The sequence below is a fragment of the Schistocerca nitens genome, chromosome 4, assembly GCF_023898315.1.
Source record: "Schistocerca nitens isolate TAMUIC-IGC-003100 chromosome 4, iqSchNite1.1, whole genome shotgun sequence".
In the NCBI taxonomy this organism is placed as follows: Eukaryota; Metazoa; Arthropoda; class Insecta; order Orthoptera; family Acrididae; genus Schistocerca; species Schistocerca nitens.
The window spans coordinates 958,099,727-958,243,905 of NC_064617.1; the positions used below are offsets into that span (position 1 = coordinate 958,099,727).

Genomic DNA, 144,179 nt, shown 5'->3' on the forward strand with positions numbered 1-144,179 from the left:
TGTGCAAGCTTCTTCATCTCCCAGTACCTACTGCAACCTACATCCTTCTGAATCTGCTTAGTGTATTGATCTCTTGGTCTCCCTCTACGATTTTTACCCTCCACGCTGCCCTCCAATGCTAAATTTGTGATCCCTTGATGCCTCAAAACATGTCCTACCAACCGATCCCTTCTTCTAGTCAAGTTGTGCCACAAACTTCTCCCCAATCCTATTCAATACCTCCTCATTAGTTACGTGATCTACCCACCTTATCTTCAGCATTCTTCTGTAGCACCACATTTCGAAAGCTTCTATTCTCTTCTTGTCCAAACTGGTTATCGTCCATGTTTCACTTCCATACATGGCTACACTCCATACAAATACTTTCAGAAACGACTTCCTGACACTTAAATCTATACTCGATGTTAATAAATTTCTCTTCTTCAGAAACGATTTCCTTGCCATTGCCAGTCTACATTTTATATCCTCTCTACTTCGACCATCATCAGTTATTGTGCTCCCTAAATAGCGAAACTCCTTTACTACTTTAAGTGTCTCATTTCCTAATCTAATCACTCGATAGTTTTCGTGAAAAGCAGTGACAAATTTTCATGGATACATGATATTTACTAGAATGCCACTGTTAGAAATTTTTAAACATATGAATGTCTTCTGCCGCAGATTCTTAGGCTGAAGAATAATAAGAAGATTACTTGTTTCATGTGTGCTTTAGATAATGTAAAACTACTATTAAATTAGTTTACAGATAAGTTATTTAAAGCAGTCTCTCAACCCTTCTCATTTCACGAACACGGCCTTACTGCTGTCATTCCTCCTGGAGCCTCAGCGTCTTGTCTACTTCTGCAACGCTGCGACCCGAAATCTTCCCCCACCAGCAGTCCCCGGGTGTCAGCTGTGTAAGGTGGGCTAGCAGCCCATCATTCACACCAGTCTGTTCGTAGCATTCATGTGTGACGTCAGTATCAGCAACGGTATCATCACGAAGAGGTCAGCCAGTCTCAGCAGAAGTGGATGTGGCAGCAGTATGCGTCCTCTCTTTGATGAACATGATGTTAGCATGCCACTACACCTCTTTGTTGAGGACACCTTTGCTTTTTTAAGGGAATGTGTTAAAAATGATAATCTTGCACGTAAACAGCAGTTACTTTCTACGTGTATCTTTGGACTTTATTCGCATTTTACTTACCCAGTGTCGTCTTGATAAGAACGATGAATTTTTATGGCCGTATACCGAGTCAGTTCTTGGCTTCGTCGTCATCGGAGGATTGCCGCCTTAACAATAATAGGTGTACAGATATGTCAGATACGCCATCTCAGAACCCTAATGATGATGACAGTAACTACAAGTAATATACAGGGTGTATCATTATTAAAGGCATAAACGCATACAGTTGAAAGTACTCGATACTAGAAGCAAGAAACTCTTAGTAAACATGGGGTCGGAAATGCATACCTTAAGAGCTGCGAGCAATTTTTCATCTTCGATACTGTGAAACAAATCTCTTCTTCTGAAAGTTCTTTGCTTTCCATATTTTGGGAAGTGGTAGCATGGACCAAAACAAGAAAAAAATGTCCAGTAAACATATGCTCTAAAACGCATACCTTAAAAGTTACGAGCACTTGTTCATCTTTGCTAGTTTGAAACACAACTCTTGTAATGACGAAGTGCTCGTAACTTTTAAGGTATGCGTTCTAGAGCACATGTTTGCTGGACATTTTTATCTTATTTCGGTCCATACTACCACTTCCAAAATATGGAAAGCAAAGAACTTGCAGTAGAAGAAATTTGTTTCACAGTATCAATGATAAAAAATTGCTCGTAGCTCTTAAGGTATGCATTTTCGACCCTATGTTTACTGAGTCTTTTTTGCTTCTAGTATAGTGTACTTTCAGCTGTATGCGTTTACGGCATTAATTATGATACACACTGTATACAGGCTGTTTGTTTTAACTTCAGACAACAAAATATGTCGAAACGGATTTCCAGGTGAGAAGTTAATACTGGTAAAGGGAACATCTGTCTGTGCTACGCTGGCCACCTCCTAACCACCCCTAATGCGTGGGTGGGATCAAATTTCTATTTTCAAATGGGAACCCCCCCCCTCCCATTTTTATTGCATATTCGGATTCTACGCCATTATTTTCCATTCGTTGTAGATGGTGCTGTAAACGATAAATATCAGGTGTGCCTGTTTTTGCAATCAAGAAATGACGCATTTGATTCTACATTCCATACACGATGTAAATGTAGACCTTTGTGCTCTAACTGTTGATATTGATGTTCAAAGGTTGCTTGAGTGTTGCAAATGTGATTGTACAGTACAAATAATATGGCCAGACAGTCGCATATCTAGCAAATGAGCTACTTGTATGGTGACGTGGGTTTCTGTTTCTTATGGGGTTGAATGTCAGTCTGCACACCATTGGAATGCTTGATTTCAGAGGCTGTCATCGAACGCCGCTATCAGGGTGGCTGATACGGGTATTTCCATCCAGGAACAGTAGCTCTCACGCTGGCCGCTATACGTCTGCTGGCAGAATAAAAATCAGAACCACTGATATAAGGTACGATATCCATGAAATGATAGTCACAGGCGGACATGCCATGGATACTCACTGCAATCAAGCAACCCAATGGTCAGAGGCAAGGGGACTCGCCGAAATCAACCACCCCGAGGGGAACAGAAAACTGTTACACCCACATCGTTGTTCCTGAATCATGCTAAAGGAAGTTTCTAACCAGACATTGAAACGTCTAGCCGTACTGTACTGTACAATGAACTCTGCCACACTAAAGGAAATTCCGAACACAAATAATCAACCGTTAACATTGTAAGTACGCTGTTCAGGTTTTTATGTTGGTAACGCCACGTAGCGCTCTGTATGAAAATCACTGACTGTGCTGTGTGCAGTCTGTGGTTGGTTTGCATTGTTGGAATATTCGCTATTGTAGTGTTGGGAAGTTGGCTGTGAACAGCGCGTAGCGATGCGCAGTTGGAGGTGAGCCGCCAGCAGTGCTGGATGTGGGGAGAGAGATGGCAGAGTTTTGAGAGCGGACGATCTGGACATGTGTCCGTCAGAAAACCGAAATTTGTAAGACTGGATGTCATGAACTTATACGTATATACAGGGTGAGTCACCTGGATGTGGGGAGAGAGATGGCAGAGTTTTGAGAGCGGACGATCTGGACATGTGTCCGTCAGAAAACCGAAATTTGTAAGACTGGATGTCATGAACTTATACGTATATACAGGGTGAGTCACCTGGATGTGGGGAGAGAGATGGCAGAGTTTTGAGAGCGGACGATCTGGACATGTGTCCGTCAGAAAACCGAAATTTGTAAGACTGGATGTCATGAACTTATACGTATATACAGGGTGAGTCACCTGGATGTGGGGAGAGAGATGGCAGAGTTTTGAGAGCGGACGATCTGGACATGTGTCCGTCAGAAAACCGAAATTTGTAAGACTGGATGTCATGAACTTATACGTATATACAGGGTGAGTCACCTAATGTTACCGCTGGATATATTTCGTAAACCACATCAAATACTGACGAACCGATTCCACAGACCGAACGTGAGGAGAGGGGCTAGTGTAATTGTTTAATACAAACCATACAAAAATGCACAGAAGTATGTTTTTTAACACAAACCTACGTTTTTTTTTAAATGGAACCCCGTTAGTTTTGTTAGCACATCTGAACATATAAACAAATACGTAATCAGTGCCGTTTGTTGCATTGTAAAATGTTAATTACATCCGGAGATATTGAAACCTAAAGTTGACGTTTGAGTACCACTCCTCTGCTGTTCGATCGTGTGTATCGGAGAGCACCGAATTACGTAGGGATCCAAAGGGAACGGTGATGGACCTTAGGTACAGAAGAGACTGGAACAGCACATTACGTCCACATGCTAACACCTTTTTATTGGTCTTTTTCACTGACGCACATGTACATTACCATGAGGGCTGAGGTGCACGTACACACGTGGTTTCCGTTTTCAATTACGGAGTGGAATTGAGTGTGTCCCAACATGTCAGGCCAATAGATGTTCAATGTGGTGGCCATCATTTGCTGCACACAATTGCAGTCTCTGGCGTAATGAATGTCGTACACGCCGCAGTACATCTGGTGTAATGTCGCCTCAGGCTGCCACAATACGTTGTTTCATATCCTCTGGGGTTGTAGGCACATCACGGTACACATTCTCCTTTAACGTACCCCACAGAAAGGAGTCCAGAGGTGTAAGATCAGGAGAACGGGCTGGCCAATTTATGCGTCCTCCACGTCCTATGAAACGCCCATCGAACATCCTGTCAAGGGTCAGCCTAGTGTTAATTGCGGAATGTGCAGGTGCACCATCATGCTGATACCACATACGTCGACGCGTTTCCAGTGGGACATTTTCGAGCAACGTTGGCAGATCATTCTGTAGAAACGCGACGTATGTTGCAGCTGTTTGGGCCCCTGCAATGAAGTGAGGACCAATGAGGTGGTCGCCAATGATTCCGCACCATACATTTACAGTCCACGTTCGCTGTCGCTCTACCTGTCTGAGCCAGCGAGGATTGTCCACGGACCAGTAATGCATGTTCCGTAGATTCACTGCCCCGTGGTTTGTGAAACCCGCTTCATCGGTAAACAGGTAGAACTGCAACGCATTCTCCGTTAATGCCCATTGACAGAATTGCACTCGATGATTAAAGTCATCACCATGTAATTGCTGATGTAGCAACACATGAAACGGGTGAAAGCGGTGACGATGCAGTATGCGCATGACGCTACTTTGACTCAGTCAACCGGCTCTCACAATGTCCCGTGTACTCATGTGTGGGTTCATGGCAACAGCAGCTAACACACCAAATGCACCCGCTTCTCCTGTGACGGGCCTGTTACGGACCCGTTTGCGTGCTACGACCATACCTGTTGCATACAGTTGGCGGTAGATGTTTTGCAATGTGCGGCACGTTGGATGCTCTCTGTCCGGGTACCGTTCTGCATACACCCTGCATGCTTGAGCTGCATTTCGTCGACACTCACCATAGCTGAGTATCATCTCCGCCTTTTCAATCGTCAACTTTAGGTTACAATATCTCCGGATGTAATTAACATTTTACAATGCAACAAACGGCACTGATTACGTATTTGTTTATATGTTCAGATGTGCTAATAAAACTAACGGGGTTCCATTTAAAAAAACGTAGGTTTGTGTTAAAAAACATACTTCCGTGAATTTTTTTATGGTTTGTATTAAACAATTACACTAGCCCCTCTCCTCACGTTCGGTCTGTGGAATCGGTTCGTCAGTATTTGATGTGGTTTATGAAATATATCCAGCGGTAACGTTAGGTGACTCACCCTGTATATAATGAGTTTTGAATACTATTAAGGTAAATACATTGTTTGTTCTCTATCAAAATATCTTTCATTTGCTAACTATGCCTATCAGTAGTTAGTGCCTTCAGTAGTTAGAATATTTTATTTAGCTGGCAGTATTGGCACTCGCTTTACTGCAGTAGTTCGAGTAACGAAGATTTTTTTGAGGTAAGTGATTCATGAAAGGTATAGGTTATTGTTAGTCAGGGCCATTCTTTTGTAGGGATTATTGAAAGTCAGATTGCGTTGCGCTAAAAATATTGTGTCAGTTTAGTGTTGATCAGAATAAATAAAGAGAGAAATGTCTTGAGTACGTTAAGTTCTGCTCAGCTGTTTGAAAATCAAATAACGTAGAGGTTTTCCAGCACTGTCAGTTATAAAATTTTTCTAAAGGGATGTTTCAACACAAAGTTTACATGTACACCGTAAATGAAATGTAGGATGAAATGCTTCGGTTCTTAATTGGAGAAACAGGTACACTTGATATTTGTTGATTATAACGCCATCTACCAAGAAAGGGAAATAATGGTTTGAGTAAACCGTACATATTTTTTTGGTGTAGAATTAGAATACGCAGTAAAAAATGTAGGCTTATCCCGCACACGTTGGAGAGGTGTTTAGGAGGTTGTAGCACAGACAGATGTCACCTTTACTAATACTAACTTTTCACCTAGAACTTTTTTTTTCGTACGTTGCGTCGTTTTCGAGATATTTAGCTGTCTGAAGTTAAAACAAACTATTGTTCTGATGTATACTTAATAAGGGTAGTTGTTTTGTTTGTTTTAGTAATCCAGATGCAAGGTATAGTGTGTGTAATCGGCTGCTAGATCCCGGTAAGCCTTCTCGCGGATGATGATGACAATGTTGATGATGATGCGAATAATTTGACTGTCCATAATGAGTTAAGAAATATCTAATTCCGTGTTTGTAGGATGTGAGTAAGCCGGCCTGTGTGGCCGTGCGGTTCTAGGCGCTTCAGTCTGGAACCGCGTGACCGCTACGGTCGCAGGTTCGAATCCTGCCTCGGGCATGGATGTGTCAGAGCCAATGTGAGTAATGGCTTCTAATAGAAGTGTTGGAATCACTACAGAAGAGATGTATGTGGAGAAGTATTTGACTGGTAAGAGAAAGGCAACAATATTTTGTGCTACTTGTTAGTAGTGGAGAAGGCTATTTTGATTTTGCATACTTGGCAAAATAACCACTTAAAAGTAAGTTGCCGGTACAATAAATACAAACGATAGCAATGATATCTGAAACCTCACTTTCTTATATAGCTGAATGTGGTTTTCTTACTTACTTTTACATATTATGTTCAAATTTACCACAATAAAAGTAATTGTAAACAGAAATGCCATGTTCTGTTAAACATTTCTCAAATGAAAATAGTCACAGACTTTCTCACAATCAGTACATTTACAGAATGCTTAGACCATATTTTAGTCCAAAATATCCAACACAATGTGATGGGAATGCACTGCATTTCATCAATAGTGAGTCTCTTTCTTCACATGGCTTCACATTCGGACGAACAACTACGAGTGAATTCTGATTTAGCGTTCTTCATCCTCTTGGCCTAAAAGAGAATACTTCTTCACTATAGGCCCTGAGTGTTAACGTTAGTTTTCTCGCCTTGCTCTCGGCCAACGACACATTAATAGAAATTAATACTGATCAATGCCCTTACAAACAGTTTTCACAAAATAAAGGTGAATGACATTCGCCGTCATTTCTTCTAACAGCGTCAGACCCCTTTTAAGAATTGTGCTCGGTGTCAAACATTAACTTTTGCTCCTTCCGATTCTGTCGTGGACGATTTCATCGCGCACCAGAGGCGAAGCTGTTCCAAAATAAAATATTTTTCAGTCTCGAATCTCTTCAGCAACATGCTCGGACGGGCCTATCGCTTTCAAGCATAACCTGTATCTCTTCCAAAGTCTTCCCCTTCGTTTCAGGCAGCAAAAAGTACACGTAGAGGGAGGCTAGTAAGGAGCAAGCTGCGAACAGAAAGAAGGGCCCGTAATTGCCAACGGCGATGGAAATGTCCTCGAAGAGCCTCGTCACCAAGAAGGACATGGTCCACGAAACGAAGACAGCTGCTGGTAGAGCCACAGACTTGACGTTCTGCGCGAAGATTTCCCCTGTAACGGTGAACGGTAGACCGCCGTAGCCTGGAACAAGAGAATGGTGCCGTAGATAAGGAACAAGCATTTCTGAATACACATGAATACAATCATCATTTATGGTGCTTTTCGTATAAATTTCGTAACTGACTTTCTAAAACCGCGCATCGACTTTACGATTGCTATACAATTATTTTACCAAAGTAATGGGGAGGCACTAGATACGATAACAGTCATCGGCTGCTGAAACCTAATAGATTCCATAGAGTAATGTAGAATTGGGTTCCTGACGCCCTACAGTCATACACATTTAAAGTCAGCGGCGATCTGTTTCTCAGAAGATGGTCTATCGCCCTATATGGATCTGCGGAAATGTTACGTCCTTCGCCAAACACTTGTGATAGTCCTGGGTGGCACTTTATGCATGTCCCTACGATACTGAGGATATACATCACAGTTAGACACATCTGACATTGCAAACCGAATTGTTATGTAATCTCCGATATACACTACTGGCCATTAAAATTGCTACACCACGAAGGTGACGTGCTGCAGGCGCGAAATTTAACCGAAAGGAAGAAGATGCTGTGATATGCAATGATTACCATTTCAGAGCATTGACACAAGGTTTGCGCCGGTGGCGACACCTACAACGTGCTAACATGAGAAAAGTTCCCACCCGCTTTCTCATATATAAACAGCAGTTGACCGGCGTTACCTGGTGAAACGTTGTTGTGATGCCTCGTGTAAGGAGGAGAAATGCGTACCATCACGTTTCCGACTTTGATAAAGGTCGGATTGTAGCCTATCGCGATTGTGGTTTATCGTATCGCGACATTGCTGTTCGCGTTGGTCGAGATTCAATGACTGTTAGCAGAATATGGAATCGGTGGGTTCAGGAGGGTAATACGGAAAGCCGTGCTGGATCCCAACTGCTTCGTATCACTAACAGTCGAGATGACAGGCATCTTAACCGCATGGCTGTAACGGATCGTGCAGCCACGTCTCGATCCCTGAGTCAACAGACGGGGACTTTCGCAAGGCAACAACCATCTGCACGAACAGTTCGACGACATTTGCAGCACCATGGACTATCAGCTTGGAGACCATGGCTGCGGTTACCCTTGACGCTGCATCACAGACAGGAGCGCCTGCGATGGTGTACTCAACGACGAAGCTGGGTGCAAGAATGGCAAAACGTCGTTTTTTCGGATGAATCAAGGTTCTGATTACAGCATCATGATGGTCGCTTCCGTGTTTGGCGACATCGCAGTGAACGCACATTGGAAGCGTGTATTCGTCATCGCCATACTGCGTATCACCCGGCATAATGGTATGGGGTGCCATTGGTTACACGACTCGGTCACCTCTTGTTCGCATTGACGGCACTTTGAATAGTGGACGTTACATTTCAGATTTGTTACGACCCGTGGCTCTACCCTTCATTTGATCCCTTTCAGCAGGATAATGCACGACCGCATGTTGCAGGTCCTGTAGGGGCCTTTCTGGATACAGAAAATGTTCGACTGCTACCCAGGCCAGCACATTCTCCAGATCTCTCACCAATTGAAAACGTCTGGTCAATGGTGGCCGAGCAACTGGCTCGTCAGAATACACCAGCCACTACTATTGATGAACTGTTGTATCGTGTTGAAGCAGTATGGGCAGCTGTACCTGTACACGCCATCCAAGTTCTGTTTGACTCAATGTCCTGGCGTATCAAGGCCGATAATACGCCCAGAGATGGTTGTTCTGGGTACTGATTTCTGAGGATGTATGCACCAAAACTGCGTGAAAATGTAATCACATGTCAGTTCTAGTATATTATATTTGTCCAATGAATACCCGTTTATCATCTGCATTTCTTCTTGGTGTAGCAATTTTAATGGCCAGTAGTGTAGTTTCAAAAATATTATTTATTTTTTAAAAGCAGAATTTTGTAATTGCTCTCATTTTACGTTATTTCTAGTCTGTGCAGAAGGAATCGTCACAAGGAAGTGTTTCGGTGTCTTGTGGACGTTATTCATTTAGGAACGTTATCTTTAAGGACAAATTTTCCGGGTTCTCATTATGGAGGAGTCGACAAATTCGCGCCGTCAGACTGCGTAATCAGGACATACATGTATCTCTGAGGCAAAGTGTAATCTGATTAAACAATAGAGCTTCGATAATGTATTTTAGGCGGAAATAGAGGGTGTGGTCAGGACACAGGAAACTGCACTGCAGTGACCTCACTGGAGGACATCACAGCAATCGAAAATGGCAGCAAAACGAGCCTCTGAAACATTTTTCTTTTGAAAAATCTTTCTGCAAAATTTGAAGTAAATCTTCCGCCACACAGATACAGTATTTTGAAATAAATTTGTGTGTTGCAAATCATATGCTGTTTAACATCCCAAACCGTTACTCAAAACCAACATAGCCATTCTTTACTTTTTCTTACGAACAGCTGAGTGTTAATCGTTCTTCGGAAGCCTGCGGTAAATAAAATTCTGTAAAATTCAGGTATTAATTTCACGGCATTGGAACAAAAACAGTTGCGTTGCTTAATCAACTCACCAAGATGAGTTACTTTTCCGTTTTGGACTATCAAGTATTTGCCATTTATACATATCGACTACACAAATCGAATTCTACACGCAAATACACTCCTGGAAATTGAAATAAGAACACCGTGAATTCATTGTCCCAGGAAGGGGAAACTTTATTGACACATTCCTGGGGTCAGATACATCACATGATCACACTGACAGAACCACAGGCACATAGACACAGGCAACAGAGCATGCACCATGTCGGCACTAGTACAGTGTATATCCACCTTTCGCAGCAATGCAGGCTGCTATTCTCCCATGGAGACGATCGTAGAGATGCTGGATGTAGTCCTGTGGAACGGCTTGCCATACCATTTCCACCTGGCGCCTCAGTTGGACCAGCGTTCGTGCTGGACGTGCAGACCGCGTGAGACGACGCTTCATCCAGTCCCAAACATGCTCAATGGGGGACAGATCCGGAGATCTTGCTGGCCAGGGTAGTTGACTTACACCTTCTAGAGCACGTTGGGTGGCACGGGATACATGCGGACGTGCATTGTCCTGTTGGAACAGCAAGTTCCCTTGCCGGTCTAGGAATGGTAGAACGATGGGTTCGATGACGGTTTGGATGTACCGTGCACTATTCAGTGTCCCCTCGACGATCACCAGTGGTGTACGGCCAGTGTAGGAGATCGCTCCCCACACCATGATGCCGGGTGTTGGCCCTGTGTGCCTCGGTCGTATGCAGTCCTCATTGTGGCGCTCACCTGCACGGCGCCAAACACGCATACGACCATCATTGGCACCAAGGCAGAAGCGACTCTCATCGCTGAAGACGACACGTCTCCATTCGTCCCTCCATTCACGCCTGTCGCGACACCACTGGAGGCGGGCTGCACGATGTTGGGGCGTGAGCGGAAGACGGCCTAACGGTGTGCGGGACCGTAGCCCAGCTTCATGGAGACGGTTGCGAATGGTCCTCGCCGATACCCCAGGAGCAACAGTGTCCCTAATTTGCTGGGAAGTGGCGGTGCGGTCCCCTACGGCACTGCGTAGGATCCTACGGTCTTGGCGTGCATCCGTGCGTCGCTGCGGTCCGGTCCCAGGTCGACGGGCACGTGCACCTTCCGCCGACCACTGGCGACAACATCGATGTACTGTGGAGACCTCCCGCCCCACGTGTTGAGCAATTCGGCGGTACGTCCACCCGGCCTCCCGCATGCCCACTATACGCCCTCGCTCAAAGTCCGTCAACTGCACATACGGTTCACGTCCACGCTGTCGCGGCATGCTACCAGTGTTAAAGACTGCGATGGAGCTCCGTATGCCACGGCAAACTGGCTGACACTGACGGCGGCGGTGCACAAATGCTGCGCAGCTAGCGCCATTCGACGGCCAACACCGCGGTTCCTGGTGTGTCCGCTGTGCCGTGCGTGTGATCATTGCTTGTACAGCCCTCTCGCAGTGTCCGGAGCAAGTATGGTGGGTCTGACACACCGGTGTCAATGTGTTCTTTTTTCCATTTCCAGGAGTGTATTTCGTTTCTACGTCCATGCTGTTTCACAGGCAAAACAGAAGTAAATCGTGTGTTGTTTCTCCATTCTTTTTTTGTTGGTCGAGAATGTTTTATGATCTGTGATAGTTGTTGATACAGATAAAAAGTTGCCTAATCGATGGGAACAAAAAACAACATATAAATAAAGGTGCTATGAAAAGTGGTTCTGTTGCCTGTATGTACGGCAATAAATGCTAGCCATATTAGCCACACTAGGTTTCATCATGCTTCATCATGCCTTCAGTAAGAGGAAATATGAAGCAAAGATACCCTGACAGTATCGATATTCGTGAAGTTGGAAATTCTTGAATACAGGAAACGCGTGCGACCTTGTTGAGTTGGTCAGAGAATCTTACGAAAGCTTTCTTTTACGTGGGAACGTAGGTGTAGCCCTTTGTGCCAGTGGACAATTTTTCGGGTAAACGCTGAACTGACAGGAGCTTTCCCGGACAGACTGCGTTGCAAGTAGTTGATAAGAAAACCTCCATTATTTCTATGTGTGTGTCACGAAAGGCCTTCGATCGTTTTTATTTGTTCTTAAACAGCCAAAATGGAAACTACATTCTGAGAATATTAAGATTGCACAAATTTTTTTAGTTGATTTTCACGTATTTTAACGGGTCCAACGACCAACCAGTAATTCCACACGTGTTCTGACACACGCGCACATTCTTGTTTCCACCATTTATTCTTTGTATTCTGTTATGCCCTTTCTCAATGTGTTTTAAAATGATTTTTTATAATTATTGTAAGAGTTTGCGAAGGCTGCACTTTCGGCAAGACGAGGTTAGGCGTGGCGTGCCTTTAGTCTTCGACGATGAGTCGTCTTACACTGAATTTGGAAGCAAAATTTTTATTTTGCTGTTTTCGTCTCAGTGTAGATTTATTCGAAATTGTTGTTCCTGATTTCGCACACATTCAGTGTAATCCCCTGTAATTCTGGGCTTATCTCTCCCGTGGTCTCTATTTCCCCTTTTAGAAAGAGACTGAACTCTGCTCAGTGCACACACAACTACGTGGACGTCTTTTTCTTTCAGCATATGAGATAATTTTGTCACTGTCAGACAAATTGCTTTTGACTCTTGATTCACTTTAGGACTACGATTTCAGGGCTGTAACATTGACTGTTAATGCCTTATGCAGTAGCAAAGATAGCGTCTATTATCAATGAAATGGAATGCTGTCATTCAGGAAATAAACACTAAGTTTCCTTTAATTAATGGTAGATAACTAGGCATAAAAGTACGAAAGTTTCAATTACTGACCCGAAGCTAGACTGATTGACAATTCGTGATCATCTGTAAACAGACAGAAATTGCTGCGTCCACCAGAAGATAGAAGAGACAGTCGTATAGAGAAAGGATATACGCAACACGGACTATTTATTCTTCTCTCATATGTCAATGGTACGCAAGTGGGAATCCATCCGCCAAAGGCGTATTATAAACGGACACACAGTTCTGCTTAATCTACAAGGGCCCGCATCTCGTGGTCGTGCGGTAGCGTTCTCGCTTCCCACGCCCGGGTTCCCGGGTTCGATTCCCGGCGGGGTCAGGGATTTTCTCTGCCTCGTGATGGCTGGGTGTTGTGTGCTGTCCTTAGGTTAGTTAGGTTTAAGTAGTTCTAAGTTCTAGGGGACTTATGACCACAGCAGTTGAGTCCCATAGTGCTCAGAGCCATTTGAACCATTAATCTACAAGGGACAGCTTTGACCTTCAACCCGCGGAATGGTACGAAACTATGCTTACGAGGTGCGCCTAGAAAAAAACCGGACTGATGCTGGAAAAACATTTATTTACAATTATTTACAATTTCATGTTATTTCCTTCAATGTACTCTCCTCCTCGGTCTCTACACCGCTCCATACGAATTTTCCACTGTTCATAGCAATGCTGCAGATCATTTTCGGTAAGTCCATACATTACTTCCGTCGCTTTTTCTTTTACTGCTTCAACAGTCTCAAATCTAGTTCCTTTCAAAGCTGACTTGACTTTAGGGAAAAGAAAAAAGTCACAGGGAGCCAAATCAGGTGAGTAGGGTGGATGATCTAAGATGGGAATGTTGTGTTTTGCCAAAAACGTCTTCACTGACAACGCACTGTGAGCTGGGGCATTGTCTTGGTGAAGGATCCATGACTTTTTTCTCCACAAATCGTTCCGTTTTCTCCGTACTCGCTCACGTAGGGTAGCCAGGACGCTAATGTAGTAATGCTGATTCACTGTTTGTCCCTCTGGTACCCAATCAATGTGCACAATCCCTTTGATGTCAAAAAAAAAACAATCATTATTGCCTTGAATTTCGATTTTGACATTCGTGGTTTTTTTGTCGTAGAGAACCAGGAGTTTTCCAACGCATCGATTGGCGTTTAGTTTCGGGATCGTAAGTAAAAAACCACGATTCATCGCAGGTAATAACATTTTGTAAGAAGGTGGGATCACTTTCAATGTTTTCCAGGATGTCAGAACAAATCATTCTTCGGCGTTCCTTCTGTTCAATTGTGAGACACTTTGGAACCATTTTTGAACACACTTTGTTCATGTTGAAACTTTCATGAAGAATCTGCCTAACACTTTCCTTGTCAACTCCTGTTAACTCAGACACTGCTCTGATTGTTAAGCGGCGATCTTGTCGAACAAGTTTACCGATTTTCTCAATGTTTGCATCAGTTTTTGCTGACAATGGTCTGCCAGTGCGAGTGTCATCACTGGTGTCTTCGCGGCCATCTTTAAATCGTTTAAACCACTCAAACACTTGTGTTCGCGATAAACAATCATCGCCGTACACTTGTTGTAACATTACTAACGTTTCACTTGCAGGTTTTCCTAGTTTGAAACAAAATTTGATGTTAACACGCTGTTCTTTCTGTACACTCAACATTTTCCGACGCACAGATAAAACGTCAACTACTTAAAACAGACGCCACGGGCAGACTGAGTGCAGGAGGCAGATGAAACTCGAGCAGTAGGCGGAGCGAGAGGCACGTGACAGGCCACGCGACTTTCAGCTTTATTGCATTCGTTTTATTGTTTCACCAGTACTAGTCCGGTTTTTTTCTAGCCACACCTCGTAGAATAACATTTGATCGTAAAAAAAAAAAAAAAAAAAAAAAACAGTGATGTGTGTCATTTCAATGCGAAATGTTGCGTGCTACCGCAAGTCACTTTTTAATGGAGAGAAACAAAGTAACTAGATATCAGTACCACAGGAGGAAAATTAAATGTAATTCAGTGACGTCATAGTATCATTACGTTTTCAATAAACAGCGCCAAAAACTCTCTGCTTAAAGTAATTATAATAGCGCAAAACACACATATCCTCCACACTTGATAGTGCTTCTATTAGTTCTCACGTTTCTACATTCAAAATCAGTTTCGTATTCAAGCAGTCCGATATCAAAAGTCACACTAATTACGTTTTAAAATGATGATATGAGTATATCACTGTCATAAACTGCCTATCGCCAACACTAGCGTATACTTTCGTATAGAAAATTGGTTGTAAATCACAGAATGAAGTCTGATATGAGACAACGATCATGTATCTGCACTTGTGGTTTGGCACTCTGCAGTCTTACAAAATCAGCAATCCTTCTGATAAAGAGTTTACGTTGCCCAAATAAGTGCCGGCCGTTGTGGCTGAGCGGTTCTAGGCGCTTCAGTCTGGAACCGCGCGACCGCTTCGGTCGCAGGTTCGAATCCTGCCTCGGGCATGGATGTGTGTGATGTCCTTAGGTTAGTCAGGTTTAAGTAGTTCTAAGTTCTAGGGGACTGATGACCTCAGATGTTAAGTCCCATAGTGCTCAGAGCCATTTGAACCATTTTGAACCCAAATAAGTAAACGTCGAGGGGTTGTCAATATTTTGTTGTCTTCGGTGGCAACATCTGCAGCATTACGTCTTTGTTTCGAAACCTTGCATTTAGAAGCGTGCTATCTTTATGATCTGACCAGGAATCACAAAGCAATAGGCTATTTTCACTTGTTACTTGTCCGCCAAGGACTTTTGTTTGTTTCGACGTGAATGTTTCGTGGGCAGGATCTTTTAGTTTCTTTGAAATATTTGGTCCGAAGACGCTTGTGCCTCTTGAAAGCAGATGCACAACTTGTTTGGTAGTCTGCCTATCATTGATAAAGCCACATCACTTGTGTGGCTGTGCGTAGAGCTATGTACAGACTGCACCACACTAGCTGTAGTTTTCTTTCATTTGTGAGACAGTGTTGAAGATGAAGACATTTCATACTGTAATTGGCTCTGTTCCAGTCATTTCCTTTCTCCACACCCTGCTCTGTCACAAACACGTTCACTTCCTCCACAGACTGTTGGTCAATCTGACAAATGCTGTTATCGTCCTCTCCGTCCTTAAGTGTGAGAAATGTAGTAATATTCAGATTTATGATTTTCGATCAAAGAAATTGAAGCTTTGAAATTGTTGTTGTTATTGTTGTTGTGGTCTTCAGTCCTGAGACTGGTTTGATGCAGCTCTCCATGCAACTCTATCCTGTACAAGCTTCTTCATCTCCCAGCACCTACTGCAACCTATATCCTTCTGAATCTATTTAGTGCATTCATCTCTTGGTCTCCCTCTACGATTTTTACCCTCCAAGCTTCCCTCCAGTACTAAATTGGTGATCCCTTGATGCCTCAGAACATGTCCTACCAATCGATCCCTTCTTCTAGTCAAGTTGTGCCACAAACTTCTCGTCTCCCCAATCCTATTCAGTGCCTCCTCATTACTTATATGATCTACCCATCTAATCTTCAGGATTCTTCTGTAGCACCACATTTCGAAACCTTCTATTCTCTTCTTGTCCAAACTAGTTATCGTCCATGTTTCACTTCCGTACATGGCTACGCTCCATACAAATACTTTCAGAAGCGACTACCTGACACTTAAATCTATACTCGATGTTAACAAATTTCTTTTCTTCAGAAACGCTTTCCTTTCCATTGCCAGTCTACATTTTATATCCTCTCTTCTTCGACCATCCTCAGTTATTTTGCTCCCCAAATAGCAAAACTCCTTTACTACTTTAAGTGTCTCATTTCCTAATCTAATTCCCTCAGCATCACCCGACTTAATTCGACTACATTCCATTATCCTCGTTTTGCTTTTGTTGATGGCCATCTTATATCCTTCTTTCAAGACATTATGCATTCCGTTCAACTGCTCTTCCAAGTCCTTTGCTGTCTCTGATAGAATTACAATGCAATCGGCGAAACTCAAAGTTTTTATTTCTTCTCCATGGATTGTAATACCTACTCCAAAGTTTTCTTTTGTTTCCTGCTTTGAAATTGCCCAAACCAATTATTTTAGAAGCTTCTAGTGCCCCCATTTGCATATGCCAATCGTGAACTGTAGATCCATACCACCTTTCTGTATCTAATTGCGATATGAATTGCTCTTTTATACTTTTTAATTGCAATATTCAGTTTCCTAAGAAACGAGTTTCTGCTCGCTTTTTGCTAGACACGTAATTCAGAATTAATCGGCTATTTTTAGCGCCTCTTAAGATTGCTATAGATACTAAAGCCACGATTGTGACAGTCTTCGTAGGCGTTCTGTAGTACGCTGTCATCAATATCTTTTTATACACTGGTCCTCGAGTGTTTAGGCGGAGACAGTTCTTAGTCTCTCGGACTGGACTATTCCTGTTGCTCTGGAGTTGAACGTCTTGTACTGCTTGAACGGCCACCTTCAGGTTGAGGTTCTTCTTGTCCTCCAAAACCAGTATAACTATCCAGCGTAACGTCGTACATTTCTGTGTCACCTCTATTATATTTCTGTTCTATTAACTCCACCCCAACAGGTCACGAGGCCCAAGGGCACTGACTGGTCGTCGTGTCATCCTCTAGTTCATAGGCACCATTATTGGATGCAGATATGGAGGGGCATGTGGTCAGCATACCGCTCTCTCCGCCGTATGTCAGTTTCCGAGACCGGAGCCGCTGCTTCTCAGTCAAGTAGCTCCTCAGTTTGCCTCACAAGAGCTGAGTGCACCCCGCTTGCCAACAGCGCTCAGCAGACCGGATGGTCACCCATCCAAGTGCTAGCCCAGCCCGACAGCGCTTAACTTCGGTGATCTGACGGGAACCGGTATTACCAGTGCGGCAAGGCCGTTGGCTCTGTACTATTATGTGATATAATATATCCGCAAAGTCTCGACACCGATTTCATTTCCATATCCAGCACGTCGTAATTTTGTCCCTAATATTTGGTCCACATTCGTAGGATTAATTCTCTTTATGATATCACTGTACACCGTACACACAGTAAGAGACATGCGAACACTGCTGCCACACCTTTCACGAAACTCGAGCACTTGTTAGTGCAGCTTTCAACGCGCCAGTGTCTGATGGAGTTAGCAGGCAAGTGCAGAGTTTTGCACGGAAATGACGCAAACCATTACTGTTTTTATGATCGCGTATTAGTCAAACCATGGTTTCATGCGGTTCTGAGCGTTCGAGGACGAAGGTATCCCTTGTTACTATCAGAATCAGTACGCGGAGTGTCAACAGCACCTCAAGACTGTATCAGGACCGCGTCTACTATCGCGGTCAAGAAGAGTCATTCTAACACGATTGAAATTATCGTTCACTGGATTAATGTCTAGACCACTGTGCAAAGATTGATCAGCGCAGGTGAACATTGACTACTCTGTATTACATCATATTAACACTCAAGTTACTTAATGCATAGGTTATTTTCGTAATTTATTGTTGCTAATCTGTAGTTTCATGTATTTTGGTTTACCTGTTGCCTAATCTTATTTGGCTGATGCGTCTTGCAAACAAGCCAGCTGATGGCAGCTGTCCGCATCTCGTGGTCGTGCGGTAGCGCTCTCGCTTCCGACGCCCGGGTTCCCGGGTTCGATTCCCGGCGGGGTCAGGGATTTTCTCTGCCTCGTGATGACTGGGTGTTGTGTGCTGTCCTTAGGTTATTTAGGTTTAAGTAGTTCTAAGTTCTAGGGGACTGATGACCATAGATGTTAAGTCCCACAGTGCTCAAAGCCATTTGAACCATTTTTTTTTATGGCAGCAGCTGATTTTTCTGGTAAATGTTGCTCTTTCAGCGACATTCGTATGTTTGACACCAAGAGCAACTGATGATTACAACAGTAATTAGTGTGTGCGAGTATGGAGGAGCGATATTAATATATAGGCAAAATAACAATGGCTTTAGAGACACCTGAACAGCAATGCTTTTATTTGCCTGAATATTGTGCTCTAATCACGAAATCATGAAGGAAGCTCAAGGTATCTAAGAAACCAGATGGGTGTTGATCATAGATTCTGGATAAATTAAAACAGAACACGAAAATGTATTACAAGCAAGAAACTGATACTTTTTATGGTCCCATATATAAATGAAATAGATCAGAGAACATACTGGAGTGGAAGGCTTAATGTGACCGCAACGAAAATGAAATGGAGACATATGAGACATGTATCATCCAGACGAACGGATAATATACGAACCCAGGACGCTGCTGCATACGAAACGATAAGGACAAACCGATTGCTGGATACGAAACGATAAGAAAAATCCGAAAAGACCTCATGGGAGTGGATGTACAAAATTAGGCAACATGCAAGAGCAACATTGATGTGTGTAGTAGAACGCCGTAATCCATCGAAAAGTCTAGAGCAGGCAGTGGATGTACAGTTACCGATAATGATCATAGTTAGACATTTGTCTAATATTTATTAGTTTATCCGTGTCTGGAGAGAGCGGCTGTTGCGCAACTATTTTCTGAAGTATCCAATAGCCGCTATAGAAGCTAAAATTTTCTGTTTTAGCCCAGAAACGTTTTCAGCTTTTTTAATGAAGCCATGTCTAGTGGATCTGAAAATGGGTTGAACAGAAAAACCGAAACCGTACTTCAACTAAAATGAGGTACATTTTCGCAGTTAGGGGTGATACTCATTAATTAATGTCTAATAATGTGGCATTCATCGAGGACAGTAATATTTGATTCCATTTACTTTTATTTATGTTGTCTTTAACACTGGACGCTGACTTGTACTACTGGAGCGATGGTCGACCTAGAAGTAGCCCTCTTGAATCTGAGTGGTATATCTTAATTTAAGATTGAACAAAATGTTACTGAGAGTTTAGGATCTCTAGACCCAGTGCCAAGGTTAATCGATTAATCTCAAATCTCTCCATAACGTCTCTGGGATTTAGGACATTTGATGGGAAACTGTCTGGCCTCAAGTTACATGCAAATAGACCGCACCACATGCCGCCATTTATGATGTACAAGAGAAATTGTTGTTTCATGAAATCAAGCACAAATCAGACAAATGATAATATGAACACTGATAAAAACACATATTGTAAAACGAGTCATTTTGATGACTCTGTGTGAGTTGAGGTAATTGGGAAGCAGGCAAATCAGTAATTGCGGTCCTTTCGGCTTTAGGAAAAGTCATAATTTTTACTTTTGTGCATATTTCGGCACAATAACACGTCAAACACATTAATAGTTTGCATTGAAGTATTTCGGTTGGACGCCACGTTGGCGACTTGCGTGCCCCTAATCTAACTCCGTTATCCAACTGAGGAAAGGGGACCTGCATTTTTACATGGTATCCGAGCCGCATGTTTTTTTTCCAAGCGACTCCTTACATTGTTAAGTGGAGACAGCTAGATTAAAGCTGGACAAAATTTCCGTCGTCTGGCAGGTTCAAATGGCTCTGAGCACTATGGGACTTAACATCTGTGGTCATCGGTCCCCTAGAACTTAGAACTACTGAAACCTAACCAACCTAAGGACATCACACACATCCATGCCCGAGGCAGGATTCGAACCTGCGACAGTAGCAGTCGCGCGGTTCCGGACTGAGCGCCTAGAACCGCTAGACCACCGCGGCCGGCCCCGTCTGGCAGGATTCGACCCTGCAACCTCATGGTTTCCTTTTTCCTGGCGGCAGAGGGAGGGGGGGAGGGGGGAGCGGGATCCATCCCTCCGTCCGCATCTACAGCCCGTTCTCGCACTCTCCAGATAATACCTTCATCGGACAGTTTTCTGTAACTATACTCCTATTTTCCCTTGAAAATTAAATTCTTAAAATTAAAGAAAAGGTTTCAGGTTTTTAAAACCAAAACTCCTTTTCTTACGAGAGTGTTATTAATTGATTAAAAAGCCCCCCTAAAGCGTCTCCTTAGAAATTGTTTTATTCATCCTATCAAGTAATTAATTGTAATTTCACAAATTAAAAATACTCTTTAATAGTAAATGGATAATAAATGAATTAATGACGAGTCCCCTCGCCATCCATTCCTTAGAAAACATAATTTGAGTGCTTATAGCTTATATGTGCATACCCATGCATAATACAAATTATACTTCTTACTGTTTTAATAAAGAAATAAATCAGAAACAAAAATTAATAGAGTTCTGATGACTTTACGATGCAAAGTCGAGCAATTAATTCTTATGGAAAAGGTTTCTTCTTGAGCGAAATAATACTAAAAGCAACAACTAAAAATCTCCGAAATCATTCACGTTATTTGGTGACCCTGCAAGGTGTAAGCTGCACAGGCTGCAACGGGTATAAGAACAGACACTTCTATCGGTGACTGAGGACGGTGTGCTCAACATCATTACATCAGTATTTACGTCATTTGCAGACTAATAATTATAGCTATTACAAGTCGTATGTTTTTAGGTTGGTTAGTACCTTGAAGTGCATGTGGCAAGAGCACGCCATTACCGTTTATTTTCCTCTGGTCTGCAGATCACATTTTAATGTGGACGTGAGGGCGCAAAACGGTTAGTATGTACTGACAGGCGTAGTCCATGTAGCACAGCTACGACTGTGCAGAAAACATCGTGTAGTAATTTATGCGATGTGTTTTCGGGAAGATTGTTAGACCCAGAGAAAAATAACCAAAAAACTATGTGTAGATATTAAGGTACTGCATATAAAAACATCTGCGGTTATATCCCTTACGCCCTATATCTTCTAATAGTATTGGCTCTTTCTTTATCATCATATAATATAGAGACTACAAAATTGTTGAGGCTTTCGTGGCCACTTGTTGACAAACTGCCTATTGGCTTCTGTCTCGGGTTCTTCGGCCGACGTTCATCTAATGATTTTCCTGACGTTTCGCCAGCACGAGTGGCTGACATTGTCAAAGCTTCACCCTCCATTGCCGGTGGTTCACCACCGGCAATGGAGGGTGAAGCTTTGACAATGCCAGCCACTCGTGCTGGCGAAACGTCAGGAAAATCATTAGATGAACGTCGGCCGAAGAACCCGAGACAGAAGCCAATAGGCAGTTTGTCAATATAGAGACTGACTGACGATCCATGTGTAGCTGATATTCTTTGTAGAAGGGTATAATTTTCAGTCGGATTTATACCACTAGACTCGAACGCCTTATTCTGATAAAAATGCGCGTTCCTGCTGACATTTTTATACGTGGGGAAGATTTCCATTTTCATGTTCCGAGCACAGTAAGCCTTCTTCTACATCAGGGCTTAACAACTGACCGGTTTTGAGCACGAGTACTCGCGTCTGCTCAGGCACCTGCTCGCGAGCAGCTGCAAGGTCGCGGAGTGGGGAGGGAGGGGAGGGAGGGGAAATGCGCGCGCACGTTTGAATAGGGCCGCAGCGTGCCTATTGAATTCGCGCCGACTGTGTAACATTTAAAGTACTACGATCAGCTCGTAACAGTCACTTCGCTGGTTAAGAATCATGTGAAGTCGCCGTTGTGTAACCCCAACCATGCTTTCGCAGTTCAACCCCCATTGGGAGGAATTGTATCTGTTTACTGAAAAAGTTGGTGTTGCAAAATGATTAGTATGTCACAAAACGCTGAATTCTTTTACGATATTTAATTTGCAGCGACATTATATGTCGTAACACGCGAAAGACTACGGACTTGGAAAATGTGATTGACCAGATCGTGCACAGGAAGTTATTAAACTTAAAAGGAAGCTATCCGAAGAAGATCTGGACGACGAAGAAAAATCAACTGAGGCAGCTCTCAAAGTGGGTTACAAAACTGCTTTGCTTTTAGCAAAATCCCTGCGCCCCTTAACTGATGGCGATTTAATAAAAGAATGTTTGGTAGCTGCTGCGGAACATTTGTGTCCATCTCAAGTTGAACAGTTTCTGATTGTGCCATTATCTAACATGACCATTATGCGTCGCATACAGGACATGGCAGACGACGTCCAGAGTCAGTTTGCAAATATCTGTAAAGATTTTATGGCGTATTCTCTAGCTCTGGACGAAAGAGTTGATATCACTGGAACAGCGCAGCTTGCCATATTTATTAGAGGTGTTAATAGAGATCTTCAGGTGAGGAGGAGGAGGAGATTAGTGTTTAACGTCCCGTCGACAACGAGGTCATTAGAGACGGAGCGCAAGCTCGGGTGAGGGAAGGATGGAGAAGGAAATCGGCCGTGCCCTTTCAAAGGAACCTTCCCGGCATTTGCCTGAAGCGATTTAATCAGGTGAGGGAGGAGCTCCTCGATGTAGTAGCCATGAAGAACACTACAACCGGAGGTGATATTTTAAGTAGTGTTGAAGAAAGTGTTGAAAATATAGGATTGTCGTGGAATTCTTTAGTTTCAGTGTCTACAGATGGTAGAGGCATACACTAAGCTAATAAAATTATGAGGCACGTGTACATTCTCCTTTATTTGTTTCATTTGTCGCAGTAATAATTCGTTAGTGATATCGCTACAGGTGGCCGCGGATTTACATTGACTGGCGGCAGCTGTTGTGTACCCCACGTGACTCTCCCCACTCTCCGCTCTGGTCCCGTAGTGGGGGTAGCGTGCTCGCGCTGCTCCGTGCTCGCGCCTTGCTGCTCACAGCTTGCTCCGCGAGCACGTATGTTGTGAAGCCCTGTTCTACATGGTAGGCTAACTGCTAAAACTTTAACCATCGAACACAACATCTGTTTATTTGAGTAACTGCTAGACAGACGCCGTGAGAGCGTACTGTAATCAGGCACTTCCGTTTGGGCTAAAGAGCGGAACGAAAAACAGATATTTAATTGATTACTAGGCCAGAGGAGAACATGAATTTAGCATTATTAACTGATTCCTGATACACCAGGTATTAAATACATTAAGAGTAAATTTTCATTAATAGAATACTGTATACTGAAATTTCTGTTTCCTACGTTTCAGTTGATAGAATAGAACTGCAGTATTTTTTAACACTCGGAAAATATGCGTCAGTAGTGATCAGAGTTACAAGAACAAACCTGCGGTGTAGGTGACGATGTAGAAGACGAGAGCAGTGAGCGGAAGCCAGCCGATGTCTTCGACGTTTTTCCCTGTGTCACTCAGGTAGAAATACACAGCTAAAACCGTCTGAAACGCATGAAACGCAGAGACATGGTAAACACATTAGCAAAACATAAGAAACTTTAGACACGACACTTAAACAATGAATGCTCTTTTAACGGTATGTAAAATTCGAGATTTGCAACAACTTTCTAGTGACGTGTCAGTCCTGCAAAAAAGGATTCAAAAATGTAGTTGCATCAGTCTGCCGCCTCTTCAACGGAACCACAGATATAGGCAATCGGACATATAGGAAATTGTGACATAAGGCATCATATATTCGCAGGTTCGTGAAGAATCGCAGAAGCGACAGAGAGCTGAAAAGGTTGCACACTTTGTCTTGGAAATGAAATACTGGGTTTTAGAGGAACGTTACAGTGAGAAACAGAACTTGCTTCCTGCATTACTGATACATATAAACGAAAGGAAAAGTAACGTCAAAAATCAATTTCGTGGCCTTTATCCCTCATCTTCACGAGGTGGGCATGTTAATTATTGATTTTCGTAACGTTAGTGGTAGAGGGTTGCCGGATGCTCTTCCTGTCACCACCCCTCTCCCCTCCCTGGAACGGAATATGCATACCCCAGTTGTCTGCGTCATGTGTTACCCCAGGTGAAAGTGTGCGAACGTTTTAGATACGTAAACGAATCGTGTAACTGAGGCGAGACATGGGTAACAGCCCAGCATTCACCTAGTCCGATGTCGGAAACCGCCTAAAACAACGTCCAGGCTAGCCAGCATACCGACATGCGTCGTTAATCCGCTTGGTGCATTAGATCTGGGCCCGGCGCTCGTTACAGAATCCCAGAAGCGGCATACTATCTCGGCAGACCAAAACTCAAGTCCTCAATACAAACTGATTTATTAATCAACATTATTCTTCAAACAAATACGAGGTGTGGCTAGAAAAAAACCGGACTAGTACTGGTGAAACAATAAAACGAATGCAATAAGGCTGAAAGTCGCGTGGCCTGTCACGTGACTCTCGCTCCGCCTACTGCTCGAGTTTCATCTGCCTCTTGCACACAGTCTGCTCGTGGCGTCTGTTTTAAGTAGTTGACGTTTTGTCTGTGCGTCGGAAAATGTTGAGTGTACAGAAAGAACAGCGTGTTAACATCAAATTTTGTTTCAAACTAGGAAAATCTGCAAGTGAAACGTTTGTAATGTTACAACAAGTGTACGGCGATGATTGTTTATCGCGAACACAAGTGTTTGAGTGGTTTAAACGATTTAAAGATGGCCGCGAAGACACCAGTGATGACACTCGCACTGGCAGACCATTGTCAGCAAAAACTGATGCAAACATTGAAAAAATCGGTAAACTTGTTCGACACTTTCCTTGTCAACTCCTGTTAACTCAGACACTGCTCTAATTGTTAAACGGCGATCTTGTCGAACAAGTTTACCGATTTTTTCAATGTTTGCATCAGTTTTTGCTGACAATGGTCTGCCAGTGCGAGTGTCATCACTGGTGTCTTCGCGGCCATCTTTAAATCGTTTAAACCACTCAAACACTTGTGTTCGCGATAAACAATCATCGCCGTACACTTCTAACATTACAAACGTTTCACTTGCAGATTTTCCTAGTCTGAAACAAAATTTGATGTTAACACGCTGTTCTTTCTGTACACTCAACATTTTCCGACGCACAGACAAAACGTCAACTACTTAAAACAGACGCCACGGGCAGACTGAGTGCAGGAGGCAGATGAAACTCGAGCAGTAGGCGGAGCGAGAGTTACGTGACAGGCCACGCGACTTTCAGCCTTATTGCATTCGTTTTATTGTTTCACCAGTACTAGTCCGGTTTTTTTCTAGCCACACCTCGTATTCTCAAGGAATGGACTGATTAAATTATAACTAAGTGGAGTAGTTTTTCGCCAAAAACGTAGTTACGATTGTAGCCGGCCAGGGTGGCCGGGCGGTTCTAGGCGCTACAGTCTGAGCCGCACGTCCACTATGGTCGCAGGTTCGAATCCTGCTTCGGGCATTGATGTGTGTGATGTCCTTAGGTTAGTTAGTTTTAAGTAGTTCTAAGTTCTAGGGGACTGATGACCTCAGAAGTTAAGTCCCATAGTGCTCGGAGCCATTTGAACCATTTTTTGTTACGATTGTAAGTAAAACTTGGTGACTTTCCTCCTGTTCTCGTAAGTGCAAACCAAAGGAGATCGTGAAACTCCACCAGTGTATACCAACACCAAGCACTTGGTCTGATTAGCCCCATAACTTCTTCTATGCCAGCCTCTTCATTTCATTTCTTTTCCTGAACTCTGGAAATCATCAGGTGAGACAGGGAAGAAACTAGATCGTTAAAATTTTCGTGGGTTTCTTGTTGCACCAAAAATCTGGAAAAAAATTATTGCCCTGATACATTGTGAAACCTTCTTTTCCACATCAACTACAGTATGATCAATGATAAAATCTTCTGAGTCGTTAGGCCACGTCATATTCCCACCCAAAGTGGAAGAAAGTGATTTTAATAATTCGAGTAACGGTGCAGCCTATGATACTACAAACAGTATATCATCATTTGATGAAAACAGTAGCATTTTGGGTGACAGGGAAACTGGAAGTACGCAACAAAGCATGGTGAATCAAGAAACGTATGCTGATGTGACAATAAAGCATGCAGACTTATGAGAAGATATGTCAAATGCTATAAGAAGACATACACTCCTGGAAATGGAAAAAAGAACACATTGACACCGGTGTGTCAGACCCACCATACTTGCTCCGGACACTGCGAGAGGGCTGTACAAGCAATGATCACACGCACGGCACAGCGGACACACCAGGAACCGCGGTGTTGACCGTCGAATGGCACTAGCTGCGCAGCATTTGTGCACCGCCGCCGTCAGTGTCAGCCAGTTTGCCGTGGCATACGGAGCTCCATCGCAGTCTTTAACACTGGTAGCATGCCGCGACAGCGTGGACGTGAACCGTATGTGCAGTTGTCGGACTTTGAGCGAGGGCGTATAGTGGGCATGCGGGAGGCCGGGTGGACGTACCGCCGAATTGCTCAACACGTGGGGCGTGAGGTCTCCACAGTACATCGATGTTGTCGCCAGTGGTCGGCGGAAGGTGCACGTGCCCGTCGACCTGGGACCGGACCGCAGCTACGCACGGATGCACGCCAAGACCGTAGGATCCTACGCAGTGCCGTAGGGGACCGACCCGCCACTTCCCAGCAAATTAGGGACACTGTTGCTCCTGGGGTATCGGCGAGGACCATTCGCAACCGTCTCCATGAAGCTGGGCTACGGTCCCGCACACCGTTAGGCCGTCTTCCGCTCACGCCCCAACATCGTGCAGCCCGCCTCCAGTGGTGTCGCGACAGGCGTGAATGGAGGGACGAATGGAGACGTGTCGTCTTCAGCGATGAGAGTCACTTCTGCCTTGGTGCCAATGATGGTCGTATGCGTGTTTGGCGCCGTGCAGGTGAGCGCCACAATCAGGACTGCATACGACCGAGGCACACAGGGCCAACACCCGGCATCATGGTGTGGGGAGCGATCTCCTACACTGGCCGTACACCACTGGTGATCGTCGAGGGGACACTGAATAGTGCACGGTACATCCAAACCGTCATCGAACTCATCGTTCTACCATTCCTAGACCGGCAAGGGAACTTGCTGTTCCAACAGGACAATGCACGTCCGCATGTATCCCGTGCCACCCAACGTGCTCTAGAAGCTGTAAGTCAACTACACTGGCCAGCAAGATCTCCGGATCTGTCCCCCATTGAGCATGTTTGGGACTGGATGAAGCGTCGTCTCACGCGGTCTGCACGTCCGGCACGAACGCTGGTCCAACTGAGGCGCCAGGTGGAAATGGCATGGCAAGCCGTTCCACAGGACTACATCCAGCATCTCTACGATCGTCTCCATGGGAGAATAGCAGCCTGCATTGCTGCGAAAGGTGGATATACACTGTACTAGTGCCGACATTGTGCATGCTCTGTTGCCTGTGTCTATGTGCCTGTGGTTCTGTCAGTGTGATCATGTGATGTATCTGACCCCAGGAATGTGTCAATAAAGTTTCCCCTTCCTGGGACAATGAATTCACGGTGTTCTTATTTCAATTTCCAGGAGTGTATTTATATCTTCTTGACATAGAAACGGTAAATGCCAGCGTAAATCACCACACGCTGAATCCAGCACGTTATGTTTCAGCTTACTGTGATAGAGCAGCTCTTGAAGAACGTAACTCTTCCAGTGTACACTTGTAAGAAATAACCAAGCAAGGCAGAAAGTCCACTAAGGCCTTAAGCCAGAAGCTAGGGATATTTTCTAGCAAAAATGAAGCAACTATAATTTATCAGATAGTTATCTGTTGCTGCTGTTCTAGTGGTCCAAGATATACGATAGACAGATCGAATAATTGAGGTAGACCAACTGTTTGATGCAGCTGTTTTGGTGGTGCAGACAATAGAATCTAGAACATACAGGGTGACAATTAGAGACTACATGAAAAAACCGTAAATTAGTTGCAAACTACGGCGTTCACACACTTTATTCAACATGTAAACTTCACTACAGATATTCGGATTTAGATTACGACATGTTCGATATGCTTGCCATCATTGGCGATGATGTGGCACAAATGAATAGCGAAACTCTGCTTAAGTCGCTGAAGTGTCGAAATATAGACACTGCCGATGACCTCGTGAATGGCTGTTTTCAGCTCAGCAATGGTTTTGGGGTTATTAGTGTACATCTTCTCTGTAACATAGCCCCACAAATAGGAGTGACATGTGTTCAGGTCCGGAGAATATGGCCGCCAATCGAAGCCCATGCCAGTGGCCTTCGGATACCCCAGAGCCAGAATGCGGTTCCCAAAGTGCTTGTACAAGACATCAAACACTCTCCTGGTTCAATGGGGTCGAGCTTCATCTTGCGTAAACCACAACCTGTCGAAATCAGGGTCACTTTGGATATGGGGGTGAAATCATCTCTCAAAACCTTCACGAACCGTTTCATAGACACCGTTCTATCGATTAATATCACACCGATTATTCCGTGATTGGACACTGCACACCACACAGTCACCCGTTGAGGATGAAGAGACTTCTCGATCACGTATGGGAAGAGGTGTAGATCTTCAACAGCAATTTGGCGCAGTGTCTCCCGGTTCATTTCCACTTGTTGTTCAGCTCGTCTGATCGATTTCCTAAGGCTGGTTTGAAACACAGCACTTGTCTTCTCGATGTTATCCGGCGTTTTCACCCTTTTTGGCCGACCGACATCGCCAATACTGTCATCACGAACACTAGCCGTTGTCTCAAGCTTGTGAATCAAAAATTCTTGATTGTTAGAAGACTTAGACCTGATGTCTTCAGTTTGAACCCGGTCGCAAATTTCTTTTGAGCCGCAGCTGGGCTGTTATTGCTGGCTTAGTAGGTCTTCACGAGCGCTATACGCTCAGACACGCTCTACCGAGACATCTTCACGTGCAAATGGCCGATAACGACAACGCGCTTGCGCATGCACATACTAGTTCCCATCATGCCCCGCCGCCAACCGCCCAGTTTGAACGTCCTAACGCAAAACCGTTCAGAATTTATGACAATTTTATTTCATATACAGTATTTCAATAACTGTCTCCTTGCATGTGTGTCCTGGTCCAACACTTCACCTAGTGCCGCATCAGGTCTACATTGCGCTGTTGGGAAAAAGGAAAAGATCTTAAGTGAAAACATATACAGGGCTATTACAAATGATTGAAGCGATTTCATAAATTCACTGTAGCTCCATTCATTGACATATGGTCACGACACACTACAGATACGTAGAAACACTCATAAAGTTTTGTTCGGCTGAAGCCGCACTTCAGGTTTCTGCCGCCAGAGCGCTCGAGAGCGCAGTGAGACAAAATGGCGACAGGAGACGAGAAAGCGTATGTCGTGCTTGAAATGCACTCACATCAGTCAGTCATAACAGTGCAACGACACTTCAGGACGAAGTTCAACAAAGATCCACCAACTGCTAACTCCATTCGGCGATGGTATGCGCAGTTTAAAGCTTCTGGATGCCTCTGTAAGGGGAAATCAACGGGTCGGCCTGCAGTGAGCGAAGAAGCGGTTGAACGCATGCGGGCAAGTTTCACGCGTAGCCGCGGAAGTCGACGAATAAAGCAAGCAGGGAGCTAAACGTACCACAGCCGACGGTTTGCAAAATCTTACGGAAAAGGCTAAAGCAGAAGCATTTCTTAAACAGGAGATTGGAAAACCGATGGATCGGTCGTGGTGGAGATCATGATCAACAATTCATGTCATGGCCTCCACGCTCTCCCGACTTAACCCCATGCGATTTCTTTCTGTGGGGTTATGTGAAAGATTCAGTGTTTAAACCTCCTCTACCAAGAAACGTGCCAGAACTGCGAACTCGCATCAACGATGCTTTCGAACTCATTGATGGGGACATGCTGCGCCGAGTGTGGGAGGAACTTGATTATCGGCTTGATGTCTGCCGAATCACTAAAGGGGCACATATCGAACATTTGTGAATGCCTAAAAAAACTTTTTGAGTTTTTGTATGTGTGTGCAAAGCATTGTGAAAATACCTCAAATAATAAAGTTATTGTAGAGCTGTGAAATCGCTTCAATCATTTGTAATAACCCTGTAGAATACTAATAAATGAATAGACGTTTGTGGAAAAAGAAAAATGGTATTTTCAAAAAACAGAAAGATTATTAACAAATGATTAATAATAAGAGATATGGATGGCCTAACACCTGTTTTCTAATTTGACAATCTTCTTATTCTTTTCATTCTGTCCGAATACGATGGCTAATCTCTGTGGCGCGTTCATAATAATGATCCTCTCTCTAGTATGTTGTACAGACCTCGACTGACGAAACTCACACAATTGGAAGAGTAATAAAACGGGGAGAGGAGGAGTGAGGACTAGATTTAAGGCAACCTATTGGTCTAGAGAGATGGTAGGCGAAGGTAAAGGGCGTTGGTGCCCTTAATTTTGAATCCAGAACTGGGACAGTGTTTCGGTGACCTTGATTTTTCCACCATTTTCATGTCACACAGTTACCCAAAAGGCGTGGGTTGGGGTATTGGGTTACACCGTGACCTTGATGTAAGATAGTTATCTTGTCTGGAAATGGTACTAATATACTACTCACATTCACTTGTAAAAGGCTACGCATCTAACAACGGCCATTTCAGGGAAGAGCTACACAAATTCCACGATTTTCTGCGCGACGTTCATCCGAAAATCAGATAAAGACTGACGTCTGCCTACCGTGTTTAGACGTTGAAAACACCCCCGTTATGTCCTTTACTGGGTTTTATGTGATCTACCGAAGCCGCCAAAGAGTTAATTATTGTATGACCGTGTGCTTAATGGATGAGAGGCTATCGGTTTTTATGCTTCAGTTTCGAGGGTATTTCAACCGAGTGCGGCTGTTCTGAGACGGAATAGTTAATGATTGAAAGTTTGTCTATTATTAAAAACCCATAAAGGTTGCGATGTACAAACTGGTATGTATTTTCTACGAAAACATCAATTCTGAGGCAGTTGCTACCTTCGCCTTACACGTTTAATTACGGTTATATCTTTTGTTGGTTGCTGATTTTAAGTACTTCGTCACACGCAATGATAATGGTCAACATTCACAACAATCCTCACTACAATCCATGGTTGTTGCTGGCCGATGAGGTTGACGCGAAACACGTAATTCGGCACTTGTCACTTTTGGTTTCATATCACCCGCGAATCGGTATTGATGAGGGTCAACCCCACGACGATCAGGGGGACGCGCTCATCTGTCATACTCCGGTGAATTTACCGTTTACTACTCACTCGACCACCATTCTTGCCCGTCTCTCTAATACTACTTCTCACTCAACACTAATCTCACTGCCTCCTGCAGCGCTCGACAATCGACTCCTGTCTGCTATCGACATAGGTGTCGGATACTAATATCGATGTTCGTGGGATCACGGATCCCTTACAATGTGTTGGGGTACAGAAGACATGTCAATACTCTACGTCACAGAATTTATAGAAAATTACCAATAGGAACAGGTATTTAGATGTTTCTTCGCACCACCACCCAACCCAGCAGCAGATCGCTCTAAGCACACTGTCTTCGCGTGCATTCTGCATCAGTCGCAGTAAGAGCTTGCGATCAGAGTTATATTTCCTTAAGGAAACGTTGATGGCCAACGACAATGATGACGTGTTCATAAGCAGGGCCTTCAAACGAAGCGATAATAATAATCGCGCAAACTGGAGGAACGACTAATTTTCTGCACATTCTGAAAGGTTACCTTTGTGATTAGAGTAACCGACAGCAAAGGCGGTGTCCTTCGGAAGACTGGTACAAGGATTACATTTCTCAGTCAGTAAAAGATAAAAGACTTGTTTCGACCAACAGCGATACGTGCCTGACCGCCTCCACAATGCTCGAGTCTATGCAGAAATGTCGGCGGAACTGGGACAACAAAATAATGCTACACAAGGAAATGTAAATCAGCGTTAGAACAGCACTAACAAGGGAACCTCCCCATCGCACCCCCCTCAGATTTAGTTATAAGTCGGCACAGTGCACAGTGCATCGAGAAAATAGGAAGAAGTTGTATGGAACTATGAAAAAAAAGCAAAATATACAAACTGAGTAGTCCATGTGCAAGATAGGCAACAGCAAGGACAATAAGAAGTGAGGAGCTCCGTGGTCCCGTGGTTAGCGTCAGCAGCTGCGGTACGAGAAGACCATGGTTCAAATCATCCCTCGAGGGAAAAAAATTTTATTTTCAGACAATTATCAAAGTTCAGGCACTCACACATAATCAACTTCGCTCTCCAAAATTCCAGGACATGTTCAGATTTGCTTGGACATATGCATGATTTGACGGTCTAAACACGGAAAAATTTGAAAACTTTAAAAACGTATGTTTTGACAGAGCACAGGGAAAACTGTGCGTCTGTGAAACTGTTGCATTCATTTGTTGCAGTTTATGTGACAAACTCTTATGTTTTAATCACTTTTTTGGGAGTAATTATCACATCCACAAGAAAACCTAAATCGGGCAAGATAGAAGAATCTTTTTACCCATTCGCCAAGTGTACAAGTTAGGTGGGTCGACAACATATTCCTGTCATGTGACGTACATGCCGTCACCAGTATCGTATAGAATATATCAGACGTGATTTCCTGTGGAGGAATCGGTTGACCTATGACCTTCCGATCAAATGTTTTCGGTTCCCATTGGAGAGGCACGTCCTTTCGTCTACTAATCGCAAGGTTTTGCGGTGCGGTCGCAAAACACAGACACTAAACTTATTACAATGAACAGAGATGTCAATGAACGAACGGACAGATCATAACTTTGCGAAAATAAAAAAGTAAACTTTTCACACAAGGGAACACTTGAACCATGGACTTCTTGCTCCGCAGCTGCTCACGCTAACCACGATACCACGAAGCTCCTGACCTTAGAACATCCTTTATGTTGCCTATCTTGCGCATGGACTACTCAGTTCGTATATTTTGCTTATTTTTTTCATAGTTCCACACAACTTCTTCCTTTTTTCTCGATTGATCTGTGTTCAGTTTTTCAAGACCTATCCACTGTGCCAACTTATAACTAAATCTGAGGGGGGTGCGATGGGGAGGTTCCCTTGTAAGAAGAATGTGACAAGGTTATGGATTGTAAGAACATACGCGTGGTAGGAAGAAAGAGTAATATGAAGATAGTATGTGCTCCCGAAAGAACAGATAACATTGATGACTGGACAGCTTCTCTAGAATGAAATGATAATTAAAATTAAAACCCTCAGCTGCTGACAGGTGTTCTTTATACACATCAACGGGAACAGCTGAAAATGTGTGCCCCGACCAGGACTCTAACCCAGGATCTCCTGCTTACATGGCAGACGCTCTATCCATCTGGGCCACCGAGGGCACAGATGAATAGCGCGACTGCAGGGACTTATCCCTTGCACGCTTCCCGTGAGACCCACATTCCCAACTGTCCACAGCCTACATCCGTAGTGCTCCTAATAGATATTTGCCCATTCACTTATTACTCGCGCCAGACTAAGCTGATGAGTCAAAAATGGTTAAAATGGCTCTGAGCACTTTGGGACTTAACATCTGAGGTCATCAGTCCCCTAGAACTTAGAACTACGTAAACCTAACTAACCTAAGGACATCACACACATCCATGCCCGAGGAAGGATTCGAACCTGCGACCGTAGCAGTCGCGCGGTTCCAGACTGAAGCGCGTAGAACCGCTCGGCCACAACGGCCGGCAGCTGATGAGTCCCGTAAGAGTTGGGGCAAAGCGTGCGCATTCGCACTGAAGAAGGTCAATGGCCAGGTAGCCTTTAACTACATGAAGATGGTATGTGCTCCCGAAAGAATGGGCAAAATACCTATTAGGAACACCACGAATGTAGGTTGTGGACAGTGGGGAATGTGAGTCTCACGGGAAGCGTGCAAGGGGTAAGACCCTGCAGTCACACTACCTCTGTGCCCTCGGTGCCTCAGATGGATACGGCGTCTGCCATGTAAGCATGACATCCCGGCACACATTTCCAGCTGTCCCCATTGATGTATAACAACACCACTTGTCGGCAGCTAAGGGTTTCAATTTAATGATCATTTAAGAAAGAGTAATACAGGGTGACTCAAAAAGAATACCACAACTTTAGGAATTTAAAACTCTGCAACGACAAAAGGCAGAGCTAAGCACTATCTGTCGGCGAATTAAGGGAGCTATAAAGTTTCATTTAGTTGTACATTTGTTCGCTTGAGGCGCTGTTGACTAGGCGTCAGCGTCAGTTGATGCTAAGATGGCGACCGCTCAACAGAAAGCTTTTTGTGTTATTGAGTACGGCAGAAGTGAATCGACGACAGTTGTTCAGCGTGCATTTCGAACGAAGTATGGTGTTTAACCACCTGATAGGTGGTGTATTAAACGTTGGTATAAACAGTTTACAGAGAATGGGTGTTTGTGTAAAGGGAAAAGTTTTTGGTCCCTTTTTCTTCGAAGGTGCTACTGTAGCTGGACTACAGTATCTGGAGATGTTAAAGAATTGGCTGTTACCTCAGCTCGAACAAGAAGCACAACAATTCATATTTCAGCAGGATGGAGCGCCACCACATTGGCACTTATCTGTCCGTAACTACCTGAACGTCAACTACCCGAGGCGATGGATCAGCCGCCAGGCAGCCCGTGACAGAGCACTTCATCACTGGCCTCCAAGAAGCCCTGATCTTACCCCCTGCGATTTTTTCTTATGGGGGTATGTTAAGGATATGGTGTTTTGGCCACCTCTCCCAGCCACCATTGATGATTTGAAACGAGAAATAACAGCAGCTATCCAAACTGTTACGCCTGATATGCTACAGAGAGTGTGGAACGAGTTGGAGTATCGGGTTGATATTGCTCGTGAGTCTGGAGGGGGCCATATTGAACATCTCTGAACTTGTTTTTGAGTGAAAAAAAACCTTTTTAAATACTCTTTGTAATGATGTATAACAGAAGGTTATATTATGTTTCTTTCATTAAATACACATTTTTAAAGTTGTGGTATTCTTTTTGAATCACCCTGTATTTATGGAAGTCCGCGAAGAGTCGAAACTGCGAACAATGAGTACCATTTTAATGCGCCACTCGGGGTAGCCCTGCAGTCTGCAGCACCTGTGTCGACTGACCCTGTCGCAGGTTCGAGTCCTCCCTTAGGCGAGGGTGTGTGTGTGTTGTCCTTAGCGTAAGTTAATTTAAATTACATGAAGTAGTGTGTAAGTCAAGTGGACCGATAAGCTCAGCAGTTTGATCCCACACGAACTTACCACAACAATTTTAATGCAGATGACTAACAGCTTCTGTGTTCGTTGCTGCCAGCCATCACGGAAGTAAACACTCAGCCATGGTGAACACAAACAACTATTCAGGTTCAAAATGGTTCAAATGGCATTCAGCACTATGGGGCTTAACATCTGACGACATCAGTCCCCTAGACTTAGAACTACTTAAACCTAACTAACCTTGAAACTTCCTGGCAGATTAAAACTGTGTGCCCGACCGAGACTCGAACTCGGGACCTTTGCCTTTCGCGGGCAAGTGCTCTACCAACTGAGCTACCGAAGCACGACTCACGCCCGGTACTCACAGCTTTACTTCTGCCAGTACCTCGTCTCCTACCTTCCAAACTTTACAGAAGCTCTCCTGCGAAGTGGACAAGATCCAATAGGACATCGTAAACGTCGATATAAAGGTGGAACGTTTTACGAAAAAAGCCACTCGAACAGCAACAAAAATTTCGGAAGAACAAGCAATTCAAAGCAAGGTCGCAAAGGTTGCACTGAAAAATATGATCAGTGGATCAATAAAATAGAACTTAAAAACAAAGATCAGTTTGAAAAGCTTGGAACAGAGTTGATACAAACTATCGAAGAAAAGATCGAGACCGATTACACCTGTAGCGAAACAACTGATACGTCAAGCATTAATTCAGTACACGAACACGCGCCGTCTAAGAAAGTTCAAGTAGAACCAAGGTTAGACGTAACAATCGCGCAGAAATCGAAACAGAAAACCCCAATTAAAATAATACGTGACATGCCATAGGACGAGTCACAATATATATAAAAACGCAACATATACATTCAGCCGATATCAATCGAAAGACAGGCAACTGAACCAGTAAATCCAATGACACAACATAATAACAGCACAGGTACTATACCGCGAACTACGAGCGTAGAAACACACGAACAACACTTTTGTTCACCAATGATACGATATGACGCGGATATGAGTCAGGAAATTTAGAATGGGCACACAGGCAGTAGATTACCAGAGAATAAACACGACGACACAAGCAGTGGCAGATTATTTGAGTCCATGAATCAGCCACAAACCGGATTTATGAGTAGATATGATACAGACCACTTCCTTACAGTTTGAAAATTTCAATATTTCAAGGAAGAAGGCGGTAGCTTGCATGCACGCACATTCATAGATCAGTTTCAAGTAGGCTTACCAAACCACTGGAGCGTAGCTCACAAACTTGACTTCATTTGTGCACACATGTCTGGGACAGTAGCAGAGGTGACGCAAAGGATCGCGGCTACCTGTACGTCTTACCTACAGTTCAGAACAGCATTTCTCGAAAGATATTGGTCTAAGGAGGCCCAAAATAAAATTAAATACGAGTAACTTCAGATGACACCATATGAAAATTCAGGAGAGAAAAGCGTGGTAAAATTCTTTGATACAATGGACAAAAAGAATCAATGGGTAGACAAACCATACAGTAACGGAGAGCTGATACGCCTGTGTAGTATGAAAGTACCGGTAAAGTATCAACAGGCGACAGTAGAAAAAATGAAAATACCAAAGAATTCAAAGAGGTTTTAAGGGAACTTGAATTTATGTTTAAAGAAGAACAGGTGAAAGAAAAAAGAAAGGAAATGGAACAGCAAAAGGAGAGGACTAGGAACGAATATTCCAATAATAATACTCGTAATCCTAACACCAATAATTTCAGGCAATTTAACAGACAAGGACAGTGGCACAATTGAGACAATTGGCATAGAAACGATAACCAGAATAATTGGTACCGAAATAGGAACGGTAATGGACACTCATACAGTGGTGGATATGGGTTTAGGAATCAAGGGTACTTCGAAAGAGTTCACTATGTTAGCAACTGGCGAGACCAGAGCGCGAATAATTACCGAGGAAATTATGGTCCACAGAGACAAGAACAACATAGGAAACAAAAACCAGATGTAGAAGTAAGGCCACCGAAAACTGCAAAACGTAAAGATTGAATTGAAAAATGCGGAAGAGGTTAGGCAAACTAACGTCCACCCTATCCTTTACTAATCACTAAATCAAAAAATAAATTAAGAATCACCAAAATAACACATTAATTAAAAGAAAGAGACACAATACACACTAACAATCTCTTGTAGTATCAAGTACACTACAACATGCACACAAACAATAAATGGTGCACAATAATTAAAAGAACGAAGAAGTGGTAGGACATAATTAGAATAAAGAAAAGAAATCATATATATCCAATAATTTTTGCCACTATCCCTCTGACAATAAGCAGAAGACAGCAAGATACCTTTCTCTCCTATCCTACAAAGCAAATTGCTACAAACGTATTTCCATGAACTTTGAGGCATGGCAACTGCCACAACCACCTCTCCAAAAATAAACCTTGAATCGTCAAACAAATACAAGCGAACGGAAAACGGAATATTAAGTAGTACCAACCAACATTATCTAGAAATAAATTCAGCAAAATGAACAGTATTCTCCCTACCACATCATCAAATTGCCGTACCGAACCAGGTGTGAAGTACCAAGGCGTCACAGCACAATATTGGGTGACCATCATCGGTAGTCAACTACAATCATCGAACTGCCATACCGTCCCAGGTGTGACAGCAAAGGAGTATCAAGACATCACTGTTTATGCAGTAAACCACAGTCATCATCACCGGTTAAAAGTACCACTCCATGATGACAATGTCTACAAGTAAGACTCGGCATCGCATGCTAGAGTGCTTCTCTCGTGATTTGTGACACCCATACAAATGAGTCGACGCCTTCCAGTATTTCAGTGGGGATCATCGAGCACAGAAACTGACGTAGCACAAAACGAAAAAAAAAAAACTGATAAAACACGAATATAGAGTTAAGAAGATGATATATTTTTAAAAATATTTTTTCCTTTTTTGTAAAAGTAATTATATTATCATATATGTAAAGCCCATAATGTGATAGAGACCTTAAAATATAATGTAAACAAAATTAATTAGTATAAGTAGATAATCTCAAAAATCCCTGTAAAGTTTTTTATATAAATAAGGTTTTGGGTTTTGATTAATAATAGGTTGAAAGAGGATAGAATAAAGAAAAAAAACTTCTTCACTCTTAAAACAGTGACACAAATAATGCCTAAATACATAAAACAAAGTCACACAACAGAGCTTTTGCGAACATTCACGCGAAGCTTAACTAAAGAAAAGATTAAGCCACACTAAAACATGATACACTGCACACTGAGTTTAGAAAAATTAATATTGTAAAAAACAATTTTTGGAAATGAAAAAGAAAAACAGAGACACATACTGGCAACGACAAAGAATAACAACCTTTGTAAAGTCTATATTTGCCTAACAACAAAACATAAATTGTAGAACTAAAAAATAGAAACAATAGCTATAAAGAAATCATCAGAAAAACATTGTTAAGAATGGATGAGAAAAGTTTTTTGGAAAATCTAAAAGAACAATTTTTGCCTGACTTTGTCTCCTGACCTTCTTTGCTTACATTTTCTGCACTCACAATCATATTCACATCAATACGCTTCATTCGAACCCAAACTCGATAAGATAAAGTCAATGTTGTATGAATTCATGTAAACAATATGCAAATAACTAATAAATCGCAAATGCGCAACGAGATTGAAATATTCAAGGCTGGCGTACACACACACATTCAAGACACGATGTTCGCAGGGGCTTTTAGTTCGGGAGACACAACTGCATGCTAGGGGGCCAGTCCCTTCAGAGGACAAATCAGCCTATCTATGTCGGCTGGTGACCGCCCATAGAGCAGACAGCATTTGCCCGAGGGAAAGGAAGAGTGACCCCGTGTTTGGCTTAAAATCAAATTCCGCTACACTGTGTGAGAGTGCCCAGCCTACGCATCCGTTACAAATATAGCACACAGTTTCAGAGATTTTCACAGGGAGACAGCAAACGCCAAACGCCGATGCTACAGATTTCTGGATTGGTCAGTTTAAACGAAACGTCATTCTCTCATTTTAGAAGAGGAATGCTGATTGGCAGACGATACTCCTGACACCTTGAGCTGAAGGAGTAATGGAAGAGACCAAAATATATACCCCTTCATGTCTGGCGTGGAGAGGGGCCGTTCCGTTGTCGCTCTTGGAGCAAGAACACATAACGAGAGCGTGCGCGCTCGTACGTGTACTCAAAGAACGAGGAACAAGTATCTCCTCAGTACTTTACTGGGAGAGCACCTCTGTCGAGAGCAAATTGGAGGGCGACTCTATATTGAGTCCTTGCGATTAAGCACTGTTCACTGTGTTGGCTCTCACACTTACTGTGTGGTGTGAACGGACAGAGCTATAGTTAAACGCCTGCGAGCGAATTTTTGAGTGGCATCGCGGTGCTTTAGAACGTTATGAGCTTCTGTCTGACTTCTGTAGTAGTGTGGGGTGGAGATTGCATCTTGCAGGAGCCACAGGGTAAAGGGTACATCGCAGATTAATCCGTTGCACAGAATGACAGAATAGCACCCACACGCTCACAACCTAAGGACATCACACACATCCATGCCCGAGGCAGCATTGGAACCTGCGACCGTAGCAGCAGCGCGCTTCTGGAGTGAAGCGCCTAGAACCGCTCGTCCACATCGGCCGCCAACTATTCAGGGAGCAACTGAGGTGGCACAGCAACAACAATGTTTTGGATTTCTATCTCTTTCAGTATCTGCTGCCGGTATTTATCAAATAATGGCGACTCACCAATAGGAGCCTCAAGATTTTTACCCAGAAACGCATTTCTCCACAAAAATCGTGGGAGAATATCCTTTTACAAGTGAACACGACACCGTCTTTCTACTGTGGTCATCCATCAGAGACGATAATGGAATCCTCAAGGAGAATCCAACAGAAGGATCGAAATGTCGAGAACTGAAGTATTTTTAGAATGAAATTTTCACTCTACAGCGGAGTGTGCGCTCATATGAATCCTCCTGGCAGATTAAAACTGTGTGCCGGACCGAGACTCGAACTCGGGACCTTTTCCTTTCGCAGGCAAGTGCTCTACCAACTGAGCTACCCAAGCACGACTCACGCTCCGTCCTCACAGATTTTGAAAGGTAGGAGACGAGGTACTGGAGGAATTAAAGCTGTGAGGACGTGGGGTGAGTCGTGCTTGGGTATCTCAGTTGGTAGAGCACTTGCCCACCAAGGGTAAGGGGACCCGAGTTCGAGTCTCGGTCAGGCACACAGTTTTAATCTGCCAGGAAGCATTTTGGTGGGAAATTTGACGCGCCCTAACGAGACTCAGATTATATAATCAATGACAACGATCACATATACAGATTATGTTTAGCCTTAGGATATAAACTCTGTGCACCACTCCATACTTCTCTGGGAGATGTACAAACCAAACACCTGTTATAAGAATCGGCTGTTTGATCACAGCAGTGAAACATTAATGAGCGACAAGTGCTCACCAGGGCGACGGACATGCCGGTGGAGGAGAAGACGAGCAGCGGCCTGCGGCCCAGGCGGTCCACCAGGAAGGGCGTGACGCACGACTCGAGCAGCATGGCGCCGTTGACGATGATGGGCGCCACCCGGCTGTCCACGTCGCCGCCAGCGGCGTCGAAGATGCTCTGCGTGTAGAAGAGCACCGCGTTGATGCCGGCCAGCTGCTCGGCGCACACCACGCCCAGAGAGATGGCCAGCGCGCGGCGGCACCTGCGGGACCGAAACAGGTCCAGCACCGACGCTTCGTTCACCTTGGAGTCCTCCACAGCTTTCTGTAAGGCGAAATCACCACATCGTCCCAGTCAGAAGTCCCTCAAGACCCACTGATGTGCTTCAAGTGTGGAAGTTCCACGCAAGAACTCTTCCGTCCGAACAAACCTCAGTTGGCCAAACGATACCGACTGCAGTGTCATACACGATAGGCATCACTGGATGCGGATATGGAGGGGCATGTAATCAGCACACCGCTCTCCAGGCCGTTGTCAGGTTACTGCAGGTTGTCACAGACATGATACGTGAATTGGAGTGACAATCATTAAAACAAAGGCCTTTTTCGTAGCGACGGGATCTTCTCATGAAATTTCAATCACCAGTTTTCTCCTCCGATTGCGAAAACGTTCTGTTGGCACCCACCTACATAAGGAGAAATCATCATCACGATAAAATAAGAGAAACCAGGGCTCACACAGAAAAATTTAAGTGCTCGTTTTTCCCGCGTGCCGTTCGAGAGTGGAACGGTAGAGAGACAGCTTGAAGGTGGTTCATTGAACCCTCTGCCAGGCACTTCATTGTGAATAGCAGAGTAATCACGTAGATGTAGATGTAGAACTACTTTCCGGAAAATTTGGGACATTATAGTGAATAGAAGGGAGAACCACCAAGATGTTAAGATTGAGAGGAGATAACATGAGAACTGGACTGCAGCTGTGATCATCGTCTAGTGTTGGATGTCGAAGAGGGATAGTCATCATATGCAAGGAAGTCAAAGAAGAGAAAGTTTAAAAATTAATGAAACATTGTTGATTTCTTGTTTTTATACATGGCACTCACGAAATAAATTAGGGTAGTTCTACAGAGTATTTTTAAATGAGAAACTGGGTGAATATGGTAAAGATTTGCATATTTTATTTGTTAATTTTAAGAAGGCCTATGATTGCATACATCGCAAGAGCCTGCTCAACTGTTTAAGGGAGTTTGGCATAGCAGAGAAACTCATCAATCTTATAAAAATCTGTCTGAACCAAACACGTGCAAAGGTGAAGATGGGAAATCGTGTAACTGAGGAGTTTGAAATTGTGAGAGGACTCGGGCAAGGAGATGGGTTGTCCCCTATACTGTTCAACTTTGCCCTCGAGAAGATTGTACGCGAGACCTTCCAAGAGAACGAAGGGATTGAAATCGAAGGAAAGAGACTGGCATATTTAGCCTATGCAGACGACATCCGTTTACTCTCTAGGTCGGAAGAGGAGTTGGAGCAAATGACCAAAGCACTAAAGGAGTGCTGCCAGCAAATTTGGGCTAAACGTAAACGAAGCTAAGACAGAGTATCTCGTTATGACGCGTGGTCATTGTCAGACTGCTGATCATCTACAATCACTGCAGGTTGGGGACCATTCCTACAAGAGAGTGCAAGAGTTCAAATACCTAGGGGCACTTTTCACTGAAAACTCGTCATGTGAAGCAGAGATCAATGCCAGAATACAAGCAGGAAACCGATCTTACCACAGCCTAGCACAACTGCTTCGGTCCAAATCTCTCTCCAGACAGTTCAAGATTCGACTGTACAAAACCCTGATCCAGCCTGTTGTTCTATATGGCTGTGAGACATGGAGTATCCGGAAACAGGACTTCCATAAGCTCCTTGTCTTTGAGAGAAAAGTGCTTCGGAAGATCTTCGGTCCAGTTCTGGATGCAGATACAGGGGAATGGAGGATCAGATACAACCAAAAGCTTGAGGAACTATACCAGCAGCCCAACATAGCAGGGACTGTCAAAGCCAAACGAATGCAGTGGGCCGGTCATGTGGCTCGGATGGAGGATCACAGATGGCCTCGGAAGATCCCGGATTTCACACCTACAGGAAAGAGACCGCCAGGGAGACCCAAGAAGCGTTGGAGGGATGGACTCCATGAAGATTTAAAACAAATGTCAATAGATGTGGACGAATGTCGGATAGCAGCAATGGGCAGAATACAGTGCAGGAGGAAACTTGTAGATGCGTGCGGTCCACTGGGCCTGATCACGTAGTAGTAGTAGTAGTAGTAGTAGTAGTAGTTTTATTTTTTTAAATGTGTTTTGATTAAATACTCTTAGTGTGTGAAATGGTGTTTGAATATATCTGTAGGCTCAAAAGCTAAAATCGTCAAAATATTACTTCTTATGTTGCTGAAAACCTAAAGTGAAAGATAAAAATAAAAGTTATTTCAGGAATCAGCATAAAAAATTGATTCAAGAACACCTAGTTTCAATAAATCATGTGACAAAAAGTTTTGAAATGCAGACTAGTGTTATTTATTGTCCATTGTGCACGGCCGCGCGGGATTAGGCGAGCGGTTTCAGGCGCTGCAGTCATGGACTGTGCGGCTGGTCCCGGCGGAGGTTCGAATCCTCCCTCGAGCATGGGTATAGATGGGGGCCCCTCCACGCCCGCACCAGCGTGGTGACCAAACCAAAAGTTCTACTGTCACCTCCGTAAACATGTTAGTTGTCTAGTAAGTGGATCACAGGATGCTGGGCTGTGATGTTGTCCGTGCGTCTGGGTAAGGCTACGCATTAACACGGTCCATCAGGTGATAGATAGTGGACGAAACGCGAGTGAGGGTAGCGATTTGAAGAGCAGAGGGAAAAAAGTGCCATGGCTCGTGCATGGGTGTGTGTGTTTGTCCTTAGGACAATTTAGGTTAAGTAGTGTGTAAGCTTAGGGACTGATGACTTTAGCAGTTAAGTCCCATAAGATTTCACACACATCTGAACATTTCATCATTGTGTATGAAAAGTATTCTTGTAACATGTGTAGATTATCCTGCGTGCACATTATTCATCGTTGATAGCTGTGATTATGGTTTTGTTATTTTGATCAATACCAAAGTCGTGAATAAAATGACTGGCATACATCGTGAAATTTCATACATGTCACTTAATTGTCTCAGCCTGAATGTCCTAGTCATGTGCAGTAGCAATCCACTTCAGCTAACATTACCTGATCAAGAACTCACAACTCGACCATATTACCACAATTTGCAGAATTTCGGATTTTTTCCGGTGCCTTAAGAACCAGCTACAACTTCCACATGGGCTCCAATCTTATACAGAAGAGGCTAGTATCTCGCACACAGTAGTAACATTTGTAGCGGGAGGGTTTATGTAATTTACTGTTGTGGCTGTCTGGCATAAGGTAATTTAATAGCTTGATAAAGCTAGGCAATAGTTAATGTATTTTGAGGGATATGAAAGGGAGGAGAGGATGAATTGGTTGCAGGTGAAGTTTGTTGGTTAAGTCCTGCAAGGGTCAATAAAAAATTAGGCTGGAGTTACGATGAGTACAGATCGTATGAAGCGTGTACCTTCATCCTCTGAAGCTCAGAAGAGATGTCGCTGTTGTCGTCTCGCAGTCGCCGGAGAGATTCCGCGGCGTCTTCATCCCTGCCCTTGGCCAGCAGGTAGTAGGGCGACTCTGGCGCCCAGAAGAAGGTCACCAGAAACAAGAGAGTTGCACTGAGACCTATGGCTGCTAGCGTAGTGTACGAGACGAAGGGGCCGATGCAGTAGTCGATCATGAAGCCCGTGGTTATCGACGGCTGTTGTACCATAGACAGCGCACCCCTGATGTTGGCCTGCAAATAGGGAGTAATTGCATTATAAGAAATCATTAAACCTCCATGTAAAAAAAAAGAAAAAACTTGATGGAATTTTCTTAATTCTGTTGTTTATAAAAGGCAAAGGTGATGTACAACTTACTTTTGTCCTTCCTGTTAGAGGTTCCAGACAATAAGAGTCTGTATAGTTTACTGTTATTGCAATTACTAATTAAATAATTAAAAACTAATAAACTGAAGAAACTGCAAAAAGGTGTGAACTTAAGGAGATGGGACCTGGATAAACTGAAAGAACCAGAGGTTGTACAGAGTTTCAGGGAGAGCATAAGGGAACAATTGACAGGAATGGGGGAAAGAAATACAGCAGAAGAAGAATGGGTAGCTTTGAGGGATGAAGTAGTGAAGGCAGCAGAGGATCAAGTAGGTAAAAAGACGAGGGCTAGTACAAATCCTTGGGTAACAGAAGAAATATTGAATTTAATTGATGAAAGGAGAAAATATAAAAATGCAGTAAATGAAGCAGGCAAAAAGGAATACAAACGTCTCAAAAATGCGATCGACAGGAAGTGCAAAATGGCTAAGCAGGGATGGCTAGAGGACAAATGTAAGGATGTAGAGGCTTATCTCACTAGGGGTAAGATAGATACCGCCTACAGGAAAATTAAAGAGACCTTTGGAGATAAGAGAACCACTTGTATGAACATCAAGAGCTCAGATGGAAACCCAGTTTTAAGCAAAGAAGGGAAAGCAGAAAGGTGGAAGGAGTATATAGAGGGTCCATACAAGGGCGATGTACTTGAGGACAATATTACGGAAATGGAAGAGGATGTAGATGAAGATGAAATGGGAGATACGATACTGCGTGAAGAGTTTGACAGAGCACTGAAAGACCTGAGTCGAAACAAGGCCCCCGGAGTAGACAACATTCCATTGGAACTACTGACGGCCTTGGGAGAGCCAGTCCTGACAAAACTCTACCATCTGGTGAGCAAGATGTATGAGTCAGGCGAAATACCCTCAGACTTCAAGAAGAATATAATAATTCCAATCCCAAAGAAAGCAGGTGTTGACAGATGTGAAAATTACCGAACAGTCAGTTTAATAAGCAACAGCTGCAAAATACTAACACGAATTCTTTACAGACGAATGGAAAAACTAGTAGAAGCCGACCTCGGGGAAGATCAATTTGGATTCCGTAGAAACACTGGAACACGTGAGGCAATACTGACCTTACAACTTATCTTAGAAGAAAGATTAAGGAAAGGCAAACCTACGTTGCTAGCATTTGTAGACTTAGAGAAAGCTTTCGACAATGTTGACTGGAATACTCTCTTTCAGATTCTGAAGGTGGCAGGGCTAAAATACAGGGAGCGAAAGGCTATTTACAATTTGTACAGAAACCAGGTGGCAGTTATAAGAGTCGAGGGACATGAAAGGGAAGCAGTTGTTGGGAAGGGAGTAAGACAGGGTTGTAGCCACTCCCCGATGTTATTCAATCTGTATATTGAGCAAGCAGTAAAGGAAACAAAAGAAAAATTCGGAGTAGGTATTAAAATCCATGGAGAAGAAATAAAAACTTTGAGGTTCGCCAATGACATTGTAATTCTGTCAGAGACAGCAAAGGACTTGGAAGAGCAGTTGAACGGAATGGATAGCGTCTTGAAAGGAGGATATAAGATGAACATCAACAAAAGCAAAACGAGGATAATGGAATGTAGTCGAATTAATTCGGGTAATGCTGAGGGAATTAGATTAGGAAATGAGACACTTAAAGTAGTAAAGGAGTTTTGCTATTTGGGGAGCAAAATAACTGATGATGGTCGAAGTAGAGAGGATATAAAATGTAGACTGGCAATGGCAAGGAAATCGTTTCTGAAGAAGAGAAATTTGTTAACATCGAGTACAGATTTAAGTGTCAGGTAGTCATTTCTGAAAGTATCTGTGTGGAGTGTAGCCATGTATGGAAGTGAAACGTGGACGATAAATAGTTTGGACAAGAAGAGAATAGAAGCTTTCGAAATGTGGTGCTACAGAAGAATTAGATGGGTAGATCACATAAGTAATGAGGAGGTATTGAATAGAACTGGGGAGAAGAGGAGTTTGTGGCAAAACTGGGCCAGAAGATGGGATCGGTTGGTAGGACATGTTCTGAGGCATCAAGGGATCACCAATTTAGTATTGGAGGGCAGCGTGGAGGCTAAAAATCGTAGAGGGAGACTAAGAGATGAATGCACTAAGCAGATTCAGAAGGATGTAGGTTGCAGTAGGTACTGGGAGATGAAGAAGCTTGCACAGGATGGAGTAGCATGGAGAGCTGCATCAAACCGTCTCAGGACTGAAGACCACAACAACAACAACAAATTAAATAATAGGTAAATGCTTAAATTGCCCTGTATATTTTACTCAAAATAGTGTAATGAGCGCTATGTCGGCCAAATCCAGAAAGCTTTCGTGTCTTTTCAGCCTGTTAATTACTTGGAACAGATTGTTTACTTAACACAACGATTGCGCGCCATCAGCACACTATCTTTTAAGCATTCTCATATGTACAAGTCGAGCCTGCAGCCCAATGTTCCTTGCGAAGTCCGATTATCACTGTTATTATTATGCAGATTATTTCATTGCTTTGAAACTAAACTCAAACAGAGTCATGTGTCACCAAACATTCCTGCTCTCCAACAACGGATTCTAGACGTGATGAGACAGGTAAACGAGGATAAAATGTATTTTATGCAACCTTGTTTCACGAAAATTATATTTCTAATTTCAAAAACCTTTAAAAAAATTCCACACCAGTCAAAACAAAGCCAGCATTACATTGGCGAGCGTGACAGAACCAACATTTATTATATACAGGGTGTTTCACTAAATATGTTTGCCCCTGTAAGTTACGTAGTAATAGGCGACGGAAATATTTATTGCGGTAGGTCACCATAAGAAACGTTACATTGTCTGCGGAGCTACGAAAATAGTTTGTTCTGTTATTATCCAAAGAGTTACAGCAAAAAGATACAATTTTTTAAATGGGACACTAGTTGTTTCTATCATGCACTGGAATCAGTAACACCAGCTGTGTACACATCAATTTAGATTACATTCCTATCTCTTTTAGTGTGGGAGCTACAACCCTTCAAAGTTTCAGGGGCCGATATCACACACGCTGCGCATAACGGAATGCGCCTTCTAAATGTGGTGCGGCAGAGTTGTAACATCGCCGGTTTCACGGAGCGAGAAGCTTCCTCGATGCGCTGTTAGACTGCTGACTGCCACCGCACACAGCTGTATACTCGACAGTTCGAACCACACAAACAAACGGGGCTCAATATACCCCAGTTACTGACATCGGATGAAGATGGCATACACGAACAAGGAGTATGACATGTTGCTAATGCTCGGCGAGTGCCTACACGATGCCACTGGAGCAGCCATGGTGTACGCCGTGAGATATCCTAGGCGGCAGACTCCGGCCACCATTACATTCTTACGTGCCGAACAACGACTTTGGGAAACAGGCAGCTTGGTGATGCACCGCAGACGAAGAACTGCAAGAAGTGAGGAGACGGAGGTGTTTGTTTTAGCTGCAGTACACCACGATCCTCATGTCAGCTTACGAGCCGTTGCTGCAGTCGCTGGTGTCACTCTCACATCTGTGTACACGGTCACAGGTTTCACCTGTACCGCCTATCACTGACCCACGAGCTGCATGGGAATGATTTCCGTGCGGGAGTTATATTCTGTGAATGGGTCACGCATAATTTCACGCTGGAGTCTTTACAAGGTGTTATGTTCCCTGATGAGTCCACGTTCACAAATTATGGTGCAGTGAATCGCCATATCGTGCACTACTGGGGCTGGCCAGAGTGGCCGAGCGGTTCTAGGCGCTTCAGTCTGGAACCGCGCGACCGCTGCGGTCGCAGGTTCGAACCCTGCCTCGGGCATGGATGTGTGTGATGTCCTTAGGTTAGTTAGGTTTTAGTAGTTCTAAGTTCTAGGGGACTGATGACCTCAGATGTTAAGTCCCACAGTGCTCAGAGCCATTTTGCACTACTGGGCCACTGACAATCCTCTGTGGGTACTACTTCTCGACCGTCAACGTAGGTGGTCTATTAATGTATGGTGTGGAATCCTTGTGGATGAAATCGTCGTCGTCCGCAGCTCGTGGTCGTGCGGTAGCGTTCTCGCTTCCCACGCCCGGGTTCCCGGGTTCGATTCCCGGCGGGGTCAGGGTTTTTCTCTGCCTAGTGATGACTGGATGTTGTGTGATGTCCTTAGGTTAGTTAGGTTTAAGTAGTTCTAAGTTCTAGGGGACTGATGACCATAGATGTTAAGTCCCATAGTGCTCAGAGCCATTTGAACCTTTTTTTGAAATCGTCAGTCCACACAACTTCCCAGGTACACTGACGGGTGAGTTATATCGCGCGTTTATAGTCGACAGTTTGGGTGGTCTCCTTGAACATGTGTGTCTACACACGAGAGTCCATATGTGGATGGAGCCCGATGGTCACCCACCCCATTATGCTCGTGCTGTTGTGGAAGAACTGAACAACAGGTTTGCAGGAAGGTGGTTGGGGCACCATGGTCCTCATTCATGGCCCACAAGGTCACCCGATTTAACACCATTAGATTTCTTTTTGTGGGGTCATCTAAAGGATCGTATTTATGTCATTGAGCCCACATCCCCAGACGATCTAAAACGGCGCATCGATGACGCATGTTGCTCCGTGACACCGGCGATGTTATATCTCGTCTGCAGATCCTTTGGAAGTCGCATTGCATTGTGCATTCAGGAACATGGACACACATTTGAACATCTCATTTAAATCAACTTCCCCCCCACCAGAACATCCATCACCCACCACACAACCATGTACAGTGTGTGGTATCTGCCCATGAAACTTTGAACGGTTGTAGCTGCCAAACCAAAACTGATAAGAATGTAAGCTGACATGAGGATAGTGGTGTACTGCAGCTAAAACAAACACCTCCATCTCCTCACTTCTCGCAGTTCTTCGACTGTTACTGCAGCACATTACCAAGCTACCTGTTTCCCGAATTCGTTGTTTGGCACGTAAGAATGTAATGGTGGCCGGAGTCTGCCGCCTAGGATATCTCACGGCGTACACCATGGCTGCTCCAGTGGCATCGTGTCGGCACTCGCCGAGCATCAGCAACATGTCAATGTACTCGTTGTTCGTGTATGCCATCTTCATCCGATGTCAGTAACTGTGGAATATTGACCGCCGTTAGTTTGTGTGGTTCGAACTGTCGGGTATACGGCAGTGTGCTGCGACAGTCGGCAGTCTAACAGCGGATTGAGGAAGCTTCTCTCTCCGTGCCACCGGCGATGTTACAACTCGGCGACATCACATTTAGAAGTCGCATTGCGTTATGCGCAGCGTGTGTAGTATCTGCCCCTGAAACTTTGAAGGGTTGTAGCTCCCAAACTAAAAGTGATAGGAATGTAACCTAAACTGACGTACACACAGCTGGTGCTACTGATTCCAGTGCATGATAGAAACAACTAGTGCTCCATTTTAAAAATTGTAGCTTTTTGCTGTACTCTTTGGAAAATAACACAATAAACTATGTTCATAGCTCCACAGACAGTGTAACGTTTCTTATGGTGACCTACCGCAATAAATATTTCCGTCGCCTATTACCACGTAACTTAACGAGGGCAAACACATTCAGTCAAACACCCTGTGTATATATAATATCGCTCAAAAATTTTCGAACACCCCGAAAGTAAGATAAAAATCTAGTTATCAGATTAATGTACGTATTATCCATATTGATCCCCAGTGTGATGCTCAATATAACGTTTAAGAGTAGCGACTGCTACAGTCGCAGGTTCGAGTCCTGCCTCGAGCATGGATCTGTGTGATGTCCTTAGGTTAGTTAGATTTAAATAGTTCTGAGTTCTAGGGGACTGATCTACATCTACATCTTCATTTATACTCCGCAAGCCACCCAACGGTGTGTGGCGGAGGGCACTTTACGTGCCACAGTCATTACCTCCCTTTTCTGTTCAGTCGCGTATGGTTCGCGGGAAGAACGACTGTCTGAAAGCCTCCGTACGCGCTCGAATCTCTCTAATTTTACATTCGTGATCTCCTCGGGAGGTATAAGTAGGGGGAAGCAATATATTCGATACCTCATCCAGAAACGCATCCTCTCGAAACCTGGCGAGCAAGCTACACCGCGATGCAGAGCGCCTCTCTTGCAGAGTCTGCCACTTGAGTTTGTTAAACATCTCTGTCACGCTATCACGGTTACCAAATAACCCTGTGACGAAACGCGCCGCCCTTCTTTGGATCTTCTCTATCTCCTCCGTCAACCCGATCTGGTACGGATCCCACACTGATGAGCAATACTCAAGTATAGGTCGAACGAGTGTTTTGTAAGCCACCTCCTTTGTTGATGGACTACATTTTCTAAGGACTCTCCCAATGAATCTCAACCTGGTACCCGCCTTACCAACAATTAATTTTATATGATCATTCCACTTCAAATCGTTCCGCACTCATACTCCCAGATATTTTACAGAAGTAACTGCTACCAGTGTTTGTTCCGTTATCGTATAACCATACAATAAAGGATCCTTCTTTCTACGTATTCGCAATACATTACATTTGTCTATGTGAAGGGTCAGTTGCCACTCCCTGTACCAAGTGCCTATCCGCTGCAGATCTTCCTGCATTTCGCTACAATTTTCTAATGCTGCAACTTCTCTGTATACTACAGCATCATCCGCGAAAAGCCGCATGGAACTTCCGACACTATCTACTAGGTCATTTATATATATTGTGAAAAGCAATGGTCCCATAACACTCCCCTGTGGCACGCCAGAGGTTACTTTAACGTCTGTAGACGTCTCCCCATTGATAACAACATGCTGTGTTCTGTTTGCTAAAAACTCTTCAATCCAGCCACACAGCTGGTCTGATATTCCGTAGGCTCTTACTTTATCAGGCGACAGTGCGGGACTGTATCGAACGCCTTCTGGAAGTCAAGGAAAATAGCATCTACCTGGGAGCCTATATCTAATATTTTCTGGGTCTCATGAACAAATAAAGCGAGTTGGGTCTCACACGATCGCTGTTTCCGGAATCCATGTTGATTCCTACAGAGTAGATTCTGGGTTTCCAAAAACGACATGATGCGCGAGCAAAAAACATGTTCCAAAATTCTACAACAGATCGACGTCAGAGATATGTCTATAGTTTTGCGCATCTGCTCGACGACCCTTCTTGAAGACTGGGACTACCTGTGTTCTTTTCCAATCATTTGGAACCTTCCGTTCCTCTAGAGACTTGCGGTACACGGCTGTTAGAAGGGGGGCAAGTTCTTTCGCGTACTCTGTGTAGAATCGAATTGGTATCCCGTCAGGTCCAGTGGACTTTCCTCTGTTGAGTGATTCCAGTTGCTTTTCTATTCCTTGGACACTTATTTCGATGTCAGCCATTTTTTCTTTTGTGCGAAGATTTAGAGAAGGAGCTGCAGTGCGGTCTTCCTCTGTGAAACAGCTTTGGAAAAAGGTGTTTAGTATTTCAGCTTTACGCGTGTCATCCTCTGTTTCAATGCCATCATCATCCCGGAGTGTCTGGATATGCTGTTACGAGCCACTTACTGATTTAACGTAAGACCAGAACTTCCTAGAATTTTCTGTCAAGTCGGTACACAGAATTTTACTTTCGAATTCACTGAACGCTTCACGCATAGCCCTCCTTACGCTAACTTTGACATCGTTTAGCTTCTGTTTGTCTGAAAGGTTTTGGCTGCGTTTAAACTTGGAGTGAAGCTCTCTTTGCTTTCGCAGTAGTTTCCTAACTTTGTTGTTGTACCACGGTGGGTTTTTCCCGCCCCTCACAGTTTTACTCGGCACGTACCTGTCTAAAACGCATTTTACGATTGCCTTGAACTTTTTCCATAAACACTCAACATTGTCAGTATCGGAACAGAAATTTTCGTTTTGATCTGTTAGGTAGTCCGAAATCTGCCTTCTATTACTCTTGCTAAACAGATAAACCTTCCTCCCTTTTTTTATATTCCTATTAACTTCCATATTCAGGGATGCTGCAACGGCCTTGTGATCACTGATTCCCTGTTGTGCAATTACAGAGTCGAAAAGTTCGGGTCTGTTTGTTATCAGTAGGTCCAAGATGTTATCTCCACGAGTCGGTTCTCTGTTTAATTGCTCGAGGTAATTTTCGGATAGTGCACTCAGTATAATGTCACTCGATGCTCTGTCCCTACCACCCGTCCTACTCATTTGAGTGTCCCAGTCTATATCTGGTAAATTGAAATCTCCACCTAAGACCAGAACATGCTGAGAAAATTTATGTGAAATGTATTCCAAATTTTCTCTCAGTTGTTCTGCCACTAATGCTGCTGAGTCGGGAGGTCGGTAAAAGGAGCCAACTATTAACCTAGCTCGGTTGTTGAGTGTAACCTCCACCCATAATAATTCACAGGAACTATCCACTTCTACTTCACTACAGGATAAACTACTACTAACAGCGACAAACACGCCACCACCAGTTGCATGCAATCTATCCTTTCTAAACACCGTCTGTACCTTTGTAAAAATTTCGGCAGAATTTATCTCTGGCTTCAGCCAGCTTTCTGTACCGATAACGATTTCAGCTTCGGTGCTTTCTATCAGCGCTTGAAGTTCCGGTACTTTATCAATGCAGCTTCGACAGTTTACAATTACAATACCGATTGCTGCTTGGCCCCCGCATGTCCTGACTTTGCCCCGCACCCTTTGAGTCTGCTGCCCTTTCTGTACTTGCCCGAGGCCATCTAACCTAAAAAACCGCCCAGTCCACGCTACACAACCCCTGCTACCCGTGTAGCCGCTTGCTGCGTGTAGTGGACTCCTGACCTATCCAGCGGAACCCGAAACCCCACCACCCTATGGCGCAAGTCGAGGAATCTGCAGCCCACACGGTCGCAGAACCGTCTCAGCCTCTGATTCAGACCCTCCACTCGGCTCTGTACCAAAGGTCCGCAGTCAATTCTGTCGACGATGCTGCAGATGGTGAGCTCTGCTTTCATACCGCTAGCGAGACTGGCAGTCTTCACCAAATCAGATAGCCGCCGGAAGCCAGACAGGATTTCCTCCGATCCATAGCGACACACATCATTGGTGCCGACATGAGCGACCACCTGCAGATGGATGCACCCTGTACCCTTCCTGGCATCCGGAAGGCCCCTTTCCACATCTGGAATGACTCCCCCCGGTATGCACACGGAGTGCACATTGGTTTTCTTCCCCTCTCTTGCTGCCATATCCCTAAGGGGCCCATTACGCGCCTGACGTTGGAGCTCCCAACTACCAGTAAGCCCACCCTCTGCGACCGCCAGGATCTTGCAGACTGAGGGGCAACCTCTGGAACAGGACAAGCAGCCATGTCCGGCCGAAGATCAGTATCAGCCTGTGACAGAGCCTGAAACTGGTTCGTCAGATAAACTGGAGAGGCCTTCCGTTCAGGCCTCCGGAATGTCTTTCGCCCCCTGCAACACCTCGAGACGACCTCCCACTCTACCACAGGTGAGGGATCAGCCTCAATGTGGGCAGTATCCAGGGCAGCCACAGTCGTAGTCCGATCAGGGGATGCGTGGGACGATCTGACCGTCCCCGACAGACCCCCATCCGGACCCCCACAGTGATGCCCATTGGCAACAGCCTCAAGCTGTGTGACCGAAGTCAACACTGCCTGAAGCTGGGAGCGAAGGGATGCCAACTCAGCCTGTATCCGAACACAGCAGTTGCAGTCCCTATCCATGCTAAAATATGTTGTGCAAAGAACGTCTGAACTAATCTACAGAGAGCACAAACAATTCGACACAAAATTTAAACGATTATTAAAATACAAGATTGCCTAGTAAATGCAGTAATGCTGCTACTTGCGCACTGCTGACACACTGCTCGGCGGCGGAAGGAGACTACGCGATTTTACACTATTCAGGTACTAAAACGCGATGCTACAACTCTCAAATACTATAATACGCCCGAAATTTATGAATTAAACAATGCAAGTACCAAAAACACGCAAAGAAATTTTTTCACGAGATATAAAAGAGTGAAGTTTGCTCATTGTAAACATCGATAATGGGACGAAGAAAGGAGCTTTCAACAGAAAAACGTTCTGAAATTGTGTCTTTTCGTGCATCCGGTCTTACTATACGACAAACAGCACTCCAAGAACATGTTTCCTTGGGGTGTGTCCATTATACCTTGCAAAATCATGTGGATACTGGCCAGAATTTGGATCGATCTCGAAAGGGTGGGCCAAAAGTCACATTAAAAAGTGATAACAAATAAATAGTAGTCAGAAGTAAACGTGATGGATTCAAAACAGAGCCAGCCGCGCAGGGTAGCCGCGCGGTCTTGGGCATCTTGTCATGGTTCGCGCGGCTCACCCCTTCGGAGGTTCGAGTCCTCCCTCGGGCATGGGTGTGTGTGTGTGTGTGTGTGTGTGTGTGTGTGTGTGTGTGGAGTGTGTGTGTGGTCCTTAGTGTAAGTTAGTTTAAGTTGGATTAAGTAGTGTGTAAGCTTAGGGACCGATGACCTCAACTGTTTGGTCCCATAAGACCTTAACACAATTTTACAATTTCAAAAACAGCGCCAGTTTTAGTGGGAGAACTCAACCTTAATAGGGGAAATCCGGTGAGTGTCAGTACTTTGAAAAGACGTCTTCAGGCAGTGAACCTTAACGGGCGTGCGGCGGCTGAGAAACCATTACTGACGGGTAATAGCAGGCAGGAGAGGCTATGAGCAGACAACATGAAAGTTGGGCAGTAAATCAATGGAAAAAGTTACTTTTCACTACCGAAACCGAATTTGAGGTCTTTCGCACAAAGCGATGTGAGTTTTCTCGCCGGTTGCCAGGTGAACGAATGTTACACCAATGTCTATCACCAACATTAAAGCATGGAAAGGGTTCTCTCATGGTCTGGGGACGTTTTGGCGGCGGTAAGACCGATGATCTTCTACAAATAAACAGAACAATGAAGAAAGAGGATTACCGTCGTATTCTACGGTATCAAGCAAAGCCATGTGGAAGACGTTTGATTGGCAAGGTGTTCGTCCTACAGCTATATAACAACCTTAAACTCACTTAAAAACTGTGTAAAGTGTATTTGGCAAAGAAGGAACTGAAAAATATGATCTGGCCGTCCCAATCCCCTGACTATAATCCTACTGAACTGCTTGGAATCTCTTGGATAGAGCAGTTAAATGAAGGCCTAATACAAACGTTCATCGCCTCTGGACAAGACTACAAGAGGAATGGCGGCATATCACCGAGGAAACCCTGATGAAGGTGACAGCAAGAATGTCTCGCGAATGCAGACTAGTGATTAAAGCCAAAGGAGGCTGTTTTGAGGAGAGTACATTTTGACTGCATGTATTTAGTTTCAATAAAAGATTCCAAATCTGACGTGTAAGTATTTCTAACATTTCTAGTTCCAATTTGCATACGTCTGACAACGTAAAATAGTGCAAGATGTTCGAAATTCTGAGGAAAGTGGGGGTAAGCTATGGGGAGAGACGGGTCATATACAATATGTACAACAACCAAGAGGGAATAATAAGAGTGGACGATCAAGAACGAAGTGCTCGTATTAAGAAGGGTGTAAGACAAGGCTGTAGCCTTTCGCCCCTACTCTTCAATCTGTACATCGAGGATGCAATGATGGAAATAAAAGAAAGGTTCAGGAGTGGAATTAAAATACAAGGTGAAAGGATATCAATGATACGATTCGCTGATGACATTGCTATCCTGAGTGAAAGTGAAGAAGAATTAAATGATCTGCTGAACGGAATGAACAGTCTAATGAGTACACAGTATGGTTTGAGAGTAAATCGGAGAAAGACGAAGGTAATGAGAAGTAGTAGAAATGAGAACAGCGAGAAACTTAACATCAGGATTGATGGTCACGAAGTCAATGAAGTTAAGGAATTCTGCTACCTAGGCAGTAAAATAACCAATGACGGATGGAGCAAGGAGGACATCAAAAGCAGACTCGCTATGGCAAAAAAGGCATTTCTGGCCAAAAGAAGTCTACTAATATCAAATATTAGCCTTAATTTGAGGAAGAAATTTCTGAGGATGTACGTCTGGAGTACAGCATTGTATGGTAGTGAAACATGGACTGTGGGAAGACCGAACAGAAGAGAATTGAAGCATTTGAAATGAGGAGCTTCAGACGAAAGTTGAAAATTAGGTGGACTGATAAGGTAAGGGATGAGGAGCAGAATCGGAGAGGGAAGGAATGTGTGGAACACACTGATAAGGAGAAGGGACAGGATGATAGGACATCTGCTAAGACATGATGGAATGACTTCCATGGTACTAGAGGGAGCTGTAGAGGACAAAAATTGTAGAGGAAGACAGTTTGGAATACATCCAGCAACTAATTGAGGACATAGGTTGGAAGTGCAACTCTGAGATGAAGAGGTTAGCACAGGTGAGGAGTTTCTGGCAGGCTGCATCAAACCAGTAAGAAGACTGATGCTGATGACCAAAAAAAAAAAAAAGAAAAAAAATGCACGCAGTCAAATTTTACTCTCTTCAAAATCGCCTCCTTTTGCTTTAACCACTGCTCTGCATACTGTTTCCGTAAGAGCGTGCAAAATTGTAGCAGGATACAGAGAATGCTCCTCTGAATAATTCGAGGTAGGGAACCTGGGGCAGGAGAAGGCATCTTAAGGAGATATGGAAGTCAACTTGTCTACCGCCTTGTCTAGCATTGCTGTTTTCCAGCTTATTTACAAGTAATATGCGTAGAAGTTTACACGCAGTGTGCTGTTTATTTACATTTATCTTCTTTATTTCCTGCCAGGAAAGAGGGAGGACGAGCCTGATTACCAGGAAGTTGTAACGCCGGAAATGCATATCCTCCTATTTCCATCTATTGCACTGCAAGTTTTTTTCCTTATTTTGTTACCTGAAGATACAACATTTCTGTGTTTTTGTATATTGTAATTGTTTTACTATTTGTATATATATGCATTTATGTCGATGTATAATTGGTTTGTTGTGTGAAGATTATTTGTATTTTTACGCTGGGTTTGGCCTAGGGAAACTATGCTCTCGAACCATTACATCGATAGGTCGTGTGAAGAACGAAAGGATCTTTGGTAGTGTTAACTCTGCCGCGTGGAGCGCGGGCAGAGCAGAGGGAGTCTGGCTCGGGTAGTGCAATGGAGGAAGTGTGTTGTGTGACGCTCCCGCGAGTTGCCGCGCGTTCGGGGTTGGACAGCATGTAATTGCGCTCGACTTGCTATAATAGTTTCTAGCACGGTGTCGCGGACGGGAAGCATTAGCTGGCACACATCAAGAGCCCGTTTCGCCTGGTGACCGTGTCGAGAAGAAGGCGCGCCACCATCCAGCTTCTGCAACAGCGACGGCCGACAATGAGTGACTGTCGCCACCTCCTCGATCGACGACTTCAAACCTTCTATCAACCAACAAGGAAGACTAAAAGCACGTAAAGTTTTAGAACTGTATGGCAGACCTCAGCTTTTCAAACTTTTAAAATTGTTGCATCACAGAATTACAGCAACTTAGCATGAACCTTCGTTGCTCATTGTCCCAATTGCATTACCAAGCAGGGTCCCTTCCTTTTCCGAAATGAACCCGAGTGTCGTTGAAATTCAAACGCCAGCATTAAAATAATATAATTCGATTTCACTGCTTTAATTTCAAAGTTCAGTTAAAGTATTCATAGCTGGCTACAATATTTAGATTACACGAGCACAAATTAAGAGTGCGAGTTTTGTTAGCATATTTTAGCTTACCTGTGACTGCAGCTCAGCTTGGTACGTACTAAATTTTACTATTGTTAGTTGTTCAGAAACATTTAATCCAAGGTCGAAGTTAAATCTCTTATTTCTAAATTTTTCTAAATTGCGTAGATTCAAGTAGCTTTTGAAATGATTATTGAGGTAGCCCAAGACTAACTGTATTTTACTGAATTTCGATATGCTTCAGAAACAAAGTTCACTATTAATCTCAGTCACTAAATTAACTTTCAATTTTCCGGTTTTATTAATTCTTTTCCTAAATTAAGTCAGAGTGTAGCGAAATTTATTACTTCTGACAAACTTTCAGTTTTCACACTACACGTGTCAACCTTCAGTTGCCACACTTCTAGTGCTAATTATATGTGTAATAACCTTTCTTTTTCAGTTACTATAGTAATTGTCTTTAGGACTGGCGGCCGTAATTTCCCCCAAATCTCAAATATCTAATTACCGCTAGTTAATTGTTGACGTAACGGCCGCACATTTACTTTCTTTATTAACTTTACCCCTTTACAAAATTATTTTCCACCAGTTTCATTTGCATTTTTCCTTTCATTTAGATGTAATCCTTTCCTCCCTCTTTACCGACAGATTAACTTCGGTGAGGATTGCTTTTCCCAAATTTCCATTAGGTACACGCGGTTTAATTTTTCACTGTCATTAAGGTCGATAAGTGAGGGGGAGGTTACAAAGTCATGACGTAGATCTGCTCCAAAATAATGCTGTAATAGAGAATCAAAGCTCTTTTGGGCATTGCGAGTATTCAGTGCTGAAGGATGAAACCTGACGTTGAAGAATTATATCTGTTGTGTTAATTTGGTCATCTCCAAGACCTACAAGCAAATAAGGGGATATCACGTAGACACTGGAAAGACATCAACTACTTTCTATTTTTATTGTCAATTATGAACGAACTATTAAATTTTAAGTTTTCTCCTTATGTGGTGTCGCAAGTCTGTTGTAGCTCCTCCCGTCATTAGGCCTAATCTTTTAAAGCAAATGGGGCGTTGCACTTCGTTGATACCGCACTTCACAAAATACTTCCAGACTAGGGATGATGCCATTCTGTAATACGACAAAATTCCGACGACGACGGGGAGAAACTACAATATAGACCAGATGGGGCGTGTCTCGCACACCGTATGTACACGCATGCCATCGAAATACCACGTCAAATGCTGACAGTTCCATTATTGCATCAGCAATGCCTTACCAGTTCTTATGCCATGTGTGTGTTGCTCGTTTTTGTTATTAAAGTAGCATTGATCGCTTTTCCATTTCCTATAATAATGCAACATTTTAATGCAATGGAAATTTAGGGAATAAAAATTACTATTTTTTAAAAAAAGGTTTATTTGGAAACCAAAAATTTTTGGTACTGCTATTATGGATAATTAATTGATATTTCTGTTTTTTAACCCGGTTATTAGTAAAAAATTTAAAAAAAAACATCTGTTGTAACCAAGACCAAACAAATGCCGAAAAATAATAGTTACTCAGAACTAAAACCTACACCATGATGTACCTATTTTGGTGACGGCCAATCTATTTAGTGATTTTTCCAGTAGGAGTCATTTTCCTAAAGGGCGTCAGCCTTCAGTTAGTATTGACGTTGATTCATTATCCAAGAAGTTACATCTCATTGAGGCCGTCTGCCTACATATAAATGTTGCTGTTACTTTAATGGCCCGCATCTCGTGGTCGTGCGGTAGCGTTCTCGCTTCCCACGCCCGGGTTCCCGGGTTCGATTCCCGGCGGGGTCAGGGATTTTCTCTGCCTCGTGATGGCTGGGTGTTGTGTGCTGTCCTTAGGTTAGTTAGGTTTAAGTAGTTCTAAGTTCGAGGGGACTTATGACCACAGCAGTTGAGTCCCATAGTGCTCAGAGCCATTTGAACCATTTTTTTGTTACTTTAATACTCGAGAAGACGCTTACTTCTCAAAACTGTTTATTCCTATTAAGAAGGAATTGTCTTTCAAAAGTAATTTTTTTACGTGGTACTTAACACACATCGGAGACGACGTATTGTTTCTGTTTAATTAAACTTGTTCTACCGAATGTACATGAACATTTATTGCCCACTAAAGCAGGCGGACGCAACAATACACTGATGTGACAAAAGGTATCACGGTATACCTTCTAATATCCTGTCGCACCACCCTTTGCCCGGTTTAGTGCAGCAACTCGAAGTGGTATTGACCCAACAAGGCGTTGGAGGTTCCCCGCAGAAATATTGAGCCATGCTGACTCTATAGCCGTCAATAATTGGGAATGTCGTTTTTGGAAACCCAGAATCTATTATCTAGGAATCAACATGGATTCCGGAAACAGCGATCGTGTGAGACCCAACTCGCTTTATTTGTTCACGAGACCCAGAAAATATTAGATACAGGCTGCCAGGTATATGCTATTTTTCTTGACTTCCGGAAGGCGTTCGATACAGTTCCGAACTGTCGCCTGATAAACAAAGTAAGAGCCTACGGAATATCAGACCAGCTGTGTGGCTGGATTGAAGAGTTTTTAGCAAACAGAACACAGCATGTTGTTATCAATGGAGAGACGTCTACAGACGTTAAAGTAACCTCTGGCGTGCCACAGGGGAGTGTTATGGGACCATTGCTTTTCGCAATATATATAAATGACCTAGTAGATAGTGTCGGAAGTCCCATGCGGCTTTTCGCGGATGATGCTGTAGTATACAGAGAAGTTGCAGCATTAGAAAATTGTAGCGATATGCAGGAAGATCTGCAGCGGATAGGCACTTGGTGCAGGGAGTGGCAACTATCCCTTAACATAGACAAATGTAATGTATTGCGAATACATAGAAAGAAGGATCCTTTATTGTACGATTATATGATAGCGGAACAAACACTGGTAGCAGTTACTTCTGTAAAATATCTGGGAGTATGCGTGCGGAACGATTTGAAGTGGAGTGATCATATAAAGTTAATTGTTGGTAAGGCGGGTACCAGGTTGAGATTCATTGGGAGAGTCCTTAGAAAATGTAGTCCATCAACAAAGGAGGTGGCTTACAAAACACTCGTTCGACCTATACTTGAGTATTGCTCATCAGTGTGGGATCGGTACCAGATCAGGTTGACGGAGGAGATAGAGAAGATCCAAAGAAGAGCGGCGCGTTTCGTCACAGGGTTATTTGGTAAGTGTGATAGCGTTACGGAGATGTTTAACAAACTCAAGTGGCAGACTCTGCAAGAGAGGCGCTCTGCATCGCGGTGTAGCTTGCTCGCCAGGTTTCGAGAGGGTGCGTTTCTGGATGAGGTATCGAATATATTGCTTCCCCCTACTTATACCTCCCGAGGAGATCACGAATGTAAAATTAGAGTGATTAGAGCGCGCACGGAGGCTTTCAGGCAGTCGTTCTTCCCGCGAACCATACGCGACTGGAACAGGAAAGGGAGGTAATGACAGTGGCACGTAAAGTGCCCTCCGCCACACACCGTTGGGTGGCTTGCGGAGTATAAATGTAGATGTAGATGTAGATGTAGAAAGTGCTGCCGGTGCAGGATTGTGTGTACGAAATGACCTCTCGATTGTGTCTCATAAATGTTCGATACGATTCATGTCGGGCGATCTGGGTGACCAAACCATTCGCTCGAACTGTCCACAATGTTTTCCAAAACCTTCGCGAACAACAGTGGCTCAGAAACACGCCGCATTGTCATGCATAAAAGTTCCACCTTTTTGTGGGAATCCAAAAGGCCTCCTTGTAGCCAAACATCCAGAGGATCCAGTCCATTCCACGTAAAGACAGCGCTCATGACTATGAAGCCAACCGCCAGCTTGCAAACTGCCTCGTTGACAACTTGGCTCCATGGCTTCGTGGAGTTTGCACCACACTAGAACCCTACCATCAGCTCCCAATCAACTCTCACCAACTGTAATCAGGTGTCAGTTGACCAGGCCACGGCCTCCCAGTCGTCTAGAGGTCATCCGATATGGTTACGCTCCTAGGAGAGGCGCTGCAGGCGATATGGTGTCGTTAGCAAAGGCACTTGCGTCGGTCTTCTGCTGCCACATACCTGAGCCGCGCGATGCTCGTGTTCCCGCTGTAGGGAAGCAGCCTACTCACGCTGTAGTAAATTCACATCAGTTTCCATTGTGTGCCAGCCAGTCTGCTGTAACTAGCTCTGACGTAATAAATGTTGCGCAATACCTTAAAAATCAAGCAAATGACCTAAAACTTTTCTAGCAGGTCAGGAATAAGACTAAATTAATGTGTGTTAAATATTAGTTCGAAAACTTAAGTCGTTTTCGAGATTTGGACGTTTTTCTGAAAAAATCATTGGCGCAACAGAAAAGAGCTAGAGACTTCAAAATTTATATTTAGATTCATCTTTCATAATGATTTAATAAAAACAGTACTTTGGATTTCACAAATTTAGATTTTAGTGGAGATTCATGATTTTGTGGTTTTCGTCTCAAAACTGAAGGAAGCAAGATAGATTAAGTAGGCTAGTAAATAAGGCTAGGATGTTTAGATTTAAATAGGTTGGAGGTCCGCTATGACTATGAAGATGTGTGAAGTTTCTTTTGAATACCTATAAAATTATAGCGATAGCGGATCTCAAAAGGGACAGTTCAGAGCTCATCTGCTGCGTGCAGTGCAATTAAATTAATTCTCTCGCCCAAAATATTTAAGTTAGCCACGTCAAAATTTTATTATCAATACTTACCTGCGTGCTGAATGCACATTTAAATTAAGAGCTTCATCGGCCATCAGCAAGAGAAGCTATAATTTATTATGTAACTTGAAGTGGTGCGTTACTAGCCCAGCGGCTAGTCGGTACAGCCGATTTGATCAGGCGTTCCCTTAGCCGTCCGCACCGCGGATTTATATAAAGGAGCGCTGCGCGAGGAAGCAAGGCCCCAGTTCTCTCCAGACGCTGAATGACACGCCATCTGGGTCGGCTGTCGCGTCGCGTCGGTATCACTGCTACTAACAGCCTCGGATGCCGTATTAAGTTATTAGAGATACGCGTAACTATGAAATCATTTCAAGTGATTTTCATTTTTTAGCTTCAGTTTGCTTTTTGTCGTATTTTCAGCCATCGCGGGACAGACATTCTACCAATTATTTAGCGTGGCGTTTGATGAAATACTCTCATCAAATTATGGCGAGCATTCTTTTTAACATTTAATTCGGACATTTATAGTTGCATCAGCGCATTAGACTCTGAACTGCTCTGTTAGTTAGGTTGTAAGGATACTTGGGTTTTACCAGTGAATTTCAGAATATACTCAACTATTTTGAAAAATCGTGTTTGATTGGAAATCCCGGACAATCTCCTAATTCCTCAGAGTTATAAGCTGCAGCTATAATATTCTTCTCAGGTGAAGTGGGCACTAGGAACTCTTTTTACAAGCTTCACGTTTTGTTAAATCGCTTTCTGGGGGCTAACACGTAAATAGAGAGCCAGTGTTGAGAACGGCGAAAGACAGCTTTAACAACATTCTAATAGCCAGAAACTAATTCAACAAACAAACATTTTGTACTGCAATCATATTATTTCCCCTCTTCTTACTCGCCGCCCCACACCGCCATCATTTATTTTACGCCCTGTTTTTTTATGTACTTCCACCTCACTACGTTGATTTAAATTACTACTGTCACTGATTTACTGCTTTGCCTGACCGTGAGTGGCGTTAGCAACGCGTATCGATGTATCCCCTCGCGTTGTATCTTTGCTCAACTGCTATGACTTTCCGGTCGTTGTCTGTCGTAAGAGAGTTCGCGTCGCGAGCTCGGGTCTGCCAGTCAGCTGGAACGTGTCTGGAGCGCAGTCCGGGCCTGCCAGTCAGGGAGTTGTAACTAGTGCAGTCGGGTTGGAGCAGTGAGGTCTGCGTCGGCATGGCTCGCCCGACCATTGCTGCCACGCATCACTTGAGCCGGACGACGCGTTTTGGCTCACTGATCGTTCATGAGTCGGCTGTGTATGTATGTGCATCGACTCCCGACTTGTCTTCATGTTTGCTTACTTACTGTTCAGTATCGCTCAGGTCTTCGTGCAAGTGTTTGTCAGGTTATGTGTGTAGTTGGCGTTATTTTCACTGACGACTATTTTAGATGTTGTCGGCATGCTGAGGGAGTCAGTCGGAATGTGCTATAAGTCCATCCAGATCCTTGAGCGTCATGCACTCCGCCTCGCCTTCCGTATACGCTTCCCGTCCCCCACGTGGATCCTCTATGATCTCATTCCTTTCCCCCATCTGCTCCTGTTCCTCGAACATATCCGCATACTCTACACCTCCCGCCGCCTTGATCCCCCTCACCCCTGGCTGCTCCTCTCCTCTCCCGTCCCCGCCCCCTGCCACGTCTTCACTGTTGTGTCCCCCCTACCCTCCATCTCTACACCCTTCATCTCCTTTCCCAAGGTGGCTTCCATCAACTCCCCCTCCCGGAAGATGCCTCTCTCCCTCTATTTATCCCTCCTATCAACTCTGATCCTCACTCCCCCTCATTTCCTCTGTCCTTTTCCCGGGCTCCCTCTCCCCCCATTCCATCCTCTTTTTTCCCCAACTCCCCTCTCTCTGCCCCCTTCTCTCCCCCGAGTCCTTTTGCATTTCCCTCCTCTGCCTCCTCTCATTCCCTCTCGCGTCTGCCCTGCCCCTCTCCCCCTTTATTAGTCCTCTCCCTCCTTGGTTCCCCCCCTTTTCGTTTTTTTCCTTCCTCCCTCCTTGTTCTTCCCCCTCCTCCAGGTCCCCCCCCCTCCCATCTGCCTTTGGCTCGGGAGTGTCTTCTTTGTGCCGCCCTTTTCGTGCCGTGTTTTACAGTGAGTGTTTTACAGTGAGTATTCCATGTTGTGTTTTTTGGGAAGTGTTGTGAACGGCCATCATACTGTCGCTGGGTGTGCTTTTTATCTCTTGCGAACAGAAACCAGACTGTCGCCGTGTTTTTTAATTGTGTGTGTACTATGTTACTTGTCTGATTCCTGTGTCTCTTATTAACATTGCCAACCCCTTTTGCTTTCTGTTTTAACTTTCCGCATTTTTCCGCCATTTTACACTTTACGTCACCGTTTTATCGCCTGTTTTTCTTGTTTCTTTTCTTCTTCCGTTTTTAAAATAAAATTCTGTAGGCTGTAGAGCAGCGTACTAAGCTGCTGCCAGCCCGCCCCCTTCGGGGGGAATTGAAAATCAATAAAGGAAAAAAAAATCGGGACGTGGGATGAGGAGAGTTCACGGCGGCAGTTCTGGTCGTGAGTTGGGCCCTGGCAGTCAGTTGCAACGCGTCTGGAGAGCAGCCCGGGCCAGCCAGTCGCCGGCTTGCAGCAGCAGTGAGTCCTGCGTGGACGTCGCCCTCCCGACCGTTGCTGCCACGCATCACTTATGCCGAGCCTGACTTTTGGTGGATTGTTGATCGGTCGGTTGGTCCGAGGACGTCTCCGTGTGGCGTGGTCGACTACGCCGCTGGCGGTCTCTACGCAGTGTTGGAGTCTATCTGGAGCTGTCCGATCGGTACGAGCCGGCCGGAGTGGCCGAGCGGTTCTAGGCGCTACAGTCTGGAGCCGAGCTACCGCTACGGTCGCAGGTTCGAATCCTGCCTCGGGCATGGATGTGTGTGATGTCCTTAGGTTAGTTAGGTTTAATTAGTTCTAAGTTCTAGGCGACTGATGACCTTAGAAGTTAAGTCGCATAGTGCTCAGAGCCATTTTTGATCGGTACGAGCATCGTCACTCGCCGACCCAGGACGTGAAGGTTAAGTGGTTTTGAGCATTACATTGTTGGTTCCGGCGTTGCTGTTGTGGAGGTTTTCCTGTGAGCAACAACGAGTGAAGTGTTCGAGATAGCCGCCGTCAGGTTGAACTGATTAAATTAATTTATCGATAGTTAAGTGCACCGGCGGTATTTTCCGCATTGTGGCCGTTAGTGTTCTGGTTACCTGCCCTGGCCGCTAGCGTAATATTTAGGCAGTGTCTTTTCTTCATCGGTTGTTGCCGCCCAACGTGGTGTGTAGTTTTGGCAGCTCTGTTCACATACGCGTTTGTTTGGGGATAGTGATACTTGTAACTTTTTTGGGGGCTTGAATTCTCGTGTACTCCGTCGTGGCAAGCAAGCGGTTGGTCGGTCGGTCTCTGACTGTCCCTTGGTTGTGTTCGGACGAATCGAGTGTAGTTGGGCTCACTGCCTGTCTCGCCTAAGTGAAGGAGGGCAGACTGATCCCCTGGAGGCTCCTGAGTGCTTTTAACATACCCCCCCCCCCCCCGCAGAATTACAATAATATTCGATACCCGGAATTTGTAGCCGGGTATCGGTATTTTCTGTTACACAAAGAATAAAAATCATGCGACTATGGCACCTTCTCCTGTTATGTAATTGTACTATATAATACTATGAATGACATTTAAACAAAATTTACGAGTAATTAAATAATGTGTAACATAATAATCACTATGAACCATCAACATTTACTCAGAACTATAATAATCAGTATGTAATTAATTTGATTAGAAGTAGTTATAAATGTTAGCATCATTATTACTTTCGTTAATTAACTGCAATTAGATCTCGAAAGTTCAGTTTGGAAAACGTTATTGTAAATCGATCAAAAAGCAAGAACCAAATTTAACTTCACGTAATTTCAAGTGATATGTGATTTCAAACCCAAATTTGTAAACCATAATTAATACCATTACTAAAATAATTAATTAATCATTGTTAGCACATGTAATTAACTCCATTACTTACGTTTGGATGCATATTTCAAAGTTATGAGCCATTGAAGAGGTTAAACAACTTGTGTATATATTACGTAAAAAAATGTTCAAATGTGTGTGAAATCTTATGGGACTTAACTGCTAGGGTCATCAGTCCCTAAGCTTACACACTACTTAACCTAAATTATCCTAAGGACAAACACAGACACCCATGCCCGAGGGAGGACTCGCACCTCCGCCAGGATCAGCCGCACAGTCCATGACTGCAGCGTCCTAGACCGCTCAACTATTACGTAAATGTTAGCAATATTTTCTGATCGGTAATTGATTTGTATTTATTAAATTAATTAAACGCATTATTGTAAAAAATCATATTTAATTTTCAGTCTTAAATTATACAATTTTTAACCTAAAACTCATCTGTAATGAACTAATATTTTATGCTGTAAGTAATTTGATTGTCAACCTTTTCTATATTTGTAACTTTTAATTGTAACTATGAATTTCACAATGGTGTAATAATTGAAGTAATAAACACTCATTGTTTGGAATATATATAAGCAAACGCGGCAATGCAGAGTCAGTTCGCCTAGGCGTTCACTTTGTAGTCAAGTCTTTTTGGTCAGTAAGTCAGTCTGTCAGCTGTTGAATTGTCAAAGAGACTATATGTGAAGTTTGATGTATTCTGCAATGACTTTGGAAAAATGTTATTATCAACAAATAAACCACCGCAAATTGTATGACCTGGAGTTTTAATTAGAAGGAATCATCAGCTACCCGACTCAGGCAAATTACAAGATAAGTACAACAAAAATACTTTGTTATGCATCTCCCTTACTTACGTCCACTCCAGGTGCAAATATATAAGTAATTATATTAACGCACCGGTAAGTAAATCATATGCATTCATAAAGTGAAGGAGATGTCATATGCTGTTCCCTTAATTTTTCTTTGCCAGTGTCAATGTTGTTGTAATTTATTTTAAAGTGATGTTTGGGGCTCTATTGTATTTTATATTTTCAATTTGGCAAGGTTAATTGAGGGCCTTCAGCCCTGGAATCATGTTCTCAGAGTTTCCTTCAAGTCCAAGCATTATTGCCTTCTGCTCTTGAAAGGATATTGTAATTTCCTCTGAAAGATTTTACAAGTTATTGTGGGCCTTCCGCCGTCGGTGTTGCAAAAGGAAATTTGTAAACTTAATGTATTGTTTTACCGATTGTTGTAATATATATATTTCCTTTATTTTCCGAATTTAACCTTGTGGCCTTCAGTCATTTTATTGCGTTTATTTATCTCTTTCTGTGCACCTTGCGGGCCATCAGCCCTTTTTAGCATCTTAAAACATTGTGGCCTTCTGCCTTCAGTAATCATCATAGTATATTTGGAATTTTGAAGATTTAATCCGGCGGCCTTCAGCCGCTCTGCATGCTGATCTCATATATGTATACGATTCATCTTATTCGTAAATTTAACTGTGTGTCATGTCGTTTCAAAATCGAACTTATTCTAAAGCATCTGTTTGGAGGCCTTCAGCCACGAAGCAAATTTAATTCTTTCAAAAGTGTATTTGTGAAGTAAATGGTAATAAATTACAATTGTGAAATGAATCCGACCGCACTCCCTTGGCCCTTTCCACAACCCTAATTACCTGTTAGCCCTGCGTGATTTAGCGGGCGTTTCAAGATCATTAACTTCAAATTTCATGACACTGTCACAGCAGATACGTTCGTCGCACGTCGCTCTTTTTTTTCTGCTGTTGTTTGGCTCAGTGCTACTTGTCTGTTACTACTGACAACTCTACGCAAACGCCACTTATCTCGTTCACCAACTGAAAGTCGTCGCGCACTGCCTTGCCCACAGAGAGATAATGCCCGATATTTGGTATTCTCGGCACACTCCTTACACTGTGGATCTCGGAATATTGAATTCCCTAACGATTTCCTAGATAGTATGCCCCATGCGTCTAGCTCCCATCGTGCGGCCATAATCACGTCGGAAACCAGTTCACATTATTCACCTGAGTACAACTGACACCTCGTCCAACATTGCGCCCTTTTATATCTTGTTGTTGTTGTTGTGGTCTTCAGTCCAGAGACTGGTTTGATGCAGCTCTCCATGCTAATCTATCCTGTGCAAGCTCCTTCATCTCCCAGTACCTACTGCACCCTACATCCTTCTGAATCTGTTTAGTGTATTGATCTCTTGGTCTCCCTCTACGATTTTTACCCTCCACGCTGCCCTCCAATGCTAAATTTGTGATCCCTTGATGCCTCGCGACATGTCCTGCCAACCGATTCCTTCTTCTAGTCAATTTGTGCCACAAACTTCTCTTCTCCCCAATCCTATTCAATACCTCCTCATTAGATACGTGATCTACCCACCTTATCTTCAACATTCTCCTGTAGCACCACATTTCAAAAGCTTCTATTCTCTTCTTGTCCAACCTATTTATTGTCCATGTTTCACTTCCATACATGGCTACACTCCATACAAATACTTTCAGAAACGACTTCCTGACACTTACATCTATACTCGATGTTAACAAATTTCTCTTTTTCAGAATCTCTTTCCTTGCCATTGCCAGTCTACATTTTATACCCTCTCTACTTCGACCATCGTCAGTTATTTTGCTCCCCAAATAGCAAAACTCCTTTACTACTTTAAGTGTCTCATTTCCTAATCTAATTCCCTCAGCATCACCCGACTTAATTCGACTACATTCCATTATCCTCGTTTTGCTTTTGTTGATGTTCATCTTATATCCTCCTTTCAAGACACTGTCCATTCCGTTCAACTGCTCTTCCTGGTCCTATGCTGTCTCTGACAGTATTACAATGTCATCGGCGAACCTCAAAGTTTTTATTTCTTCTCCCTGGATTTTAATACCTACTCCGAATTTTTCTTTTGTTTCCGTTACTGCTTGCTCAATATACAGATTGAATAACATCAGGGAGAGGCTACAACCCTGTCTCACTCCCTTCCCAACCACTGCTTCGCTTTCATGCCCCTCGACTCTTATAACTGCCATCTGGTTTCTGTACAAATTGTAAATAGCCTTTCGCTCCCTGTATTTTATATCTTGTGTACAAGATACTACCGCGATCTGTATACGTACTGTTGAGTGGTGCTTAAGATAGGTAAATAAATTAGTGAAATCAATGTGAAGTGAAGTAGAAATTAGAAAACAAATGAAAAATTTAGTTTAATTTAGAAGAGTTACACACTGGCAAACAGTGGGCAGAGCAGCAGTGGCAACGGCCGGCGCCTGCAAGTCAGCACGTTCAGGAGAAGCCATCGCCCTCCCCACATAAGCGGAAGCTGTCGATTCAGCCGTCAGGGCATCGCCCGACCGGCTCACGTGTTTCTCAATTGTCACATGTGATCAAAGGCCCTCGCTTACATTCCAAGAGCCAATGACCGACGTTAAGAAGATTCTTCGAGAAGCTTTTCACCATGACAGAAGAGGCAATGACCGTGAAGTCATTCACCTCCAGCGAACTGAAGTGAATAAATACGCGAGACGCAGTGGGCCCGACAGTAGTTTTCAGTTCAGTTTCGGTTCGAGTTCAGTTCCAGTACAGTTGAGTCGGTGCTGAAGACCGTCATGCAGGAAGAGAATACATCTTACACAGAAGCACCAAGTCCGCCGCTGTAATGGAATAGCAAGCAGCAGCCTCGCCGCCAGAAGACAGAAGTTAGAAGGTATTTGACGACTGATTTTTACGTACCCGGGTAACTCGTGAGGATGGGAAGGAGACGGCCTCACATCAGCAGTCACCTGTGAGCTGGTGATGAAGATCTGACAGCCGAAGAGTGGCAGGCTGGAGTCCGTTGTTCAAGTCCAGGACACTGGCCTTCCCCCGCCGCGCCGCTCCGCTGGCCGACGCACAACACTGACACACGCGGCCGCATAGAGAAGAGAAACACTGGGACGCCACATCCAAGGTATCACCATCTGATTCACGACTTCGTTCGCAATAATTAAACGGGCCACCTCACGATGCGCGTCTCCAGTCAACTGGGCGAAACAGCGACGCGAGATACATACCGCCAGGCGTAATCAGGCGCCGCCACTCACGCAGCAGAACGCTGCGCAAACGACACAGCTGCCGCTCTCCCAGCCAGAACAATCCAGTAAGGAAAGCATCGTACAAATCTATCAATAAAAGTTATCTTATGTAAAAATGTTGTTTCATTCTACCTCATACCCGAGCCAAGGAAGAACCCACCCTGTTGTTGTTAAGAGAGAAAAAGTAATTTATTTAGTGGGAATGAGATTTTCACTCTGCAGCGGAGTGTGCGCTGATATGAAACTTCCTGGCAGATTAAAACTGTGTGCCCGACCGAGACTCGAACTCGGGACCTTTGCCTTTCGCGGGCAAGTGCTCTACCATCTGAGCTACCGAAGCACGACTCACGCCCCGTCCTCACAAATTTACTTCTGCCAGTACCTCGTCTCCTACCTTCCAAACTTTACAGAAGCTCTCCTGCGAACCTTGCAGAACTAGCACTCCTGAAAGAAAGGATATTGCGGAGACATGGCTTAGCCACAGCCTGGGGGATGTTTCCAGAATGAGATTTTCACTCTGCAGCGGAGTGTGCGCTGATATGAAACTTCCTGGCAGATTAAAACTGTGTGCCCGACCGAGACTCGAACTCGGGACCTTTGCCTTTCGCGGGCAAGTGCTCTACCATCTGAGCTACCGAAGCACGACTCACGCCCCGTCCTCACAAATTTACTTCTGCCAGTACCTCGTCTCCTACCTTCCAAACTTTACAGAAGCTCTCCTGCGAACCTTGCAGAACTAGCACTCCTGAAAGAAAGGATATTGCGGAGACATGGCTTAGCCACAGCCTGGGGGATGTTTCCAGAATGAGATTTTCACTCTGCAGCGGAGTGTGCGCTGATATGAAACTTCCTGGCAGATTAAAACTGTGTGCCCGACCGAGACTCGAACTCGGGACCTTTGCCTTTCGCGGGCAAGTGCTCTACCATCTGAGCTACCGAAGCACGACTCGCGCCCGGTACTCACGTCTTTACTTCTGCCAGTATCTCGTCTCCTACCTTCCAAATTCTCCGCAGTATCCTTTCTTTCAGGAGTGCTAGTTCTGCAAGGTTTGCAGGAGAGCTTCTGTAAAGTTTGGAAGGTAGGAGACGAGATACTGGCATAAGTAAAGCTGTGAGTAGCGGGCGTGAGTCGGGCTTCGGTAGCTCAGATGGTAGAGCACTTGCCCGCGAAAGGCGAAGGTCCCGAGTTCGAGTCTCGGTGGGGCACACAGTTTTAATCTGCCAGGAAGTTTCAATTTATTTTGTGTTTTTCACCCTGACATAATGCTTCAGAATCAAATACCCTTTGCAGTAATGCTCATCCTGACGACTAGCATCAAAAGAGGTTACCCAGTTACAGTACATGTCGCTGTCCTATGACTTTTGTCCCCTCAGAGTATTTCTTTAGTGTTGCTTGAATTATCAGGCGTAACTCCAGCAGGGCCTTTCTGGTACCTTTACCTTTCCTAAAGCCAAACTGATCGTTACGTAAGATGTTCTCAGTTTTCCGTTTATTACCGAGAGGATTTGATAGACACTCCCAAACACTCATACCTGGAAGATCTCGGCACCATACATGTTGAGCGCTGGATTTCCGACGCCGATACCGAGCCCCGAGATGAAGCGCACGACGCAGAGCCAGGTGGGCGAGTACTCGACGAACATTAGCGCGACCCAGCTGGCGCTGATGGGCAGCACTGCAATCAGCGTCGTGGTGCGCCGCCCCACGCGGTCCGCCGCCCAGCCGCCCACCCAGGGACCCAGCGCCGCCGCCAGCGACGGCAGAGACCCCACCCACGACGCCTCGGCGGCCGTCAGGTGGGGGAGTTTGGGCACCGCCGGCGACGACCACGCCAGCACGATGCCCGTCGACATCATCCCCAGGCTCACTGCCACAGCGAGGCAAAAGAATCTTAATTACGTGCTTGTGGTCGAGAACAAAATGTCTAAGGTCCCACTCAATATAATACGCCACAGACTAAAACTGTGTGCTGGACCGAGACTCGAACTCGGGACCTTTGACCTTCGCGGGCAAGAGCTCTACCAACTGAGCAACCACCGGCCCGAGTGGCCGAGCGGTTCTACGCGCTTCAGTCTGGAACCGCGCGACCGCTGCGGTCGCAGGTTCGAATCCTGCCTCGGGCATGGATGTGGTTGGTGTCCTTAGGTTTAAGCAGTTCTCAGCTCTAGGGGACTGATGACCACATCTACATCTACATCTATACTCCGCGAGCCACCTTACGGTGTGTGGCGGAGGGTACTTATTGTACCACTATCTGATCCCCCCTTCCCTGTTCCATTCACGAATTGTGCGTGGGAAGAACGACTGCTTGTAAGTCTCCGTATTTGCTCTAATTTCTCGGATCTTTTCGTTGTGATCATTACGCGAGATATGATGTTAAGTCCGATATTTCAAATGGCTCTGAGCACTATGGGACTAGAACTTAGAACTACCTAAACCTAACTAACCTATCACACACATCCATGGCCGAGGCAGGATTCGAACCTGCCACCGCAGCGGTCGCGCGGTTCCAGACTGTAGTGCCTAGAACCGCACGGCCACCCCGGCCGGCTAAGTCCCATAGTACTCAGAGCCATTTGAACCATTTGAACTGAGCTACCCAAGCACGACTCACGGGCCATCCTCACAGCTTTATTTCCTGCAGGAAGAGCTTCTGCGAAGTTTGGAAGGTAGGAGACGAGGTACTGACGGAAGTAAAGCTGTGAGGACGGGGCGTGAGTCGTGCTTGGGTAACTCAGTTGGTAGAGCACTTGGCCGCGAAAGGCAAATGTCACGAGTTCGAGTCTCGGTCCGGCACACAGATTTAATCTGCCAGGGAAGTTTTATAACACCGCACACTCCGCTACACAATGAAAGTCTCATTCTGGTAATATACCACAAATCGCTACACAAACAAATAATTTGCATTAATGAAATTTCTGGAATACGAGGTGTGGCTAGAAAAAAACCGGACTAGTACTGGTGAAACAATAAAACGAATGCAATAAGGCTGAAAGTCGTGTGGCCTGTCACGTGAGTCTCGCTCCGCCTACTGCTCGAGTTTCATCTGCCTCCTGCACTCAGTCTGCCCGTGGCGTCTGTTTTAAGTAGTTGACGTTTTGTCTGTGCGTCGGAAAATGTTGAGTGTACAGAAAGAACAGCGTGTTAACATCAAATTTTGTTTCAAACTAGGAAAATCTGCAAGTGAAACGTTTGTAATGTTACAACAAGTGTACGGCGATGATTGTTTATCGCGAACACAAGTGTTTGAGTGGTTTAAACGATTTAAAGATGGCCGCGAAGACACCAGTGATGACACTCGCACTGGCAGACCATTGTCAGCAAAAACTGATGCAAACATTGAAAAAATCGGTAAACTTGTTCGACAAGATCGCCGTTTAACGATCAGAGCAGTGTCTGAGTTAACAGGAGTTGACAAGGAAAGTGTCGAACAAGTTTACCGATTTTTTCAATGTTTGCATCAGTTTTTGCTGACAATGGTCTGCCAGTGCGAGTGTCATCACTGGTGTCTTCGCGGCCATCTTTAAATCGTTTAAACCACTCAAACACTTGTGTTCGCGATAAACAATCATCGCTGTACACTTGTTGTAACATTACAAACGTTTCACTTGCAGATTTTCCTAGTTTGAAACAAAATTTGATGTTAACACGCTGTTCTTTCTGTACACTCAACATTTTCCGACGCACAGACAAAACGTCAACTACTTAAAACAGACGCCACGGGCAGACTGAGTGCAGGAGGCAGATGAAACTCGAGCAGTAGGCGGAGCGAGAGTCACGTGACAGGCCACGCGACTTTCAGCCTTGTTGCATTCGTTTTATTGTTTCACCAGTACTAGTCCGGTTTTTTTCTAGCCACACCTCGTACATGTGTCTAGGTAACATATTTAAGTGATTAACATTGAAAAATCGCAGGTTAATGTAAGTGCGAGACAGGCCATTGCAAATATGAAATTCTGGTACATTAACAACCGGTGTGACCGCCAGGATGTTGAATCCAAGCATGCATTGTGTTGTATAGGTGCCAGATGTTAGTTTGTGGGATGACCTCCATGACTGTTTCACTTGGTTGGTCAGTACAGGGACGGTTAGTGCTGTTTCTGGATGACAATGGCGTTGCCGTCCGAAGATGTCTCAAATGTGCTCGGTTGGAGACAGATCTGATGACCGAGCAGGCTGAGGTAACGTGTTGACATCATTGGGGTACAACAGCGTTATGTGGACAGGTGCTAACCTGTAGGAACACTCCCCCTGGAACGCTGTTCATGAATGGCAGCACAGCAAGTCAAATCACCAGACTGACGTACAGTTTTGCGTCAAGGTGCGTGAGATAACCACGAGAGTGCCATTGCTGTCATACCAAATCGAATCCCAGACCGCCGGCCGGAGTGGCCGAGCGGTTCTAGGCGCTACAATCTGGAACTGCGCGACCGCTACGGTCGCAGGTTCGAATCCTGCCTTGGGCATGGATATGTGTGACGTCCTTAGGTTAGTTATGTTTAAGTAGTTCTAAGTTCTAGGGGACTGATGACTTCAGAACTTAAGTCCCATAGTGCTCAGAGCCATTTGAACCATTTGAATCCCAGACCATAACTCCAGGTACAGGTACAGTGTGTCTTCCACGCGGACAGACTGATTGCAGGCATTCAACTGGCCTCCTTCTGATCAACACATGGCCATCACTGACACAGAGGCAGAATCAGCTTTTATCAGAAAGCACAAAAATGGTTCAAATGGCTCTAAACACTATGGGACGTAACGGCTGAGGTCATCAGTGCCCCAGAACTTTTTTTTTTTTTTTTTTTTTTTTTGTCATCAGTCCACTAACTGGTTTGATGCGGCCTGGTTTGATGCGGCCCGCCATGAATTCCTTTCCTGTGCTAACCTCTTCATATCAGAGTAGCACTTGCAACCTACGTCCTCAATTATTTGCTTGTCGTATTCCAATCTCTGCCTTCCTCTACTGTCTTTGCCCTCTACAGCTCCCTCTAATACCATGGAAGTCATTCCCTCATGTCTTAGCAGATGTCCTATCATCCTGTCCCTTCTCCTTATCAGTGTTTTCCACATATTTCTTTCCGATTCTGCGTAGAACCTCCTCATTCCTTACCTTATCAGTCCACCTAATTTTCAACATTCGTCTATAGCACCACATCTCAAATGCTTCGATTCTCTTCTGTTCCGGTTTTCCCACAGTCCATGTTTCACTACCATACAATGCTGTACTCCAGACGTACATCCTCAGAAATTTCTTCCTCAAATTAAGGCCGGTATTTGATATTAGTAGACTTCTCTTGGCCAGAAATGCCTTTTTTGCCATAGCGAGTCTGCTTTTGATATCCTCCTTGCCAGTCCGTCATTGGTTATTTTACTGCCTAGGTAGCAGAATTCCGTAACTTCATTGACCTCGTGACCATCAATCCTGATGTTAAGTTTCTCGCTGTTCTCATTTCTACTACTTCTCATTACCTTCGTCTTTCTCAGATTTAGTACCATACTGTGTACTCATTAGATTGTTCATTCCGTTCAGCAGATCATGTAATTCTTCTTCACTTTCACTCAGGATAGCAATGTCACCTGCGAATCGTATAACTGATATCCTTTCACCTTGTATTTTAATTACACTCCTGAACCTTTCTTTTATTTCATCATTGAACTTAGAACTACGTAAACCTAACTAACCTAAGGACATCACACACATCCATGCCCGAGGCAGGATTCGAACCTGCGACAGTAGCAGCAGTGCGGGTCCGGAGTGAAGGGCCTAGAACTGCTCGGTCACAACGGCCGGCGAGGAAGCACAACAGAGCTCCACTCCGCCCTGCATTGAACTCTCGCTTTGCGCCACTGAAGTCGCAAATGGCGGTGGTTTGAGGTCAGTCCGTTGCACGATGCAGGGAACCTACTCAGACTGTACTTGAAGTAACAGATTTTTGACAGTTAGTTGTGTCACTGTGGTGTCAACTTCTGCTCAAATTGCTGCTGCAGGTGTAGTACGATGCTCCACAGCTGAACTCTGAACACAGTAGTCTTCCCTCTCGGTAGTGCCTCTCGGCCGTCCAGAGTCCGGTCTTCATCTGACCGTACATTCTCGTGATCAGCGCTGCCATGAATCATGTACAGTGTTTACAATCCTGCCAAGCCTCTGAGCAATATCGCAGAAGCAACGTCGAGCTTCCCGCAGCCCTATTACACTACTTCGTTCAAACTCAGTGAGGTGGTGATAATGGCACCTTGGTCACCTTAAAGGCATTCTGGACTATCATCAACTCACCACGTCCCATCTCAAAGGTAACTAACATTTACAACCGTTACAGCGTGTATTTAAAGCAAACTTGATTTGCATCCTAATAGTGGCGCTACAAACGCCACTTTTATGCAGCTGGTACGAAATCTGAACAGCCATCATCTTCCAGATGTAGAAACACGCCTGCCGATTTTCGTTCATGTCGTCCAAATCCGTCTTGGTGTTGCAATTTTTTTCCGTCGTTGTATATGCGGTGTAAATATTGATAAATCAAAACGCGTCTTCACACCTCAGTATTTAGTTTTTAAACGCCTCACAAAAGACACTCATTACTGACATCGGACATGTTCATGCACTATTGCCAACCTACATTTGTTTCTCATTCACTCTGTCTTCAGGCCACGAGTGGCCTACCGGGACCATCCGACAGCCGTGTCATCCACAGTGGAGGATGCGGATAGGAGGGGCGTGGGGTCAGCACACCGCTCTCCGAGTCGTTATGATGGTATTCTTGACCGAAGCCGCTACTATTCGGTCGAGTAGCTCCTCAATCGGCATCACAAGGCCGAGCGCACCTCGAAAAATGGCAACAGCGCATGGTGGCCTGCATGGTCACCCATCCAGGTGCCGACCACACCCGACAGCGCTTAACTTCGGTGATCTCACGGGAACCGGTTTGTTTCTCATTCACAATAATGTATTGCAGGTCTAAACAATTTGCCACAACCTAAACTCACTCTCAAGTGTTTCGAAGTCTAGAGCCGTACTACTAAATTTCAGGTCACCTCCACGATGTATAGTCAAGTAAACTGCGTAATTTCAAAGCATGAAAAATAATTTCTTAACATTGTTATTTTTAAAATGCTACCAAATGCTACAGACGAATGGAAAAACTAGTAGAAGCCGACCTCGGGGAAGATCAGTTTGGATTTCGTAGAAATACTGGAACACGTGAGGCAATACTTACCTTACGACTTATCTTAGAAGAAAGATTAAGGAAAGACAAACCTACGTTTCTACCATTTGTAGACTTAGAGAAATCTTTTGACAATGTTGACTGGAATACTCTCTTTCAAATTCTAAAGGTGGCAGGGGTAAAATACAGGGAGCGAAAGGCTATTTACAATTTGTACAGAAACCAGATAGCAGTTACAGGAGTCGAGGGGCATGAAAGGGAAGCAGTGGTTGGGAAGGGAGTAAGACAGGGTTGTAGCCTCTCCCTGATGTTATTCAATCTGTATATTGAGCAAGCAGTAAAGGAAACAAAAGAAAAATTCGGAGTAGGTATTAAAATCCATGGAGAAGAAATAAAAACTTTGAGGTTCGCCGATGCCATTGTAATTCTGTCAGAGACAGCAAAGGACTTGGAAGAGCAGTTGAATGGAATGGACAGTGTCTTGAGAGGAGTATATAAGATGAACATCAACAAAAGCAAAACGAGGATAATGGAATGTGGTAGAATTAAGTCGGGTGATGCTGAGGGAATTAGATTAGGTAATGAGACACTTAAAGTAGTAAAGGAGTTTTGCTATTTGGGGAGCAAAATAACTGATGATGGTCGAAGTAGAGAGGATATAAAATGTAGACTGGCAATGGCAAGGAAAGAGTTTCTGAAGAAGAGAAATTTGTTAACATCGAGTATAGATTTAAGTGTCAGGAAGTCGTTTCTGAAACTATTTGTATGGAGTGTAGCCATGTATGGAAGTGAAACATGGACGATAAATAGTTTGGACAAGAAGAGAATAGAAGCTTTCGAAATGTGGTGCTACAGAAGAATGCTGAAGATTAGATGGGTAGATCACATAACTAATGAGGAAGTATTGAATAGGATTGGGGAGAAGAGAAGTTTGTGGCACTACTTGACCAGAAGAAGGGATCGGTTGGTAGGACATGTTCTGAGGCTTCAAGGGATCACCAATTTAGTATTGGAGGGCAGCGTGGAGGGTAGAAATCGTAGAGGGAGGCCAAGAGATGAATACACTAAGCAGATTCAGAAGGATGTAGGTTGCAGTAGGTACTGGGAGATGAAGAAGCTTGCACAGGATAGAGTAGCATGGAGAGCTGCATCAAACCAGTCTCAGGACTGAAGACCACGACAACAACAACAACCAAATATTTGTGTTTTTTATATTTTTTACATCTTCAACATGAAACCCTAGTACAAGCGAATAGATATTATGGTGCAGTATGCAGATTTCGAGGTGCTGGTGTAACGTGCGCGTGGGGCACACAATAATCGTTAAAGCCTGTACTATGGTAAGTGAGCTAGGTTCACCTTATGAGAAAGGATTTTCGTATAGATATCGACCGCGTGTACCTGAATGGTGGCAAATCAGACTTACACCCACTCTGTAATAACAATGATCCGTCAAGCAAGTCCGAAATGCAACTACACGTCGGGATGGACCAAAAGCAACACTGAAGATGCTACCAATGTGACAATAGAACGGTCGCCAGCCTAATTAGGCATTAACTGAGTTTCTTCCCTGTACAAGTTGGTAGATATTCATGCAAAACAACAAGTAGTAACACTGCATAATATAGTAGAATTTTAGAACCAGAAAATCTATTGAACTGATAGTTTCACGTTCTGTACTGATATGGAAAAACCATGAGTACATAACACTACACTATAATGTATACTACAAAACTTTATACTGTCTATTAATCTGATTAAAATCGGGCATAGGTTACCCTAGCAATAGCACTTTCGTGACACACACAAAATGTCAATTTTGATAAAGATAAAATACTGATAAATTTTTACTTTTATATTGACTTTAACTTTTGCTGGTCAAACCAGTTTAGAACACTTCAGAATTCAAATGAATAAAAAGGGGTGGGGGGGACCCTGAAACTGTTATGATCACTGTATTAAAAAATTGATTACTGAATTTATTATGGGTTCAAGATTTCCAGTATATAAGTTACTGTTGTTTTCATCTTATTTACTGCTCATTTAAATACCTTTATATCGGTCTCGAAATAATTAAACTTCATTACTATATCAATATTAAAGTTATCTTTCATCTTCGTTAGACCTTCGTTATTCATTTACTGGTTCATTAACAAAACAGTTCTTTAAACACCATTCTAACATAGCTAGGTCTGCAAGTAATTATTATTAATACAAAATTTAATTTTTCATTTCAGGACACTCGGATTGCACAACATTTGGAAAGGACCCTGTCTAGGTTAGTTGTGAGGATAATTAAATGATGGGAAAGTTCTGGTAAAATTTAGGTTAGTATTGAACAGTTCACTCTATGGTCCATACGAATACAGTACTAAAAGTTTCAACCTGCTTGTATCGATGCGGCGGTTGGCGGGCGGCGAGATGGCGAGGCACAGAGCACACATACAACCACAGCTATGGCTCTTGACGTATCGGCACTTTAATTCTTCTTAGCGCCGCAATACTTTTCCATTTAGTGCCTATGGAACTTTGCCGTGCTGTGTGGGCGTTGGAACGGCATACCCGAGGCTCAGTGAAGCTACGTCTTCCAGGAGAGCCCCCTCGCTCCAGAAGGCGTTGCTCAAACCAGTGCCAAACTCCAACTACTACTGCTGAACCCGTTGTGCCGTGCGTTGCCCGCGTGCATTTTCCCGCGCTCGCCTGCCATCCACCTTTTACTGCTCCCTGACAGGCCGGGTATTCACCTTAGGTTTTGCATTCTACATATCCTAACACATTGCCTACGTATGGACCAGACACACAGTTACAATTTTAAACATCTTACAACAGTCTCAACATTTGTTACATTTCAATTCTATTACAATATTGCTTGACATTTGACATAAACATTAATATTCACATTGAAACTTGTTTACAGTTTTCTTAACACAATGACATGAAACAAAAAAGAAATGAAATCAGTACATTAATTACACAGGTTTAACGAAAAATCAGATGGAAAAAAAATTAACTTATGTGTACAATAGTACAGCGTCGTTATTGTTACACTGGGCCTAGCTGTTTTAATTTGGGCCGGCCGCGGTGGTCTAGTGGTTCTAGGCGCGCAGTCCGGAACCGCGGGACTGCTACGGTCGCAGGTTCGAATCCTGTCTCGGTCATGGATGTGTGTGATGTCCTTAGGTTAGTTAGGTTTAAGTAGTTCTAAGTTCTAGGGGACTGATGACCACAGAAGTTAAGTCCCATAGTGCTCAGAGCCATTCGAACCATTGTTTTAATTTGCTTGAATGTTGTTAAATTGTTTTGTTATTGTGGATGGACCTCGACTAAAATTTTCATACGTGTGTTATTCTCTAAATGCGTAATTCACTTTCTGCTTAGTCTTGCCAGATAGTGATTGCTATATAAATTGCACTGCCTTCTGGTTCCTTTGATCGCCTTCTGCGTATTCTGTTATCTTCTTCTGAGTTTTCTTCATTAATTTTAAATTACAAACACCAGAGTAGTACAAGTTTCTACGCCAACCAGCTCCGCAGATGTGGAGGAGATTGAGGAAGTGTATGAGAAGATGAAAGAAATTACTCAGATAGTTAAGGAAGTTGAAAATTTAATAGTCATAGGGGACTGGAATTCAATAGTAGGAAAAGGAAGCGAAGGAAAAGTAGCACGTGAATATGGACTCTGGGGAAATGAATGAAAGAGGAATCCATCTGGCAGAATTTTGCAAAGAGAATAATTTAATTATAGCTAACACTTGGCTTAAGAATCATGAGGGGAGGTTGCATACGTGGATGATACCTAGAGATACCGGAATGATTTAGATTGATTATATAATGTTTAGACAGAGATTTAGTAACCAGATTTTAAAGTGTAAGACATTTCCAGGGGCAGATGTGAACTTTGACCGCAATTTATTGGTTACGAACTGTAGAATAAAACTGAAGAAACTGCAAAAAGGTAAGAATTTAAGAGGATGGGACCTGGATCAACTGAAAGAGCCAGAGGTTGTAGAGAGTTTCAGAGAGTGCATTAGGGAACAATTGACAAGAACGGGGGAAAGAAACACAATAGAAGAATAATGGGTAGCATTGAGAGATGAACCAGTGAAAGCAGCAAAGGATCAAATAGATAAAAAGACGAGGTCTAGCAGAAATCCTCGGATAACATAGAAGAAATTGAATTTAACTAATGAAAGGAGAAAACATAAAAATGCAGCAAATGAAGTAGGTGGAAGGGAATACAAATGTCCAGAGATTGGCAGGAAGTGCAAAAGGACTTGCAGGAATGGCAAGAGGACAAATGTAGGGATATAGAAGCATATATCACTAGGGGTAAGATACATACAGCCTACAGGAGAACTAAAGAGACATTTGGAGAAAAGAGAATCATCTGTATGAATATAAAGAACTCAGATGGAAAACCAGTCCTACGAAAAGAAGGGAAAGCAGAAAGATGGAAGGAGTATAAAGGGTGTATACAAAGGAGATATATTTGAGGGCAATATTATGGAAATGGAAAAGGACGTAGAGGAAGATGAGAAGGGAGATATGATTCTGCGAGAAGAATTAGACAAAGCACTGAAAGACTTAAGTCGGAAGAAAGCTCCGGGAGTAGACAACATTCCGTTAGAACTACTGATAGCCTTGTGAGAGCCAGCCATGGAAAAACTCTTCCATCTGGTGCGCAAGATGTATGAGACAGGCGGGATACCCTCCGACTTGAAGATGAATGTTATAATCCCAGTTCCAAAGAAGCAGTTTCTGACAGGCGTGAAAATTACCGAACGATCAGTTTAATAAGTCACGGTTGCAAAATACTAACACGAATCCTTTACAGAAGAACTGAAAAATTCGTAGACGCCGATGTCTTGGAAGATCAGTTTGTAGTGTGGAGAAATGTAGGAACACGCGAGGTAATACTGATCGTAAGACTTCTCATAGAAGATAGGTTAAGGAAAGGCAAACCTACGTTACTAACATGTGTAGACTTAGAGACAGTTTAATTCAATCTTCCGTCGGTTCTTGGTAGAACAACATTCGAAACTAGTGCTTTTCATTTATTATGGAAAGCTTTTGACAATGTTGACTGGAATACTCTCCTTCAAATTCTAAATGTGGCATGGGTAGAAAGGAAGAGGGTGAAACGCTATTTACAATTTGTGCAGAAACCAGATGACAGTTATAAGAGTCGAGGGGCATGAAAGTGAAGCAGTGGTTCAGAAAGGAGTAAGACAGGGTTGTAGCCTATCCCCGACGTTATTCAGTCTGTATATTGAGCAAGCAGTAAAGGAAACAAAAGAAAAATTTCGAGGAGGAATTAAAGTCCAGGGAGAAGAAATAAAAACTCTGAAGTTTGTCTGTGATATGGTAAATCTGTCAGAAATAGCAAAGGACTTGGAAGAGCAGTTGAACGGAATGGACGGTATCTTGAAAGGAGGGCATAAGATTAACATCAACAAAGTCAAGACGAGGATAACGTAATGTAGTCGAATTAAATCAAGTAATGTTGAGGGAATTAGATTAGGAAACGAGACACCTGAGGTAGTAAATGAGTTTTGCTATTTGGGAAGCAAGATAACTGATGATAGTCGAAGTAGGGAGTATATAATATATAGATTGTCAATGGTAAGATAACCATTCCTGAAGAAGAGAAGCTAACATCGAGTATCGGTTTAAGTGTCAGGAAATCTTTTCTAAATTTATTTGTATGGATTGTAGCCATGTGTGGAGTGAAAATGGACGATAAATAGTTTAGACAAGAAGAGAGCAGAAGCTTTTGAAATGTGGCACTAGAGAAGAATGCTAAAGATTGGATGAGTAGATCATGTAACTAATTAGGAGGTACTGAATAGAATTGAGTAGAAGAGAAATTTGTGGCACAACCTGATTAAAAGAAGGGATCGGTTGGTAGGACCCATTCTGAGTCATCAAGACATCACCAATTTAGTACTGGTGGGCAGCGTGGAGGGTAAAAATCGTAGAGAGAAGCCAAGAGATGAATACAGTAAGCAGAGGCAGGGGAATGTGAGTTGCAGTAGTTATTTGGAGATGAAGAGACACAGGATAGAGTAGGATGGAGAGCTGCAGCAAAACAGTCGTTGGGCTGAAGACCACAACAACAACAACAACAACAACAATTTTAAAATGGTTATCTGTTAATCTTTTGATTAAAAATTTTTGTAACTGTGAGTTAAACTGTTATCCTTAATATCTTGTGGGATATTCCTGGCAAATACATTTATCCCTGACAGTTTCCAGTCCATCCACTCCCCTCCCTTCCCCTACGCGAACAAATGCATGAGTGACTCTGTTGTACCCACCCTTTTACTTATTGTTTCATGTGTCCTTCCCTCGTTTCTCATGCAGTACGATAATATGCCCGGTCGTAAGCACCCAGGGGAATTCGTACCTGTAAATCGGTGGACCATGTGGAAGAATATTTCTCGCGATTAGGGACCGCTTGATTGGTCACATGTGCTATGGATAATGTGTGATGTCGTAATAATAAATCAGTGATTAAAGGATTTCATCTGTTACAATGCGATGCCAGAGAAGATCCTGTCCTATTCCAAGGCATTTCATTCTTGGTCATCAACAACAATTCTTTGGGGACAGTTGTGCTGTGATAAGAGGATGTAAATTGCGAAGGGCGTTCAGTAGGCAATGTAACACAATTTTTTTCTGAAAGCGTGTTGGTTTTATTCAGGATTCCAACACACCATATTATTTCCCAATCTTTTGGTTACAAAATCCTATTTTTCAACATGATCTGCGTACAGTGGGGCGGTCTTACGGTGCCTTACTGGGTGGGAGGGGAGGGGGCGTGTATGCCCTCCTTGTACCATTCTAGTGGTCGACGTCGGAGAGAACGCCTTGCTGCATCAATAGCCTCCCCATCACCCACTTACTGCTCACTGCGGAATGCATCCTTCAGTGGGGACAGATGGAAGTCGGAATGTGCGTGATCCGGATGTAGGGCGGATGAAGAAGAACAATCGAATGAATTTTTCTCTCTTTTCGGGTGCGCAGACCAATGTGAGGCTTGCATTGTCATGGAGAAGTACAAGTCCGTTTGCATTTTTATGGCGACGAACAAGCTGAAGTGATTTCTTCAATTTCTTGAGATTAGCACAATACACTTGAAAGGAGTATACTGCGGCATACTTGTATGTGCCACAAGAACAAGATAAGAATAGTAATAAATTAAAATGAAACCAGTATACTGTAAACGATGAATGTCTCTACATCTACATTTATACTCCGCAAGCCACCCAACGGCGTGTGGCGGAGGGCACTTTACGTGCCACTGTCATTACCTCCCTTTCCTGTTCCAGTCGCGTATGGTTCGCGGGAAGAACGACTGTCTGAAAGCCTCCGTGCGCGCTCTAATCTCTCTAATTTTACATTCGTGATCTCCTCGGGAGGTATAAGTAGGGGGAAGCAATATATTCGATACCTCATCCAGAAACGCACCCTCTCGAAACCTGGCGAGCAAGCTACACCGCGATGCAGAGCGCCTCTCTTGCAGAGTCTGCCACTTGAGTTTATTAAACATCTCCGTAACGCTATCACGGTTACCAAATAACCCTGTGACGAAACGCACCGCTCTTCTTTGGATCTTCTCTATCTCCTCCGTCAACCCGATCTGGTACGGATCCCACACTGATGAGCAATACTCAAGTATAGGTCGAACGAGTGGTTTGTAAGCCACCTCCTTTGTTGATGGACTACATTTTCTAAGCACTCTCCCAATGAATCTCAACCTGGTACCCGCCTTACCAACAATTAATTTTATGTTGTTGTTGTGGTCTTCAGTCCTGAGACTGGTTTGATGCAGCTCTCCATGCTACTCTATCCTGTGCAAGCTTCTTCATCTCCCAGTACCTACTGCAACCTACATCCTTCTGAATCTGCTTAGTGTATTGATCTCTTGGTCTCCCTCTACGATTTTTACCCTCCACGCAGCCCTCCAATGCTAAATTTGTGATATGATCATTCAAATCGTTCCGCACGCATACTCCCAGATATTTTTCAGAAGTAACTGCTACCAGTGTTTGTTCCGCTATCATATAATCATACAATAAAGGATCCTTCTTTCTATGTATTCGCAATATGTTACATTTGTCTATGTTAAGGGACAGTTGCCACTCCCTACACCAAGTGCCTATCCGCTGCAGATCTTCCTGCATTTCGCTACAATTTTCTAATGCTGCAACTTCTCTGTATACTACAGCATCATCCGCGAAAAGCCGCATGAAACTTCCGACACTATCTACTAGGTCATTTATATATATTGTGAAAAGCAATGGTCGCATAACACTCCCCTGTGGCACGCCAGAGGTTACTTTAACGTCTGTAGACGTCTCTCCATTGATAACAACATGCTGTGTTCTGTTTGCTAAAAACTCTTCAATCCAGCCACACAGCTGGTCTGATATTCCGTAGGCTCTTACTCTGTTTATCAGGTGACAGTGCGGAACTGTATCGAACGCCTTCCGGAAGTCAAGAAAAATAGCATCTACCTGGGAGCCTGTATCTAATATTTTCTGGGTCTCATGAACAAATAAAGCGAGTTGGGTCTCACACGATCGCTGTTTCCGGAATCCATGTTGATTCCTACATAGTAGATTCTGATAGGCTCGATAACGCGGATCGCTGACTGTGCGCGACCGCAGAGCCGAAGATACTGTACTGCTTTGTTGGAGTAAGACAGCGCTGGGCCCACAGTTGTAGGTGGCTGTCTGTGAGGGAAAAACAATGGAGTAGGCAGTTAAGTGGTGTGCTGTGTGAAGCCACCAAGAATTCGACTAATTTAGATATGCCAATATTGTTGAACATGGAACAGAAGTCTTCATGGAAATATGGTAAAATATAAAATAATTATGATTTGTGTTTTGGCCAGCGCTGTAGTTTAGATGAGTTGGCTGATAATTTGTAATTGTTGAGTAACCCCAGTGTAAGTAGGCTGTTTAGGTTTTTTTATTGGTAACGCCACCTCTGTATGAAAATCACTGGCTGTTCTGTGTGCAGTCTGTGGCTGCTTTGCATTGTTGTAATACTCGCCATTGTAGTGTTAGGCAGCTGGCTGGGAACAGCGCGTAGCGTTGCGCAGTTGGAGGTGAGCCGCCAGCAGTGGTGGATGTGGGGAGAGAGATGGCGGAGTTTTGAAATTTGTCATGGACTGCTCTATATATATATATATATATATATATATATATATATATATATATATATATATATATATATATGATGATATCAAGGTAAATACATTGTTTGTTCTCTATTAATATCTTTCATTTGCTAACTATCCCTATCAGTAGTTAGTGCCTTCCAGAGTTTGAATCTTTTATTTAGCTGGCAGTAGTGGCGCTTGCTGTATGGCAGTAGTGGGAGTAACCAAGATTTTTGTGAGGTAAGTGATTTGTGAAAAGTACAGGTTAATGTTAGTCAGGGCCATTCTCTTGTAGAGATTATTGAAAGTCAGATTGCGTTGCGCTAAAAATATTGTGCGTCAGTTTAAGCACAGTTGTGTACAATTGTCAAAAGGGGACGTTTCATATGTCGACCCTTAGCCTAGGATACCTCACTGGAATCTTCTGATTTTTTCTTGTAGTTTGTGTAATTAGTGTAGCTTTTGTTTATTGCTAGCGCGTAATTGTAGAGAAAATCTCCTTTGTAGTTGCAGTCTTTCATTGTTGTACAGTAAAACAGTTATGGCACGCATGTAGATTTGCACCAAGTATTTCGCAGCTGCAATTAACTAGATATTATTTTCAGTGTTATGTTAATGTGTTCTCTTATTTTTGCTCTTCAAATTGTGTTTTTCTGTGTTGTCGTGTGAAATACTGTGACAATAATGGCGTGTGAAAAACGTAACACTAGGCTCCAAAGCAAACTGAGAAATAATAGTGACGACGAGCGTAGCTTGCCAGCACCACTGTGTAATGAATTAACAGACGTTCAGAGTAGTAATTTGGTAACTGTGCATAGGGAAATGGAGCGGGCTGCAAACAATGGCGTAGGCAGTGAAACAATTAGTGAGCAGGGAAGTATTATCGATCGATCGGACGGCAATAGCTCGGCTCAGGAATCCGAAATGACACGACACGATCTCGCAAATACTGTAGATTCAGGTTTTGGATCCTCACCGTTTTCTCAAATAAGTCAAGACACATTTTCTGCTTGTCAAAATGTGAATGTTTCCGGTGCAAATTCACTGCCGAAAAGCACTGAGGAACATGTTCCAGACACCAGTGCATTGTTATTACAATTAATACAACAAATGGGACAAACACAACAAAAGCTTCAAAAGTTAGACACAATGGAACAAAATCTTAAAAAGTTAGACACAATGGAACAATACCAGAGACAAACACAGCAACAGTTAGACACAATGGAACAAAATCTTCAAAAGTTAGACGCAATGGAACAAAATCTTCAAAAGTTAGACTCATTGGAGCAAACTCTTGAACAAACATGTGAGGATTTAACTACTGAGTTACATCACATTGAATCGAAATGTCAAAAAGTCTGTAATGACGTAAAAACACAAATTTGTGAGCATTTCCAACCTATTTTTTCGCGTCATGAAAATGCATTACAGAATCACGAAGCAGCCATAAAAGAACTGCAAACCATTGTTCATGAAAATCATGAGACCTTGTGGGCTAAAATTGACTCAGTTGCATCTACCGATTCGGTTACGCAACTTGCAAAAACTCAGGAAAACTTGAAGGACACAGTAGATTCGATTTCAACACAAATGGACACTCTGAAACTTGGTTCAGAAAAACACACTGAGGAAATGTGTTCACTATCGGAGAAAGTAGCCGAACTTTCGGATCAGGTCACTAACTTATCTACAAAGGTAGATGATGATCTGAATGACACAAGACCTGTAGCCTTCACTGACACAGAAGAGTATGAACAAATTAGAAAATTCAAACAAAATGAAAATCAAATCAATACACAGTACAAAAGAGAAATCCGGGAAGTACAAGATCAGTTGACGCAGGTAATACAAGAATTACATATTTCAGAGGACACTCGCGCTCCAGTACAGGAAGAGGGACATAGAAATACGGAACAGCCACAAAATAATAACACAGCGCATTTCGTAAATTATGAAAGAAATTGGCAAGGTGCACCGAATTTTGAAGTGGAACCGCCGAAACGACGTAACAATGACCGATATGCGACTCGCCGACATGATGACTTTGACTATAAGCTGTTCATTACTACACGTAAATTCAAAATATTTAAGAATTCTGCCAACGACATTCATCCACAAGCGTGGCTCCATCAATTCTCTCATTGTTTTCCCCCCAACTGGTCATTGGAGCACAGGTTAGAATTTATGTGTGGCTACTTGGAGAATGAACCAGCTGTAAGAATGCGATCGGTCATTCACGATTGTCACAGTGAAGGAGATTTTTATCATGCCTTCCTCTCAGCATATTGGTCTCAAGCCACACAAGACCGAGTAAAACATAGCATCATAATGATGAAACGTTTCGAACAATCTGAATTTTCCAGTCTTATGAAATATTTTGAAGACATGTTGCATAAGAATCAGTATCTTTCAAACCCATACAGCCCCTCAGAACTCATCCGAATTTGCTTAATCAAATTACCTGAACATTTACGGCATATTATTTTAGCAGGACGTTGCAAAGACGACATTGAAGCTTTTCAGGGACTGTTACAAGAACTGGAAATTGACACTGACAATCGCGGAACGCGAGAACAGGAACACAACAATTACAGGTCACATCTGTCATAATTCCGCAATGAAAGAAATAATAACTGGACACGACAAGGCTATTCTCACAACACATATCGTGACCAAAACATACACAACCCGTATAACAACCGCTGGCAGAGTAGTAATAATTACAGGGAAAGATCACCTCTCCGCGGTAATGACTATCACAGAGACAATCAGAGAAACAGACAATATGGGAACCAAAACAATTATTATCACGAGAGACAGAATAACTTTAGACGCAACGGTCCAGCGCGCAGTTACGATTCAGGGAGAAATTCTCCACCACTTAACCGACAAGAAAGAAACTATGGCATCTACCGACATGACGACAGACGATATGATCGTAACGACAGACCTGAATTGCATCAGAACTGGCGGGATTCAAACAGAGCAGGGCCCTCTCGAGGAGGTGAATTTGTAGAAGTTAGGTCTCCAAATCCCAATAACGGCGCGCGCCAACAAAGAGACAGACAATGACTCGCACAGCAGGCAGCCCCGTGCGCCCGCTGGCTCCGAGAAAAATAACATAAGACGCTAACCTTAAGAAAAATTCCAGCATTCTTTACCGACGTATACCGCACGATAATTGCGTTGAAGTTGAAACTTTGCGTACTAGGAAGAGTAAAGGTTTCCACCACATTTCTCACGTAAAACCATTTATTGAAAGATAATCTGCCTTTTAACTTAATCTTTGCCATAAAATTTTTCACTTTACATTACTAGTATAATTTGTTAGACTTAAGAATCTGTTAACATGCAACAATGTTTGAAGTTAAGTATCTAGTCTAGAACCTAGGGAACATTTTTAAACAGAAGTTACGAATGCATTGTTATAGTGAACAGACGACACAGTGTTGTATTTGTACGTTCTTGCTTGTTAGTTTCACGATTACGTAACGACTATCAGGCTTACATACTTAGGACACATACTGGTACTGCTAATGAGATTTTAATGCAACATTTTGGTTTACTTGAAAATACATTCTGGATTTAAAGTACTTTCAGTGAGATACCAAATGACATAGTGGTTAGTTTATGTGACAGCTACACGACTATATCACGACGCTACTAATGTGTGACAGAATTTACATTGTTGCTTTTGCGGTGTATCTGTTTTATATCTGCACAGTTTTCTGAATTCTTCTGGAAAGAAAAACATGTTTTATTAGTAACTTTTGTGGTATAGCAACAATGAGACAGCCTTTTTCGTGGCACAACAATACGTTACGGTACAGTACTTTCTTCATCACAACAATAAGCGTAATAACTACGATATCTATACACAAAGCATTTCACTTTTGTTTATCATGAGGTAAGTACATTGACTTCTGCAGAACTTAGCTTTCGGAGGACGATAATTACGACACTTCCACAGAATTATCTTACAGCAAGACGCACATTTAGCGCTACAGGACACGCATTTGAGTGATTAATTTTGTACTTAAAACATTTATTTTTAAAGATATTTGAAGTACAATGATACGAAGTTTTTCCGTGATACATTTCATTCCATTGCTGTAATTTGTAACACCTGAGGGTATAATTACATTAATCCTCAGGGGGGTACACGCTTACTTTGTGTACCATGTGTGTGGCAAGCACAAGGAGCCCTAGCTAATATGGTATTTGCTTACACAACTTTACACATCGGTACCATATTTCTCTAACACATAATTACACAGCTATCTGATCATTTAACTGAGAGATAAACATTTTTTTTACTACATCAGTGACACATGTTTACGCAATTTCACAGTTGGTTAATTTCACACTTATGAAATTGTATTTTGTCTGTACTTTGTGAACTGTTCATATTTTTTCGGAACCATTGTGATACTATGAGAGCTTTGAGTGATGTATTTGGTATGGGATCATGATTTTAAAGTACGTTTGAGGCAGATGACACTTTTGACATGAGCAGAGAATTTTTTTAGGTTTTGAAATTATTGGAGGAAGCTACGACGATTTTGAGATTTGACTGAGGTGTTATGATGTTATTTTTACGACGACGATGTGTATTATGCTATTGCGGTATGTTTATGATCAATAAGATGATGCTATATAAGGAATGTGATTACGTGTTTATATGTATATGAATAATGAATAGAAGGTAGGGACTCTGACTGGTGAAAAAGGATGTTGTAAACCGAGAATCGTACTTTAAGAGTTATGAAATGTGTGTAAATGCGTGAATGTATCACAATGCCGGCGAAAATGTTTTGGTCACTGTTATATTCATACGCTTTTGTTTCTACAGATTTGTAACGCAAATTCTTGACCTATGAAATTTTTATATGAGACTGTCACTGTAGCGAAAACTGCTGTCGTAAATATTTCGTTAAGAAAGGTAAGTGACCGTGAAGTAATTCGTTGTGAGCGGCCAGGTGTGTCAGACGCCTGGAGAAAAAGCCATTATTGCGAGCCATTATCCTCGCTATTGACGTTCCTTTGTAGAGAGCATCGCAAAAACGACACGGTCGAACTTGAAAACATATGTTGACACTGTGGAGCTCTTAATTTATGATATTTACAGAAATGCCTAATGAAATGACGAGAAATATTTTTACATCTGCACACCTGATTATGACAAGCGTCTTTCTACGAGAGTTGAGTGAATGTCTACTAACTTATGAAATGTCACGTGACTATTGAATGATATTTTTATGCTTTGGTTTGCGTAATTGCTTATTTCATTTGATATCTAGTTTCTAGCTGCACTGCAGCATTGGTTAAAATAAAATTTTATAGATGTACTAATATAAATACTTTCTGTCTACAGATCGAGTAAATAATAATTTTTTTCAAAAAAATGAGGGAGCACAAAAAGACATTTACCTTCACAGGAACTGCATACATAATTTTCTTTTCTAGTACTTAGTAATTTTTTGTATAATTAGCTTTTGTGGTGCACCACTTTAATTACATAGACATTAAGATGTGATTATACATTTCCCTTATCTGCATTGTTGTCTTTACTGTAATATTTTTCTGCTTGAGCATTGTCATGTTTAGATATAATTTATTGGTTTTGCTTCTGCTGTTTGCCAGGCATAATGTTACTGAATTTGACTTTGTATTACGCTGTTAAGCCAGTTTTACCACTGATTTATTTTTCTTGTTTGCTGCGCATTGCCTCATATTAGTTGTAATGTTGAATTGCTTGGTAATTTAGATTTACTGTAGCTTGCTTTGCCGGTTGGAATTTTTTGTCATTGATGTTTGTGTTACTTGTTTTGTGCTGCTGCATTGCCTCGTCCCTTAGTTTAGCATCTGAGCTCAGTAGATTTAAGTTAGCTTAAGAGGGGGTAGACTATATAAGAAACTATGATGAATTGGAAGAAATGCATTGAGAAGATATAAGAAACAGATTTGGCAAAAATGAGTAGTGTACAGTGGAGAAAAACTATTTTGAAAGAGGATGTGAACAGAATACAGAAAGCAGGTATAGATAGGACTTTTTGGAAATAATGAAGAACGAAGGGAGATCTCCGAGAAGTAAAGAAAGTTTTGTTTGCAAAATACTGCAGTAAAAGAAACCCTGTCCTTTCCTTGTATTATTCCGCTATATGTTTGTGTACCCCTGTATATTTGTGTTTTTCCTGTCTTTATGTGTTTAGCTAATAAGAGTTATGTTGTAGAATTTTTCTGATAATATGTTATTTACCTTGTAAAGATGTTTAGACATTATTTATTCTGTTTTGTTTTAAGGCTCATGTGTGAAGTTGATATTCCAAAAGTTATTCTGATCTTTCATGTATGTACTTATGTCATAATTCCTGTGACACTGATGTATATGTTATTTCTATTCTTTTGTAAAGCCCATATTACTACAAACGTTATCTGTATTGTTATGTTCTTTAATGATGTATTTTGTACCTTTCTAATTGTATTCTTATGTTATAAAATTGTAATTGACACCAGGTCATCAAATTAAGTAACTTGTAAGGTCCATTTCACTGCACACGTTTCTGTTGGTCATAGTATATCGACAATATGTGAGAAGTAGGGACTGTTAGTGTTTGCACGTGTGTTAATAATTCAGCAAGGGACTGGATAACAGCATTGCTGGTTCTAAGGACAATTCCAAAAACTCTGTGAGTGCACAAGTGGTGGTTATGGACTTGCTATATTATCCGCAAGACTCTTCAATGGTGATTGTGCACCTGCACAGTCACAACAGATGGCTGTTGGCCATCTCTACAAGGAGTGCAGTGGGTCTGCACCTCTGGTGGCCCACCAGTACCATTATCTCTACAAGGACTACAGTGGGTCTGCATCTTTGATGACTCACCAGTACCATTATTTCTGCAAGGACTGCAGTGGGTCTGCGCCTCTGGTGGCCCACCAATACCGTAATCTCTACCAGGACTACAGTAGGTCTGCTCTGCGATGACCTACCAAACGATATTCTTCAAAACTTCGATTGACTCCGCTGTGGGTTTGCTCTGTTGTGGCCCATGACCTGTCTGCATGTCGAGAGTCAGTACTGTCTTTCCGTTGGAAGGACAACGCTACTTCTTCAAGATTGCATGGAAATCCACTACTTCTGTGTGCATTTTCTTTTACAGCTCAGACTTTGAGAAAAAAACTGCAATGTGATGAATGATCAGGACTGTCTTTATGGACTGTGAGAAAATTTTAGCTTTTGACCAACATTGTATCAATAAGTGTGTGCATTTGATTTCTTTGTTATTGTAATAGTGAAAAAAATTTTAACAAATATGTATTGGCCAGTGCCCAAAAAAATTTGTAAAATTTTTTGTGGGGAGCATGGGGCTATGTAAGTAGGCTGTTTAGGTTTTTTTATTGGTAACGCCACCTCTGTATGAAAATCACTGGCTGTGCTGTGTGCAGTCTGTGGCTGCTTTGCATTGTTGTAATACTCGCCATTGTAGTGTTAGGCAGCTGGCTGGGAACAGCGCGTAGCGTTGCGCAGTTGGAGGTGAGCCGCCAGCAGTGGTGGATGTGGGGAGAGAGATGGCGGAGCTTTGAAATTTGTCTTGAACTGCTATATATATATATATATATATGATGATATCAAGGTAAATACATTGTTTGTTCTCTATTAATATCTTTCATTTGCTAACTATCCCTATCAGTAGTTAGTGCCTTCCATAGTTTGAATCTTTTATTTAGCTGGCAGTAGTGGCGCTTGCTGTATGGCAGTAGTGGGAGTAACCAAGATTTTTGTGAGGTAAGTGATTTGTGAAAAGTACAGGTTAATGTTAGTCAGGGCCATTCTCTTGTAGAGATTATTGAAAGTCAGATCGCGTTGCGCTAAAAATATTGTGCGTCAGTTTAAGCACAGTTGTGTACAATTGTTAAAAGGGGACGTTTCACCAGAATGTAAGTAAACAGTTTTGATAAAAAGGCAAGTTGAATATTTCATTTTTGTAGTGCTTTTAAGATTTGTTAACAGATGTGTAATTTGGTTATCTGCGTTTATATTGGATGGGTAGATCACATAACTAATGAGGAGGTATTGAACAGAATTGGAGAGAAGAGAAATTTGTGGCACAACTTGACTAGAAGAAGGGATCGGTTGGTAGGGCATATTCTGAGGCATCAAGAGATCACCAATTTTGTATTGGAAGGCAGCGTGGAGGGTAAAAATTGTAGAGGGAGACCAAGAGATGAATACACTAAGCAGATTCAGAAGGATGTAGGTTGCAGTAGGTACTGGGAGATGAAGAAGCTTGCACAGGATAGAGTAGCATGGAGAGCTGCATCAAACCAGTCTCTGGACTGAAGACCACAACAACAACACTGGATTTATGAAATTAGATAATATTTGGTGTTTAAATATCATTCTTTGTGAATCAATTGTGAGTAATGTAGCTTCAATTGTCAGATGTTTTTGAAAAGACAAACTTAATTTACAATATACTTTTGGTAAAAACTTGGGAATTAGTAATTCACTGTAATCAGTACCGCCTCGCAGTCCAGGTCATATAATTTTTTAAAGAAGTTTAAGTTTCTTAAATGTTCTCGTTTATCAGCCAAAAGAATTTCAAGTGCATTTCAAGTATTCTTGCCAGCATTGCCCGTTGCTGAGCCTGCATTTAGCATATTGATATTTTTTTAAGAGAGACCAGAATATATCGCGTTGCTCCGTTGCTGCTTCAGAGGCAAGGCAATTTAATTTATTTGCTATGTGCTCAGGGATCAAATTTATTAGTTGAACAGGGCATTAGGAGTCACTGCTTAAGAGGCTTAATGTATTTTGCAGTGACTGCATTTCTTTATTGCTGTTGGAAGTTGCATTGCCCAATCGATTCGTTTAAAGTTTTGCTAACAATAACACAGAGTAAGCAAACCACTTGAAGTTACAAGGGTCACTCCAAAAGAAGTGCACCCTATTTTTGTAAAAATACAGTTTTCATTCTGCATGTGTGAAAGTTTTACAGTGTGTAGATGCATCCTTCCCGCTTCTTTTCAAACTTAGTTCAACCTGTTCCCGTGAGTAGCGCAGTCACAGCATGTCTTCAAGATGGCTCCTACACTTGACGCTCGTCAGAAGCAACGTGCTGTTATAGAATTCCTGTGCTGTGAAAATAAGACAGTGGGAAACATCCACAAGAGCTTGAAAGCGGTGTATGGAGATGCTGCTGTCGATCGCAGTACAGTTAGTCGTCGGGCAAGCAGGTTACGTGATGGAAGCGGGCACGGCAATATTGAGGATTGTCCTCGCAGCGGCAGGCCTCGTACTGCACACACTCCAGACAATGTGCAGAGAGTTAACGAATTGCTGACTGCTGACAGACGCAACACAGTGAACGAATTGTCACGCTACGTTGGTATAGGGTAAGGAAGTGTTTGCAGAATACTGAAAGTGTTGGCGTTAAAAAAGGTTTGTGCCAGAGGGGTTCCCAGGATATTGACAGTGGCTCACAAAGAAACAAGAAAAACGGTATGCAGCGAACTTTTATAACAGTACGAGAATGGTGGAGGTGAATTTCTTGGAAAAATTGTGACAGGTGATGAAACATGGCTCCATCATTTTTTACCAGAGACGAAGAGGCAATCAATGGAGTGGCATCATGCAAATTCACCCAAGGAAAAAAAAATTCAAAACCACACCTTCTGCTGGAACAGTTATGGCTACGGTGTTTTTCGATTCCGAAGGACTCTTGCTTGTAGACATCATGCCAAGTGGAACCACTTTAAATTCTGATGCATATGTGATGACACTGAAGAAACTTCAAGCTCGTTCGACCACATCGGCAAAAGCAGGATGTTTTGCTGTTGCACGACATTGCACGGCCACATGTCAGTCAAAAAACCACGGAAGCGATCACAAAACTCGGATGGACAACACTGAAACACCCGCCATATAATCCTGACCTGGCTCCATGTGACTATCATCTCTTTGGGAAACTGAAAGACTATCTTCGTGGAACAAGATTTGAAGATGATGACTCCCTTGTGCACGCTGCCAAACAGTGGCTCCAACAGGTTGGTCCAGAATTTTACCGTGCGGGTATACAGGCGCTGGTTCCAAGATGGCGTAAGGCAGTTGAGAGGGATAGAAATTATGTGGAGAAATGAAAATATTGTTCCTAAAGAATGTATATACACACTGTAAAACTATCAAACATGTAGAATAAAAGATGGATTAAAAAAAATAGTGTGCAATTCTTTGGGAGTGACCCTCGTACAACACGCCACACGACGAGTTCTGCATCCATTCCAAAGTTCAGACTTCATTCAACGTAACTGTAAAGTTTATTATTTCATTATATTAAGTAAATCGGAGAAAGACGAAGGTAATGAGAAGTTGTAGAAATGACAACAGCGAGAAACTTAACATCAGGATTGATGGTCACGAAGTCAATGAAGTTAAGGAATTTTGCTACCTAGGCAGTAAAATAACCAATGATGGACGGAGCAAGGAGGACATCAAAAGCAGACTCGCTATGGCAAAAAAAGGCATTTCTGGCCAAGATAAGTCTACTAATATCAAATACCGGCCTTAATTTGAGGAAGAAATTTCTGAGGATTTACGTTTGGAGTACATCATTGTATGGTAGTGAAACATGGACTGTGGGAAAACCGGAACAGAAGAGAATCGAAGCATTTGAGATGTGGTGCTATAGACGAATGTTGAAAATTAGGTGGACTGATAAGGTAAGGAATGAGGAGGTTCTACGTAGAATCGGAGAGGAAAGGAATATGTGGAAAACACTGATAAGGAGAAGGGACAAGATGATAGGACATCTGCTAAGACATGAGGGAATGACTTCCATGGTACTAGAGGGATCTGTAGAGGGCAAAAACTGTAGAGGAAGACAGAGATTGCAATACGTCAAGCAAATAATTGAGGACGTAAGTTGCAAGTGCTACTCTGAGGTGAAGAGGCTAGCACAGGAAGGGAATTCGTGGCGGGCCGCATCAAACCAGTCAGTAGACTGGTGACAAAAAAAAAAAAAAAAAAAAAAAAAAAAGGGGGGGGGAAAGTTACACACTTACGAGTTGATCGTTGCACCATGAGCAGGACGTCAAACAGAATAACCCTTTAAGAGTCCCATAAAACCGTCGCTATGACTCTACCGGTTCAGGGTGAGGCTTCGAAGTTTTTCTTCGCAGGAGGCTTGGTGTAGCGTCAGTCCACAGACCGCCGTTTTATTTTTCCCGTTCGAAGTGATGAAACCATGTTTCATGGCCTGTGACGATGTTCGGCAAAAAATTCTCACGATCAGCCTCGTAACACGCAAGCAATTACTCACGGATTGTTCGTCATTGCTTCTGTTAGGTGAGGAACCCAGTGGGTACTGCTACTGGTGGAGTGGTTACATCAGTGCTACCAACAGAGACGCCCACTTGCATAGTGAGGTGTTTGGCTGTGATCCGTCAGTCACCTCGAGTGAGAGTGTCCGCACGCTCGAACACTACAAGAGTCAGAGCTGTGTGTGGCCGGCCGGCACGAGGACGCCTCGTCCAACGACCTGTAGTGCTTTTGTTCACTGCCAGGCCTCCGCAGATATTCTGCAAACGCTTACGAATATCTGCGATGCTCTGGTTTTCCACCAAAAGAAACACAATGACAACTCTCTGCTTGAGACGCACTGTTGCGGCCACATATAGTAATCATTGCTACACGCAGTGGAGAATGGCAAAACTGAGGCACGCCGGCGACCGAGGCGTTGCGAAGTAGGCAGGCACAGATAGCCTTGTTGACAGCAGCAGTCTACCAACAGACTGATGGAAGGACGCACACAGACCGAACGCTGAGCAAAGCCTGGAGAGTGCTGTGTAAGGGGAAGTGAGGCCAGCACACAAAGTTACGCTGCAATATACTGCAGGAGTAATAACAAAAAGCTACCACCGAGGGTAAAAAACGTCATCCTGCCGCATATAAATAGTGGAGCACAGGCAGCAACAGACAGAAGCCATTAGGAAGCAGTTCGGATCTGAGGACGGACATGGTCAGTGTCCCAATGTTCAATCTTCATAGCTGACGATTCTGGAAGTCTGTTCCAGCTCGCAAGAGTCATCCGTTCGCCGCCAGATGTCAACTTCAGCTCTGGGGGTCAGCCCGAGTTTGGTCGGCACCACGGCTGACTAACTACAGCGAGAACTTCCAGCAGGACGGGCTGCAGAGCGGTCTCGGTCACAGGCGCTGCCAGGGAATGACGCCCGGACTTCACGGCAACCCGGCCCCACGGCACGTGGTTCGTCCATGACGGGACCTCGCGGACATCTCGACTGACGCCTTCCCAGCCTCCGGTGCAGCAGGTGTCGGCAGCTGACCTCACGGGGACGCGGCTCCGTGGGTATGCCCATACTGGGGCGCCGAGCGGCGGCGAGTTCATCTCAACCACAGGGCATCCTGACTTCAGCGGAGCACTGGTGGCCTGAGGCTCCCGAGTGCTACCAGCGGCGCACGTTGCGCGCATTGTCGGAGAATCTACACAGCAGCAGCCAGGCGGAGGTATCCGCAGGGCTAGGCAGCGACGACGAGGGAGAAATCGTAAAGAAAGTTCAATAAATAACTGTAAAACTCCACGCCGTCTCAGTCTTTCGCGCAGCCACTGTGTCTGCTACTAACAAGTGGTGCAGAAGTCGTAATAGCACTTCTATTACAGACGCCATTTTGACGGCTACGTATAGCACTGCCGCCTATCGGAACTTCGTGAAACTGAAGGGGCTCAAGCATGACTGTTTCACGATGTCCCGCCACTAAATCCACACCTTTTTAGGGGAAATTGGCCGAGAAAAAAAATGTTGTATCACTTCACGAACGCTCCTCGTATCAGTAAGCCCTGTTCTCTGAACATGAACTACTAACTGTTGCGACACATTCTTTGTTCTACGAGGTGCATTCAAGTTCTAAGGCCTCCGATTTTTTTTTTTTTTATTAACTACTCACCCGAAATCGATGAAACTGGCGTTACTTCTCGACGTAATCGCCCTGCAGACGTACACATTTTTCACAACGCTGACGCCATGATTCCATGGCAGCGGCGAAGGCTTCTTTAGGAGTCTGTTTTGACCACTGGAAAATCGCTGAGGCAATAGCAGCACGGCTGGTGAATGTGCGGCCACGGAGAGTGTTTTTCATTGTTGGAAAAAGCCAAAAGTCACTAGGAGCCAGGTCAGGCGAGTAGGGAGCATGAGGAATCACTTCAAAGTTGTTATCACGAAGAAACTGTTGCGTAACGTAAGCTCGATGTGCGGGTGCGTTGTCTTGGTGAAACAGCACGCGCGCAGCCCGTCCCGGACGTTTTTGTTGCAGTGCAGGAAGGAATTTGTTCTTCAAAACATCTTCGTAGGATGCACCTGTTACCGTAGTGCCCTTTGGAACGCAATGGGTAAGGATTACGCCCTCGCTGTCCCAGAATATGGACACTATTGTTTCAGCACTGGCGGTTACCCGAAATTTTTTTGGTGACGGTGAATCTGAGTGCTTCCATTGAGCTGACTGGCGCTTTGTTTCTGGATCGAAAAATGGCATCCACGTCTCATCCATTGTCACAACCGACGAAAAGAAAGTCCCATTCGTGCTGTCGTTGGGCATCAACATTGCTTGGCAACATGCCACACGGGCAGCCATTTGGTCGTCCGTCAGCATTCGTGGCACCCACCTGGATGACACTTTTCGCATTTTCAGGTTGTCATGCAGGATTGTGTGCACAGAACCCACAGAAATGCCAACTCTGGAGGCGATCTGTTCAACACAGAAATGCCAACTCTGGAGGCGATCTGTTCAACAGTCATTCGGCGATCCCCCAAAACAATTCTCTCCACTTTCTCGATCATGTCGTCAGACTGGCTTGTGCGAGCCCAAGGTTGTTTCGGTTTGTTGTCACACGATGTTCTGCCTTCATTAAACTGTCGCACCCACGAACGCACTTTCGATACATCCATAACTCCATCACCACATGTCTCCTTCAACTGTCGATGAATTTCAATTGGTTTCACACCACGCAAATTCAGAAAACGAATGATTGCATGCTGTTCAAGTAAGGAAAACGTAGCCATTTTAAGTATTTAAAACCTCATTCTCGCCGCTGGCGGTAAAATTCCATCTGCCGTACGGTGCTGCCATCTCTGGGACGTATTGACAATGAACGCGGCCTCATTTTAAAACAATGCACATGTTTCTATCTCTTTCCAGTCTGGAGAAAAAAAAATGGAGGCAGGCCTTAGAACTTGAATGCACCTCGTGGTAATTACATCTTGCCTTTTGCGCTCCCTATAAAAGAAATACATATTGTAGACCATTAAATCGATATTTGTGAATCTGATCCTAAGTAATATTCCTTAATGACGTTAAGCATGATTGTGGACAGAACGAGAGTGATCTGATCGAGAAATAGTAATCGGTCATATTGTCTAGGTGGATCTTCAGTATGGCAGAAAAAACGTAGACTGCCGCACAGGATGACAACAAGCGTGTGACGGACCAACGTCACGTCACCACGGCAGAGTGGTCGATGGTTTACTGACCGTCAGGTAGTCATCGATTTGAGTGCCAGGTGTCTGGCATCCATTCCTGCCAGGACTGTACGGAGACAAATGCGGAGCCACAGGCTTCAGCAGCCCCTTGCTGACACCTCGACACAGAATTCAACGGCTGGTCAGAGCCGGCGACCTTTACCACTGGACCATGGAACGACGAGGTGCAGCAGGATACACCGCGGTTTCAGTTTATTGAGCTGATGGGCGCCTGAGTGTGGAGTATGTCCCGTGAAATGATGGATCTTGGCGGTCAGCAAGGTAGTGTCCAGATAGGAGGAGGCTAAGTTATGGTGAGAGGTTGGGGGCAGTGGGACAGTTGCACTTGGTGAGAATGCATTTAATTTACGAATATGAAAAAGGAGCTCTAAAGGGCGGTCCCAAGTTTGTAGGGTTTAAATGTCTGGAAAAAAATCGCTAACACGACCTGAAAATTTCTATAAAATGACTCAAAAATGATACACAAAGTGAAGTGAGTTATAAAATCAACTAGAGTAATGATACATTTTATAGGAGGTTGGAACTGAAATTACAGAAAGGGGAATCAGTTTAAAATCGGAATGTTTTACCTTAAGAAATCTCATTGTTGGAAGATGTACGGAAGTTGTAGTACAAACATCGTAGAGTTATTACACTGTGTGAGAGTCAGCATACAGAGGTTTTCGAAAGTTTCGGAACGTCTGTTGTCGGGCAACACAAGCTTTTAGGTCGAAAATCTTTCAATATTTGTTGAAACGACTGGAACCTGCACTTTGATGTTTTCCTTTAGTTTAAAAAAAAAAAAAGAATCTAACATTGACGTTACGTTTGGTGCAATATCGATATTTTTTTTCATTATCAATATCTGGTTCAAGTGAACAACAGTAAATGGCACCAAAAAATAATAAGCCGATGAATCGTTAATTTATTTTCAACGTTAACGAATACACTCTCGAGCAACATTGTTGCGTTTTTCCTATAAGCATGTGCATTCCGTTTTCTTGTCAAGAGTAAAAGACTGAAATTTTGTGTCATAAACGCACTTTAATCCCCAAAAAAGTGAAGTCCAGTCTCAGCCAGTAAACTAGGCCTGCTCTTCCTCACCTGTTGGTAAAATATAAAACAAACATCCTCAACTTCATCGCACTGCTCATTTCATTCACTCATTACTAAGAGTACTAGTCTTATGCAGATTACGATGAATTTCAGTTTTATTTCATAGTGTATGATGAAATAATATACAATTTCGGTGTCAGGTGAAAAAAAGTAACGAAAAGGTACCCTACAAAAATTTGAAGAAGAAATAACTGAAGTACTGGAAGGATTTTGCCACCTACAAGGCTGAAGTATTCAAGATGACTGGAGCGAGGAGAACATTAGAAGTATATTAGACAAAAAAATATTTATTGGTTTCATATATTGATAAAGAACTAACGACAAAGTTTCTGAAGTTTCACGTGCATTATACAGATATGAAACGCGAACCCTGGCGAAAATGGAGAAGAAATTACTTGAGGCAATGAAGTGTACGGATAAACTAAGCATTGTAGAGGTGCTACAATATAGCTACTGCACATGGAAGACTCTTACCAGAAAAACAATGAAATTTGACAGGCGCTACAAAGACACGAAGACACGGTGAACTTGACACTGGGAGGAGCAGTTAAAGATAAAGTTTGTAAGGCAAGCCAAAGATTAGAAGATGTAACAGAAATTATCAAGGGTATTGAGTGTAGCATGTTATGAGAACCCAGACGGTCTAATACCAAAAGGTGATAAAGGTTTCTGATTAAATAGAAGGCGATAAAATTTCTCAGCGTACGTCATAAACGTAAACAATTGAAAAACGGAAAGAAACCAGTCGCCATGCGCTTCCCAAACACATGGAGTGCACCAACATTGGTTTGCTTGGATTAAGGTCATGCTGTGGCGTCACAGAAAATTTCCAACCAGGAGAAGAAAAGTGCAGATTAATCAGGGTAAAGAAGTATCGAATGTGGTCCTTGCGTTGTGGGATGCCGCACGGAAGAAAATAATTAATAAAATACAGAACACGGTCGTTTAGGAGTCAGGCTGCTGACAGACAATAACCAGATTTGTTACCGCTTTAAGCTGTTTAAAAGAATACCTGGTTGCTGAACCCATACGAATACGAATACAAAGGTATTAGAAATACAAACGACCAAACCTTACGTGTACTTACTGCTTGCGACAACAAGTAGCTGTCTCCGTAGGCCCCCACGTAACATGGCGAGATGCAGAAGCTCGTAACGTCGGTGCCAGCACTAGAAGACAACAGTCAACCGGTGTCTCTTCAGGTCTTTACTGGACAACTAGAGCTCAGCGAATAAAAACGAGAGAAACGGTATCTGCCACATTTCAAAAGCAAAGATAATCAGTTAATTCCCTTCTTGCGCACGACAAGACTATCAATTACAGTCTAATAGGTGGTATCTGCACAACCTGTTCAAGGAGATATTCATTAATTTCTAACTATGATGACAAAAGTACGTAAGAATACTTAACAGCGTGCGATAACACTTTAAATATGAAGATAATTACTTACCTTAAAGCTGAAGTGCCAAAGAACACTAAAGAAAGAGAAAGTAACCTTTGCTCATACTTCTATTCGTTAAAAAAAAGTCAAAGTGATATTTGTTCACACTCCGTCTTATAGTGACAGTCAACCAAGACTAGATTTATCTGTTATCACAGGATGAGAAGGCAGAGATGGTATTGATTTTGAAGACTGACAAAAGTGATCATTTCCAAATTAAACTGGCTGCACAAGATGGAAACTGAAAAGGTGTTAAGTGTGGTTTAGTTTAACGTACGAAATAACAATTCCTATCAACTAATTTACTTTCATCACATCAAATATAAATTTTACTGCAACGCTGAAGCGGAAAGCGGCTACAAAATTGTTTGTGCCAAGTATCCCATACAAGCAAGAACAAGGACGAAATAACAATGAAGCGATTCCTATAAACAATGAAGACATCCTAATATTCAGTATTATGGTTGATCAGCTAATCTGTACAATGAATCTTAACACCTCCAAATGAGAGATCACGATGACTGGCGATTGAAATACGAAAAAATGTCTATGGAATAACAGAAGACGAAAATTCAGCAGACTGAGCACCACAAGTCATGAACTCTAGTATCCGAGCACAGAACAAACTTTATACCCACTGACTCTAAGTATGCGAACTTGCATCCGAATAGTAAAAGATACCAGTAACATACACAGAAGTAGCTCTGTATTAACGGAAACCGCATCTTGCTTCGCTTGCAAAAAAGGAGATTACTGCTTAACGATCCTGGAGACGGAGCACTAGATCTGACTGGAAAAGGACTGTCCTGGTATCGGCTGCAGCCTTTTCAAAGCAGTCTTCTCAGAACACCCCTTGAGTGGTGTAGATCCCCGCAGCAGAGATATCCTTTGTACAGTTCTATAATTACCCGGAAAGGAAGCTCTACATCATTTAAGATTAACAGTTTCTTCGTAAATGTTACATCCGTTTGCTGCAAATGAAATATTTTAATAGAAATTTGATTCCCATTTACGCCAAGGGTGGAACATATCTCTAACACTTCTCAATTTTTAAATTTATGGTGTGTTGCGGCAGAATGTGCAGAAGCTACACATAAAACTTATAATGACTTGTTTATTTGACCATAATTATGTCTTGCTAGGTGAGCAGCTCAGACTTAGTATATCGACCAGCAGACAAAAGCCATGATTTCTAGACGACTGGAATCAGTAAGATAGAAGATTGTAACTAAAAATAAACAGATCGCAAAGGCGAATTTATTTAGTTACTTACAGCAGCCCTCGTCATTTCCAGAACAACTGGGCATTAGAAAATAACAGTAAGATTCATTTGTATTAATGGCACACATTACAGAAGGAAGAAAGAGAGAAATGTAAGTTAGTATCCAATGTACCGTCGTGACTAGGTCGCCGACGTCGGCACAAAAGCAAAGGGTGAACGTGGAGGAGGAAGGAAATCGACTGGTTGCTTTCCAAATTCATTCCATTATCCACGTTAAGAGCTTTAGGGTAACTACAGTAAAAGCAGAACAGTTAATAATGGGTGGAAGCCTCCATGGAATTCAGCCCCTGCGGAAAAACTTCCATAGAATTAGAAACTACTGCACAACAGATGTACTACAAATCACAGCTCTACAAATACATAAATGCTAAAAGAAGTCTTCAGTGACTACCATAGCAGAATATTATCGACAGATCTCTTGCGAAACCCCAAGAAATTCTGGTCATACGGAAAGGCAGCAAAGCTAGAGCCGAAGCACTAATGGGTGGCACAGGAACCTAGAGGGTAACAAAGTTAAAACAGAAAATCCGAGCTTCGTTTGGAATCCTTGTGCAACAGAAAGTATCTATAATACTGCTGTACAATATCTTTGACCTTAAAACGTATTCTTAGCCCAAAAATAATGAGGCACGTCTAACAGATAGACGATCATGCGAACCCCAGCTCGCGGTTTTCTCAAATGTCACCCTGAAAGCCATCCTGGATCTAGGACGTTACACTAATTCTCGACTTCCAAGCTTCTGACTCAGTGTCCTGTAATATTACTGCCAACATGTGACGCACAATTTACATGTCACTCTCTTTCAAAGCATTAATCCCGACTTTCGGGGTCTGCTGGTTAATCAGATGTGGCATGTTAATTTTAAGGGGTGATCTGATGTCCTTCCTGTCGCCACCCTGTACCCCCTGGGAACAAAATTGTGTACCCCAACCGTCTGCATCTAGTGTAATCCATGGAATAGTGCGAATGCGTTTAGATGTCTGTGAGCCGTGTAACTGAGACGGAACGTGGAGACCAGCCAGGCATTCACCAAGTGGGATGTGGAAAACCGCCTATAAACCACATTCAGGCTGGCCGGCACACCGGCCCTCGCCGTTAATCCGCCGGGCGGATTCGATCCGGGGCCGGCACGCCTACCCAAGTCCAGGAAGCAGCGCGTTAACGCTCTCGGCTACCCTGGCAGGTACTAAAGTTACTTGTCACTATTCGGTAGTAACTCGTTTTGCTGCCTTCTCACTGTTCTTTCAAAGGGTATACTGGAGTCGTGTGCTTGCAATGGCAGTTTTGCGTCTGCCACACGAAGTGTGTTTCCAAAAATGTCGCTATGACCTCTTTTGCCGGCAAAATGCAGTTTGCGAATCCCATCCGGCCAATACGGCTTCCTGTGATGATACGTGAACTTCATGGACGTTTGGTAGTGAGGCGCTCCGTGGCCTCTGAACGCCAATCAGGTGCTTGCACCCCCTGTGGTCAGTGAACGCCACAACCACCCCACAGCCCTTAGAGAATAATTTCAGCGTATCAGTTTTGCCTTTTGCGCGTACTTCACAGAACCAGATACTGCAGCACCATCCAATCATCGAGGGAGAGTCAGCTGTGTTCATTCTAAAAATTTACTTCAGCGAATAGCATTGCGTCATTCTGCACAGTCTTCATGGCATGGAAGGCAAACCAATAGTGAAACATTTCTTCAACCCATGCCAGATTTACGTTTAAAAATGTGCATATGGCTACACAAAAGGCGGGAAGTGAAGCGTACTTTCCCCCGTTATATGGTGAACTCTCGAGCAATTGTCGCCCATCACATTGGCAGCAGCATGGAGTCATCCCCTCCACGCCGAAAATGTTTGAAATGGGGAGGAGCAAGTAACTTTTGACAGTTGGCGCCCGGCTATAATGTGAAGAGACGCTTTTGCTACTGGCGCTAGCCCACGATGTGGAAACGTGATCTAAGACCTAGCAGCAGTCTGTTGCTGTTCCTAAGGGAACGTAGGTTTTCAGCCTGAAGTAGCGTGATCTGTACTGTGGACAGCCCGCTTGCTTATGTGTTACTAATACGCAACTTGTGTTACCGATTTGATTTATTGTAAATGGTAATTTTGGACTATTTAACTTTGAATTCTCGAGCTGTACAAATAAGGATCTTGGAGGTTTATTCTCCATGCAGTCTTCCAGATAAATATAGGTACCAGCCACCGTATTAGCATCATTCTTGGACAACTAGAGAACTTTGTTGTTAATTTCATGAAACATACAGAGAAAGTAAACCTCTGTGATATGCAGATTTGATTTAATTTTTAAGATCTTTTAACTCGTCCAACTTTTCCTGGTTAGGCGATCCATTAAAAAATAAAAATAATCTCTTGTATACCCAGTTGTTTAACTTCACTGCGGTGGTGTTGTCCTTGTGCACAGTGGTCAAATACATGGATAACTCGGTTCTAGGCGCGCAGTCCGGAACCGCGCGACTGCTACGGTCGCAGGTTCGAATCCTGCCTCGGGCATGGATGTGTGTGATGTCCTTAGGTTAGTTAGGTTTAAGTAGTTCTACGTTCTAGGGGACTGATGACCACAGATGTTAAGTCCCATAGTGCTCAGAGCCATTTGAACCATTTTTGAACATGGATAACTATTCATTTATTATTTGTTGAAAGCAACGAGCATTGCACGCACTCATCTTGAATCAATAGTAATGGGTCTTATTAACTAAGAGCAGCAGTCAATTCCATGGAAACCCTGATGATCCAGGATTCTAGTTCGGACGGCACAGTGAAACACCTCTTGGAGCACAAAAAGTAGGATTGACCGTTTTGTCCCATTTTACATTCGTACATCCTCGAACCAGCAGCTGCAGTATATGACAGTGTGGCACAAACATCTTAGTGCTCATTTATGTTTTGAGTTTATCTGCATTTTGAGGGATTTTATTGAGATTTTTGTAATGTGTGTGAATATGTTTTTTGTATTGCGTGTGTATATTTTGTATTTTTATTGGAATGTATTCTCAGGTTTAGTTTTATTTGTTCATGTTAAATTTTGGGAGTAAGTTTCAATTTCAGCTCTTTCATGACGGATAAAGCTAGTTGGGTGTGGTCTAGAGTGGCAAGAAACAATACTAGACGGGAAGATTCAGCAGATTCAGAGGAACTAACGTTGGGATTTTTGAGGGGGAGGCATCAGCAATGGTTGCGTTGCCCGTCGCACAGGAAACCGTAAGTCAACAGAGCAAAACAAGCAAGATTTGCGAAATGGAGTAGATAGTAGCACCGAGCGCTCTCGACCCATGGAACATGGGCGATATTCCATTGCGGGCAAAGCAGATGCTAGGAAGAGCAGAAGCCGACCAAGAAAATGCAGAGTCAGACAGAAAAACGGAAGAGGAAAGAGACAGAAAAACCGAGGAAAACAGGAAACGAGCAGAAACAGAAAAGAAGCGCAGGAGGACAGAAAACGGTTTAGGGAAGAGATGGCAACATTACGAGAGGAATTCAATGGTCATATTATATTGACAGACGAAAAATTGTTTGAAGTTCCTAATACAGTTGAAAGCAACGTGACCAGGCTGATCCAGAGTGAGATACATCTGAAGAAAGTAGTCTGTACCGTGTGCCGATGATTGACGTTTCCACAGTTAGTTTGACCATGTACGAGGGTGAAATCCGGTTTCGCAGGATAGAGCGGATCAGGTTATGTTTGTGGAAAGAGGCCGTAATGAGTTACTGTTAGTTTCACAAATACACAAACTTTTATTTTCCTAAGAACGACTTAATTACACATTGCCTTAAAAAGATCAAATTAAAACAATTCGGCTGAAGGCCTAGTTAAGAAAACTTGCGAAACCTCCTTGGCTGAAGGCCCAAAACCACAAAAAAAAAGAACGGCTGAAGGCCTGAACACAAGTTATTAAAAATTACTTTAAAGAATACATGCGGCCGAAGGCCTTTAAAAGAGAAAATAAATACTTGGATGAAAGCCACACGCAAGACATTGAACAACTCAGGACTTATGGCCTGGATAAGAAGAATTTTAAAAAAAAAATTTTTTAATTATTTTAAACAAATCAGTTCTGAAATCTTAATTTAAGACGGTTGAAGGCCTTATCTTAAAAACAGTTCACATAATGTCATGACTGAAGGTCACACTCTCTACTTCAGACTAAAATGAAAATCACGATCTAAAACCAACAGAACAGTGGTGCTCAGAAGTGTTCCAAGGGTCGGCCTGAGGAGGTAGCTCTAATGTAAGGTGAGGTGAGGCAGGCAGCCAAGAGTAAGGTTAAATAATCGGATGGCAACCCGACCCAGGGACAGCTGAAGGACCGATCAACAACCTAATCAATTCCCTTCCGCCCGACCAATGGCATGGCAACAGAAAGTACCAGCCGAGGACGAGGATACCAGCACCATTACATCTTCAAAATTGGCATCTAAAAACAGCCAAGGCACAATAACCACTCTAAGAAAAAAAAATGAACAAACAACTAAAAGAATGTCGAACTAGACGCCTTGCCGGGCAGCATCAGCATGGCGAGGAATAACACACTGCCGGAAAACTACGCTAACGACCCGGGCAGGTAACTGGGGCGTTAACGGCCACAAGGCATAAAATACCGCTGGTGCACTTCATTGATCAGTAATAACTAATTTAATAGCTGTAGACCATACAGGAAGACGGCTGCAAAATTTCGCCGACTCCAACACACCATACGTTGCTGCTAGCTGGAACGACCCAGGAAGCAACAACCCACTTGAAAAAAATGATCGGATGGCATTGTTGGCCGGGAGGCCCCTTGCGAGGAAGTTCGGCCGCCTTATTGCAAGTCCTTTTTAGTTGACGCCACCTTTTTTTTTTTTTTTTTTTTTTGGGGGGGGGGGGGTCTCCTTCCTCCCCTTCAACCCATCCTTTACGCTCGCCAAGTGTTGCCTTCTCGGCCCGGCTTCTCCGCCTTTAAGAATGAATGTAACTTGATGATGTGGAAACGCGCTTCTTCTGAACGACGAACGAAGTATGCCCCTTCTGTTGCCTTTGTTTGCAACATGGCTTGAATAAAAATAAATGTAATTTCCATTGAGAAGGCAGTTTCATAATTGTTGTGGAAATGTAACTGCATCTGTAAATTTCGTTCTCCATGCGTGGAAAAACGGAAATAAGTAAACTCATTATTCCTGATAAGTATAATTTCCTTTTTAGAAGGTAATGAAGTAAAATAGGCTTCTTCTGCTTGATTTTACACTTAATTAACATAAATGTGTCTTCTTGTGAAAAGAAAAAGAAAGAAAGACAGAAACTAAATAAATGGTGTATACCAGTTTCATCACTGTTTCCCCGAAACCAAAGTAATAGATACACATAGGCTTAATTGGTCTATACTGATGATCTTCTCTGACTACATTCTGTTGGAAATCGTCCTCCTGCTACTTGAAGTACAAACTTTAACCAAAAATCATTCGTCTAATATACGAAATGCTTGGATGTGCAATGTAAATTACGCATTTCTATTGGTTACAGGATTGTTTTAGTTAAAAAGTTTGCGTAATTTTCTTTGTATTTTTTAGTACACATCAACTTGTGGTGCTCAGTTGTAAGGTATATCCAGAAGTCCTCCCTATTGCTTGATTCTTTTGTTAGGACGTAATGCATCGTTTGGCCTTTCAACCAGTTAATTCCATTTCGTTTTGTTTTAGGGTAAGGTATACCGTCAGGGGTTAAAAATTCAGCAGGCGTAACGGCGTTGGGCGTAGTTCTGCTGACGCTCGCTATCTTTTGTCTTATGTAGAGCCATATTTCTTTTACCCTGTCACACAGCAATCTATGCTCTTCGGTATCTGGTATTTTACATAATGGACACAGCGGTGACTCGGCCAATCGAATAGAGTGAAGTTTAGAGTTCGTCGTAATTTTTCTGTTTACAGCAAAGTACCAGATCGATTTGACATACGTTGGCAAGTTCCGGCAGTGAATATTTTCCCATATTGTTTCCCAGTTATAACAAGGATACTTTTGTTCTACGTCGTTTCTGGGTTTGTCTTTCATCAAGTTATTATAAAGTTCTTTTACTTTCATGATGTCTTTAACAGGAATCCTTGCCTGTATATAGCTGTATTCTACGAAAAAGTATTTCAAGTGGTATAGTCCGTTGGGTATGTGTTGGACATTTATAGGTGCACTGACGTCAGCAGGAGCTATTTCGTTTAACAAATGTGCAGCAAGGGTACCACTTGGCTCTTTCCAGTGTTTGTATGTGGTAGCAAGGTATAAGGCCTGCGCTTTTTTGCTGACATCGGTAAGATTTAACCCACCACATTTCGTAGGTAGCATCAGAATGCCATATTTGACTTTGAAAATACGTCCGCGGCTCACAAAGTGTCCTAGTGCGGATGCGATGCTTTTCAACAAGGTCGCAGGTGGTGGCAGAACTTGTGCTACATAATTGACTTTGGATGTGATGTATACATTTGCCACTGTTACTTTTTGAAATTCATCGAGTTTCCTAATACTATGTGCTTGTACAGAGGCGCGTATGCTGTTAAGTAATTTTCGATAATTCGCAGCAATAGTGTGCTTGATATTTCTTTTAAAATCTATGCCGAGACATTTCATGGTTACAAGCTCGCGTAACAGATCCTGCGTTTGCGTCCCAATTCCACGGCCGATGTTGAAAATCCCCGACTTTGTTCTATTAAGTTTTGCACCAGATGCCTGTTCATATTTTGTTACTATTCGTAGTGCGCTCTGTACTTCAGCGCCATTCACGACTAGGAAGCCAACATCATCAGCGTATGCCTTGCACACGATCTTTTCTCCATGTATTTGTAGTCCTTGTAGATGTTTCATAAGGGAGGCAAGCAGGGGCTTGATGGCGATGGCGAAGAGTGCCATTGACATTGGACACCCTTGCCTAATGGAGCTGGTGACGTCAATCGGACGGCTAATGTGTCCATTGATGACAAATCTAGCTGAATTTCTTACTACCGCAATGAATCGAGGTGGGAAGCCCATTGCGCCCATGGTGCGAAGGAGAAAACTATGGTTAACTCTGTCGAAGGCTTTGTCAAAGTCGAGTGAGATGAGTGCACATTTTATTTTGCAGGCGTCGGCCGTTGAGATTAGGTCCCTGTAATCACAGAGGGTCTGGAGAATTCTTCTGTCTTTGCCCACACTTGTTTGATAAGGGCCAGTGACGCTGGTCATTGTGATTTTCAGCCTGCGAGCGAGAATGCGGCCAAAGATTTTGTAATCGCTGTTTAGAAGCGTAATTGGCCTCAGAGCGCTTACAGATTTCGTATTTGTAGTTTTTGGCACTAGCACTACGAGTCCCTCACGAAATTCTTTCGGGATGTCATTCGCAGGGTTTAGCAGTTCGTTGCAGATGAGAGTAAACTTGCCTTTTACGAGGCCACTGAATCTGCGATAAAATTCTGCTGGAATTCCATCTGCCCCTGGAGCCTTATTTTTCGTGCTTCCATATATAGCTTCTTCGACATCTTCTTCAGTCACTTCCGAGATGAGAGTCTGTGCTTCCGCGTGGCATACTTTGCCCTGGAGGTTGATCATTAACTCGTCTTGAAGCTGTTCGTCAACCGGCTGACTAGACATTAAGGATTCAAAATGCTGTACGATTGCCTCTTTAATCTCTCTTTGCTTCGTCAGCTTCCTTCCATCATCAGTTGTTATTTCAGATAATATCTTGCGAGACGCCCTTTTGCTTTCACGAATGACATGATAAATGGAAGTAACCTCGTGCTGGGCTATGTTCTGGGCACGCGACCTTATTTGGTAGCCTTCCAGTTGTTTACGCCGTAGTGCTAAAATTTTTGCTTTAATTTTGTTAATTCTTTCGTGGTTGTCCACAACTGTTGCATCGCACTTGTACAAATCCCTTAGACACTGAAAGTAAAATTCTATAGTTGATTTGTACCAAAAGTTTTTGTCTTTGGAGTAGTTTATGAAAAACCTCCGTATTTTAGGTTTGGCATGTTTCAGCCACCAGTCAGTGCCAGAGTTGTACGAGCTAAATTTGCTTTCACACTCTCTCCATACCTTGTGAAATGCCTCCTGACAAGCATGGTCTTCCAGATGTGACACATTGAGCTTCCATGTGCCTCTACCTCTGAATGTCCCTTGTTTTATCAGATTGATTGTGCATATGTATGCAGCATGATCTGAAAAAACGGTAGGCCATACTTCGGACTGCAAAATGAGGTGTTTCAAATTGTGCGTTACATATATCCTGTCGAGACGGCTCGCCGAGTGACTTGTGGCGTGGGTGAAGCCAGGGGCTGCACCGTGCATATGTTCCCATGAGTCTATTAGTCTTAAGTCATTAACTATACGTTCCAGTTCAGTACACTTGTTGAAATTGGGAGTTTGGTCTTTGGCATGCAAAACACAATTAAAATCCCCTCCTAGGATAAGGTGTTCATATCGAGTTCCAAATAGTGGGACAATTTCTTCTTTAAAGAACTCCGTTCTGCGGTGCCTGTTACTGGATCCTGAAGGGGCATACACGTTAATGAGTCGTATTTTGTTTATTGTGGCCGCTATGCCTTTACCGTTTGGTAGTTTTACTACATCTTGGACTACTATGCCCTCCTTTGTGAGCAGAGCCGTGCCCATTTCCGCTCCATGCCCTGGGTTTGTAATGGCGTTGAAGCCAGGTACGTTACCAAGCTCAATGTCTGTCACTTCTTGTAAAAGTATAATGTCACTGTCAGAAGCGTATATAAAATCTTTTAAGTTCTGTAGTTTAAAGGAACTATGAATCTTATTAAGGTTTACTGTCACGATTTTGTATGCTTGTAGGTCAGACATTCTTCGTTCTACTTGATCTAACTTTAAAAAACATTCTTCCGTTTTGTCTCGCAAACGTCAGCTTTAAAACGCATCTTAATAATATTCACCGGTAGCAAATGTTTCAGCGGTGTGTCCTTGTTCTTTAGAATGTTCGTTCGCGGAGACGTCGTCGTTGAAGAAATCAGCCACCTGTGGGGCTATCTTATAGTCTGTCTTAGTTTCAGAATTTTCTGTCATTTCAGCGTCGGCATTGTTATGGTCGCTTTCGTCTGCCCAGCTGGTTGAGGTTGTCGTCGCGGGTGGGACGAGTGAAGCTTCATGAGAGTGACTCGTTTCTTGAGGGTGGTTGGATGCTTTCTTTGTTGGTTTTCCTTGGACATCTCGTTTTTCCAGCGCAGAAGGGGAACGCTCCACAGAAACTGGCGTCGCTTTCGTGTTGCTACAGATCTGTTGGCTTAAGGTACTACCTATTTCCTTCGCTTTTTGTCGGAGTATGGGAGCTGTCTCCTCTGCACCTTTGCGCGCCAGCCGGCGTTTCTTATTTTTCTTCAGAGAATTGCCTCTCGACGGACTTTCTTCAGTATCCAAGTTAGTGTCGCTTTCCTGCAAGGTGTGTCGGTCTTCAGCTTCCGGCTGATCTGCTGCCTTTACAATTGCAGGCGCCTGTGTCGGTGGAACTTCAACTGTTTCCGTAGATTGGCGGGACTCTTGTAGGTCGTCAGCTATGACGGCACTGACGTCCATCGGAATTCCAGTGTTTGGAGAATTTGTATTTGCACACGATTCAGGGGCTGAGAAAGCAGTCGGCCGTTCGCGTGCCACGGCGGCGTAGGTTCCTGGCAGTGTTGTCATCGCCGGTGGCCTAGCGGCCTCGCCAGCCGGCAGCTGTGCAACGCGCCGCTGTATACATTCTGCGCGAACGTGCCCAGGCTTGTTACAGGCGGCACAGGTTCGCGGTTGGTCGTCATAAATTACAATCCCTCTATATCCGCAGACATTGATGTACGACGGGATGTGCTTTTGTAACTCTACACGAAGCTGCCGTACGCCATTTAGTACTGGGAATTTATGCGCGCTTGACCATTTCTCGGCAAAGTTGCTGAGCACTTTCCCAAAGGGTGAAATTACAGCATTAATTTGGTCTGTTGTAATCTCAAAGGGTAACTCGAAGATTCGAATCGTGCGAATGCCAAAACCAGCATGTGCAACGGTGACTTCACCAACGTTTCCATCTGAGTGCTTAAATTTCATGACACCTCCGGAAGACTCAACTATTTTCTCGCACAACTCGGAACTACGCATTTTAACAAACACGACACAGGCTACAATCGACAGGTGGATCCCAATTACGTCATTAAAGGAAAGCTTCACATCTTCTTCTAACCAATTTTCTACTTCAAACGACTTGGGTCTGGCATATCGAGGATCAAAAGTAAGTTTCAACGTATCTTTTCGACTTGGTTGAGCGATCACTGCATGCTACTCATTACTTCTCGAAGCGTTCTATAACAGAGTTTTAAGCCGCAGCAAGCGCAAGACTTACCACGCGGAAGCACAGACGGCGCAGCGCACACCACACTACGTCCTACCTCCACGCCGTCCGCCGGCGAACGACCCACTTCGGTGACTTGCAAGTCAATGATGATGAAAAGATGATCACACAACACTCAGTCATCACGAGGTAGAGAAAATCCCTGACCCCGCCGGGAATCGAACCCGGGACCCCGTGCGCATGAAGCGAGAACGCTACCGCAAGACCACGAGCTGCGGACGACAACCCACAATCAACGAAGAGAAGTCACAGCAGTTGAGGTTTCATAACAGGTTAACTGATCACTCAACTTCAGTGTCCAGGTTCGGTGGGCAGCGAACTTCATAGCTCTCGCAGCTACCACCTCACAATCCGACCGCGCGTGCATGCCGCCAGCGGTCTCGGCCTGACCACGTGCAGCGGAGACTTCCTTGCTGCTCTGTCCCAACCAACTGACTGTGTCCAACACGCAGAGAGCGTTACAATAACTGGTCAGTCAAAACCACAAGCTACACACGGTTCCGTGGAAACACTTGCACAAACAACTCGAATGATACTAAAACCGGTCATTGAGGAACAACAAAGACGAATCACAAATCGACACACACACACACACAGAGAGAGAGAGACAGAGAGAGAGAGAACCCAGATGCGGTCAGCGACCAAATACACGTCGCCCAACAAGATGACCGACCGAACGACCAATCAGGGTCGTCCCCACTGAATTCATGTGTGTCGGCAACGATTGAGCGAGTCATGGCTGTCCGGACCCCACTGCTGCTTTGTCCTGCTGGCCAATGTGGCCGAGCGGTTCTAGGCACTTCAGTCCGGAACCGCGCTGCTGCTACGGTCGGAGGTTCGAATCCTGCCTCAGGCATGGATATGTATGATTTCCTTAAGTTAGTTAGGTTTAAGTAGTTCTAAGGGCCTGATGACCTCAGCTGTTAAGTCCCATAGTGATTAGAGCCATTTTTTTTTTTTTTTTTTGCTCTGTCCCCACTCAATTCCCGACACACGACGATCCGGAAATACTAGTGGTCGCTCCGTAGATAATATAACAGTGCTCTTATCGATAAGCGTTGCTGCTGTCACTCACAGGCAAGCAAGGCAGCAACTTACAAGGGAACCTCCCCATCGCACCCCCTTCAGATTTAGTTATAAGTTGCCACAGTGGATAGACCTTGAAAAACTTAACATAGATCAATCGAGAAAACAGGAAGAAGTTGTGTGGAACTATGAAAAAATAAGCAAAATATACAAACTGATTAGTCCATGCGCAACATAAGCAACATCAAGGTTAGGAAGAACCCAGGAGCGCCGTGGTCCCGTGGTTAGCGTGAGCAGCTGCGGAACTAGAGGTTCTTGGTTCAAGTCTTCCTTCGAGCGAAAAGTTTAATTTTTTTATTTTCAGACAATTATCAAAGATCAGGTACTCACACATAATCAACTTCGCTCTCCAAAATTCGAGGACATGTTCGGATTTGCTTGGACATATGCAGGATTTGACGATCTACACTCGGAAAATTTTGAAAACGTTAAAAACATATGTTTTTACAGAGCACAGGGAAAAGTATGCGACTGTGAGACTTTCGGATTCATTTGTTGCAGTTTATGTGACAAACTCTTATGTTTTCATCACTTTTTTGGGAGTAATTATCACATCCACAAGAAAACCTAAATCGGGAAACTTAGAAGAATGTTTTTACCCATTCGCCAAGTGTACAAGTTAGGTGGGTCGACAACATATTCCTGACATGTGACGCACATGCGGTCACCAGTGTCATATAGAATATATCAGACGTGTTTTCCTGTGGAGGAATCGGTTGACCTGTGACCTTGCGATCAAATGTTTTCGGTTCCCATTGGAGAGGCACGTCCTTTCGTCTACGAATTGCACGGTTTTGCGGTGCGGTCGCAAAACACAGACACTAAACTTTTTACAGTGAACAGAGACGTCAATGAACGAATGGATAGGTCATAACTTTGCGAAAATAAAGAGAAATTTTTCGTTCGTGGGGAGATTTGAACCAAGGACCTCTCGTTCCGCAGCTGCTCACGCTAACCACGAGACCACGGCGCTCCTGAGTTCGTACTGTCCTTGATGTTGCTTATCTTCGCGTGGACTACTCAGTTTGTATATTTTGCTTATTTTTTCATAGTTCCACACAACTTCTTCCTGTTTTCTCGATTGATCTGTGTTCAGTTTTTCAAGGCCTATCCACTGTGCCAACTTAAAACTAAATCTGAAGGGGGTGCGATTGGGAGGTTCCCTTGTTAGTAATGCCAGTAAATCGAATAAGAAAGGAGGTGGCAGTATCATAAACACAAGATGACAAGCAATAAACGCATGAACACGAGCCGCGCACGGCTCAGGGGGGATTCAAAAAGTAACAGCAAACTATCTTTTGCGAAGCATATGTTTCACTTACAGACACAAACAAGATGTCTTTTTTCAACATAACTACTGTCCTTCTCGATATACTTGCACCAACTTTTCTATTCCATCCGAATAAACGATTTTCGGTTGTGCCCGCAACCAACAGCGCACCGCTTCTTTAATCCCATCATCACTTTCAAATCGTCGTTCTTCAGGGGTCCAACAACATGGCAGTCCGAAGGAGAGGGATCAGGACTGTATGGGAGAAGCAATACGACCTGAAATCTCAGTTTCTGAATGACGGCAAGAGCTACAGCGGCGTGCGGGGACGCGAGCTGTCGTGAAGGGTAAGAACGCCTCTGTGACGGCTCCGTATCCCTGGCTGTAGCTCATTCTCTAACATGGCGCTGTACCACGCACCGTTCACTGTTTCATACCTTTGCTGATAGTGTTCCAGAATTGGATCATTTACATCCCAGTAAAGGGCGGAAAGCATGTTTCCGGCAGAGGGTTGACACTTGAATTTCTTCTTGTCTGGAGAATACATGTGCCGCCATTCTGAAGACAGCCTTTTGCGTTCTGGTTCATAGTGATGCAGCCAGGATTCGTCTCCTGTGACGATACATGTCAGAGAGTCGTCTCATTGAGCGTTACATAGCGCCATAAATGATGTGGCAGCCAGAACACGCGACATCTGGTGTTCTCCAGTGAGCATTGTAGGCACCCACTGCACACACGAATACGGTACTTGAAAGCCTCACTAATAATGGCATGAGCGGATCAGACACTGATAGTTCCCTGGCTAATTCTAGAGAAATACGCCAGTTCTCACGAATCATGGCGTCAGTGCGTCCCACATTCTCGTCAGCAAGGGCCGTACTGGGACGACCAGAACGTTGCTCATTTGTGACTGATGTATGTCCACTTTTGAAGGCATCTACCCACCCGTACACTCATCTCTCGCTATTGCAGCTATCTCGAACTCAGTTATTGCCTTTCTATATTTGTCCCTATTTACTGCGTCGATTTCTCTAAGTCCAAGTTCACCGAGGTCTTTCCTTATACCTTGCAACCAAGAGTTGGACGTTTTCCTCTGTTGAATTATACTGAAGATTTTCTTCGTTAATCTGCCCTCATCCATTCTCACCAGATGACCAAAGAACACCAGCCTTCTCATTTCCGTTGTCACTGGTTTAATAAATTGGTAGATCTTCTCATTGCTCATCTTTACCCAATTTTCACCAATTTTTTTGTGTCCACCAAGAATCTTCCTCAGAATTACTCTTTCCTTCTTCTCGAGCTTATCTATTAGTCCTTTGTTCTTGAACGAGAGTGTTTCTGCTGCGTACTGAACTTCTCGTCACTGTATTGTAGTGTAATAACTTTGCATTTCGAGATAGGCATTTTTGTTGTACAGCTTCTGTGTTGAAATATATTATATAAAAATCGTAGAATTTGTAATGTGAACATCGGAACACTGTATTAATAGTAACCTAATACTGTTGCCCGATGATGCAGTTATCGATAGTAAAAAAATCTCAGTCAGATCCTGATAAGTTTCAAAAGAAGAGCAAAGTTTGGAAAATTGCTTTAAATGTTCAGAAACGAAAAATTGAGCGCTTCACAAAATGAAAAAACATCGTATCTCATGACTGAAATATTAGTCAATTAGAGAATGTCTGAACGGTTAACAACAGACACACAGCCCGACAAAAAAAGTTAAGCACGTGCATGGTGGGGGAAGGGGAAGAACCGAAATGAAAATTCACGGGTTGGGAGGGTATACGATGTTTTTTCAGCGATTACAACGTAGAGACAACATGGTTGTATGAGCCCGCTTATGAGTATGACGTCGCACCCCTTATGACCTGGACGCATGCACTGATTTGGTTGGGAAGAGTGTCTTGCACAACCAATGTGAGGGTCATACGAGCTAGCGATCACCTCCAAACAACATGTTTCTAACTATTTTCAGTTTCTTTACTTTATGATCAACTTACGGCGAATAATGTTGGATGAAAACTAAGATTCTCGATGATGGCAAGAAATACCTCTTTTTCGTTGATTCCCTGTGTACGCAGATAAGTTCGCGTCTTGACTGGTTGCAGAAAACAATCCAGGCAGCTAAAAAAAGTGAAAAGATCGTGCGGCATTACTGTAACAGTTGTGTTACTAAATGTGACACTTCTGTCACTAAATGTAACTGGGTTTTCTCTTTTGATGCAAGTCAATTGTCAGGATGAGCATTCTAAAGCATTCTGTCAGGGTGAAAATATTAAATAAATTAACTTTTCTCTCTTAACAACAAGTGGGCAGGGTGGCTTCTTCCTTGGCTCAGGTATGAGGTCGAATGAAACATCATTTTTACATAAGATAACTTTTATTGAAGATTTGTACAACTGTATCTTACGGGATGTTCTGGTTCGGAGAGCGGCAGCTGTGTCGTTTGTGAAGTCTTCTGCTGCGGCAGCGGCGGCGGCGGCGGCGGCGGCGGCGGCGTCTGATTACGCGTAGCGGTGTGTATCTCGTGTCGCTGTCTCGCCCAGTTGACTGGAGACACGCAGCGCGAGGTGGCCCGTTTAATTATTGCCAGCGAAATCGTGCATCGGATGATACCTTGGGTGTCGCGTCCCAGTGTTTCTCTTCTCTAAGCGGCCGCGTGTGTTCTGCGTCGGCCAGCGGAGCGGCGCGGCGGGGGAAGGCCAGTGTGGCGGACTCGATCCACGGACTCCCGCTTGCCAGTCTTCGGCTGTCAGGTCTTCATCCCAGCTCACAGGTGACTGCTGATGTGAGGCCGTCTCCTTCCCATCCTCACGAGTCACCCGGGTATGTAAAAACCAGACTTCAAATACCTTTTAACTTCTGTCTTCTGACGCCGCGGCTGCTGCTTGCTATTCCATTACAGCGGCGGACTTGGTTCGTCTGTGCATGATGCAGACTCTGCTTGCATGACGGTCTTCAGCACCGAAACTGACTGAAAACTACTGCTACTCTTCTTTTCTTCCTTCTTCGTCTCTCGTCTCGTCTCCGTCCCCGTCTCCGTCTCCGTCTCCGTCTTCATCTCCGTCTTCATCTCTCTGGCCTACTGCGTCTCGCGTATTTATTCACTTCAGTTTACTGGAGGTGAACGACTTCACGGTCATTGCCTCTTCTGTCACGTTGAGAAGCTCCTCGAAGAATCTTCTTAACGTCGGTCATTGGCTCTTGGAATGTAGGCGAGGGCTTTTGATCCCATGTGACGACTGAGAAACATGTGAGCCGGTCATTGCCTCTTCTGTCACGTTGAATAGCTTCTCGAAGAATCTTCTTAACGTCGGTCATTGGCTCTTGGGATGTAGGCGAGGGCCTTTGCTCACATACGACAACTGAGAAACACGTGAGCCGGTCGGGCGATGCCCTAACGGCTGAATCGACAGCGCCCGCTTATGTGGAACTTGCTGACTTCACGGTCATTGTCTCTTCTGTTCTGCTGTTCGGCCCGCTGTTTGCAAGTATGTAACTCTCTAAACTAAACCAAGTTTTTCATTTATATTCTAATTTCTAGTTCACTTTGATTTCACTAATTTATTTACTTAAGTACCACTCAACATTACTGATCGAGAGACCCCCTTCTGTCACATGGTGTAACTGACGGAAAAAATCACAACACCAGGAAGGAAATGAGCGACATAAACGAAAGTTGGTAGGCATATTTCTTCATCTGAAAGATGATGCCTATTCAGATTTTGCACCAGCCCCATAAGAGTGGCGCTAGTAGTGCCACTGTGAAGATGCAAATCCGGCTGGTTTTTAATAAACGCTGTAACAATCGTGAGCATTAGTTGCTATTGAGACTGTGAAACGTCCCCTTCGAAAAATTAATGAATTACTGTGCTGGTAAACCCCTTACGTTATTTGATTTTCGCCGGCCGGAGTGGCCGAGCGGTTAAAGGACGCTCCAGTCTGGAACCGCATGACCGCTACGGTCGCAGGTTCGAATCCTGCCTCGGGCATGGATGTGTGTGATGTCCTTAGGTTAGTTAGGTTTAAGTAGTTCTAAGTTCTAGGGGACTTATGACCACAGCAGTTGAGTCCCATAGTGCTCAGAGCCATTTGAACCATTTTTTTTATTTGATTTTCAAACAGCTGAGCAAAACTGAACATACTCAGACATTTCTCTCTTTACTTATTCTGATCATCCCTAAACTGACACACAATATTTTTAGCGCAACGCAGTCTGACTTTCAATAATCCCTACAAAAGGATGGCCCTGACTAACAATAACCTATACCTCTCATGAATCACTTACCTCACAAAAATCTTCGTTACTCGAACTACTGCAATACAGCGAGCGCCAATGCTGCCAGCTAAATAAAAAATTCTAACTACTCAAGGCACTAACTACTGATAGGTATACTTAGCAAATGAAAGATTTTGATAGAGAACAAACAATGTATTTACGTTAATAGTGTTCAAAAGTCATAATATATAAGTTCATGACATCCAGTCTTACAAATTTACTCTCTCTCTGATGGACACACGTCCAGATCATCCGCTCTCAAAACTCCGCCATCTCTCTCCCCACATCCACCACTGCTGGCTTCACACCTCCAACTGCGCAACGCTACGCTCTGTTCACATCTAACTGCCCAACTCTACAATAACAATGTTCCAACAATGCAAATCAGCCACAGACTGCACACAGCACAGTCAGTGATTTCATACCGAGCTCTACGTGGAGTTACCAACATAAAAACCTAAACAGCCTACTTACAACTGGACGTGGTGAGTTTATGTTTGTCAAGAATGCCTTTAAGGAGACAAAGACGCCATTGTCTACACCTCACTGAGTTTGAACGAGGTCGTGTAATAGAGCTACGAGAAGTTGGATGTTTCTTGTCCGATAGTGTAGAAAGACTTGGCAGGAATACAACCACTGTACGTGACTGTTGGCAGCGAGAATGTACAGTCGTAAGAAGATTGCGCTCCGGTCAGTGACGTGGCACTAACGAAATGGAAGACAATTGCGTTCGGCGTATGGCTCTGAAGCATTGTGCTGGAGCAGCAATTTGAGTGACAGTGAAACGGTACAGTAGTTTCCGCTCTATAAGCAGCAGGTTTCGCTGCTCACTCGCACCGGGAAATTGAAACAGAGGCGGCTCCGCAGCCAATTTTATTACACGACGCGGCCGGCCGCGGGTGCAACAGAACCCATGTGGACGGGTGGAAAGAAATGTGTCAGGCTTCATAATACGTGTTTATATGTGTAGTGTATTATGCATTTCTTGTACGTGGATGTGAATCTGCACATGAACTTCCCTAATCCTCCTCACACCTTTCCGTAAAGCGTGGCCAAATCTTTGTTGGGAAGTAGTTCTGTAGTATAGTAGTGCCAACCTTACTCATGGCTAGGGGATCAGAGAGACAGCACAGGCAGGTAAAAGTCAAAGACTTTCCAGTGTCACATGATCTGGGGTGGAAAGGTTGGTCACGGCCAAGTGGTTCGACCTCCCCCTCCACCGGGGCGCAGGAAGACCTCCGGGTGCCCGCCATATTCTAGGAGTGTTACAGAAGACGGGTAAGTGAGCAGACGTGCCCTCAGTGCGTCTGTCTCAATGTTCACGCATGGAAGAGAGGTATTTGAATATTTGTACTAATTCTTTTATTTCCAGCTTCGGATTGTGTAAGGTAATGAATGTGCTCGTTTAATTCCGGAAATTTGACCCCCTGTGTTAAAGTATCTGGTCCCCAGTTTGCCCGTTATCCTCCTCACATAGTGAATGTCCTATGTAAAATATTGGGAGACTTTGGTGGTATACATTTGGCCAACGCAATTCCGTCTTACCCGTAGAAATGTGCGTGCAGATTAGTATATAATATACCCGAACTGTAAGTTGTAAAATTGTAATATCTGTAAACCGAAACAATTGCTGCTATCGCTGTACAGTCGAGTGACAATGGCTAAAATAAACAGGTAATCAACTGTCATCAATCTTTAACATACCTTAAAAATCACAAAGAAGTCAAGTTAAAGGAATTTATTTAAAATAAAAGCTATAGAATGCAGGGACCCACACATCAGCGTGTGATCCCTCCAGCCCCTTGCCTAGTATCGAACAGAAAGGGCACGCTCTCTAGGTAGCGCTCTCAAGCTCCCCTCCCCAGTTATCCGTCGCGCAATTTTGATTCAGGGCTTCACGACATCAACTTTCATCTGGCGTCCCTAGACAAGGAGGGAAGACGGTAAACTTTCTACAGTTGGTACCACAATGGCACGACGAACTGTTACGAATCTGTTACTTGAAGGAGATCTCCGAGCCAGACGCCCTGTAGCGTGTATTTCATCGACCCCAAACCACCACCATTTGCGACCTCTGTTGTGTCAAGCGAGTGCTCAGTGGAGGGCAGGGTGGAGGTTTGTTGTGTTTTCTGATGACAGCTGGGTCTTCCTCGATGCCAGGATGGCGATATGTTGGTTAGAAGGAGGCCCGTTGAGGGCCTGCAACCAACCCGTGTGCTAGACTCATTGGACCTACATGTGGAATTATGGTCTGGGTTCGATTTCGTATGACAGCAGGAGCACCATCCCAGGCACCCTCATCGCAAAACTGTACGTCAGTCTGGTGATTCGAGTTGTCGTGCTGACATTCATGAATGGCATTCCAGGGGGTGTTTTCCAACAGGTCAAGGCTCGCCAACATACTGCTGTTGTACCCCAACATGCTCTACATGGTGTCAACATGTTGACGTGGCCTGCTCGATCACCAGATTTGTCTCCACGGGTCATCATCGAAGACAACTCCAGTGTCATCCGCAAACAGTCCCTGTATTGAATACCGCCTTGATACCCTCAAGGAAGTAGTCAAGAAACACGCCACACGACTATACAGGAACGCGAGACACTCGAACAATCCTTTCATCCTTACTCTGGGAAACTACGATCACAACCACAGGTGGAAACACAAGCGGCCAAAGACACTGCTAGCTAGGGCATAGCCACCTATGGTAAACTAACATACGCAAACAGCGACAAACGTCGGTAAGCCCCTGCATATCAGCAACACTGGCTGGCAACTACCTGCTGCTATTAGAGCCGACCAACAGGCCACAGCAGGGACACCGACGAGCTCGCCCACAGACGCACGAACAATCTGCCAACACTCCCTCACACTGTGCCTCCGGTATATGACCTATCGGACACAAGATCGATAACAAACCTAACTGTTGCAGGTTGCTGACGCTGAACGAGGACTCTGTACCAGCACCCAGCGCCAGCCGCCGAGCAGCACAAACGCACAACGTCAAGGTATCGACATGCATGATACCCACTACTAACAAAGCCTATCCTTGCACAACCTATCACAGGCAGCAAGACAACCGCTACTGCTCTTGCCGCCCGACCTAACTTTCGCAGAGGTTTTTTTTCCCTTGGCTCTTGCTTTGGCACTTTTTTTCCTCTGCCCTTCAAACCGCTACCCTTCGTCAGATTTCGACCAATCTATCTCCAGATGAGCGCGTATTAATGGTTAATCCTAACCAGACGTACGCAAACATCGCAGTACCCACATCCTGCGACACCTCACTTTAATGAATACTAACCCTTATGCAGAGATGGCAGTAGACCTTTTGTGTTGGCCATCATGCCGGTGTGGGCGTGGAGGGGCTCCACCTCTAATAAAGTCCCTGTATTGACAGACCAAGTTCAAAAGGCATGGGAATCCATCCAGTTCGTGTACAACACAGTTCATGCACGTTTGCATGTTTCCATTCAAAATTATGGCGGTTACATCGGTTATTGATGTACCAGCATTTCACTCTTGTAACGGCTTATCTCGCACTTACATTAACATGGTTCAAAATGGCTGAAATGGCTCTGTGTGCTATGAGACTTGACTGCTGTGGTCATCAGTCCCCTAGAACTACTTAAACCTAACTAACCTAAGGACATCACACACATCCATGCCCGAGGCAGGATTCGAACCTGCGACCGTAGCGGTCACGCGGTTCCAGACTGTAGCGCCTAGAACCGCATGGCCACTCCGGCCGGCTACATTAACATGCGATCTTACAATGTTAATCACTTATATATGTTGTCTAGACAAATGATTTCCGAAATTTCATAGCTCAGCATTGATTATTTATTGGTGTTGTGGTTTTTTCCCCATCATTCTATCTGACACGAATTTGGGGACTTTCAAGTCACTGAAGATGAGATGAAGTGCCCAGATCAGAATCATTTGCATATCACAGCATCTTCTTCCTGTCGGTTAAATTTCGCGTCTGTAGCACGTCATTTTCGTGGTGTGGCAATTTTAATGGCCAGTAGTGTATTTGTATACATTCTAGAGATGTTTCCCTTTTACTTTGAAGGCAAATTCAGCGAATTTATTCTTTTGTATTTACCTACATTTAGGGTCTGTAGATTCGAAATAGTTCACACGATAAATTTACACTAGTAAAATGTAGATCCACAAAACTGCAGTAATTCAGCCATAACCAATGAGCCGTGGTGCGCCGTTTCCTGCACACCACCTCTTGGGCAGTACTATCGATTACCCGGCTGTACTGCGATCTTTGCCCCTGTTTTGATCTGGCGGCGGGTATTGGGGGGAGGGACTTGGTCGTCGGACTCGCTGCGACGCGCTAGGACGTGCTTGAGAGGACGACGGAGCAAACACGCGGGCTCGGGCAGCGGTGGCACGGCCGGTCTGACTTGCAAGACGGTCGCGAGTTTGTGGTGGACCTGTCTGATGTCAAATTCGGGCGCTGCTCGTCAGATTGTTTCGGGGCCTTTTTTCTCTAAGAGACCCATCCCTCGAGACCATCTCGAACAACGCTCTCCATTGTACGCGTCAGTGGTTGTGGTGCCTTCATTTCGTCAAACGATTTGCGTTGCAGCGAGTGTATTTATTGGTTCTAATGTACGTGTTGTCGAAGCAAGAGCTGTGTAACTGTATGCAGACCAGCAGTTACCATTTGTTTTAAAACCCGCTGGTTGGATGAATATAAAAAGGCAGATTAGCACGAAGGCGTGTGTCTGATTTAGGGTTATTGACTTCAAGCGACGTCCCTGGTACATTGCCGTAAAAAAAAAAAAAAAAAAAAAATGCAACCAGTTATTATGTTATTAGTAAAACTTGTACTTGTAAGGCTAGTCAATTAGTCAATTATATGTACTTCCTGTAGCGCCTAGAAACGCTCGGTCGCTCCGGCCGGCTGTGTTCCAGTTTCTGCGAGTTGGGGTCCTTGGTTGCGGTGCCACGTTCAGCTTCGGTGCACACAAGCTGTGACGTGCCGTCTGATGGGGAGTGACTTCCGGTTGAGCCCCGGCGTTTAGGTGTTGTTTTGGACGGCTGGTCTGCTGCTTCCGGTACTTTAAGTTGTCATCTTTTGCCCAGGAGAGCCTGGCGTCACTGCCCATTTGATAAACCCCTAACATCTCTCATGTATTTTTCTTTAATTTAATTTTGCTCGCCAAGTGTAACGTATTGTGCTGGTTGTGTTATTGCTAAAAAAAAAAAAGTTTATCTCAGCCATCTTTAACTGACTTCAGATTTATTGTTCATTAAGTAATTCTAATTTGCTGCTTCCTTGAGAAGGAAGCTATTGGTCATTTTTGGTTGTTTTTCAGACGGCCACATGTTGATTGTATTTTACGTTTCATAAATATGCTCTTGAATAAATTGTTAAGTTATTGACCTACTAGTCGTAGTGTTTAAGGAGTGGCATATAGTGGCCTTGTCCTTCCATGCTAATCCCGACTTCCTAAGTCATAACCAAATTTTCTATTCTGTTAATACGCTGCTTGACGAAAAGTGAAGCATTCAGAAGAAGCTGTCGGATGCCAATGTAACTTTGTGTACACGGACATGCCAACGGCGGGTATGTAAATGATTACTGCTGTAATTCTCTGTGACGCGTAGAACGGATACCAGAGTGCATTAACGTTGTTCGTATTTAGTGTGATCGAGGAAGATAGCACAGTGGTTAGCACACTGGACTCGCATTCGGGGGGACGACGGTTCAGATCCGCTTCCGGCCATCGTGATTTAGGTTTTCCGTGATTTCCCTAAATCGCTTCAGGCAAATGCCGGAATAGTTCCTTTGAATGGGCGCGGCCGACTTCCTTCCCCATCCTTCCGTAATCCGATGGGATCGGCCGATCGCCTCGCTCTTTGGTCCCCTCTCCCAAAGTACTCAACTGTGTTTGGTGTTGTTACCGGGCATGGTAGAGTAAATAAGCGGCGCGAACAGTGACAGATGTTCATTGATCTTGTTGAAGGACAATGAGATGTCGCATACTCGTGAGAGACAGCGTTATCAGCACCACACAGAGACTGAATGGGGCGTTGCGGGTCTCCATTTGTCAAACAGGTCGAATGGTGCAATATTCAAATTTGTGTTGATTAGCGAAGTGCCAATGGTCCGATGTTGGACTGGATGGGAACGTGAAGGCACGTTAGCTTATCGTCAAGGTTCTATCAGCCCACCAGAGGGCAGGATCGCCGTACTGTGCACCACACACTTTGCAGAGCCTTCTCATCTGCGCCTGCCGCCCGAGAACAGGTGATGGACTCCCTGCGACATTCTGTGTAACCAAGGACTAGCAGCAGATAGATCAGGGGATTACTGTCCCACACGTACACTGCCATTAACACAACGAAAACGGCTGCGTTTGGAATGCTGCCGTGACCGAGAAGTGTGGACTACTGATGAATGGACTCACGTTGCGTTCAGTGATGAATGGCAGTTCTGCACTCCCACGGTGACAATAGTGGTGCAGTCGACAGGCGTAGCGCTGTAGCCTGCCATCGTTCCGGGGTTACAATCATGTAAACACATCTAGCAACAAATCGGATTGTTATAGTGATCCTTAGTTTCATTTAGTAGCTTGATGGAAATCCTTATCAATATGTCTATGCCGGCCGCTGTGGCCGAGCGGTTCTAGGCGCTTCAGTCTGGAACCGCGCGAATCCTGCCTGGGGCATGGATGTGCGTGGTGTTGTTAGGTTTAAGTAGTTCTAAGTTCTAGGGAACTGATGACCTCAGATGTTAAGTCCTATGGTGCTCAGAGCCATTTGAACCAACATGTCTATGTAAGTTGTGGTCCCCATACTTCGTGTTTAATTGGACAACCCTTTTTTTTAATTCAGACTGGTGATTCATTATCTTTTATCCAACAGTGCTTTTCCATTTCACATCATAGCATGGGGAACAACTGTTTCAACACATGGGTTACCTGGTTCCGTTGACGTAGCATCTGAAGGATATACTCAAAAGACACACACCAGTCAATAGAGCATCTCACCAAATGTCAGAACATGTACAAAAATTATCCGCTCTGTACTGTCGTATCAAATTAGTTCGTGCCTACAGATAGGCAGCCCAATGAAGAAACATCGAAGTTGGGCTGCTGTCATACCTTCCCAGGCAATTCGTGTAAGCAACGTCAATGAACTGCATACACGTACAATTGTTGCTCTGTCACAGACTGTGTCCAAACTGAGCACCTGCTTTGTGAGTTAAAAAGTTTGAGAGATGCACTATCCACTGATGAGTGTACATTTTCATGCAGTCGTTTTCTAAATGATTTCTAATTATTCGGAGTGGTGAATACTCTCTGCCAGTCTGATGGAACAGTTCAGTTGGGCGAATGCCTGGGTGACATTATCAGCCATCATATTCAATGCCAATGGTGAAGTGCAAAGGAGGTTGTGTTATTATATGGTGATGTTTTTACTGATAGGGTATGGTCCCCTCATTAAAAGGGCTAATTTTACAAAGACATGAACATACTTTACAGCATTGTGTGCTACATACAAAAGAGGAATAGTTCGGAGATGATGGCCGTAACAGCACGTCAACGCATCCTGTCATAAGCAACATCTATGAGGTAATGGTTCGTGAAATGGACTGGCCTGTCCAATCTCGATCTGAACCCAATGGAACATCTTTGGGATGAGTTAGAACGTCGACTTCACTCTAGACCTCAGCGTCAAACATACCTGCCTCTTCTGGTTTCGGTTCGTGCTGAGGAAGAATGGGCTGCAGTTCCTCCACCGATATTCAGACACTTCACCGAAAGTGTCTCCAGCAGAGCTCAAGCCATCATAAAGGCAAATGTCGGACACCCCCCCTTATTAATGGACACTAATGGGTGTCCGGATCTCTTGATCAGATATCGATAAGAACGTGTGATAACATAGATACACCGACTACCAGACAGCTGGAACCAGTAGCAGAAAGAAAAGTATTTGTAGAATATCGACTTTGATGGTTCCCATTATTTTTGAAATCATGCTGAATGTGCAGAACTTGATCTATGAATATATCTTCCTCTTCTTACGTCTGTGGACAAGTCGGATCTCTTACTAACTTAAATCCTGCTATAATTTGCACCGCTAATGCTCGCTGTCAATGAAGTTAAGGAATTCTGCTACCTAGGCAGTAAAATAACCAATGACGGACGGAGCAAGGAGGACATCAAAAGCAGACTCGCTATGGCAAAAAAGGCATTTCTGGCCAAGAGAAGTCTACTAATATCAAATACCGGCCTTAATTTGAGGAAGAAATTTCTGAGGATGTACGTCTGGAGTACAGCATTGTATGGTAGTGAAACACGGACTGTGGGAAAACCGGAACAGAAGAGAATCGAAGCATTTGAGATGTGGTGCTATAGACGAATGTTGAAAAGTAGGTGGACTGATAAGGTAAGGAATGAGGAGGTTCTACGCAGAATCGGAGAAGAAAGGAATATGTGGAAAACACTGATAAGGAGAAGGGACAGGATGATAGGACATCTGCTAAGACATGAGGGAATGACTTCCATGGTACTAGAGGGAGCTGTAGAGGGCAAAAACTGTAGAGGAAGACAGAGATTGGAATACGTCAAGCAAATAATTGAGGACGTAGGTTGCAAGTGCTACTCTGAGATGAAGAGGTTAGCACAGGAAAGGAATTCGTGGCGGGCCGCATCAAACCAGTCAGTAGACTGATGACAAAAAAAAAAAAAAAAAAAATAATGCTCGCTGACCTTTCGTGCTCGTTGATGATGTAAGGTGCCGTGTGGCCTGCCCCCTCCATTCTGGTATTCTGGTGTTTCAGGCAGAAAGGCTGTCAGCCGGTAATTACTGACTAAGTGCTTTCGAATGTGCTCCATTGACTCCCTGGCGCTTATCTGTTAAGTGAGTTAAATGTAAGGGGCTTTCCACTTCCCACTGTCGACACAGCTGTTACTCGACAGATAATGAACTGCAGCGAAACACGGCTGACGGATACGATAGCCATATCTTTAAAACCGTTTTAAAGCGTGGAGTTTGGTAATATGGATACCATGCATCACTATTTCTTCCAGATAACCACAGGTCGGAAATAAACCGTTGTGGACCTACGGGTATAAAACAGCCAATGAAAAACTAGTGTGCAGAAATGTGTGCATTTGTAGTAATGTACTCCAGTTACACTACTCGCCATTAAAATTGCTACATCAAGAAGAAATGGAGATGATAAACGGTTATTCATTGGACAAATATATTATACTAGAACTGACATGTGATTACATTTTCACGCAATTTGGGTGCATAGATCTTGAGAAATCAGCACCCAGAACAACCACCTCTGGCCGTAATAAAGGCCTTGATACGCCTGGGCATTGAGTCAAGCAGAGCTTGGATGGCGTATAAAGGTACGGCTGCCCATGCAGCTTCAACACGATACCACAGTTCATCAGCAGTAGTGGCTGGCGTATTGTGACGAGCCAGTTGCTCGGCCACCATTGACCAGACGTTTTCAATTGGTGAGAGATCTGGAGAATGTCCTGGCCAGGGCAGCAGTCGAACATTTTCTGTATCCAGAAAGGCCCGCACAGGACCTGCAACATGCGGTCGTGCTGAAATGTAGGGTTTCGCAGGGATCGAATGAAGAGTAGAGCCACGGGTCGTAACACATCTGAAATGTAACGTCCACTGTTCAAAGTGCTGTCAATGCGAACAAGAGGTGACCGAGACGTGTAACCAATGGCACCCTATACCATCACGCCGGGTGATACGTCAGTATGGCGCTGACGAATACACGCTTCCAATGTGCGTTCACCGGGATGTCGCCAGACACGGATGCGACCATCATGATGCTGTTAACAAGACCTGGATTCATCCGAAAAAATGCCGTTTTGCCATTCGTGCACCCAGGTTCGTAGTTGAGTACACCATCGCCGGCGCTCCTTTCTGTGATGCAGCGTGAAGGGTAACCGCATCCATGGTCTCGGAGCTGATAGTCCATGCTGCAAACGTCCCCAGCTGTTGACTCAGCGATCGATACGTGGCTCCACGATCCGTTACAGCCATACGGATAAGATGCCTGTCATCTCGTCTGCTAGTGATACGAAGCCGTTGGGATCCAGCACAGCGTTCCGTATTACGCTCCTGAACCCACCGATTCCATATTCTGCTAAAATTCATTGGATGTCGACCAACTCGTGCAATAATGTCGCGATACGATAAATCGCAATCGCGATAGGCTACAATCCGACCTTTATCAAAGTCGGAAACGTGATGGTACGCATTTCTCCTCCTTACACGAGGCATCACAACAACGTTTCACCAGGCAACGCCGGTCAACTGCTGTTTATGTATGAGAAATCGGTTGGAAACTTTCCTCAGGTCAGCACGTTGTAGGTGCTGCCACCCGCGCCAACCTTTTGTGAATGCTCTGAAAGGGTAATCATTTGCATATCACAGCATCTTCTTCCTGTCGGTTAAATTTGGCGTCTGTAGCACGTCATCTTCGTGGTGTAGCAATTTTAATGGCCAGTAATGTAATCCTTGTTACGCAAAAGAACGTGTATTATTACCACACACACTAGCTGAAGATAAAGCTTTCAGCTGAACAATGAAAGCTAGAGAAACTTAATGTTCCTATCCGTGGTTGGTTACGTTAGAGGATTTTCCAGTGTTGTTTATAGGGTAAAGTTTGACTGATAAATCAAATAAACTAAAAGTACTGCAGTGCCATAACGATAGCGTAACACAGCTGCAGCTTAGTCAGATAAAACAGCACTGCTAGCTGTAAACAAGTGAGTCTTGTAGTTTCCGCGACGTAAAGAGTCACCTGTATATATCTGTACTCATTTCAGCTCAGCAAAGGATAATCTGGTTTTGCAGAAGGCTAGAGTCTACAGAATACCGTGTCGAAGCACAAAGCCCATATTAGTAAAACCACACGTGAAAGATGCGTGAAACGTGATCGCCACACTCGTTTTTCGCAGCTCAGTAAGTCACCTATTGCCAAACACTGTGTCTCCCAACGACATTCTATGGATTATTCTGCAATGGAAATCATGGCCACGACGTCCTTATGGGATTGAGTTCCTATGGAATATGTGCAAATACATTTGGCAGAATATCTTGTAAGCGGTGTGCTGTGTTAAAAAAATAAATAAATAAAAAAAAGAAGCTGTGGTCAAGAGTATTTAGGTAAAGCTCTGATCTATTAAGCTCTACTGTATAATATCTACCACAAATACTTAAAGAAATAACCACAGAACACACACACACTTATTGAACTTATGCGCAACAATAATAAATTAGCATAGATATACGTACTCAGTCACCTGTAAGCTCGTCTGTCCCATCCAAAAGTTACATAATGTGTTTACTTTCAGTTTATAGCCGAAAGCAGTGCCATGAAGACGTTTCTCCGTATCTGTAATTGCTTCCACTCCAGAACATCGATTGCTGAAATGTTTCACGGAAGCAGGGAGCTCTTGACGTAATTTAAAAGCAAAATCTGCACGTACCGTTGAAATGTCTTCCACGACGTACGTAACTTTTATACAAAAAAGAAAATTAATGCATAGGCTTCCACAGTCATTTGCATTCATAACAACGTCCAATATCTATCTTTATACAGCTCAATATCACTCGTGCAAAAGAGCGACATCTTTATTATTAATGGAATAACAAAAGCAAGACGAGGATAATGGAATGTAGTCGAACTGAGTCGGGTGATGCTGAGGGAATTAGATTAGGAAATGAGACACTTAAAGTAGTAAAGAAGTTTTGCTATTTGGAGAGCAAAATAACTGATGATGGTCGAAGAAGAGAGGATATAAAATGTAGACTGGCAATGGCAAGGAAAGCGTTTCTGAAGAACAGAAATTTGTTAACATCGAGTATAGATTTAAGTGTCAGGAAGTCGTTTCTGAAAATATTTGTATGGAGTGTGGCCATGTATGGAAGTGAAACGTGGACGATAAATAGTTTGGACAAGAAGAGAATAGAAGCTTTCGAAATGTGGTGCTACAGTAGAATGCTGAAGATTAGATCGGTAGATCACATAACTAATGAGGAGGTATTGAATATAACTGGGGAGAAGAGGAGTTTGTGGCACAACTTGACTAGAAGAAGGGATCGGTTGGTAGGACATGTTCTGAGGCATCAAGGGATCACCAGTTTAGTATTGGAGCGCAGCGTGGAGGATAAAAATCGTAGAGGGAGACCAAGAGATGAATACACTAAACAGATTCAGAAGGATGTAGGTTGCAGTAGGTACTGGGAGATGAAGAAGCTTGCACAGGATAGAGTAGGATATAGAGCTGCATCAAACCAGTCTCAGGACTGAAGACCACAACAACAACAACAACATGTTTATTTATTTATTAAGCTTTATTTATTAACATTACAGAATGACTCACAGCCTTGGTTAGCTATAATGCGTCGTTTGCTACTAAAAACTAGTGATAAAGCTGCAGAGATGGTCTCTTCGTCATTTTCTGCAGTTTCTTTCAGTGCTGTTATTTAGCCTCTATGTTTACATAATTGCTTGTTAATTAGAGAAACATGTGAAACATAAAGTAAATTTTGGAAACGAAAAACAAATTTTACTTTGTTATTAAGAAGAAAATAGATTATTGGAGAACTTTAGATACGAAAAGTTGTCCCAGTACCTGGCTATTTCGAGCGGGAAGGCTTCGATAAACACTTCGAGGCTCTCTCACCTGAATTTTTAACATATTCTGTTCTATTATAGTTCCTATTATATAAAGAGTATTCGGAAAAAAGGTTCCAGTATTTACAGAGGATGTAGTAAGCATTAAGCGAAGACAAAATGTTCCTATCAACATCGGTCGAAAACCTCACATATTCGAAGTTATGGCCTGAATGTGTGCGAGGAACATATCGTGCAGGCCAAGCGCTTTGGCGCCTGAACACATGACAAAACAACTTACGTACTAGACGTTAATGCAGCACAACGTGTCTACATCATAGAGTAAATATCTCTGGAGTGAGCATTCACATGCGCAGAACAGATTTTGTGTTGTCAACATACATTGCCGGCCTGGTCACGTGATCTCGGGACTTCGTGTGTTTGTCCGTATAGCGCCCTGTGCATTTAGAATGTCATTACATCGCCAGTACAGACGCATTCTTTTCGAACGCGTCGTGGATTATTTATATATTTTGCCCAGACATTTTAACAATATCCATTTGATACCGGGAATAAACCAGTTACGTAACTTTTAAGGGCAAGTGATATTACATCCTGCTTCTTTGCGATAAGTGTCACAGTTCAAATACACTCGATTTTTGGTAGTTTTCGGTACGATACGGCACTTTATAGTATTACAGGGCCTGACGTACATTTTTGCAGTGATAGTCTTGCAAAATGACTTGACAGTACGCTAGTACACTTCTGCAAGTGTCCGAGAAACACCGAATTTGCCACACATTAGCGATTATATCCCTGCTAATTCGTTCTTTTTTCTGCTATTTCTGCGTATTTATTTTCTCGTTTTTGCGACCTAAAGCACAATTTTTCTTACTGGTGACACTTTGAAGTATTTATTTAACGCATTTTACGTATTTGTTCCCAGTTTATTAAATAAATAGTAGACTGCGTGATCTATATACACAATCGACAAGTCACTGATAAATGCTTGGAGGATAATATTTGCTGAAACAACTAACCATTCCCTTTCCTGTTCCACTAGCAAATTTACGAGAGGAAGCGATTGTTTGTAAGCTTTTGTACGAGCCGTAATATCTATTATATAGTCACAAAATCATAGAAAAATATGTCTACAGAATCAAACCTTAATTATAATGCGTCTCGAAATTTTTAAACATATACAATGTCTCTTAATAATATGATAACTATAATTAGAGCTACATGGTATGTACCCATGAAAAGTTACTATCCATCGTTTCACTATTTTTCTTTGCATCCGTAGCAACAACAGTAATTCACCATCTCTATTACACTATCAACAAAAGGTGAAACACAACAAAAACTCTTGATATTATAAACTTCAAACGCTGCAGAAAGCGCACACGCACAGCGAAGTCCCGAAAACACGTCACAATCCTGGTTTAATGTTGACAACATGCGCAGAACGCAATGCTCACTCCAGAGATATTTACTCTATGGTTTACATTGGTATCAAAGACGTATCCAACATAAGAACACGTAGAACATTCCAGAGTGTACTAACTGTGTAGTATATTGGTCAGGTATCGTATTCTCATCTGGTGTACCCGTAGTATTTAGATAGCGCGTTGTCTGTTGTGAGACAGTAGTACATTAGTGCAATCTGTTTCCGTGTTCGTCACTGGATGCACAGCTCCAAATGGAGGCCTGATAAGATCAAGCAGATGGAAGCAGCCTACGGTCGTGTAAACTGTATGTTGCCAAAAATCCACTACGCTGTACACCATTTCTAATTATGTTTAATATCCTGTTCACACCCAGCATATGTTGTGAAGACTAATGCAGAGGGATAATGATCGCTGACAGTAGTGCAAGTAAACCATAACTCCAAAGATGTTTATAGGAACTTTTTTTCTTTCCTTGTTGCACACTCCATCCTCTGTAAACATAGCAATCTTATTTTACAGATGCCATGTATATGTACGTCATGAGATTAGCTCTACATGGTTTGGGTATGAAGCATAACAGTATTATTTGTTACTGCAATTACTTTCTCCAGTTGCCCGTGTCATAAGCGGGAGAGAAACCTTGGAAGGGTGACGTGCTTCGTCTTCTCCAAGGGCGCTTCTTATCTATGGTGTATGTTAATGTTCATGTAGTTAACTCTCATTATACTGCACGCTATATAGCATATGTATTTTTATATATTGTACAATATTATAAAGTTCACACGTTTTACAGTTAGCATCTTATACAGATTACATAATAGACAATTACATGTTTGAAAACAATGATCCAAAAAACTGGGGGTTTAGTGATTTATTTTGTACGAACAAAAAAATGCGTTGTTTTATTTCTTATTATTAGCTTATTTCCAATTCTATGTATTTTCACTTGCATTGTCGTTGCAGTCGTGTGATCTGTTACTATGACTTATGCGTATTTCTATTGGTGATACTGGTGTGTTCATGTTACTATATGTATCTGTACGTTCATCTTTTTCCATATCAGAGATGGAATCCGTGTTGTCCCAGGTATCATGTTGTGGCGTTCGGAGTGTGTGTGTGTGTGTGTGTGTGTGTGTGTGTGTGTGTGTGTGTATGTTGTGTCTGGTCATGACCTTCTATATGTTCGTTACAGCTCATAGGTCTTGTACAGTGCTCTTGATATTTCATCAGTGACGCAGTTAAGTATGCTCGATTTATCCAGGGCTCTTGAAGATGGCCCTCAAGTTTTGATATGTATCATCAGTCTTACGTGTGTGTGTATGTGCCATATTGTAGAGTTTTGTGTCTGGGGAACCAAGTCTCCTACGTGCACATGTTTCTTTTTGGCTAAGGCCAGAGCGGTAGAGGTCTACTGAAACAGCCGCATACGTCTGAATTATTTTATTCTTACACTAAATGATCATAGATGAGACAAAACTGTAGCGACAGGTGTGCACAAGATGGTCCTATATCAGCACGGTCTAATTTAGGTAATAAAGGAATGACATTAGCTGAGCGAAATAATTAACAGAAATCTCACAAATAGTTGATCGATTGTTGCAAAAGCTCTTCGTAGTGCAGAAGTTATGGTTGCTGCCTGTTCATCGTGGCGTTCTCGATTCAGTTTCCGCCTGGGTGGAGATTTTCTTTACTCTGGGCTGCTTGGTCTTGGTCTTGGTATTTACTTATTTTTTGAGAGAAATCACAAAGAGCACGTGTGTTCCCAGGATGTGTAACATGAACTGAAATTCGAGAAAAAAAAACACGAAATCACATGTTTTCGAATTAAGTCTTCCTGCAAGACAGTAAGCCATTTATAAGACGGAATGATAGTGTAGAAAATTTAATGCAACGAACTGAATAGATAATATTCGTTCCAATAATTCAGCTTCCAGCTTCCGAAAGACGGGCTACCCTGAGCCTGTGAGTCATCACGCGTAAGATTACCATTTATCGTCATAATTCACGGCACGTTCTGTCCGCTGCATAATAACCGTGCTTATATTCGGTTCACATGACTGAACTGACCTACCCATCGCCTACTAACCCCCGTGGCAAGTAACTGTAATGAGCTCACTCGAACCCGCCAACGCTGCAGAACCGCTAACCGCGTCACGCCGAGCAAACAGAAAGCAGAACGCCGAAAGCAGGAAACAGGTTCAGAATGGCAAGTGCTGATTAGAATCTACTCGGCTTCGTGGCCAGACAATTGTGAACGTTTATCACTGGCTGAAGGCCAGGGCAGCACCGAATGTACAATACGCTTCAGTGGTACAAGAAAGAGATAACCGAAAGAGTATGGCTCGACTAATCGAAGCTGACCATAGGATGATCTTGCAGAATATTGCACAGATAAATTCGCGATTTTAGAAAGTAAAAGTAGTGGAAAAAATTTGCCAAGTACGACTAGGTCTCGCGCTCTGGGGGTTCCGTTCAAACATAAATCACACGTAAATATTTATATACACAGTCCGTCCAACCCAGGAATCAAGAATCTAGACGGTTTTCCTGTTGTCGATATCGATACTGGCAACATATCGGTCCCAGGAATTTCAAGACTTGCTATAATGTTTCGACTTTACATTTTTTGTGTACTTTCACATTTGCCTTTACAGTGTAATTTTTTCCACCTTGTACAAACCCTAGTGATTGATCTATGAGAGGGTACGGAACAAACGAGGTGTAATAAACCTATGTCTGGAAATGCATGGTTTCCATGCTAGAGCTGGCCGGTGTGGCCGAGCGGTTCTAGGCGCTACAGTCTGGAACCGCGCGACTGCTACGGTCGCAGGTTCGAATCCTGCCTCGAGCATGGATGTGTGTGATGTCCTTAGGTTAGTTAGGATTAAGTAGTTCTAAGTTCTAGGGGACTTATGACCTCAGAAGTTAAGTCCCATAGTGCTCAGAGCCATTTGAACCATGCTAGAGTCCATTTATTCAAAAAATTGTGTGAAATCTTATGGGACTTAACTGCTAAGGTCATCAGTCCCTAAGCTTACGCACTACTTAACCTAAATTATCCTAAGGACAAACACACACACCCATGCCCGAGGGAGGACTCGAACCTCCGCCGGGACCAGCCGAACAGTCCATGACTGCAGCGCCCTATACCTCTCGGCTAATCCCGCGCGGCTCCATTTATTCAATCATACTTTGTTACAGAGACTGCGGTCTAATACACACTGTACCACGCAGCCACAAATACAGTATGCATGGTTTCCTCCTAGAGGGTGGTACTGTTCCTCATACGTCATGCCCTAGCGCCCTCTACTGCTATAGCAATTGGTAATGTCATGTCCAATTCACTTCTCTTGCTGACTCACCTTATAGTGAATGTGACACAGCGTTGTACACAATGGTTCCATATTCGAATCGAGAGCTTGCCGACATGGAATTTACTTACGGAAAGACATATGGCAACGACCGGTGGGCAACAAGGTTGTATCAGAAGACATATCATCGCCGACAATAAACACAGCATTCAGTGTTTGCTAAACTGTTTCGCCGTTTGTCTGAGATAGTAAGCAGAAAATCTTGAAGGACGTACCCGAAATGTTCGGACACCAGACTTGGGGGAAAATGTAATAAACACTGTGGAAGGCGACCGTCGTGTCAGTACCGGGCAGTTGGCCCACCAGTACAGGGGAAGCCAAACGACGGTGTGGAACGTTCTCCATGACAGTTGTTGCTACCCTTATCACTTACAGCGTGTGCAGGGCTTACTAGCAACAGACTTTCCACATTGGGAGAAGTTTGTCACTGGTTTCTTCACCAGGCAACCACGATTCCGTGAATTGTGTCATCCATCCTAATCACAGATGAGCGCACCTTTACGCAGAGTGGTATCTTCAGCTTTCATAACAGTGATCTGTGGGATAGTATGCAGAAATTCCATGGTACGGTAACAGCGAATCATCAGCATCGGTGCAGCCGGAACGTATGGGCCGGGATAATTGTCGACCGTATTTTGGTACCAGTATTCCTTCCACATCGCCTAACAGGCCTGAAGTATCGGCGTTTCTTAAGGGTGACTTTGCCTTCCCTGCTGGAAGAAGTGCCACTGACGATTCGAAGGGTTATGTGGCTGCTACATGTCGGTGCTCCAGCCCAGTTCACCGTTAACGTCCGGACGCATCTCAATATCGTCTTCCCTGCTCAATGGATCGGACGAGGTTGGGGGGGGGGGGGGGGGGGGCTACTCGTTCACGTTTATCTCAACCCGTGCGATTAGTGGTTACAGGGCCATCTCAAAGGTATCGTGTATGCAGAGCCCACTCCATATGTGGAGACACTGGAAGGGCCTATTCATACTGCCTTTTACACAGTTCGCATGAAGCGTGGCCGACTCCAACACGTGTCAGACACAACATGCTACGGCGCGTACACGCAAGCGTTGGGACACTTGGAAACCATTTTCAACACATACTGTGACTGTGGCCGCCGGATACAGTGAGTATTAAACCGTAGTCTCTGTAACAATGTGTGACTTCAAATGATTCAAATGGCTCTGAGCACTATGGAAATTAACTTCTGAGGTCATCAGTCCCCTAGAACTTAGAACTACTTAAACCTAACTAACCTAAGGACATCAACACATCCATGCCCGAGGCATGATTCGAACCTGCGGCCGTAGCAGTCGCGCGGTTCCGGAATGGAGCGCCCAAAACCGATCGGCCACAGCGGGCGGTAATGTGTGACTGAATAAATGGTCTCTGCATTCCCGGACATACGTTCATTAGGCCTTTTTTGTTACGTATCCTCTAATCGATCAATAACTAGAGTTTGCACACGGTGGAAAGAATCATCCTGTATAATTCCTGAAACCCGCCTTGCCGTTGGTGGGGACGCTTGCGTGCCTCAGCGATACAGATAGGTGTACCGTAGGTGCAACCACAGCGGAGGGGTATCTGTTGAGAGGCCAGACAAACGTGTGGTTCCTGAAGAGGGGCAGCAGCCTTTTCAGTAGTTGCAGGGGCAACGTCTACATGATTGACTGATCTGGCCTTGTAAAACTAAGCAAAACGGCCTTGCTGAGCTGGTACTGCGAACGGCTGAAAGCAAGGGGAAACTACAGTGGTAATTTTTCCCGAGGGCATGCAACTTTACTGTATGGAGGACGTAAGGTGAACATCAACAGAAGCAAAACGAGGATAATGGAATGTAGTAGAATTAAATCGTGTGATGCTACGGGAATTAGATTAGAAAATGAGACGCTTAAAGTAGTAAATGAGTTTTGCTATTTGGGGAGCAAAATAACTGATGATGATCGAAGTAGAGATGATATAAAATGTAGACTGGCAATGGTAAGGAAAGCGTTTCTGAAGAAGAGACATTTGTTAACATCGAGTATAGATTTAAGTGTCAGGAAGTCGTTTCTGAAAGAATATGTATGGAGTATAGCCATGTATGGAAGTGAAACATGGACGATAAATAGTTTAGACAAGAAGAGAATAGAAGCTTTCTAAATGGTGTGTTACAGAAGAATGCTGAAGATTAGCTGGGTAGATCACATAACTAATGAGGAGGTATTGAACAGAATTGGAAAGAAGAGGAGTTTGTGGCACAACTTGACAAGAAGAAGGGGTCGGTTGGTAGGGCATATTCTGAGACATCAAGGGATCACCAATTTAGTATTGGAGGGCAGCGTGGAGGGTAAGAATCGTAGAGGGAGACCAAGAGATGAATACACTAAGCAGATTCAGAAGGATGTAGGTTGCAGTGGGTAGTGGGAGATGAAGAAGCTTGCTCAGGATAGAGTAGCATGGAGGGCTGCACCAAACCAGTCTCAGGACTGAGGACCACAACCACAATAACAATTCCTGATGATTTAACGGAAGGGCAGACTGACAGTCGGACAACAAATGACATTTTTTTTTCGTGTGATATAATTACAAATTAACAATTTTCGAATTTCCCTTACTTGTACTGTGAAACCTTGCTACTTAACAAATTTAGTGATTCTAGGTGAACGGAAAGTACCATAATATAGGTCTTGATGAGGGTGTTTGCTAGTATCAAAATAAGTGGCATAAATGACCGTGTTGTGACTGCATTGACTACGAACTTTAAACTTTTTACAACACCATATACCATGGTATATAAAGATCAGTTTCAACCTGATACGTCTACCCCTTCCTGAGAAAAATGTGTTTTAATAATCGAACAGAGAGATGGATAACGGATGACTAGGAAAACTTTTTTCGTGTGATATAAGTGTAAATTATCTACAAATTAACAATGTTCGGATTTTTCCTTTACTTGTACTGTGAAACCCTGCTTTTTACCAAATTTCATGGACCAACAGGAAGTTCCATAGAGGTTCTGACTAGTGAGTTTGCAAGTATCAAAATATGTGACGTAAATGGCCGTTTTTTGACTGCATTGACTTAGAAGCCTTAATTTTTTACATCACCAAGGGACCATAAACGTTAGTATGTGACATACGAGGGCTATTCGGAAAGTAAGGTCCGATAGGTTGCGAAATGGACACCACGGTAAAAATCAAAAATGTTTTATTTGCAACAGTTAGATACACCTTGCAGCTACTTATCTCCATAGTCGCCGATCCGACTTAGACGTGTATCGTAGCGTTGTACCAACTTTCCAATACCCTCGCTATAGAAGGCAGCCGCCAGTGCTTTCCGCCAATTCTCTACGCTGGCCTACGGCTCGTTGTCTTGTGCCAAAATCTTGTCTTCATAGCCAGCGGTTCGTGTGAGCAGAGATGAAACTCAGAGGGAGACAATTACGGGCTGTATTGTGGATAATCAAACATTTCCAACTGAAAACGATGCAGGATCATTTTCATTGCCC

General features: G+C 43.6%; 1 protein-coding gene and 1 pseudogene across 1 annotated transcript; both read right to left on the reverse strand.

Annotated features, from left to right (window-relative positions):
- Window positions 1–6,738: 6,738 nt before the first annotated feature.
- Window positions 6,739–104,774, reverse strand: LOC126252864 (facilitated trehalose transporter Tret1-like). Its single transcript, XM_049953819.1, has 6 exons — window positions 104,640–104,774; window positions 73,106–73,440; window positions 44,763–45,032; window positions 41,163–41,471; window positions 23,822–23,930; window positions 6,739–7,550 (listed from the first exon to the last, which is right to left on the reverse strand). Exons 1-6 carry the CDS (start codon window positions 104,683–104,685, stop codon window positions 7,258–7,260), a joined length of 1,362 nt encoding a protein of 453 aa, XP_049809776.1. The 5' UTR covers window positions 104,686–104,774; the 3' UTR covers window positions 6,739–7,257.
- LOC126254240 (5S ribosomal RNA) lies at window positions 17,594–17,711 on the reverse strand (annotated as a pseudogene).
- Window positions 104,775–144,179: the final 39,405 nt, after the last annotated feature.

Bases quoted from the DNA above. Each gene is read 5' to 3' on its own strand.
- LOC126252864 (XM_049953819.1), bottom strand. From the start codon at position 104,685: ATGTTACGTGGGGGCCTACGGAGACAGCTACTTGTTGTCGCAAGCA. The intron at 23,931-41,162 runs GTGAGCACTTGT...CATGCGTTTCAG, and splicing joins CCGGCATGTCCGTCGCCCTG to ACGGTTTTAGCTGTGTATTT. The intron at 7,551-23,821 runs GTTTGTTCTTGT...CTCTTGTTCCAG, and splicing joins CATCGTCACCTACACCGCAG to GCTACGGCGGTCTACCGTTC.